The 144,179-nt window shown below is 39.5% G+C and overlaps 1 protein-coding gene across 1 annotated transcript; it reads right to left on the bottom strand.

Annotated features, from left to right (window-relative positions):
* Positions 1-79,924: 79,924 nt before the first annotated feature.
* Positions 79,925-122,562, bottom strand: Gask1b (golgi associated kinase 1B). Its single transcript, XM_051199476.1, has 5 exons — positions 122,441-122,562; positions 120,585-121,768; positions 107,012-107,226; positions 84,586-84,812; positions 79,925-80,576 (listed from the first exon to the last, which is right to left on the bottom strand). Exons 2-5 carry the CDS (start codon positions 121,474-121,476, stop codon positions 80,369-80,371), a joined length of 1,542 nt encoding a protein of 513 aa, XP_051055433.1. The 5' UTR covers positions 121,477-121,768; positions 122,441-122,562; the 3' UTR covers positions 79,925-80,368.
* Positions 122,563-144,179: the final 21,617 nt, after the last annotated feature.

The raw sequence follows: 144,179 nt of genomic DNA, 5'->3' as shown, positions 1-144,179 counted from the left end.
GCTATTGGCCATTCTGCTTTTCATTACACCAATCGCAGCAATATGCCTTCACACAGTGTATAAATATCCCACAACAATTTATATAAAGTAGCTATGAACATAGTTGGGCAAGTATCCTTCCCTCTAAAATGATTATTTATTTTATTGACATCATACTATGTTTACAGATAGAATAATCTGTCCAGTTCTGAGACTGAAAGCAAAGGTCACTGACAGACTACAAAGAAAGTATCCATAGACACACCATCTCCATCTCCTCCCTATCCCTCAGAGGATTCCAACTTCTACCTGACAATCAGCCATCATAGTATTTCCTTTGATCTTTATAACCGTCCACTTCTCCTCAAAGTTCAAACCAAATAAATATGTGTCAAAAACAAGTCACACCCAGCTTTCTTTTAGAAGCACATGGAGCAGGGACAGCTTCATGAGAAAGGGACAGAAGGAGGCACAGTGGATACATCCACTATAGCGGGTAGAAAAGGCTTCAGATTGGCCACTAGGAATGGCACTGATACATTTTGACCTCTGGAGCCATGCTTCTCAAGGTTTTAGTTCTGGCTAGTCCCCACTGTTGGAACTTTCCCTTCACCAACTGTATTTGTTTGTGCTGACTTGCATGGGCTTTTAGGCATGTCAGGCTACACACCAAATTAAATAAATACCTGTGTAATTCATAGCTTTAAAAGATTTACTTTGTCCTAAATTCTCCAAAGTTCTAAATTCTCTAGATTGATATCTTGGTGAAGAATAAATAACTTAAGTGTAGTATGACTTTCTACAGAGACATGTAAAGTCTATCTACACACATAGGGCAATGACAAAGAGAAATGATTTCACCCATGTCAACCTCCATGAGCCAATGAGCTCAGTGGGGTCATATTCAGGAATGCAGGGTCCCAGAAGACCCATCATAGCATCAGTGATGACTCACAAAGGCCTCATCACTGTAGTCTTAATCCCTGCTAACCTCCTACCTTCTATATACCTAGTGTCACCTCCAAGACCATGTACAGTGGGGAAAGGAACCTCAGCTGACTGTCTGGTTTCCCTTACCTTTTCTGTGAGAGAATGTTAAATAGAAACCTAGCTATTTCTATACTTTTTTGCTTAGTTGGCTGTCATAACTACAGGCCAAAAGTTCAGTCATCTCTGTCTGTGATCCATGGCGGTGATGTCTTGTCAGTATTAATAGCTATGTTCGGTACTCCCTATAACTTAGTTCTCCAAAGACCTTGGGGAAAGGATGTATTTGTGTTTCATGATCCATAATAATAGTCGCACTCAGTTTGTTAGGGGAAACAATATGATGCAGTTTAAAAAGTCTTTTAAAAATATTAAATAACTGTTAGCCAATATTACACTTTTAAATTACCCAGAAATATTTTTTCCAAGTTGCTTTATATCAAGTCTTTTAAAATTCTACTATACCACAAAATCTGGTTATAGAAAATATAAACCAAATGCTGGAATAAACAGAAGATTCTCTGAGATGCTAAAATGCTAAAATATGACAGTGCATTTGGCCTTAAAGAGGCTCATTCAAATAATGACTTAATTTTCTCTTTCTCTTATCATGGCTAAGCTACCCATACTTTGAACTTCTCTCTTTTTTGTAAGGATAAAGCATTCTTCAATTTCAATTTATCACAACCAATTTCTTTTTGTAATTCAAGTATCAGCTTAGAGTTCTCCTCTTCACAACAGCCTTATTTGATTATTACTCTTTCTAAAATTGGCCTTGCCCACCAAGAAATTCTCATTACACTGCTTTGTTTCATAGTCTCTGCAACTTCAGTTATGATCAGAGCATATGTTAATTATATGTGACTTACTTCACTCCATTGCATCTTGCACAGGATTCTTGCTGATTTTCTTTGTAAGTTCCTTGTCAGGATCTTAAATGATCCCCAACTGGTAGTAACAATAATAGTAATAGTAAAAATAAGCTTGAGTCACTTTGGTGATTCACCTGGACTGACCATGTTAACCTCAGGCCCATGACAGTTAACGTTATTGTAAAGAGTACTGTTTTTCATTATACAGGTGAGGAAAGGCCATAACAAGAAATGAAGTGCCCCTAGCCACACAATGGCCAGGACAATGGCCTATTATTGAGTAAGTAGTTAAAATTACCTCATATTACTAATATAGAATTGTTAAATCAATGACTACAGGGGTGAGTTTTGGGACAAGGAGTTTGTAGACATGGAAAAACTCTCAGAGAATAATAATAATTTAAAAACCCCAAACAATATTTCTCCATGATGAAAGAGTATATCAAAACTGCATATATAAAACTACATGACTTACAGGGCTGGAGAGAAGGCACTATACTGGCCTTCACATGAATATGTGGCACACTTCCATAGCATACAGATAAAACATACATACACACAAAATAAAAATAAATTGTAAAGGCTACATATGTTATTTAAATAAAATAATAATAAACTTAGAAGCTGTACCATTGATTATATACAAAAGTTTAATACAATCTATGATTTAAATACTATTGATTTAATTTTTTTGAAGGGGGATTGGTTTTGATAATACTAATAATGTGGCTACTTGAAAGTATTTCCAACTAAATTAGGTTGTATTATGCTAAATTTTATATTATATGGACATAAACAAAGATAAATGTTATTAAGTATATAATAATTTTCTAAAATAGCACACCTTACAACAGTAGCAAGGAGAAGAAATTTGGTAGAGCAAAAGGTATCTACCCTGAAAATATGGAAATCAAACCATAAGGCTTTTTAATATTAAAATTTAGAGAGAAAGAGAGAGGAAGAGAGAGAATAATAAAATGATTCCAATGGATAGGATCAAAATGAAAAATATAATGGGGTTATTTAGATTGGGTTTTGTAAGTAAGGGGAGTGAACATCCATTCAATCTCCAGACACAATTTAGTTTCAAAGGTTCTGATCTATCTTGGAAAATGCATCTAACTCTGGTGGATGAATCTATTACTCCTAGTGTATCTTCAACACCTGAGATTCTCTATTCCAGGGAGGAGAGAGGGAGTTAGGAAAAGAAAGGGAGAAGAGGAGGAAAGAGGAGTGTAAGGATTCAGGCATTATGCTGGCCTGCCCCTGTCACCTGGCAGAATGCACTCAGGCAGTACTCTGGTCAGCCCAGGGTTCCATGAGTACTAGTCTACAAGCAGGTGTAAAGGACCCCTTTAAAAGTCAGACCCCTGCCCAATTACACTCTTTTTTGTTCTCTCTTTTGCTCTCTCCTGCTTTCGGTTGGCCACCAGTTACCCCCCTATTTTCTCTTCTCCCCCTCTCTTTCCCCCTGTCTCCACTTCTGTTCCCGGTGCCTCTATGTCTCTTCCCTTCTCCCTCACTCTCCTTTCTAAATGAATTCATTTAAGCTCTATCTGCCTGGTATGTTATTCCCTCCCACCTGGGTCACCCTCACCTGCTATGGAACCTGCTATGCTTTCCCATGTGGTCCATTACCATGAAACACTCACTCGGGACCACCACCACCCCTTCTCCAGCTTTTATTCTTAGAACTGTAACTAAAGAACAACAAGGAGGGCATGAGGGAGCAGGAAGATTGAGTCAGGGGAATAGAGGAGAGCAAGAAAAGAGATACCATAATAGAGGGAGCCATTATAGGTTTAAAGAGAAATCTGGCACTAGGGAAAGGTCCAGAGATCTACAAGGATGATCCCAACTAGCAATCTAAGCAATAATGGAGACGCTACCTTAAATGCCCTTCCCCTATATTAAGACTAATGACTACCTTATATGCCATCCTAGAGCCTTCATCCAGTAGCTGATGGAAGCAGAAGCAGACACCCACAGCTAAACACTGAGCCCCGAGCTCCTGGAATCCAGTTGTAGAGAGAGAGAGGAATGATGAGCAAAGGGGTCAAAACCAGGCTGGAGAAATACACAGAAACAGCTGACCTGAACAATAGGGAGCCCATAGCTCATGGACTCCAGTCTGGGAGTCCAACATAGGACCAACCCAGACATCCTGAACATGGGTGTTAATTAGGGGGACTGGGCAGTCTTTGGATCCTCTGGTAGTGGATCAGTATTTATCCCTAGTATAGGAATGGACTTTGGGAGCCTATCCCACATAGAGGGATACTCCCTCAGCCTAGATACATGGGGAACGGCCTAGTTCCTGCTAAAATTGATATGACAGACTTTGAAAATGCCCTATGGAAGGCTTCACCTTCCTAGGGGAGCAGAAAGGGGATGGGATGGGGGTGGTTGACAGGGGAGAGGGAACTAGGATTGGCATGTAAAACAAGCTTATTTCCAATTTAAAGAAAGAAAGAAAGGAAGGAAGAGAAAGAAATGCATCTAGCTCACAGATTTCACAGGGACATTCACATAGGCAAGCCAGCACTGTCCCCCAACTGCTGTTGGATGTGTGTCATCTCTTCAGATCTCAACAATACCAGAACAACACCTTGCATGAGGCCTGTCCCAGCTTGTTACCTAACTTGGTCCTCTTCCTTGTGGAAGGGGCTGCCATTGTTCTGACCAGACCACAGTCTGTCTTCCAGAACAGGAAATGGCTGATGCATTTGCCAGAAGGCAGAGCTGGCTTCAGAGAAAGAGGAAATGTGCAGAGGTGGTACTGACATGACCTTGAGCATAAAGTGACCAAGAAACTGCATTGATCACAGCATTTATTTCTTTAAAGGATACTGTTAAATAGTCTTGCCTTATTAGCTTAACAGAAGCATTTTATCTTCTGTTCACAAACTCACTGTTTTATTTTTTCTAAGTTACAAAATAGGCCTTCCTTTTGTTGCTAAATTTTACAATAATTTGAACTTAGCTTATTTTTTGTTAATAACTGTACAAGTCTTTTAAAATCTGCAAGTAATAGCTCCTCTTTTATTCAGTATTGTTTCTAAGAAAATAACTCAAGTACTTTTTATTTTCCTGTACTGACTCCAGTGATTCCCATAGTTCAAATATTTTAATATTTATACAAGGCATGAAGATCCTTTTGTAATAATATGGAGTGAGAGAGACGTTGATGGCTGGCAGGACAAGCACATCAGGCAAAACACATCAGGCAGACAGAGGTTACTTGGAAAACTATATTATGGCAAGGGAAGGGAGTGGGAAAGGAAAAGGAGAGAAGGAATAGAGAGAGAGAGAGAGAGAGAGAGAGAGAGAGAGAGAGAGAGAGAGAGAGGCGGAGAAACAGACACAGAGAGAGAGAGACCTGCTTCCTCAGAGAAATAGCAGAAAAGAGAGAGTGGAAATAGGCACGGTTTGCCTCTTAAAGGGACCTTTGTCCCTGCATACAGAGCCAGGGTACTACTTTCCATGCACAGAGGTGACATACTTTGTCCAGTTCCCAAGGGGTGGGATCAGGCTTTTCTGGATTACAACACCACAGCAATCTAGGGAAATATTCTTTAAGTCATGTTGAAACCTTGGAACTTAATGTTTTTAATATTTTCTGTCGTGAATTTAACAGATACATATGAAATAGTACTCAACTCAGTACAGAGTCAGGTTCTAAAGATGCTGTGAAAAGGCACAAACTATCAATGGATATGTATCACTTGTTGCTACATGCTTAGTATGAGAAGAAGCAAAATGTGCAATTTGTAAATTGTGCATCATTTACTTTTACTAAGTAAAAGTTTCAAAGCTGAAATATGAAGTTAGGAAAGGACAACTGTCTTAGGTTTTTTGTGGTTGTGAAGAGACACCATGGCCACGGAGACTCCTATACAGGAACAATTTAATTGAGGTGGCAGCTTACAGTTTCAGAGGTTCAATCCATTATCATCAGTGCAGGGTACAAGATGTTAGGCAGGCAGATGTGGTGCTGGAGCTGAGAGTGCTACATCTTACAGGCAACAGGAAGTCAACTGACAGTCACACTGTGGAAAGCTTGAGGAAAACAGACTGCAAAGCCCACCCCCACAATGACACACTTCCTCCAAAAAGGCCACACCTCCTAATAGTGCCACTCCCTTTGGGGGCCAGTTTCTTTCAAACCAAACGATCCCTGTGCTGTGCGTAATTGTTTTCATAATGGTACTCTTATTGGTCATCTAATTTTTTCAGTTCTTAAGAACTACTGCAGTGGTGGGGATGAAAATAACCCACATGGGCTCATTTGTATGCTTGGTCCCAGCTGATGAAACTGTTTGGGAAGGATTAGGAGCTGTGGCCTTGTTGGAGGAGGTGTATCACTGGGGATGGGCTTTGAGTTTCGAAATCCAGAGTTATTTCTAGTTTGCTCTCTGCCACCTGTTTGTGGATGGAAACATAAGCTTTCAGCTCCTGTTCCAGCTCCATAACTATTTACCTGCTGCCATGCTCTTTGTCACGATGTTCATGGACCCTAACCCTATGAAACTGTCAGTTCTCAACTAAATGCTTTCTTTTATAAGTTGCCTTGGCAACAGTGTCCCTTCACAGCAATAGAAATGTAACTAAGAAAACCACCTTTGCAAAGCCTAAAATAAACAACTTAATATGCATTCATCTAGTTATCAAATTTAATAACATTTGCAAGATACTCATTAGAACGCATGAAATCAGACTGGTGAGATGGCTCAGTGGTAAATGTACTTGCCATCAGGCCTGACAGCCAGAGTTCAATCTGTCAAATTGTAGAAGAATGGACCCCAACACTTTGTTCTCTGATCTTATGTGCACAGCTGTAGGCACAATCCCACAAATGTTCATACACACATGCTAAAAAATACACAAAGAAAGAGAAAGCATAAAATAGTCATGCCTCTAGTAACCTCAACATTCAAACCTTCCTTTCGATTGGGTTTTTTAAATCAGATTCATCTTTCTCCACATCACTTAATAGTCACTTTCAGAATGCTACACCCTTGCATTGAGCTTGGTTTTGCAACATAAAGGCTCCTAGGAACAATTTTTCTGACTCACAAAATATGCAATGAAACTATCACTGTATGTATGCATGTACAAATTAAACTGTCTCTGTTGCTACTCAGACATAAGGTCTTCAAGAACTTTTAGAACTATTTGCATGTGACCTAAGTGTTCTGAATGATTATTGTTAACTGATGCCAAGAACTGGCTAGAATACTGGTCACAGTCTGTCTCTAAGGTAGTTTTCCCAGGAACTGACCATGTGCACTGCCTCACACACAACTGGTTTTGCTGGAAGCTTACTATTTTCCTTGCCTTGCATACATCTATGGTCACATGACTGGCTTCTTACCAATGAATGTGAGTGGAAAAGATATGAACTAGCTACACTCCTTGAGTCACAATGGTTCAACTTAAATGGTTGGGAGAAACTGAGGTTATAGCTCAGTATCAGAGCTTAGCACATCCAAGGGCCCAAGTGACAGCCCAAGAACTGAAGAGGAAAAGAAAAGAAAACATGTTAATTTTCATACTTCCTTGTGTGTAGGTGTCCATAAAGATGGCTACACTCCATCTTGGCACAAGAGCAGAGAGTTCAAAGCTGTCAGAAAGTCACAAGACTTAAATGTTAAAAGGTGCTACAGGAGGATGTTTCAGCTGTCTTAGTCTAAATAACAACAGGCCTGACTGACGTGTGGCTACTCCTGACTGTTAAGGCTAAGGAAGGAGAAGTTGAACCTGAGGTGTGGCTACTCCTGACCTCAAGGCTAGGGAACAAGAGGTTAGAGCTAAGGTGTGGTTACTGAACCCTTAGAATAAGTGTTTGTTCCATATACATGATACTGTGTTCCCCTTTTTGCTTATGGTATATAAGAGTGGTGAAATATAAACCATTTCAGTATTGACTGATCTGCCCTCCTGACCTTTACTCTTTCTGTCTTTCTTATCTATAGCAAGCCTTTCCTTCATCCACACTTCCCCACTCAGGTACAGACTTGGGGCCTCTCGGCTGGCTCCAATTGCAGCTCCACAGAGACCACTCCCTATAGTTGTGCCATCGAAACTACCCACAATGGATGGAAACTGTACTTCATTTTGACCTTTCCCCAGATTAGCCGTATGTGGTCAGATGCTCTCTGGAGCTACTGGGTGGCAGCAGAGCATGGATATATGTGATTACAGCAGTGAAGAGCTGATGCTCTACAGAACAGAGTGTTTCTAAGCGACGGTGATCAGCAGGTGTGTATTAACTCCATCTTCCACTTAGTGACATTTCCAGCTTCTGAGTCTTCTCGGGTGTACCCTCACTGTAAGCTGAGGAGCATCTGCACTTCTGAACTTGAGTTTCGAAGAAGATAGATAAGCCTATGAATTTGCTTACTAATGAGTCAGCTAGTGATACTGGTGTGGACTTCCATGACCACTCTCAAGCATCATCTCTTTGCCCAAGCTCAAATGAAAAATGTCCAAAATGGTGTCTATAATCCTGAATCCAGGAGGCAGAGGCAGTAGGACTGCCAACTCAATGCCAGTTTGAGACCCCATCTAAAAACAATTACATTATTATTATTATTATTATTATTATTATTATTATTATTATTATTACAAACAAAAAGGAATTCCCATTTAATACTGTTCTGCTTAAAGAATGTATCAATTAAATGGTGCCTAACATTTTGCTATACTCGCAGATCAGTGCCTTGCTCATCATCATCATCATCAGAGAAGCTTTCTTCTGTAGTAGATGAGAACAAATAGAGAAACCCACAACTAGACAATGTTCAGAGAATGAGATACACTTCCTCATTAATGGGATGTCTCCATGAAATCCATCCTCTCAGGGCTCAGGGAGTTTTATAGAAGAGGAGGCAGAAAGACTGTAAGAGCCAGAGGGGATGGAAGACACCAGGAAATAAGGTCTTCCACACACAGCAGGGTTGTGAACTCACCAAGACAGCAATAGCATTCACAGGGCCTGCACAAGTCTAAACCAGATGGGATCCCAGCACTGAGATGGGGAAGTGGACCCAAGCCCCCTCCATTAACCCAGAAGCTATCCCCAATTAACAACTGCTCACAAAAGAAAAATTAGTCTCACTGTGTTTACAAACTACACTTCATGCCCCCTTGGTTGATGTTGGATACAAAATAAATGCAATGGTAATTTTAGATTTTTTTGTTGAATACTGATTTGTCTGGGCATTTTGTATGTTTTTTGTTTGTTTGTTTTAATTTTTCCCTTACAGGTCTTTTATTTATATATCATGGTTTCACATTTTTGTGGGATTTCTGTGAAAGTAAATGTGTCTGTATGTGTTTCTTGTGCTGTTTCTTTGGGGTTTTTTGTTTGTTTGTTTGTTTTTTCATATCCTGGCTTGTTTGATTGGTTGGGTTTTTGTTTGTTTTTGTTTTGTTCTGTTTTTTGGTTGCCTGTTTGTTTTCAAATGAGGAAGAGAAAGAAAGGCTGTGAATTCAGATGGATGGAGAGATAGGGAGGACTTGGGAGAAGTCAGGTGAAGGGAGACCATGATCTGGGTAGATTTTATGGAAAATAAATCTATTTTTAATAAAGGTTAAAATCATAGTAGAAATAGATGGATACATTCCCTGTTCCCACTACTTTTAGTTGCAGAAGTTATAGACATTTATAGATGCAGTGTCCTGGGTCAGTATTTCAAAGGTGGTGGGAATCCTGTTCATCAGGGTTATTTCGATGTGTAAGCATGTAGGCAGCGATGAGGAAAAGAAATACGAATTCAGGTTACAATTCACCACCTGACTGCTACACTTAGGAAAGCATGGCCAAAGAGAGAGAAGCGATGCTAAGGCTGCAGGAAACACCAGCACATGCTTGAGTGTAAGAGTTCTGGGAAACAGCACAGTGCTGTGATTGACTTCTTGCTATCAGCTGTGTCTGTGGAGCCATCCCAATCACATTTAGTACAAACTTCAGAAAACCATTTAGAAGAAAACACTATCACACTACCTTAATGCAGACTCTCTCATTCAACTTTAAAAATAACAAGACACTCCACTGCAGTGTTGGGGGGGGTAGTTTGAGGCTTGGGAAAGTCTCCTTCAGAGCCATACCTATTCATTTGTCATATAATTTGTAATTGAACTCTACAGCTTCACTCATCACTTGCATATTTTTTCACCCCTGGCGCGATGTGTAACCATCTTACTCACACGTCACTCTGTCTCCTTGGTTTCAACCTGCCATTACTCCTTAGAGAAGCAGGGACTCCTGTAGTGAGGTTGCATTTCAGTGTACATCTTTTATTCCTGACCTGTCTGAATCTGCTTAGGCCTGCAAGCTTGCAGAAGATGCACACTCAGGTAGGTGCCCCTCATTAACTTGAGAACCAGGATCAATCAGTTCCTTCTGCATAGTAATTACTCAAGCTGGACCAAAGGAGTTTATGCTTGTACTTGTTGCCCTACCACAGAGCTGAGAACTCTATCAAACCATTATGTCATCTTTATTCCCACATCTGTGGTAGATATTATCATCCTTTGGCAGATGGGATAATTGATGGGGGGAGAGAAAACAGCACAGTTAACATCTTTAGCAAAGCTGAGGTCAGAATAAACCCTTGCAAACCCAATATACATGCATGCACTGAACACATGCATATATGTATAATTACATACACATGTATATAGAGAGAGGTAGAGAACTATTTAACTCTATACTGATAATCATGATGTAAAGATTTAAAACAACCCACAGCACACAAACCTGTTTTGACAGTGCATGGGAAGTTGAAAGCAAATTTGAACTGTGTTGTCACTCTACAACAGGCACTCCCAACTGGCAAGTATATGTAGTAGTTACTTCTCTCATTATCATGACTAATATCTGACAAGAAGTATCTTAATGTAAAGGGAGTTTATTTTGTATCACAGTCTACCATAGCAAGGAAGAGCAAGGGATGAGGGAAGCAGGGATGTGGGCTGCTCTGTGGTATGAGTCAACTGGTTGCTTAGTAAGCAGAGGCAGTCAGAAAGCAGAGTGGTAACAGGAAGCTGGGCTCAATTATAAACCTTAATAAAGGCCCACCTCTAGAGATCTGCTTCCTCCAGCGAGGCTTCACCTTCTAAACATAGTACAACTTCCCAAAAACAGTATCATCTATCTGGCTACTCAGACCTTCCTTGAAAATCTGGATAGTGCCTCCCTGAACTCTTGCATTCAGCATACACCCAAACTCAACATCTTATAGTCAATGCCAAGGCCTTCCTCATGCTTGAGCAGTAGCCAGGTCCTCGTGGACCTAGGTGGTATGGCTTCTGTGTACTTGAGTGGCAAATAGTTCCCTAGGTGAGCTTATGTGAATATGACATGCCAGCTCTTCCAAGCATTTCAAGTGGTTTGAAGTGTGTTAAAAATCTTTACCTCCTTCAGTCTGGGAAAGGTAAGGATCAGATCAATTTCTAAACTTTTTTCTGTTGTCTTGGTGAAAAAGACTTGCCTTTTCTTTAAGAGCACTTCCCTTCAGCTGCCTTTAAATTCTGTCCACCAGAGAGGTCAGCCCATCACCTTTTAAACCCCTTCTCCCTCCACAGGCTTAGACAAAATGTGGTCAAGTTCTTTGCCAAATGTAATAGGAAGGGCCTCTGGTCGCTTGCTTATTCCTAAAGAAGTCTTGTTTTGCACTCCTGGCAGCAATCTCGATTTCTGAGCTTCCACCAGAACCACCCACTGCCCTGGGCCTACAGCATTCCAGGCCTTTGCTAGCCTACTTACCCAAACATTTCCAAACACCTACACTTCACAATCAAAAGTTTTTCAAACACAACACCACTCATAGACTAAGCAATTACCTCAATTCCCTAATAATCAATTTTCTACTTAGTGAGAGTTTTCATCACCATGACAAAGTAGCTCTCAAAACAACCTCAAAGGAGGAGAGATGGGCTTGGCTCATTGCTGGTTGAGAAGAGGACTCAACTAGCAATCAATAACATTGTTCCTGAGCAGTGATGATGGCAAAGCAACATGGTGGCCAGGCAGCTGAGAGAGAAAGTGTTAGTGCTACCTGACTCTCTCTCTTTTCCCTGTGTTTTATCTGGACTTTCCACAATTGAGAAGCAGTGCCACATTCAAGAGGTCTTCCTTAGGAAACCTCTAGAAATTCCCTCATAGAGACTCTCACAGGTGTTTTCTTTTTGAAACCCTGAGGTGCTCCTGGGTGCAATCAAGATTGACTGACACAATCTGTCACTTGGAATTTTAATTAATGCAGCACTTTATCATACTATGCTTTGTTTACAGAAGGAAAATGAAAGAAATGATGTATTTCAAAGTTGTATAAGGAAATTCAGCCTTCTGCCCTGGGAGCTATTTATTGGATCTGATTAAAGAAGTGAGTCAGCTGATGCACCTGAATAGAATTTCTGCATAACCCTTGAGAATATTTACTTCTAAAACAACACCCCACACACACCCTGTCTTTTTGCTTCAGCTTCACTTAGCTCTCAGCTGAATGGGATTTGAGGATTTAGCACTACCCTTGGTGCTAGTAATGGGGATAACGGCAGATTTATTTAGAAACAATTGCTTCTTGTTTCAAGTGAAGGAAGTTTCTTCTCTTGATATTATTTTACTTTACTCTGTCCTAGGTCTAAGGAATAACAGCCAGTCATACACAGGAACCTTGCTTGCCAACGCAATTTGAGATTTAAGCTATCTGACTTATGCAATCATGTGTTCCACAGACGCCTTCATCAAAGACTCACTTAGGAACAAGACAATGCATTCAGAGATTCTACTGTGGTGAGAAGTGGTGAGAAGCATTTCCATCTGTCTTTAGATGAGTAATTCCCCTGTCAAAGACCTAGTCTCTCACATAATTAGAGAGAGAGAATTATTATTTATTTTTCTCCAATAATACATTGGAATCATACCAAATAAATCATGTGCTGTGGCATTAAATACAGCTCAAATAAATGAACTCAGAACGTTTGGTGGCATGCTCTGTGAATCAAACGTATCTATGATTTACTTGTTTACCCATCACTTACTCAGGAGCTGACAGGAGTTTGATAATTGGAAATTATCATTCGTATATTACAAAGGATAGATATTCACCCACTTCTACACAGATGGTTTCCTCTTTACTATAAAGGACCATTTATTTGGAGGAACTCCAGATATTCTCTCTGGTGCACTTGTTGACAAAAAATCTTAGTTTTTCCTGATGTGGAAACATTGAAACCAATGCTGCTGATTCAGGCAAGTTCCCTGCTCTAGATAACATAGTGACAAAGGATAAGATGGAGGAAAATGCACAATGCCTCTGAAAGCAAAATGAGGACCTGACTGAAAATCAGTTTTAGACCATATTTTCAAGATCACAAACATTTATGTTTGCTCATGCATGTACTAAGTAACAAGCAAATTTGATTTATAATGGTTATAACATTGCCATAATTATGTACATATATCTTATACATAGGTTTGCAGAAAATAAAGTTTCTCTTTGGATAATACCAATTATGAGTATTTTTTTGTTCTTTGCTTTCTCTGTATTTTCAAGTCTTCTACAATGAATATAATTAAATTTTATATTAAAAATAGAGTGAATGTAAACCAAAGTGCTTTAAATATAAGTATAATTTAAAAAAGTAATTTCCCCCTTCACTTTATTAACTTTATTAACTTTCAACTCTTTTCACTCCTCTTTCTAGCTTCTAGCATAGAGCTTATTGTATTAAAAGGAGGTGTATTAGCCTGGTGTGAGTGCCTCATGCCTATAATCCCAGCACTCTAGAAGCTTACACAGGAGGGTTACTACAAGTTTGAGGCCAACAGGGGCTACCAAGTAAATAGTAGACAGACTGGTATATACTATGATACTGCCTAAACAAATTGCTTTAATATACTTTATCTTATAATTTAAACACTTAAAATTATAGTACTAGCTCATAATATAGCTCCAAATAGAGCCAGCACATGTAGTGAAGTGAAGAGTCTTTCTCTGACCCATCTATCAGCTATCAGAAATGACAGGGACATTTTATATTAATTATGAAAGCTCAGCCAATAGCTTAGGCTTGTTTCTAACTAGCTCTTATAACTTAAATTAACAAACTTCTATTAATTTTCTTTCTGCCTTGAAGCTTTATTTCATCATTTCCATCATGCCTATCCCTACTTGCTGTGCATACCCTGGTGTTTCTGCCCTGCTTCTCCCTCCATTCCTCCATGCCTGGAAATACTGGCTATTCAGCTTTTTATCCACCCCCCATTTTTGATTTAGAAACAATCATTTTACATATCAATCTCCTTCCTTTCCTTCCATTCTCCCTACCACCCCTACGCCCCCCCCCGACACACACACACACACACACATACACACACACACACACACACACAAACACAACCTACCTTCCCCAAGGATAGTGAGGCCTTCCATGAAGGATCACCAAAGTCTGTCACAACATTTGGGGGAGGGTTTAGGCCCTCTTCCCTGTATCTGGGCTGAAATATTATCTGTCCATAGGTGATGGGCTCCCAAAGTCCATTTGTGCACTAGGGATAAATACTGGTCCACTATAAGAGGTCCCATAGACTGCCCAGGCCTCCTAATTGGCACCCACTTTCAGAGGGCTTGGTTGTGTTCAATGCTGGTTCCCCAGCTTAACAACTGGGGTTCCTGTACTCTCACTAGGTCAGGTCAGCTGTTTCTGTGGGTTTCTCCAGCATGGTCTTGACTTCTTACTCATCCCTTCTCCCTTTCTACAACAGGATTCCAGGAGTTGGGCTCAGTGCTTAGCTGTGGGTGCCTGCTTCTGCTTCCATCAGCTACTGGATGAAGACTCTAGGATGGCAATTAAGGTAGCCACCAATCTCATCATTGGGAAGGGTATCAAAGGGGACCTCTTCACTACTGCCTAGATTCTTAGTTGGGGTCATCTTTGTGGATCTCTGAACATTTCCCTAGTGCCAGATTTCTCTTTAAACCTATATGTGCTTCCTCTATTAAGGTATCTCTTTTCTTGCTTAGCTTTTTACTAAACCAATTAGAGCGACACATTTTCACAGTGTACAAAAAGACTACTCTACAACAAAAGAGGTAGTTCAAAGGTTCATGATCTTCAGATGGTCTAGCCTTGGCAAAATACTTAAGCTTCATGTTTTGTTTGGCTCATATGTTTACATATGGATAAATAGAACCCACCTCACAGATTATTGAAGATGAGTTATTAAGTCCAAACATTCGGAATAGCCACCCAATGTGCATGTTAAGCTCTACACCAATACATTGAAGATTAAGGTGGATTTGTCCATATTTGTGTGACAGGTAGGAATCACTTCTTCCCTGTGGTTCTCTGCTTTGATCCTAACAGAAGACTCATGCTCATTCACTACAGTCTCAACTTCCATACCTGGTGTCTGATAGGGACTCATGAGCAGAAGTAGAATCTGTGAGCTAATAAACCAAGTCAGGCTAGCAAGACAAGTACCACACAATTGTAGTTATGGAATCTGTAAGAGCTGATCTCACAGAAGCTAAGAGTGGACCTTATCCTTCCAGAGGCTTGTGGGCTAGGGAAGAAGAAAGGGAGAGAGATTGACAAATGTCACTAAGTTATAGTCAGATAATAGTAAGAATTTCTGCTAGATGCTTTTTTGTTCAACAGGGAGGCTATAAACACCAATTATACAATAAGCATTTCAAACCTCTAAAAGAAGTAATTCTGAACATTTTACCATGAGAAATAATAAATATCTGAGTACATATAGCCTGCTTTAAATACTACATAATATGTGCATATATCAGAATATCACATTGCCCAATTAATATGTATATGCTATTGTTTTATACAATGTTTTAAGCAATTTTAACTATAATATTTGAGGGGCTAGAATGATAGCTCTTGAGATTCTTTTCCTCCTGTTGGGTTGCTTTGTCCAACTTTGATATGAAAGTTTTTTTTCATCTCATATTTTATTTTGTCAGTTTGATCATAATCTGTTAGAAGCCTGCTCTTTCCTAATCAGAGAAAGAATGGGAATAGATCCAGAGGAGTAGGCTTGTAGGGAGGAACTGGGAAGAGCAGAGGGAAAGAAAACTATAATAAGTACATTTTGTTTGAGGAAAGAATCTATTTTCAGTTAAAAAAAATACCTAAAATAAAAAGTTTTGCTCAACTACTCTTATTATAATTTATCGTACTCTCATAATTATTATTTTTATTTTAGAATTAATTTTATCATAATGATGAAAAACATGAAGTAAAAATAACACATAAATAACTAAAGCTCTACATCTGATACATTAATATTATTTTTTGCACAGCTGTCTTGAATATTCATAGACTTGGATATCCATTAACAACATTAACCTGCCTCTGAGAAGCTTGAGCCCTTCAAGGGGCTAATTTACATTTTCTTCCAGAGGCTTCCACAAGCTTAGGATGTAGCATCCTGCGGGGAAGTAGCAGGGAGCATCCCAGAATACATGTGGAATTTAAATCATCCTCAAACTGAATTTTTAGGAATTCTGTTGAAAAGTGGAAAAGTACTTCTCCTTTTTCATGATACATGTTTACTTACTCACTTTGGTAATATCTTGAGGACAAGGATATTGAATTTTAGGTTTACCTCCCTTGTACACTCAGTTGGAAGCTTTTTATTATGATTTGGTGGTAAACACATTTGGCATTAGAACAAAAAGCGGTAAATTGTTACGAGTAGTGTTTTCCGCCAGCCTGGTCTCATCACCACACCAGCCCCAAATAACACACACAGACTCTGTATTTGATAGTATGCTATTGTCCAGGTACTAGTTTCTTATCAGCTAGCTCTGTCTTAATTATTAACCCATTTCTATTATCTAAGTATGGTCTCATCTTACCAGAGAGTGGGCTAGTGTTCTTTTCTTTCCAGTCTCTCCACTTTGACTCCTCCCTACTACTTCCTCAAATCCTCCTTGTCTCCTAGTCCCACCTATTTTGATTTCCTTGTCCTCTTTTCTGTCTTAGTAAAAAGAAGGGTTTTAATCTTAATATAGCAAAATATATCACACAAGAGTTATCAAATAAGAATCACAATTAACAATATTTAGTCCATTAACATTTAGTAAGATTTAAGAAAATATTCCATCATCTATTCTATCTTTGTGAGTCTAAAGTCCTATATGTAACTTATCTTTAATTCTAACTAAGGAAAACTATAACCATAACTATCTTTCCTCAACTGCTTCAAAGACCACAGAAGGATAGTATATAAACTCTAGAAATGACAGAGACAACTCACTGCCTGGTCAGTCACCCGAAGTTCTTCTGTCATCTTCCATCTTCAGCCTATAGGCCAGTGTGTCTAGCACACTCCTCAACAAAGGAGGAAATTAAACTGTCCACCTGTATTGGCAGTTTGTCAGTCACTTTTCTCTGTGTCCAGCAGACTGTCTGGCAGACTCTTCCATGATGCAGGAACACTGTAGAAATGTCCATTTTGAATCAGCAGTCACTTTTCTGTGGGTCCTGCATGTCTAATTTATACAGCATAAACGCAAACAGTCCAGACAAGAGCAGTATCTTTTCCAAATGGCTAGTCTTACAATATTGGAAGTAAACTTCATAACGCATTTCTTCGATGTCCATTTTCCTTTCTGACGCAGGTGTTGTTGCCAGAAGCATTTATGTCTCGCTGTCAAGAAAAACCCTAAACCATTTTAAATGCCATATTCTGTAGGTCTTTGAAAGGTTTGAAGAATGCCTATTTATCTCAAATACATCTCTATGTATCTTGAAAAAACACCTAACTAACTTAACTCTAAGCTTTGACTATCATAGGCAATTATTTATAATCTGTACTACATTATACATTACATTTCTAAATGAGCTATATAAACACAATACCTAAACAAAAGGAGAAATATACACATCACAAAATTGACCTTAAATTTTATCAATAAATGAAAATCCATTCCAAAACAAAGTATTCCTATCTATACCATAATCCCCTTTTTACCTTTAAAAAGAGATTGGTTGTGGTCATTAACCATTTATAACTAACCCCATATAAATGAAAACAAACATTTAGAAACAATATTTGGGAATTTCCAAATTGCTTCCTGCTGGTAGGGGGCACTGTCATGAGGATCCTAAGCAGATGCAGAAATCTTGGCTGTAGTCTGAAAGGCTGCCTTGTTCAAGCTGTTTTGAATGTTGGATCACCAGGAACTCTGTTTCAGGGGGTCTGGCTTAATCAAACCACATTAGTCTGGAAGGAATCCACATCTTTTCATTTTCTGTGGAAACAAAAATAGAAATCCTTTTCCCCAGTAACCTGTTCTTGAACTTAAATTTTGAAGTCAAAGCATTTTTAAATTTATAAATTGGATTTGTTTTAACAGTTGTTATTTCCTCAGCAGTCAAAGGATACAAAGCCAATATAATACCTTACAGTATCCATATTCTCCCCATCTTTATGTGGCTTTTTTATTACTCTGTTTCTTTTACCTTTTATTATTTCATTTTTTGAGACAGGGTTTCTCTGTGTAACTTTTTTTTTCTTTTTTTTTAATTTTTTTATATTTTTTTAAAATTTTATTTAATTTTATAAAACAAAGTCCAATTAAATGAAAACAAACATTTATACACAATATTTGGGAATTTGGGCGTCATTCTTTCCAAGCTACTTCCTGCTGGTAAGGGATGCTATCTTGGGGGGATTCGAAGAAGATTCAGATATCCTGGCTGTAGTCTGTAAGGCTGTTTTGTCCAGCTGTTTTGAATGTAGGATTAGCTTGTACTCTGTTTCAGGCGGTCTGGCGTGATCAAACCTCATTAGTCTGGAAGGAATCCACATCTTTTCATTTTCTGTGGAAATAAAAATAGAAATCCTTTTCCCCAGTAACTTGTCCTTCAACTTAAATTTTGGAGTCAAAGCATTTTTTAAATTTAATTTATTGTTTTACATGTCGATCCCAGTTCCCTCTCTCCCTCCCTCCCTCCCTCTCCCCCCAACCTTCCCTCCCTCCTTCCCTTCCTTTTACCCTCTCTGCCCTCTCACATGCACTCTAAACACCCTCGCCTCCCATCCCCCCACCCCAATTCCATGTGTAGGGGAATGCCATCCAGTTGGGGTCATGTAGATCTGACAGGTCCTGTGAAGTAGGGACTAGGGCTTCTCTCCTGTCTCTAGATTAAGGCAGTTATCCCTCCATGGGGGATATGTTCGCAAAGTCCTTTTGTGCACCAGGGATACATCCTGGCTCCACTGTCTGAGGTCCCTTAGACTGCTCAGTCCTTCTGGCTGAGACCCATATTCAGGGGGGCCTGAGTCAGTCCCATGCTGGCTTCCCAGCTATCAGTCTGGGGGCCCGTTAGCTCCTCCTTGTTCAGGTAAGCTGTCTCTATGTGCTTCTGCTGCGTGGTCTTGTCCTCTCCATCTGCTTCTGGGTTCTAGTTCGACTCAGTGTTTATGTATGGGTGTTTGCTCCTATTTTCAACAGGCATTAGTTGAGGGCTCCATGGAGAAGTTAGTTGTTGATCTCACTCTCCGGGAAGGGCATTTATGATAGCCTTTCAACGGAAGCTGAGATTGTTAGTTGGGAGCAGTCTTGTAGTTCTCTCAACCTTTCTTTGTGTTCAATTTTATCTTCAAACCAATATTGGCTCCCTCTTTTATGTTCTCTCTGTGTGTCTCTGTCTCTGTCTCTGTCTCTCTCTCTGTCTCTCTCTCTCTCTCTCTCTCTCTCTCTCTCTCTCTCTCTCTCTCTCTTTCCTATCTTCTATTCCTAACCAGGCTCAATCTTCCTGGTCGCACAGGTTTTCCTTTCCTCCCCCTCATTTTCTCCTACTTCTCTCTCCATTCGCTGTCTTCCCCCACTTCACCTGAGCTCTGGGGGACTTGTCCCTTCCCAGTTCTGTGAGGGACTTTATATGAATCTCTTAGAATACACCTTGTATCCTAGTTCGTCTGGTGATGTGAATTATAGGCTGGTGATCATTTGATCTAGGTCTAAAATCCATATATGAGTGAGTACATACTGTGTTCCTCTTTTTGTGACTGGGTTACCTCATTCAGTAACTCTTATCTGTCCTGGAATTCACTCTGCTACAGGTTTACTTTGCAATCACAGAGATCTGCTTGCCTCTGTCTCCCCAGTGCTGGGATTAAAGGCCTGTGCCACCACATGAAGCTCCTCTCTGTCTTTTTAAAACCATTTTATTCTTTTTCTCTCCCAAGACTACATATATTTTAGAACACACTGTAAATCTTTAGCACTTTTTCTTAATCTGTCTTTACTGTAAATCTTTATCTTTTTCTGGCCATGAGTCTTTTATCTGGTAAACAACAACATTGCTAAAATGAAAGTCATAGCTGTGTTAGCCGGAGTGGCGGTGGGCATCTTTACTGCCAGAACTGAGAGCTGTGCTCACTGCCTTGGTCTGCGCTGCCACCCAGCAGCATGCTGCCAGCTTGGAGATGTGGTCACTGCCATTGCCAGCTCTGATACACACCAATAAATTGTTAGCAGAGTTTCTTAAATGCCATGCAGTTTTTTGCCGCTTATGATGAGTCAGGAAACCTCCCTTAAAGGAGCCTCGCAAATCTTTGCTTGTCTCTCACAATGCAGAGTCCAACCCAAAAAAATGCTGTCAGCAAGAAGCCTTGCTTGTCTTTGTTTCTAAAACCCTTTCTTTAGCTTTTCTTAGTTTTAAGTGGAAGTTTTATTAGCCACATTGAGGCGCCATATTGTTACAAGTAGTGTTTTCTGCCAGCCTGGTCTCACTGCCACACCAGCCCCAAATAACACACACAGACTCTGTATTTTATAGTATGCTGTTGGCCAGATACTAGTTTCTTATCAGCTATCTCTGTCTTAATTATTAACCAATTTCTATTAATCTAAGTATTTCCATGTGGTCTCATCTTACCGGAGAGTGGGTTGGTGTTTTTTTCTTTCCAGTCTCTCCATATTGACTCCTCCTTACTACTTCCTCTCTCCTCCTTTCTCCTAGTCCCTCCTATCTTCCTTTCCTATTGGCCAACAGTGCTTTATTCATTAAGCAATAAGAGAAACATATTTGCAGAATGACATCTCCCATCAGTAAATGGTAGCTCATCTTGGAGTTGAACATCATCATTTGCTATTCTAACCCACAGCTGCAATGGATACATGCCAACAGTTGGTCTAAAGCATCCCTGTCATTTCCCCTCTCCTCATTCACTCCATACTGTAACCCCATATGAGAAGCTGGGCAGTAACAGCTAACACACTGAGCATGTGCTGGCATCATTTTTGTGCTGTACATTTAATCATTACAATAAGCCGTGATGTAAACTCTACTACTATTACAATGACAGGATAATGGCCCTTAATAGGTGACCCCAGGATGTGTTATATTACATGGCAAGATGTCAAGGTTTTGGAAGGGATTGGAAATGTTAGTACTCTTTCTTCCTTACTCCCTCTCCCTCTCTGTGTCAGTCTCTCTCTCTCTCTCTCTCTCTCTCTCTCTCTCTCTCTCTTTCTCTCCTCTTTCTCTCTCTGTGTATGTGAATGCATGTGTAGGACTGTGAAATACCTTCATTGTGTCACAGGTATCACTCACATTTTTTTGAATCAGGATCTCTCCCTGGCCTGTAACTCAACAAGTAGACCAGGCTGTCTGGCCATTTGTCTCTACCTCTTCAGCAGGGGATTCACGTGTATGTCACCACACTTTTATGAGTACACAAGCCCTTGTGCTTTCAACTGAACTATATCCCAGGCCCTAGTCATCTTTTAAAATAAAGATTATTATGGGATATCTGTTAGGTCAATGTAATGATAAGAATGCCTCAAATGTGGAAGATGGAAGGATGAAGATGGTCAGAGAGAATTGAAGATGTGATATTGCACATAAAGATGGATGAAGAGGTATAATCCAAGGACACAGTCAGATTCTAGGAACTAGAAAGCACAGCAGAAATGAGAGTCAGGCTCTAGTGAAGTTCTGCTTTGGGCCTGCAGTTGCTTATTGTGTGTTTTCATTGAAGGAAGAATGCTGGAGTGTTCTCTGGCTCTGTTTCTGAAAGGATACTGATCTCATTCACAAGATTTCTAGGACCATGAACTAATTATCTCCCAAAGGCCTCATCTCCTAATACTATTACATTAAGTTCCAAGGATTTAATGTGGATTTGGAAGGGTAGGAGAACAATCTACAACAGAAAATAAAAAATGTGACTCTCAAATACAGTGAATGTCAGAAGGCAATAGGGAATGACATAGGAAAGGAAAGAGGGTGCATTTGATCAGTACATTCTTAATGCATGAAAACAAATGCCACACTAAATCCTACTGATAGTTATAATCAGCATGTTTTAATAAAACATGTTTTAAGTGTTAAGTGAAAATGTTACATCAATTAACAAGTGTGTGTGTGTGTGTGTGTGTGTGTATAAAATCAAAAAGAAAATAATAAGATACAATAGAAATGTTGACCGTAACAAAGGAAATAAAAGAGGAAAGGGAACAAAGGAATAAAACATAAGAAAAAATACCAGTCATACTACAACTGTAATTGAGTAAATATCTCAATTAAAAGACAACAATTGCCAGTTACATCATGAATTGAAGCTCTGACTGTGCTTCCTACATGAAAAATATCTGGAAAAACTTATAAGTTGAAAGTAATAGGAAGCAGAGGCAGTTGTATTAGCATCTGACAAAGCAGAGATGTCTCCTACTGATAAAGTGCCCCTTGTTCCAGGAAGATTTGACAGTCATGGATTATAAACACTTAAAGAATCTCCCAATTGTAGAGGGCCCGGCAAGATGGCTCAGTGGGTAAAGTTTCAGTTGCCAAGTCTGAGGACTGGAGTTCAGTCCATAAGACTAAGATGGTGGAGGAGAGAACTGACTCTAACAAGTTGCTCTCTGATCTCCACATGCTTCAAGCCATGGAATGTACATGCTTCCCACACCCCAAATACAAAAATGTAATAGCTTCTTTTTTACAGCTCACAGAAATGTTTTTTAAAAGTGGGAAATTTTTAAATTAGAGTAAGCAAATTCTATACTCCTTCCTTAGTAAGTAGCAATTAAAACAAAAATAGTGTGGATAAAGGACACTTAGAAAAAACAAAACAAAACTAAAAAGAAAACCTTCCAAATCTAACTTAAACTGACAAGTAGAGAAATGTTACTCAGTAACAGAGTCTACAGTTTTCTGAGGACAATACACACTCTCAGAATTGACCCAACATAGAAAATTTTCAACCCATTGAAATAGATTTCAAAAGCATAGCAATTTAAGTTGGAAATAAATGACATAATGTGGCAGGTTCTTAGACTTAAATGTATAATTTTCAGCTGAAAGGAGGAATGATCAAAAATCAATAATCTTTGCCTCTACTTTAAGAAGCTAAGGAAATAAGAGCAGCAAATCCAATACAACAATGACACATATGTAGGAAAATGCAATAACAAAGCCCACTCCTTTGTTTGCTAACTTAAACATAATTTTAAAAAGATCCATAAAATAAAATAAACATAGACAACATTATTAGAAAAGAAACTTTTCTCTTTTAAGTTGATTTATGTCAGGTATTTGTTACAGTGACAACATTAACAATAAAGGATCTTCTACAGTCTGATGATGGAGCTAGGAAATTTGTTTTTCTGTAAGGAGGGTAGAGTTCCTATACTGTCATGGTTAGAGTGCAAAGGCAGCCAGTGTTATAATGGATAGACTTCTATTTGATTTCCAGGGACAGCAAAGATGTGATGGAATACTATTGCAATTGAAAAGCAAGACTAAGCATAGGATTCTGGGCCCTGGTTGTAGGATTTTGACAAAGCAACAGACCCTGCTGAGTCTAATTATCTGTGGAATAAGGCTGGCTGTCATCTATTTCCACCTAAATCTATCAAACAGTGGTATCATCTGGATGCATATGTAGCATAGGATCTATGAATGCATCTGAAATATTACTTATTATCTCTGTACATTAGTTGTTCACTTAGAGATACAGGATCATTTTGTAATTTCCTTCTTGACTGAAATATTTTCCTCCAGCTTGTTAATTTTTGAAAGTATTTAATCCTATTACAGAAATTTCCTGTTTTACAATTTCTTTGTTAAAAACTCAAAAGTAAGCAGGCAGATTGTCTATTTTGCCCACTTATAAAACATGCTTTATTTTTCATAAGTCTCTGCTAGACCTAATATATGACAACCTGGTTCATTCTTTTATGCAGTTCACACTTGAATCTTTCTGTAGTTATAATGGCAGACTTTCCCTCTCCCTCCAAATTTTCTTCCAGTGATTCATTCTAAAATAACACACTTGGGAATGGTTTTAAGTGATGACTTTGAGGAGAGTAGGTGGGAGAGGAGAGATACTGACATTTATTGGAATTTCAAATTTTCACACGTACTCTGCCTGGACCACAAATATCTTTATGTTGTCATTCTGGGGTGGGGCTTGGATGTTGGTAATTTTAAGTAGAGTATTTTAAAACCCTGAAGGACACCCATCTTTAGAACTGCTGACCTCAAGGATAAAGTATTCTGTAATTTTTGGTATTAGTGACATGGGAGGGGCACCCAAGTCTACCCAGGAGCCCTGAGTCATGTCACAGAGATAGCTGCTCACCATGGCAAGTCCCTCTCTGACATCTGATGGTTTTGCAGCAACAGGAGGAGTTTTCAGTATCTGTATCTGCTCTGTCCTTCGGACAGAGTCATAGTATATCTAATAATGTTTGTTTTCTCTCCCTCTAGCATGTTTGTCTCAGTAAAATTGCTAATATTAATACCTAGCCACTTATCAACAAGCTATAACTCAGGCAAGTCACATCCTCATCCCTATGGAGCTCTGCTTCAGTTATTACTTCTTCATCAGAGTTTACATTGACAGATGTGGGACTACATTTCTTAAGTATTGGTGCTCATACAGATTTGGGATTCATATAATTTTTTATGTTCCAATATGTTCCAAAAATAATTGGAAATTGTTGTAATTTAAACATATTTAAATTGCATTTATGAAGTTTGTGTACTAGGTAATAATTTACTTAAAAGTACTTTGGTTTCCTATAGGATTTGAAGCTAGGAAAGAGTAATCACACATAATGCTACCATATATAGGCTAGTGGCCTAGCATGTCGTATTTCATATTGTCAGAATCCTTTGGTGAGGTAAAATTCCTGCACTCTTAATGAAGCCTGGACTCTCAGCAGGCAACGCTCTTGGTCACTGGAATAGAAGCCAACTCTTGGGGGATTTCTGTTGTTATTTTTTTTCTGCCACATATATCACCCTGCAGTTTTTTCTGTCCCTCCTTCCCAGGATGCTATTGGAGCAGTGAGATTACAGATGTGTTCCTTGGTGTCTAGGTTGTGAGAATTCAACTCTAATTCTCACACTGGCATAACAAGCACTCAGTGAGCCATCTCCTCAAGCAATAGATGGACTCTAGGTAAATTTGTGATCCTCTTGCCTCCACATCTTTATCATATTCTACTGACATGGACCAGCACGGCTGACACTTTGAAATATTATGGTGACTACAACAGTTCAAAACATAAAGAAGGATTTTTACAATAACACAGCAATCAATTATTCTTTATAAAATGCTGTTATGTACTGGCCCTTTAGTACCAGCAACTGTTCTATAGATTTTCACATCCACTCTATTAACATGTTTCTGTGTGGGGGGGGGGAATGCAAGTAAGTAGACAACTACCAACAAAACCTCCCAAAATATCAACAGCCATTCCACTTTGAAAGGAATTTGACACAGCAATGTTGCTCACTGTCAAAGAAAGCACCACACTGTCCTTCTCTGAGTTCTGCAATGTCAGCATGGCTGTGTCACTGTTGCTGTGCTTGGAAGTAGGGAGGACACAACATGAAGAGAGCACAGGATATTCTGGTTTCTCATTGTAGACCTGTTCTGTGCAGCATGGTGCAGAGTCCCTCAGAAGAGGCACTGTTGGGCACTTTTGCAGTATTGTGAGGAAATGTGCTCTCCTTCCAACTCACAGATGCCTGGAATGTGAAGGCATCCTTTTTCCTTAAAGGCCATGCCCTCCCATTGCTCTTAAGTGTAGGTAGGAATCCAGAGAGAGTGTTGAGGATCTTAGCAGTGGGGGCCCAGATGGGAAGGATGGACATTCTTTTGAAGTTCTATACAAGGTCTCCACTTAGCCTTCCATTTCATATTCAGGAGGGTCTTCTAATTTTTTTCTTTTTACTTTATTTTAAAATCACAGAAAACAGCTGAGAAGGGTGGCTTATACTGTGGTACTGGAAAGGCTGAGGGACAAGGATCCACAAGTTTTGGGCCAGTTTGGTTTACATAGGGAGATCCTGCCTCAAAGTGTACATATGTGTACATAGCTCATGTGAGAAGAGAGATATAATGTTGTAAAAACTAAGATTCTTGCCCTCTTTTCACAGCCAAACCCTTTGTATCATTAAGAACTTGCCTGTCAGCCCCAGGGTTGATCCATGCTCACAGGGCAAGTGCACACTGCCAAGAGAGCACAGGAAGCATGATGTCTATTCTTACATAGCTAGGATTATTATTTTAAGAAAAGGGAAATTTAGATTACTAAGAAAGAAAGGACCTGCTGAATTGTGTCCCAGGGCCCCATGTTATCTAGTCATGTAACTCAAATAAATACATAATGAATCATCCATTTTCTTTAAAGCATTATTGTTTCTGCAAATGAAATATATCAGTGTTAAAAAATCTGAGATTTACTTTGCTATACTCATAAATAGGTGCCTAACTCAATCATCATCAGAGAGGCTTCCTCCAGTAGCTAATGGGAGCAGATGCAGAGATCCACAGCCAAACATTAGGTGGAGCTTGGGGAACCCTGGGGAAGACGGGAAGGATTGTAGGAGACAGACAGGTAGAGGACACCAGGAGAACAGGGCCCACAGAATCAACTAATCAGGGCTCATAGATGCTCACAGAGATGGAAGTGGCAACCATGGGGCCTGCATGGGTCTGTGCTAGGTCCTCTATAAACATGCTATCGTTGTGTAGCTTGAGGTTTTTGTGGGACTCCTAACTGTGGGAATGATGGTGTCTCTGACTCTTTTGCCTGCTTCTAGGATTCTTTTCCTCCTATGGGGTTGCCTTATACAGCCTGCATATAAAAGTCTGTGCCTAGTATTATTGCATCCCATTATGCCATGGTCAGTTAATATCACTGGAAGGGCTGCTCTTTTGGGGGGGGATGGAGAACAATAGATCTTGGGGAGAAGGGAGGTTGGGGGAGGCTTGAATGAGTGGCAGGAGGAGAGGTTGTAGTTGGATGTATTGTATGAGAGAAGAGTAAATAAAAAGAAAACAGAAAAAAGTGTTTAGACTAAAAACTGAAGAAAAAAAAAATACTAGATTTTTTTGTTTTATTTTGTTTTAAGATGGTTTCTCTGTAGCTTTGGAGGCTGACCTGGAACTTGCCCAGTAGACCAGGCTGGCCTCCAATTCACAAAAATTTGCCTGTCTCTGCCTCCTGAATGCTGGGATTAAAGGTGTGTGCCACCTGGCTTGAATCTGAGATTTTTTTTTTTCTTTTTTTTTTGCAAAGAATTACATTTTCCACTAAAATTCTTTTCTGGCTTCCCATTAGAGTCTACCATGGATATAATTTACTAATATAGAAACTTCACTGACTTGCTTACCTACTCCACTCACTTCACTATGTGTGTGCAAATCCAAACTCCATGCTATACACATATATTAAAATATATGCAAAGTAATAAAAATGCAAAAATGTAAATACAATTAAATAATACTTAGCCTAGTGTGGTTGTACATACCTTTAAGCTCAGCTCAGTACTCCAGAGTCCGAGGGTCTCTAAGACTTTAAGTCAGCCTGGTCTACATAGTGAGTTCCAGTACAGCCAGGATTACACAGTGAGATCCTGTCAACACATACCCCTTCAGGACAAAAACGAGAGAGAGAGAGAGAGAGAGAGAGAGAGAGAGAGAGAGAGATTTGCTTTATGGGAATGAATGTCTTGCTTCCATGTATATATGTGTTCAACATGCATGCCTGGTGCCCTCAGAAGCCAGTGAAGTGTTGGATTTCCTGGATCTGGAGTTAGGGACAGTTATGGGTAATGGAAACTGAACGGAAGTCCTCTTCAAGAGCAGCAAATGTTCCTAACTTCTGAGCTATCTTATTGGTCCCAAGTACATGTAATTTTATTAGTATCATTGAGGACATCACAAAATAATATAGAAAACTTGTCAATGGGAACTTAGAGTAATTTGGGAGGCACAAATGCAATCTTACCTAAAATAGTTGAAAAGCACTTCTATTTTCTATGAAAATTTGAGACCATTCTTTTGGAATAAGCATGCCATGCTGTGTGATATCTAAAAGTCACACCCATGATCCTATCTGTGGGATCACTCCCAAACCCTCCTCCACCCACAGTCTTCCCATACATGGGTGGAGATGTCCCACAGAGAAAGGAGTGTGTGTGAGCTCAGGAATGAAGTCAGTGATGTGACTACAGCACTGAAAACCACGTGTACAAGTCAGCAAGGTGGAAGCAGGAGACCCATATTGAAGACATGTATGTACATGTGTGCACACACACTTGGTGATGAGGGGAAACAAGGATAAAAACTAGAAACTGCTGAAGTCAACTGAGCAAAGAGTTGCTTCTTTTTGACATATACTTTACATATATTTTCCTCTTTTTTCTTTTTGTTTATAACACTGGGAATGTAATTCATTGATTTTATTGGTTTTGAAAACTTTTATGACTCACTGTTTTTTATTTGCTTTGTTTTGATTAATTCCATGGTTGTATATAATCTTATCTGTGTATTTTCACATGTGTTTGTTCTGACTTGTTCATTTCTATGTTTATTATTACAGCTACTTTCCTTCTTTTCCATGGTTTGTGCCCAAAGTCAATATATGGGTCTCCCATTATCTTTTAGATATTTTGAGTGTATAGATATTTTTAGATATTTTGATTTTTTTGTATAGTTCTTTAATCTGAAAGCTTTCATGATGGGGATTCAAGATTTCAAGTTTAAGTAAACAAAGCTATGTTTAAGTGGAATGACATTTTTGTCTCTCAGAATTAACTTCTTTTTCCATTATATTATGATCAGAAAATGTTACTTATTTTAACATTTTTAAGAGAGAGGTTTTTTGTTTTGTTTTGTTTTGTTTTTCCTGTGCTAGGAATAGAACCCAGGGCATCACGTGTACTAGGCAAATAGTCTATCTCCGACTATACCTCCAGCTCCTCGTAGCTCTTTTGTATGACTCATTGTGTAGTCTTTTAAAAATCTTCCCTGGGCCTTGTACCATGTACCAGGGAACATGTCTACATATATGCATCAGATCCAGGTAAAAAGTGTTGATAAGGCCTTTATCACTCTTATTTACTTATATGTTTATACATGTAATATATGTTTAACTGGTCAGGAATATTTCACATATACAGTATTATATAATAAATGAATACCTTATAATACCTAGTTCATTTAAACTTATTTTGAAAAGCCAACCTCATATTTTATCATTCCCTTCTATTTCTTGGTGTGGCTGCCATAGTGTGCAAAAATTTGCTAGAGAATTTCTATGTGGCATTTTAACAGCCACAGTTTGATAAAGGTCAAAAGTCAAGCCATTGCCTTGCTTTCTAGAGGTCAAATTCTGCATATGGAATTCTCCACACAATGTAACATTTGTAATAGCAACACACATTCTTTCTTCATGAACATCTCTCTCTCTACAGCAAAATCACATGAAAAAATTAGCAATTTTTTATATTTTTTATTATTTTTAACTGGACATAATAATTCAAGTGAAAGAAAATTGTCAACACAGTGTCCCATTTATGTGGACTAGACTCTTGAACACTTAGTGTCAAATTCCTTACATTCATAAGGTAGCTCTTTTTCTCTAAAAGAATGCTTGTCTACAATCAATCATTTCTTGTCATTTGTGCAATTGGATACTAGTTTATGCGTGGTGAGTGATCAAAACATTGAAGGGGAGTTCAGAAAGAAAAGTTTTGCCCTGATCTCATGCAGTAAGTTATTTAAATTTAAAAAAGAATATACCATGAGAGAAGAAAACAAGATATATACATATATATACATATATGTATATATCTTAGCCAAAAGGTCAAATAATTAGTAGTTATTGATAGTATAAATACATAATCACATAAAATTAATGATTTTGAAGAGACTGTAACTGTCTAAAATATGCAGACTACAACATATAAAGTAAAACATAGATGCCTGTTGAATAGTCACAAAGCCTACTATAGTATTCTATCTAAGGAAAACTCTTTTTTTCCCCAACATCATGATTTTATTGATTATTTGGGAATTTCGCATAATGTACCCCAATCACATATATAATATTTCACATATTTCCTAGCCCTCCCAGGTACACACACACACTTGTGACCTCCCCTAAAGAAAAAGAAATACAGAGAGAGAGAGAGAGAGAGAGAGAGAGAGAGAGAGAGAGAGAGAGAGAAAGAGAGAGAGAGAGAGAGCATGGTGTCAAACGGACCAGTAGCTAGTCCCTTAAAGGAAACTAAGTTCTTACCCAACCGCACCCCTGCCAGAAACCATCAACTGTGAAGAGCTACACTTCAGCATCCCTATCACAATTTTTAAGAGTTCTTTCCAATGGCTTCCTTTTCTGTGGAAGGGGGAAGATAGGGGATTGTCACAGAAGTTTCTATGTCTCCTGTTGTCAACTGAATCTTCAGTCATCAATGCCACTGTAAAGGAAACTTCCTTAACCTTTATAGCCTGTGGGAGCACAGGTTATGAACTTCCAAATGTTTTCCGATGACAGCATGGACCATGGACATCCATATGCCCTCCAGCCTCAGTGTGGAACCACTTGGAAAAAGTTATTTATAAGTATACTTTGATACCTAGGAAAACATTTCTTGAATTGTCTAAGCTGGTAAGAATGTATTTGATATTCAAGGGATTGCTATACCTTAGACAGATACTGAATTCAGGATAAAAGATGCTTGTGTACTGGACCCATGCACCAGACTCTTCTTCAGCTCCTCCCCCACCCTTATTTTCTCTTCTTTTCATTTTTTTTCCTTTTGTCTTCTGTGACTGAGTACAGATTAAATGATTCAAATCTTCTCACAGATACACATCACAGTCATCTAACTATTTCTGTTTCAGAACCTTGCTGTGGAATAATCTTTCTATGCTTACAAATGTGTATTGCTTTCATTGTTAATAAAAAGCTGATCAATAGTCAGGATTTGGGGGGGCAGAAAGAAAGCTGTGAAGGAGGTTGGAGTCAGAGGAGTAGGGGCATGTACAATTCATGAGCCACATGGCAGCACATAGATTAATAGAAATGGGTTAATTTAAGTTATAAGAGCTAGCTAAAAAAAACAAGCCTAAGCTATCACCTGAGCATTTATAGTTAATATTAAGCCTCTTTGAGGTTATTTTGGAGAGACTGCTAGGACACAGGAAAAACTCTACTTACAGATCCTGTCAAGGAGCGTTCACCCAAGAGCCCCTTTGGGCACCAAGACCACTGACCCTGGTTGCCCCAACCAATCATGGGACCTTCACCCACATCTGCCCCAAAGCTCACTGGACTCAGAGGTGCCTCTGCTACAGTTTTCACCAGTCAGGACCTGCCTGCTTCTCCATAGTCAGGATCTGTGCTGCCTAACCTCAGGAAAACACTTTCAAATCTGTAGGAAACTAAGAATATTATTGGAAATGAAACTTCAAAATGTGAAGAGTTGGTATTTCTAAATGATACAATTGTGTTAGTCTTTTCTCTTTATAACTCAACCATTTTCTCTATAGTTGTGCACTTGGGTGATTGTTCAGTTATAATGTCACACATGACTGGACCGAATGATTCTTCCTTCAAGAAAGCTCAGGGAGGCTAAGCCAACACACAAAGTCTTAAGTTGTTAAATCAACCAAGAACCTCCTCAGTAAGGACATTGGGAATGATGGACAAGCAGCTGAACCCCTGTGCCTCAGTGGGTTTTGATTAAAGGCTCAGGAGATGGGTGATGTGCCTAGGTTTTGCAGGTGGAGCAGTCATGCCTGATCTAATCCTTCTTTTGTGACTATTGGGAAACATAGAAGGTCATCAAAGTCACTGGATCTAGGGACTCTGTTTCATAGTACTATCAGTTTTCAATGAATCTCTTAATTCTGGGACATTAGGTTGCTATACAGTGCCTTTGATTTAATTAAACATGATAGACATAAAACACTTTTTAAAGCTCAAAGTAAAATGTTTCTATGTTAGTTAGGGTTACTATTGTGGTGATTAACACCATGAACAAAGAAACTTGGGGAGGAAAGAATGTATTTTATTTAAACTTCTGCATCACTGTTAATCATTGAAGGAAGTCAGAACAGAAACTCAAACAGGCAAGAACCTAAAGGCAGGAGCTGATGCAGAGGCCATGGAAGGGTGCTGCTTACTGGCTTACACCTCATGTTTGTTTGGTTGGTTTGGTTTGTTTGTTTGCTTGTTTGTCTTTCCTTCCTGTAGAATTCAGAACTGCCAGCCCATGGATGGCATCACTCATATTGGGCTGGGCCCTCCCATATCAATCACCAATTAAGAAAAAATGCCCCCAGGCTTTCATACAGCCTGATCATATGGAGACATTTTCTTAATTGAGGTTCCCTCCTCTCAGATTCTCAGATGACTTTAGCTACCCAACATAGTCCCTCTATGATAATAGTGAACATACAAATATACTTGATGTTCTCTGTCTTAATATTCACAGGGGTTGCTTCAGAAATGTTTGTAGTTTTCTTTTTAAAGGGGGTATATGGGATTCTGGTATTCTTTGGAACAGAGATTTCAACCAATTATATCAGAGCTCGGAGACAATAGTTTATTTCCTGTAAGTGTGTTATGCAAAACTAAATTGTAATCAGATGAAACTACTAATTTTGCATCAGAAGAACAATATTCTTTCAATCAATGATAGGCAGCATCTAAAACAGCTTTGGAAAAGGTATATAAATCTCATTGCCTGAATTACCCACTACTTCCAGCTTGAGGATTCATTTTCATGTATTCCTCACACTCTTATTACACAAAACCTTAATTTGGTCACTGTTGACTCCAGCTCTTCCTGCTTTGGACAACACTTGGGAAGCATTGTAAAATCACTAGATTCAAGTATCAAGACTGATATTCCTGAGCATGTGTAGGGCTAGGGAGTAACAGGAACTCTTATTCCTTGCTTGGGGGATGCAAAATCTTAAAGCTTCTTTGAAAAGGCTTTTGGTAGTAACATTTAAAAAAATGGGGTCTGGGATTCAGGTGTCTTAGTACTTACCCAAAGGAATTGGAAACATAGACCCACACAAAATCTTTCGTGACAGTGTTTTTATTGGAACCTTATTCATAACTGAAAAAAACTTGGAAGCAACAAAAGTGTTATAAGTAAATGGATAATCCGTTAGCAGCAGGAGATAGCTGTCAATTATAATCTTTCCTACTCTTTTTTACCCTCTGACAGAACTTGACATTACCAGACATTAAGAGAAAACCATCTGACTGTGTGGAAGAGGTGGAAAGTAATTCAAACACAGTGTTCACTCTGGAAGCCGCTCCAGTGAGAGGTACATGTTTTTTTGTTCCTAGTGTTTCTTTAAGCTACACAACATAATACATTTCATGAAGAACTGATGAACTGATCAATTAAGCTCTTTATTCCTAGCTATTACCAATAGGAAGAACACTATGGGAATGGCATCTACAAAAAGGGGTGCATTTGCAGCTGTCTGTGTCCTGGTTTCAGAGCTGGACTCAGGGCTGAGTCATTTGAAAAAGCAACTTGTAGCGAGTGGGGCACTGAAATCAGACCAAGATGAGTCATGGAGCAAGTCAGAGATATCAGAGTGAAGTTGTCCAGTGTAAACTGTTTTCATAAGCCTTTTAGAGTTGAAGGGGAGCATGGAAGGCAAACAGTTTAAGTGTGAGGGGAGCAGACTGGAGAAGGATTATTTTTTTTAGGATAAGGAATGTGAAATTGTTTTTTAAAGGAAGGGGAAGAGCCAACAGAAGACGGAGGTCTGAGGTGAGAGAAGTGGATATAATTGAGAACGAAAGTTCTCAGAACAGGCAGGAAGAGGGTGGGATCCAATGTGTAAATGAAAGGGAGTAAGTATCTCTGGACCCATGGGAGACACAGTGACAAGAGAAAACATGAGGTTAAGGTCAAGGAGATATGAAAAGGAGAGAATTTAAAGGAAGTCTCAGTTGATGGTATTTTTCTCCTTTAAATTGGAGAGTTGTCCAACTATTAAGTGTCAGAGAAGTTATGGTTAGGTCAATCAAAGTTAAAATAAAATGGGTGCCACTGCTACAGGAAATGATGTTGATAAAGGCAAACTTCATGGTGGAGAAGTGCAGAGGGAAGATACAAACTGGTAAAGCCCTGGTAGGACTGTGCTTAACATTTCTAATTTCCCACTTTTTTTTTTTTTAACAAGTCTAGTGCTGAGTTCCAACTCAAAAGTGCTGTTGGATAATAGACCTTCCTTCATGACCATGAGACTTCAGTGACGAATTTGTCTTAAGAGGATGCCAAGTGCAGCTGAAAGCAACTGGAACTGGAAATAGATCTGTGTTTTCTGTCTGTGCTATTTGCAACAGGCTCTTGAGCATGCTAAGAAAGCTATCTGAAGCTCAGCTTTGAAAACTATAAAGGGAAGACAGGATTAAACTAGACATGCTGTTCTTTTGATGATTGCACCATTGTCTTTATTGTTGCTATAGTCTAGAGGCTAGTCTACAGTCTAGTGGGAGGTTTCTAGTAGACTGTATCTTTGAAGCTGGTCTCAGTACCATCTGCTATCCCATCTGACCTTTTCACTGCATGGCATACCACTCCAGTTGGCATTCTCACATATGTTTTCAATCTTCTTCCATTGAGAAGAATTGTAGTCCATACTCTTGAAACACAAAGGGCTCCCAGCTTTGTTAAATGCTAGTCAAACAAAGCTTGGCAGAAGTGACATTGGATGACCTTTCAGGCAAGGACATAAAAGAAGACTTGGCTTCAATTTTGTCCCATTCTGAAGTCTTGACCTGTGGTGTGACTCAACATATAGCTTTGAGATTGTTGCACTCTGAGGAGTGCCTCATTTCCTCATGTTATGAAATTGAACAAAAAAGCTAAGAGACCCTGAGAAAAGAGAGAAAATGGTTAGACAGGCTCTACCTGCTACAGTTCTACCTTCTTGGAGAGGCATCTATCTGCCCAGCTACACTACTAATGTGTTCTTAACAAGTACAAATCATGAGAAACAATAACACTGTGATGGATTTAAGATGCTAACTTTGTAGAGATTTGTTTTATTGCAGCAGTAACTGACCTGATAATTTTTTTCTAGGCCTTCTTAGATTTCTTTTTTTTAAGTTCCCTTAATCAGTGGATATATTACATTTACTGTCATATTACATTTACTAAGAATGGGATATTTAATTTTGAGCAGTGACATTTCCCTCCTCTCATATTTATGACTGGAAATACACTTTCCTTGGTCTGTAGGGTTATAATTTTCACCTCTTTTTTTTTTTTAAATCTTCCTTATTTCCAGCTCTTCGGGGAAACATTAATCTGAATTTCATAAAGGAAATCTACAGCAAAGGAGTCACACATGACTTTCTGGATAAGTCAATCTCTAGAATCAGTCACATCTTTTTAGTATGAGTTTATTTGAAATTACTTTATTACAAAAAAAAAAAAAAAACCCTGTATCCTCCAAATACTTCAATGGATCTACCACTTAGAGATAATTCTAGCTTTCTGTGTATTTCCTACTTCTGTTCATATCATTAATTTGATCCTTGTGCAAAGAGCTAATTTTTCACATATTTCACAATATGATTTCTCTTTTTTGGTATGATTATTGGTTTTACCATTGATGACAATGTGGTTTTTATATATTAATTTGCAGTTTTGTCTCTCATGGTCAAACAAACATCTTGTCTCTATGTTTCTTTTTGAGCCAAGTTGATGGTGATAACAAGACTCTGGGAATCTTCTTCCTCTTTCTCTCTCTCTCTCTCTCTCTCTCTCTCTCTCTCTCTCTCTCTCTCTCTTTGAAAGGGGATTGCAGTGTGCCCGCTTTCCAATTTTTCTTAGTACCAAAATAATACAATATGTTTTACTGTCTTTTAATATTATAAAATTCATTGTCTTAATTTGTAAGTTGGCTTTGGGAAGTGTGTATTATCAAGGAAAAGAAGCAAACCCCTTTTCTTCATTTTTCTTCGGTAACCATGAGTCCTTCTGGAAAGTGCTTGGGAGATAAACTTTTGAGATGACAGAGTCATCCTGCCACTATCATACCTCTCTTTCTCCCATTTTTGACACTGGCTCCCTCTGTAGGTCTCAAGGGTCATGTGGCTTCTTTCCTAGAACTGTAGTAAAATTGGCTCTTAACCCTTAACTTGCACTAATGTATAAATGATTATCAATGGCACATGCATTGTTCGTACCTTGAAAGAGTGAACCTTAAAGTTTTAGTTATGCTGCCCAATCCACAGCCCCGATCTACAGTACCATGAAATATATTTTCAAAAGCTTTTCTACCCACAGACACTAACTGAACTCCTGGAAGCCAGTTATATACTGGGAGGAGTGATGAACAAAGGTGTCAAGACCAGGCTGGAGAAACCCACAGAATCACCTGACCTGAACAAGGGGGAGCTCATGCACCCCAGTCTGATAGCTGGGAAATAAGCATGAGACTGACCCAGAGCCCCTGAATGTGGGTGTTAGGAATGGGCAGTCTAGACACATGGGGAAGGGCCTAGGCCCTGCCTGAAATGATATGACAGACTTTGAAGACTCCCCATGGAAAGCCTCACCCTCCCTAGGAAGCAGAAAGGGGATGGGCTGGGGTTTGTTGGGGGTGATAGGGGAGGATGGGATGGTGAGGGAACTGGGATTGACATGTAAAACAACCTTGTTTCAAATTTAAATAAAAAAGGGAAAAAAATTTAAAAATGATCAATCACAATATTTGATTAAATTATTCCCAAGAACAAAAGAAAAAGATTTCCGGTGAAGTATTCATTTCTTTAGCTTTAATACCACTGTAAAGTGGCATCAGATCTTGCCCCTTCCATGGTTCTCCAAGATTACCACTGGATCAAAAAAATCACATTGTTTCAAACACAAATGTGTGTATCTTCTGACACTGCTTTTATGTAAGCTCATTTTTATTCAGATTTGGAACTAAATTGTTTTTTAATGAGAGGAGCCAAGTACTTGGGAGTCTCAAACAATTCTTACCAGTAATGGCAAAACACTTGTAATCCCAGCACTCAAGATACATGCAGAGGAGTCAGGAGGTCTTTGGAGCTCAAAGGTGCATACTGAAGACTTAGCTACATGACAATATCTTGTGTTACTCTCTCTACTGTAAACAACCAAATGAGCTGCCAACAGACCAAAACAAATAAACACACACTCCCCTGTGTGCATGTTTCTTTTTGTCAGTCTGTGAAACACTTAATACAGAAAAAAATGAATAACTGATGTGTAAAATCTGGTTGCAGAGTTCAGTGGTCATCTTATGCCTCCCCTGTGAAACCTGACAGTGAGAACAGTAGGGAGGATGTGAAGAAAAGGATTTTCATGTGGCATATAAATGGGGTCATTTTATCTATAGCCAGCTGATCCCTGAGATGGCCACAGAGAAGGTGTGTCTTTGACAGTAGTCCATTATAAGAGAGTAAAAAGGAGGTAAATGATGCTGTGGGTTTGCTCTCTGATCCTGAGTTCTTTGCCTGGTGTGGTGGCACACACCTTTATTTTCAGAATTTTGGATGCATAGGCAGGCAGATCTCTGTGAATTCAAACCCAGCCTGTGAATTTCAGATAAGCCAGTTTTATTTGAGCTGGGTGCTATTTGTAAGTAAGATATATAGCATTCAGGTTGCTAGAATGCCCAAGGCTGTGGTTCTGTCCTTTGACCTTTTGTAAATCTAGCGTAAATTGATGAAAAATAAAACTTCAATCATCTTGGTACCTATGCCTGTAGTATAAGGGTTTCCAGAACACTATTGAAATGAACACTATTTTCTCTCCACCATTGTTTCTAGAGCATACTAAGGAAGTTGCTGATAATTAGGTGGTTGGTGGTAAACAAGCATTTCTTGTTTACTGCACTAAGCATTTGGAGACTTCAGCAAGAATTCATGTGAACATTTCATATGCCATAAGAGCTTAACAAATACTGGTCAAATAAATACCACTGTATGATCAAATGTATGAATCTGAATCCTCTTCTACCAGTGTCATCTACAATATGTTGATAATAATTGCTTCTGTCCATTAGGGTGAATTAAATGCATTAACACAGGCAAAGTTCTTAAGAAAGTGCCACATGTATTAATAGCAAGCACTGCCTTTAGTCACCCACTTCTCCCCAGCATGCCCAAAGATAGTGCCCACACTCTGGGCTGCACCACTAGGCTATAATTAGAGCAATGCTTCTCAGCCTTGGCTTTATATGGGAAACCTTGGGAGGCTTTAAAAATGTTCATGCCTGGATTCCCATCCTTAATGAGTTGGGTATAATTGATGAGGGGTTTCACTAGAGCACAGGGCTTTACAAAGCCACCTGTGTATCCTAAGGTACCTGAATAAAGGTTCAGCTCTCAGTCAACCTCCCAGTCACCCTTCAGAGTTGCTAATAAGCTTGAGTCAGTTTCTTTAGACTTAAACTCCTTTTATGCTAGATGAAAGCTAGAAAGGTGATACCTTCATAATCTCAACAACTTTAGGCCTATATCAAGACCCTTGTGCTATGTGGGGTGTTGGATCTGTTCCTGCTGCTTCAGCAGTATTTTGGGGCAATATGAACATGCTGATTAATTATGAATCCCATACACACACTTAAGAAGTGGTGACTGAAGATTTTCAAAACTCCATAGCAGGAATTATTACTTTGACTCAATACCAGCGAATGGTGAATGTTGTCTGAATAGCCATTTGTTTTACTGTGAGAATTCCTTTAGCATGAAGTCGGGACTGACAAAATGAAAAATGGCTGTGTGATTCATTTTCGGTCCTGGGCTTCTAGAATCACTTAGATATTTTTGAAATGTCTCCCTCTATCCTGTAATTGTACTAAGTCAGGGCTGAAAGGATTCCAAACATTTGAGTTTGATTCCAGGGCTAAGAAAACATGCTTTATTTTCCTTTTCACAATGCACTACTGCTGTGGAAATAAGCGTTACTAAGAAGCATTAGATGTGATTAACTGTCAATTTTGAACTTCTCATACTCCATTACAAATAGCTTCCAAAAGTGTGGGGTGTAAAGGTGTACATGTGCATTCCACAGGCCACTACACATCAGCTATATCAAATCTACAAGGTATCCATGGACTCTTGGGGGACATTTCTAAGCACAGACTTTTGATGCTGTCATCTTTTGTTCTTTTAATACATTTTAAAATAACTCTCAAGAAATGACTGACTCTGACTCATAGTCAGGGGATCTGGCCAATGGAACTTCTCAGCAGGCACTACTTTCCGAGGTGTGCAGAGGCTGTTGGAACACGTCAATGTATGCCGTCTGGAAGCAGCAAGGAAAAGTCAGATGGCAAACACATGTCACCCCATTCAGAAAACACAAGCTGGTGCTCTCCAGAGGCTTCATAGCAAGAAAGAATGCAAGGCCATTAAGGAACAACAGACTCTCAATGAAAAGTATAAACAGTAGTGTCAGGTCTACAAAAATAGCCTCTCTGAAAAAGTTTCTGCTTGCTATTTGTAAAGAGGAGAGAGCCTCCAACTTTCAGATGACTGACCCAACATCAGATTTCATTTTTAGTCAGAGTTAAAAATGGAGTCACTCAACAAATATTCCTTGTTGCAAAAAGACTCTGTGTGTGCGCGTGTGTGCAGGTGTGTGTGCGTGCGTGTGTGACACACGCACACACACAAGTGCATGGACCTGCATGCACTGGCCATGTCCATAGAGACAGGAAGAGGGCATTGGCAGCACTGCAGCTAGTTACTGAGCCACCCAGGATACTTACTGGGCACTAAACTCAAGTCCTCTAGAAGAACAGCAAACACTCTCCCCACCCCACCACCACCAAAAAAAAAAAAAAAAAAAAAAAAAAAAGACTCTTATCTCACATGCTACACATGCTATATCCTAGAGTTTCCCATCCCATGCAGATCCACTTTCTGTCTCTCATTAGAAAATAACAGACTTCCAAGAGAAAACAACAAAACATGACAAAGGAAAGTAAGATGAAGCTAAACTTTCATATTGAAGTTGGACATTGAATCCCAACATGAGCAAAGGAGTCCAAAAAACAGGCACAAGAGTCAGAGACCCACTCATTTTCATAGTCAGGAGTCCTATTAAAAATACTAAGCTAGTAGGGCCAGGAGAAGACCTGTGTAGGCCCTGTGCTTTCTGCCTCAGTCTCTGTGAGCTCATGCATACCCTGCTTAGTTGATTCAGAAGGTCATGCACTCCTGGTGTCCTCCATTCCCTCTGGCTTCAAGATATTTCTTTCCCGTCTTCCATGGAATTCCCTGAGCTCTGAGGGAAGGGATTTGATGGAAACCTCCAATTTAATCTCTCTCTTTGCTTAAGCTTACTGTCCATCTGTGGATCTCTGAATCTGTTCCCATCTGTTGCCAGAGGAAGCCCCTCAGATGATGCCTGGCTAAGGCACTGAGCTGTAAGTATAGCAGGCTTATTAGAAGGATGAACTAAGGTGCTGCTTGTGGTATTTTTGTAATCTGGATAGTTAATAAACAGTCGCAGCTTGGTAAACTGAAAAAAAAAAATAACCCAAACAAACCTCAAGTCCAAGTGGATCAAAGACCTCCACATAAAACCAGATACACTGAACCTGATAGAAGAGAAACTGGGGAATAGCCTTGAACAAATTGACACAGGGGACAACTTCCTGAGCAGAACACCAATCGTACAGGCACTAAGATCAACAATTAATAAATGGGACCTCATGAACCTGAAAAGCTTCTGTTAGGCAAAGAACACCATCGTTAGGAAAGAGCAACAGCCTACAGAATGGGAAAAGATCCACCATCTACACATCTGATAAAGGACTGATATCCAAAATGTATGAAAAAAAATTGTTTCTTGTAATGAAAATATTTCATTCTTTCAAGTAGGAAAACAAAAATGGATTCCCCCCCCCATGTAAGTTATAACAATAGATTTAAAAAAAAAAACCTTTCCCTGTGGTGTATATACAAATTCATTCCCAAGTAGATGACCTACTTTAAGGCTAATTTGTTTCAGAAAAAACGAGCGTGAAAAGTACGTTTGGCATAAAGAAATAACTTTAGAGAGAAATACAAATTGTAACTGGGGCACCAAGCGTCAAATAAACACATATAATACAACAGAGCCATTGTTCATAGGACAGTCCAGGGCTACTACATAAAATAGTGAAGTTAATGACAAAGTGTTGCTTTTGAGAAGTCAGGGGATAGGAGGAAGAAAGAAAAGAAAAGCCTGTCTATGGTGTACCCATCTCAAAAGCATGGATATCTGAGGCTCAACACCCACATCCACATAAAATATTAAGTGTAGCAGTGCATGTCTGCAACTCCAGTGCTGCAGGAAGCAGAAACAGACAGATTCCTGGGATTCAATGTCAAGCAAGCCTAGAAGAAGCAAACCTAACCAGGTTAGGTGAGCAACCCCATCTTAGCAAAACTGAACAGCAGCCGAGGAAGACACATGGTTGATTTGTGGCCTCCACACATATGTGCACACATGTACATGCACATCCCATGGTACTAACAGTTTCAGGAGGGGTGAGATAGGGGACACTTTTCAGTATGTGATGAACATGAAGATGAACATCAATGCTGCACTTGGTTGTGGAAACACTCATGCATAGACATGCCCTGAGCTTGGACACAGTATTATGCTGACCATGAAAGCTGAAAGCATCTTGTGACCGTGTTTAGGAAAACCTAACACACATGTTAAACCAAAGTATAAGGCGGCAATATGGAAACATTGGCCATGAAATACAAGGCTGAGAAGCATTGTGACACTATTAATATGAATCTTAAGGACACATAAAACAATATTTCAAAAACATTATTATTGTGTATGCATGCAAATTGTGTGCAAGTGGGTACACGTGATCCATGGTAAAGATATGACGATTAGAGAACAATTTTTAGGAATGAGTTGTTTCTTTCTCTTTATTTATGAGTTGGACTCAGTTCATCATGCATATGCAAAAAGCATAACCATGGGGAAAAATACTAGACATTAGAGTTTTACACACGGTGAAAGAAGAGAGAGGAGGGCATGGTATTAGGAATAGGAATGAGGAAAACAAGACAGAGCAATGGATGAAACAGAGCCTAAGACAATATTATAACATTGTGGCACACATATAGTAACATAGCCTTTGTGTCTGAACGTCACCTCCAACACAGCACATATGTGCACACATGTGCGTACACTTACACACACACACACACACACACACACACACACACACAATTTTTTTGAATTGTCAGTAACCATATCATAAGCTGAATTACTGGCAAGAATGAGAAAAAAGAAACAGTTCTGGTATTCTGTTTAAATGGCAAATGATGTTATCAGGACTTCTGCAATACTGGAGTTGACAGAAGGTCCTGTGGCTTTAAACTCACTATGTAGATGCAGCACTTTCTTTTTTTATATTTTTATTTTTACTTTCATTTTTATTTTACATACCGATCCCAGTTCCCTCTCCCTCCCTGCTTCCCTCCCTCTTTCTCTCTCACCCTCACATGCACTCTGACCACCCTCCCCTCCCATCCCCCCACCAATCCACATGTAGAGTGATGCCCTCCAAGTGGGGTCATCTAAATCTGTCAATTCATCTGGAGTAGGGACTAGGACTTCTCTCCTGTCTCTGGGTTAAGGGAGTATTCCTCCATGGAGGATGTGTCACATGGTCCTTTTGTGCACCAGGAATACATCCTGGTTCCACTGTCTGAGGTTCCTTAGACTGCCCAGGTCTTCTAGCTGAGACCAATGTTTAGGGGGTTTGAGTCAGTCCCATGCTGGATTCCCAGGCTGGGGGCCCATTAGTTCCTCCTTGTTCAGGTAGATGCAACACTTTCAAAAGTGCTTATAACTCTGCTGTCTACAGTACTGCCTTGATTCTTTTCTGCTGTGATAAGAAACACTCTGGCAAAAATAACTTAGGGAACTGGGATCGATATATAAAATAAGATTTTCAACTTTAAATTTTAAAAATGAAAAAAAAATAACTTACGGGAGGAAGGTTTTACTTTACCTACCCTTCCAAAGTTCAGAATCAAGGACGAAGTATGATAGTGAGAGCTGGAAGCTGGTTGATCACATTGCTTCCATGCCCAGGGAGCAAACAGAGAGTAGAGAAGCAGGCTGTAAAACCTCAGAGCTCCCAGTGAGACCGTTTCTCCAGCAAGCCTCACCTCCCAAAGGTGGGGACCAAGTATTCAAGCACATGAGACTATTGGAGGCATTTCATATTTAAGCCATACAGACACTTTAATTTTGTTCAGCAATTAGAAGAGTTATGTCTTTACCAGGTCAGTTTTCAATTAAAATTCACAATAATAAGCAGGATGGTAACACTGCTTTTAAAGACACACAGCAGCATTTCCAGATTCTAAGCGGCTCAAAAGATTCCCCATGACAACACCCAAGGGACAGAGGTACAGAGGATACAGGCAGCTCAGCAGAGTGAGGACCAACTCCTATTACTCCCTCTCTCTCCTTGAAGAATTTTCATTCAGATATTCACTTTAATCTCAAAAGCTATTCACTTCAGTTGTCCCTGATCTGTCATTACTCATAGTTCTCTGTCACACTCTTCAACCTCTATCAATTTGCACTCAAAACACTCTGAATGTTTAAATTGAGGACAGTGTCATTCCTGAGTCTCTCAATATGCCTCACTTAAGGGGCTGTTTCTATCTTGTGAAAGTCTTGTGGAAACATAAGTGCTGTCGATATTTCTAGAGCTAAGGCTGTAACCAGGACAGCCATCAGAGATGACCTTTATCAGGAGCTGCATGTTATGACCACATCATCATGAGAATAAGGATGCTCCCATTGTCCTCTGAGGGAAGCATATATGAATAGAAGAGAATAAGGAAAGAAAGTCTGAGACCAGCCCATATGCAGATTTATTTTCCCAAGATGTAGCTACCAGATTAATATCATTACTAGGAAGACAAGCTGAGTTTTAGCTAGAAGAAATGAATGTTTTTTCCTCACTCCTAAAAAATGTTAATAAAGAAATTAAAGTATTTCCTTTCTTAATAATTCAAAAAGAAACTCATGAATAGTAAGCAATAGTGGTGTTTTTGTGCCATTTACAGAACTTGAGCAGATGATACCATTAGCTTAAATACCATTTTCAAAAAGTAAATCTATGCTCTCTGCATATGGCTCTGCATACATCCTGAAATCAGCTGGGGACCAGGTATTCAGACACATAAGCTAGTGGTGAACATTGCATATCCAACCCATGGCACGTTCCAGTAAAACCATATTTACTGAACTAGGAGTTGAACCACATCCTGTGTGTGATCATTTTCCTGCTCTTATCAAGTTTATCTACTTGCTATAAACCACAGTTTATCTGCTTGCTAAATATACAATGTAGACTTTATGAAAAAGGAGAAAATTCTTTTAAAGCACAGGCCTCAACAGTTTGCCTCTTGAGAGTGATTTATACTTGATTAATAGAGAGAAAAAGACCAACTGATATTACCAGTTTATAACTTGATTCCTATATATTTACCCTCCTATCTGATATGTGTTATAAATGTTATCTACAATTGATGGATTGTATATTTATTCAAGAAACTATTCTGTGACCCATTATGAAGATTTCATGAAGAAAATAGTCCTTAAAATCCCAAGCCTAAGAATAGTATAATATACTAATAATAGCTGAGGGAAATATGAAGGAATGCAAGGCTTTTGACATGGATAAAGATAATTTGTTAACAAAATCATTGAACAGATTTAATTCAATATATTTAATTAAATAAATTAAATGTCTGGTGGAATCAATGATGGGTGAATGTTTAAAGAAAGCACACTTAGATGACTAATAATTGGTGTAAAATGCAACATCTCTGGCTGGCTTTTCTTACAGTCGATTTCAGCTTTTCAGGGAAAGGAAAATCTAATATGCCATGAATAGAACAATTCTTTAAACCATTTTTCATTATTCAAGTTAAGAAAAAGAAACAACAAACAAATCAAATAAATACATGAAATTTCAACATTCTCCTCTGAAATTACATGGCCTTCCCTTGCTAGTAGAACCATGACTGAAAATTAATAGACACACACTTATTTTGGTTCTGATTTTTTCACTCTGTTTTCAGTCTCTAAAATAGCTTCATTTGCAATAATTGTGCTGTGATTTTTCTCTCTGTCCTGCATGGCTAACAAACTCATCTGGGCAGTTCAGGGATACACTGGGAGAATTTTATACAACTCATCTCATACATTAAATATATGAGAAAGTTGTGTGTGGATCATTATATGAACTGGTAAATTTTATAAAGGAGTATCTATTCCAATTCATTCCAAAATAGTTGACTAGCTGTTGTATCTATATGAACTGATATTTCCAAATGACTTTACTAATATTATTATCACATCTTATCCTTATAGACTCTTGGAAATCATTACAGTGGGCTGCCACATATCCATTTTGCAATTATAAAGCCAATTTCTCAGAAGTCAAATTATACATACAAAAATCAGAAAATTAGTTAATGATGGAATTTAAGTTAGAACGTAAACATCCTTCCTGCCTTATTCCATTTACAGTCTATTAAACTCCACTGCAATCAATTGTCTTAGATGTGCACACCATAGCATGCACATTAAATGTAGACATAAACATTGTGAATATAAGCATTCACCCTAGGTTGGAAAGGCAACTCAATTCAAAAGAACTGGATTAGGACACAGCCTTCAAGACCAAGGGTAGAAACCACAGAGTATGAATGAGTACAGGTTATTTGCTTGTTTGAGACAGAAAAAAATTGGAATTTGCAATAATCCTGCCTCTGCTACCCCAATGTTATGATTACAGACATGCACTGGTGTTCTTGACTTGAGCACAGAGTTTTAAAAGGTGGCTCATTGAACAACAATTTTGAAGACAGAATAAATAGGGCTTGGCTCTTAATTACAGGGGTGGGAAGAATGAGATTGGCCTATGGCAGGAAACTGGGGAACAAAGACTGTTCTCTTAGTACCCAGAAAGATCTAGACCATGTGTTAAATGCTTGGAAGGGCATTTGTTGAGTATGCCCTGCCACCCTTTCTGAAAGGCATGTGGTTTTAAGCTCACAGTGAGAGGAATCAGGTTGGCAGTTCCTACTGTCTTTTAGAGGAAAGAGTTGAAATACACTGTCAGACCACTCAGCCTGATTGGTTTTGTGCTGACAAAAGGCAAGGCAGTTTGCCATTGCTTTGGAATTTATGACTATTAGGAGGGAGCTGGGGTAATGCTCAAAGAAAGAATAATGTTTACTAATGACATTATCAGTCCTCTATGAGAAATCCTGCCTTCAAGTATCCCTATCTCGAAAATGTCCATGTGCTTTCAACCTAGTAGTTGTCTGGATGCTGGGACCTTCCCACTATATCTATACTGAGAAAGCTATCATAACACCTTAAAAGAACTAAGAGCAAGGATTTTGAATGTTTCTGAGAAAAAGAAATATTTGAGTTAATAGATATATCAATTGCTCAGATGAGATCATTGAACTTTGCAATGTATTGAAATATCAAATACCTATCCAGGGGTACAACTGAGTACTTGCCTAGCATCTATGGGTTCTATTCCCAACACCACAGAAACTAGTTGTGCTAGTTCATGCCTGTATCCCCAGCACTCAGGAGACAGGAGGATTAGTAGTTCAAGGACAGCCCTGGCTATATAATGAATTGGAATCTAGACTACCATATGTTAGACCTTGCCTCAAACTAAATACAAACACATAAGCAAAAATTGCTACGTATCCCATCCTACAATTACTGTTTGACCATTTTAAATATGTAGTAATAAAAATAATTGTTATCAAAAGATGTATGTTGAGATATTGCCGTAAGGAAATGTGAAGAGGAGGTAAATGCCGCCACAAAGGACTCACAGCAAAAATGCTTAAAGAATGTTTAGCAATGAAATATAGACAAATCTGATGAAAACAAAGTAATAGAGATGTGTTCACTGCCACCCATAAACACAATGACAAGATACATATGAAGGAGTATAGTCCAGGATATGTCAAAAAGAAGATGCTGTGTCCTACGACAGAGAAAACACCTGCTTCTCCTTTGATGACCCATTCAGTAGCAAGCTCCTGTTAGGGCCTTGTTATGGGGTGGAGAGGTCCTGGGCTAAGTAGTGATTGGATCTAGGATTTTTTTTAAGTTATATAACATTGTAATCATGATAGCTTGGTACCCAGGCTTGAGGATTCAAGCTAGGCAGTGAGAAGAGATGGCAAGATCCTAAAGTCAGGAGATTCATCCACATGGTATAAGCTCTTGGGGTCTCCATTATCTATTGCTGGCCAAGAGAGGCCGCAGTGGTCCCAGAGGACAGTGTGTATCCTCGTAGTAAAAAGAAAGGTGACCTTGGCTATTTTAAATTCAGCATCTCTCCCTTCTGCTACACCTGTGTGGGGATTCTCCTTATGAATTCATGGCTCAGCCAAATAGTGACGAAGCTTGAATTCTTGAATTCTATCCTTATGTCACTAAAAGTGGCTACACGGATGGGAGGGAGCAAAGTCATGACACAAGCAAAAAATTCCATAAAAGCTGTCTTCCCCAGTGAAAAACACATTCAAACATGGTATTTCAATTTCCACATGTCTGGTTACTAGAAACAAAAGAAAAATATTTCCTCTCCATGTGTAGCAGAAAGCTATATGTGGAAAAAAAATAAAATATTTTCTCCATGGAAAGAATTTTAACACAATAGCAATCTGACCCTCACAAAAGTGTGTATGTAGGAAGGCTTCTCTGAGAAACAGGTGGAAGTTGAACCAAGCTCAAGATACTTCAGCTTGTCCTCCAGGTTTAACCAGGAAGACATCCTTAAGCATCTGGCCATGTGGGTTTTCAGGGGAGAAGAATGTCCTCCATCAAAACACTAAAGACGAAAGTCATGAAGGCTGCCACCACCACACCACACAGTCTGTGCAAGAAACCATTTTTTGTCCACATTTCCACATTGTTCTCTGTTGTGCCATTATTCCCTAACCTCTCCACAGGAATGGCACAGCAATACCTCAGACCATCAAGTTCATGAAAAAAAAAATTATCTTTCTCCAAAAACCATACTTTTTACATTTCCTAGCTCAGAAAATTGCAGGTGTCTTCCAAGACTGTAAAATTCACCAGCATCAAGTCTATGGTCTTGACCTCATCCATACCTGCCCCCTCAAGCCCCACAGCTTTTGCATTCCTCTCTGACACACACAACATGATCACCTCTGTCATTTTATTTGGGGGATCATTTCCCCACACCCTTTGTTGCTGCCAAAACTACATGATGGGATTCTGTGGACAGTTACCTCCCTATCCCATCTCTCTTGTATGTGAATGAAAAATGTTTGCTTTGTTTTCTGAAGGAAAAGGTATCCTATCAACAAATGGACACCCCTTCCCTGTCACTCACTACCCAAATTCTTCCCCTCCTCTTCCTGTTTGGCCCAAGGCAGACTTTCAAGACTTCTTATTGGGAAATTGTCATAGCCAAGTCTTTGTGACTCTCCTCTAGTGCCATCCCCACAGGTTGCCACAGCCAGTCTCCTATGTCAACTCTCAGGCTCTTTCTTCCATCTGAAGCATGTTGAATCCTTCCAACTCATATTTCCTTAGAAACTTAGGTTTGGCTTGTGTTGGGAAGTTTGAAAAGGTAAGAGAAGAAGACAATTTAGTGCCATGTGCCAATTGTGTTTTGTGGACTGAATATATAAAGCAATAAGGAAATGCATTGTGTGTGTGTTGTGCGAGTGTGTGCGCATATGCGCGCACGCACACACACATGCAAGCATGCGCACATGCATTCATGTAGTGGGGGGAGGATATAGAGACAGAGAAAGAATAAAATAAAACCAAGCTTTCATGAGTTAGAAATGATCACTTGAGTGTAGAGTCCTTTTCTTTTCCCTAACATAACATCTGTTACTTCTTGATGCTCTGGATGAACCAGAAGTCTTATCTTTATTCTTAATCTCTACTTCTGGTCACTGATAGGTTAAAACCCTGAAGATTTTATGATAATTTTGTCTTGGAGAAGACTGACAATGTTTAAGTCCTCCATCTTCTGCCATGGGTTTGAGTGCTGCTGAGCAAATGGTTCTGTATATTTCCCTTCAGATTGAAGTATTGCAGCTCTCGTGTTGTTATTGCAATGATTCATTGCATGTTGCCATGTATATTCTTGCAAAATAGACATTTTAAATTTCTTCATCAGCGGAACTATTGAGTAACCACTGGATTACATCTCTAAGGTCCTTTCTCCCACAAAAATTCCTTTGCCATATTGTACTTTCTTGACCTTCATAGTGTAGAAGAAATTCAATTATCTGACCACACATCCTATCACTTGGGAGAGAAAACCTTTCTTTGTTCCTGAGGAAGATGAAGTGAAGCCTCATGTCAAACTGGTTCCTTTCTGCCTGACTTTCTTAGTGGAGCCTAGAATTGCAAGAAGCTTATTATAACAAGAATTCTAAAAATTCTAACCCCATGCCTGAGATGGCTCACATTCTTCCAAATAGAAGGGAACTGTTGAAATATTTGCTATGCTGCCAGATGAAAGCCTTCAGTTTTCCTCACTTCTTGGGCCTGCTGTCTGCTCTGGCCACTCAGGGTTGCTGGCCTGCTTAGTTAGCATGTGCTCCAGTCCGTGGGTAAGGAAAGAGTCACTACCCTCTCTCCAGAGACCACAGCACTTGTGTGCTTTTTAAGTGGCTGGATACACATTGGGAATTATTTTCTATTCCTTTTCTTCCCCAAAGGGACCTTGAAAAGGACTGAGCAGAATGCAGATGGAAGTTGCTGTTAGTTGGCGTGTGACAGTGGGATTCTCAGGATTTGAGGGATTAGATGACAAAATGTCACAAATTTCATATCCAAGAGCAGAAAAACAACAAGGAAGGAAGTGGTTTCTGGAATCAATTGCTCTCAGAGACACCAAGACCCAATGACATATTAAAGCAATTAATTTTCTTGTAGGAAAAAAGGTTTAAATTTATGTTATTCTTAATTCACTTGATATGCATGTTTTAAATCCTTATTATATAGTTGGTACCCTGATCCACAAGTCTAACCCCTGCTCTTTGGAAATTAGATTGTGAGGAAAAATTAGCTTCTAAGTATGGTTTATTAAAAATTAAAACATACTAATTAGTTCAGATAAAAACTTTATGTGATATTTTCCAATTGAAAGAAGTGTATACATAAAACTAATCTTAAAATACATTGAAATTTCTTCTTCCTAGGCCATATTCTTAGTATATTCATATATTTTACAATCTGTCTTAGCACTGTGCAAAGCTTCTATGTTCAAAATTGCATGTTTTTGCACAGAACGTATTTTTACTTAAGTCTGTGACATTCACTCAACTTCAAGTTTTAAAATTCAGACATACAGTGGGTGTTGATAACATTGTTCATCTTCCCACGCAGGCATTCCAGGGGAGTGTTCACAGTGGAATAGGAAAAAGTTGACTCAGTTAAAACTGGCTTTCCCTAAACAAGATTGTCACTGTCTAAACGCCAAGGTCTTGTCAAAACTGGAAAACTTTTCATGGTTTCAAGCCTTGTAATTTCTCCACCAATAAGCAGGCTCTACTGTCCAAAATATTCTCTATGTAAATCTTCCCAAGAAAGTCTGCCTTAGATAGTGCTATTCTTAAAGCATCACTTTAAAATATTGTTTTACTACAATTGATATTGATATTTTTCTGTTTAAGCTTTTCACAGCTATAGGTATGTCAGAGAAGCTGAGAGCATTGGATATCTTTTTACCCATCAAAATTTTAGAAGATTAGAATATTTTTTTCAGAAGAGCAAAGGGTACTAGAAATAATAAAATATGGTCTCTACTTTTTTTTTTCATTGTTTTACCTAAGAACTGCAAGTAACATTTGAACCATGCTACTGTTGTACCATAAACAAAAACTTGGTAAAAAAAAAAAAAAAAAAAAAAAAAACAGCATTTCACTCACTAAAAAACAATCTGTTTTGAAGAAAAAGTTCAAATTCTATGATTAGACAGAGAGACAGAGTATAGACCTTCACTGAGAAATATGATGGCCCAGTTTCTTTATTAAAATCTGGAAAAATGCAAGTGCAAGTATGATATGCATGCTGTATTTGCATTGAAAGAATGTGCTGTTGTGTCTTCCCTTTACTTTTCTTGACTTATTTAAAAAATTTATCTAGCCTCTTTGCAGTGAGTCTTTTCTGTTAATGCATTTATAATTCTTTAAAGGATGTAAAAAATCCAAATAAAGTGCTTTAGAAAGTAATTTGTATTAAGCTTTAAAGCTGTATTTTTTAAAAATTGTGTGTCACTTGCAGGATGAAAGATTAGCTTTATTTATTTATTTATTTACATTTGCTTGATTGTTTTGCATATGTGTTTTGCTTGTATGTGTACCAATGCACCAAGTGCATGCATGGTGCCCTTCTAAGTCAGAAGAGGAGATTGAATCCCCTGGAACTGCAGTCATGGATGGTTGTGAGCTACCTGTGGGTCCGGAAATTGAACCTGAGTCTTTTGCAAGAACAAGTGCTCTAAACTGCTAGGCTATTTCCCCATCCCAAAGACTAAAGTTTTATTGTCAAGAGCCTAGGATGATAACTTACTAATTTTTACTTACACACACACACACACACACACACACACACACACACATGAAGTTCGATCCCTTTTTAGTATTATTTGGAATATCAAAATGTCACACACACACACACACACACACACGCACGCACGCACGCACATACACACACAGACATACAACTTTCTGAATGGGACTCTGTTCTATTTAGATTTTTATCATTGTGATAAAATACCATGACCAAAAAACAATTTGAAAAGTAGAGGGTTTCTTTGGCTTAAACTTCCACAGCAGTCTATCATGAAGGGAAGTCAGAGCAAGGACTCAAGTGGGAATATGGAGGCAGGAACAGAAATAGAACAAGTCATAAGCCCTACTTCTGAGCTTGGTCATCATGCCTGCTCAGTTTGCTTCCTTATAAAACCATCTGCCTGGGGATGACACCACCCACAGTGGGCTGGGCCCTCCCATGTTAACCATCAATCAAGAAAATGCTCAACCTGCTTGTCTACTGACCTGACTAAGGGAGACATTTTCTCATTAGTTGGCTTTCCCAGATGACTTTAGCTTATGTCAAGTTGACAAAAAAAAAAAAAAAAAAAAAAAAAAAAAAAAAAAAAAGACTGGTTGCTAAGGAACTGAACTATGGCTATAGCAAAGGAAAATGTCAATCAAGTGAGGAGACCTTACAGAATTGGGGAAAAAAGTTTAATCTGACAAAAATTGGTATCTAGAATATAGAAAGAATGCAAGAAACTAAACTTCAATGAAACAATCAATCAAAACTGGGCTATGGAACTGAACAGAGAGTTCTCAAAAGAAAAAGTCCTAAGAGCTCATGTTATAATATTGTGCAAGGGGGACCTTGGAGAATTCCAGGCAGGCAAGGCAGACAGAGCTTAAGTGAGAAGTTTTATTAGAAAGGAAAGAGAGGAGGAAGGAAAGAAGAGAAACAGAGGGAGAGGGAGAGAGGGAGAAGGATGTGGGGGGGGGGAGAAGAGATAGGAGGAAAAGTCTTGTCTGACCCTTCAGAGGAACATACAGTATATGATATATGGTGTAGCCACACCCATGTGATTCTGAATGCTTAAGTATTTTATAGTGTCTTACTAAATTCGTATGGTTTGAAATCTGTAGGATACCTTACAACAGGTGGACAGGTACCATCTTGACTAAGGGCGACCATGTGGTCTAGCTGCAGGCCCACCTATCCTGCATTTCCTCCCTTCTCTGAATTGGTCAGCCTAGCCAGCCTCTGAATCCTTACAGAGTGTAAACGTGTTTAAAGTGTCCAACATCATTAGTCAATAAGCAAATGCAAATGAAAACTGCTTTGAGAGTCCATCTCATCCCAGTGGCACAAAAATGCCTGTAGGTACTTACCAACAAGATTCTGTTTTACCCCAGAATGAATGGCTATGGTAAAGAAGTGAAATGAGAGCAGACACTGCTGCAAATGTGGGGAAAGTGGTTCCCTTATTCACTGTTGGTGGGACTGTGTACTGGCATAAACACTGTGGAAATCAATGTGGAGTTTCTACAGATGAACTGCAACCTGGCCTAGCTACATCATTCCAGGGCTGGACCCAAAGGATTCTATATGATACCACAAGGATACCTGTACAACCATAGTCATGGCTGTTCTATCCATGACAGCTAGGAAATGGGACATGCCTAGTTGCTCATCAACTGATGGATGGAAAATGGAAGTGTATACAATAGAGTTTTATTCAGTTGTAGAAAATCATGAAATTAACACTTGAATAGATAGAACTGTAAAAACTAAACTGGCCAGCAAGACAAATGTTGTATCTCCTCTCTCCTATGTGACCCTTAGCTTTGATTCTTTACTCCACTGTGTTTAAACTGGAGAACTGCAAGTCGGGAACCAGCAAAAGGCCACAGTGTGGAAAATCTAAAGGAGCGGGAGCGGTAGCCCATAGGTAGGCAATATGAAAACAGAAAGGGGTGTGTATATATGGATTGAATGTTGTTTTGTTTTGTCTTTATTATTCAACAGGGAAATATTTTCAGTTCCTGTTAGTATCTTAGGAAAGTTAACCCTCCCCCAAATCTTTAATAAAAAAATACTAAAGGAGGAAAAGATAAAAAGCAGAGAGACATCAGAGAAGGGGTAAGACAGCTACTCCCCTTACCTACCTTTGAGGGTGTACAATCATGCTCCTTTTGCTGTTGTTACAAACTTGGAAGCTTAAAACAACAGGGATTTGGTATTTATAGTTAGGTAGGTCAGAAGTCTGACCTGGATTGCTGAGGGATAAATGAAAGAGACAGCACAGATGCATTCCTTTCTGGACATTTTAAAAAGAAATCTGTTTCCTGACTGTTCCAGCTTTTAAAAGCCACCCACATTCCTTGGCCCACGATCTCTTTACTCCACCTTGCAAGCCCATTATTATCACTTCCAAGGGTATTCCATTGTAGTCACTTCTCACCACAGCAGGGAAGAGTTCCCAATTTATGCTCCTGTGTGATTTTGATTCTATTCATGAAGGAATCTAACTCCACCTCTGAGCCTCAGCTCAAGCACACCTCCCAGGTCCCCTTTGTCATGGAAGGTGATTTGATTTATTCACAGGGTGTTAGATTCGAATGTGGGTGTCTTCAAGAAGGTATTATTCTGTTTACACAGCTGACATCTTGTGGATTAAATATTACTGCTCTGTTCACTTTTAAACAAGAATGACTTGCATAGAAATCCCTTTAAAATCATTCAGTCAAGTGAAAGGTTTTAAGCAAAGAAATTTGCCAGTTTTTCTTTGATACACAGTTGGAAAACATGCCCTTGAGGAGACTGCTTTCTCTGCATGGCTCATTCTAGACACTTATCCTTTCATTCCTTCTTATTTAATGTGCAAAGGTCTATGTGTTTCATGTGTTTTTCAGCGTTACTCCCAAGAGTCTTCTCTTGCTGTTATCACATTGGTAGGTAATGTTTCTCAAATTTCAGAAGTAATTACACCAGCAATATAAAAGTCACTTTCTAGCACTCCATTTCATAGTTTGACCTTTAATTTTTATGCCAGCTTGTTACGATCACAGGGGTTACAGAGTGTGTGTAAAATAGTATTCTGGGTGTTTCTGTCAGGTTTTGTGGGGTGAACTTGACCTTGAATGGGTAGACGCTTTTTTATTCCCTAATTGAGAATAGATTTTTTTTTTCATACAGTATATACTGATCACAGTTTCTGGGTAGACTTCTTACCTAATGCAGATTGTCCTTAATGTAGCAGGGCTCTTTCAATAAAGAACTAAAAAGAACAAAAGAGATTTTGAATTCCATAGCAGACAGGCATGGCCTGGTTATAAAGCAATCTGCAGTAGTTATAAAGCCACTGCCTGCAGTGGTTCTCAGCCTTCCTTTTGTTATGCCCAGATCTCGGGAACCCTCAAAAGACCACCACAGAGACCAAATCCAGTCTGTAAAAGCAAACTTGGACCCTTCATGTATCCAACACATTGGCACAATTGGAGAGTGTCGAGCTCAGTTGGGGTGGGGATTTTATCATGTCAGAGATTGGAGTGAGGGGATTTCTAAGGTTCAGGACCCTGAGTGTCTAGGGTGTCTTGGTGAAAGGGGATGGGTGTGTTCTGAGCTAAGGGATATCTGGTGGACCTATCTACAATGGTTGGAACATTAGGTATTTTCCTCTTGGATGCTGACTGGTCTGTTCCTCAGTGGTGCCTGGTTGGTCTTTCCTGGAGTCAGGTGTTGCCTTAGTGTAAACTGAAATTCGGGTCTATTTTCTGGCTCATCTCTATTGAGCTTGTCATGGCAGCAAGGTAGCCAAGTGGCAGGTATGTACCAACCTGCCCCAGGCCCTACAACTATAATGTTGTTCTTCATGTTGTGGTGGCCCTCAACTATAAAATTATTTTCATTGATACACTATGTAATTTTGCTACTGCTGTGAATCATAATGTAAAATATCTCTGTTTTTGATGGTCTTATACAACCCCTGTGAAAGGATGGTTAGGCTCCCAAAGGCATTGTAACCCACAGGCTGGAAACCCCTGGCCTGCAAACTCCATCTGCCACTCTGGCCTTTGAATGGAGCTGTGGTATGGCTGCCACAGTCTACAGCATGCTAGCTCCCTCTGTACTTTTACAATGGTCAGGTTCCAAAACTGTGGAATCCCATTCCTTCTGAAATAATAATTTTGCATGAACAAACAAAAAAAAATAAAGAAAGAATATTTGCCAGATGGTGATGGCACATGCCTTTAATCTGAGCATTTAAAGGCAGATGTAGTTTTTGAGTTTGAGACCAGCCTAGTCCATAGAGTAAGTGCCAGGACAGCCAGTGCCACACACAGAAAAAAAACTTATCTTGACAAAAAAAAAAAAAAAAAATGAAAGAATATTTTATAAATGTAACACTATTTAAATATAATTATAAAGGTGTAAAAGCAGGAAGGGGTATTATTTGGGGAAGGAAGGATGAGAAAAACAAGGAAGGGTAGTGAGGGATGAATATGAACAAAGTATGATATACATGTGTAAAAATGAAATGGCATAATGAAGCCCACTACTTTTTGTGATAGTTTAAAAAGTAATATTAAATGAATATAACAATAACCTCTACTCCTCCCTTTATCTCTGTCTTTCTGTCTTTCTCTGTCTCCCTCCCTCTCTCTTTCTCTCTCTCTCTCTGTCTTGGTCTGTGTGTGTGTGTGTGTGTTTGTGTGTGTGTGTGTGTGTGTGTGTCCATCCAATGGACTCTTTTTCTGGAGAACCTGATGGAACCCGATGGGAGATGTTATTCTGTAAATATGGTTTCTCGTATTGGCTAATGAATAAACCACTGTTGTCCAATAGGAAAGCAAGATAGGCAGGACTAGGAGACAATGAGGATTCAGGAAGAGGTAGGAGGAGAGTCAACATGTAGGACCAAGAGAGCAGAACTCCGAACGCTTTCTCTGGTAAGCCAAGACCATGTGGAAATACTTAGATTAATAGAAATGGGTTAATATTTAAGACAGAGCTAGCCAATAATAAACACTAGTAACAGGGCAACAGCTTTATATCTAATACAGTGTCTCCCTGTGTTATTTGGGGCTGACGTGCTCTGGGACCAGGCTAGGAGGAAAACTAATTGTAACAAGAACCCTTATTACTGTCAAGATAAATAGTTTCTTTGATATATGAGGTACCTATTATCATTGTCCTAGTTTTTTTAATTAGTATTTTAATTGATAAATCAATTGTATGCATTTATGGAATAAATGTGATGATTCTATATAAATGTGGAAAAAAGAATGACTAAATCATGCTAATTAACCCACCCATTATCTCACTCACCATTTATTTTATGTGCTGAGATACTTGAAAATTACTCTCTTGGTTATGCTGATACATTTTTATTGACTAGTTATCTTGCTGAGCATTAGATAACAAAATATTTCCTTCCTTCGCAATGGTCCTCATTTTACAAATGTAAAACATGAAGTAAGTGAATAGTTCAGTGTTTCAGAGAGAGAGAGAGATAATATGAGTGAAAAGAAGACAGAAAGCATAGAGAAACATGAGGCTCAGGCTTGACACTCTTTATTGTGACGTTTTCTGGGGAAGCGCACACAAATGTCTATTCACAAAGGTAGCACACTAATGATAGAACATAGAAACAATTCTATCCACGTATAGCTTAGTGAACCAATGAATTTATTGGGGTGGTTTGTGGGAGCATGGATGAGGGGTTAGTTTCAGGAGCATGGATAACTCAAAGCAGCTACATCATCAAAACTATTTGCTTCAGTGTAAGAAGCAAATGGTGAGTTGACCACCTGAATCCATGTCTATCAGGAGAAGTATCTTGGTCCATCACCCAAGGAAAGAACATGACAGAAGTTCCCACCTGCATTGGTATCCTAGGTTACCATAGCAAAATACCATAAACTGGGTGCTTTAAAATTGATATGAATTCTTTAGTGTCTCACCAGGCTAGCCTCAAATTCATTGTGCAACCAGAAGGATATCCTTGAAGTTTTTAATCCTTTAGCCTCCACCCTCTGAGTGCTAAGACTATACCCATTCACCACCATAACTTGTTTCTGTGGTACCGGAGAGCAAAGCCAGGACACTGTTCAGACTAGGCTAACACCCTACCGACTAAGCTCCACCTGCAGCCCCTGCAGTCACATGGGATTACAGTCTACCCTAAGGAACTCATATTAAGCCCATTGGACCTACTCAGACCTATTTCCAAAGATGGTCACATTTATGCCTTTAAAGTTTATACCTTAAGCTATTTTTGTGAAGAAATAAAATGATCTTTTCACTGAAGCCAGCATCATATAACTAACCTCTCATCTGTCATAGAGTTTATGTTGAGAGACATTAAAGTCAGGTTTCCTCTGCAATTTGAACTGCCTGTTGTATATCTTGGAGTTCCATGATCTGGTTTCACACTAGAAGCCACCACCTTGAGAGCTAGAGCTCTGATACATACGAGAGAAGTTTCCTGTCAAGCATTGCCCATGGAAATGTGAAATAGGGAACCTTTCCTTCTTTGGCTCGATTTTCACATTAACCAGCATGTAAAGCTTGTAATCCCTTTTTCTCTTGTTTTACTTAGTGATCCCAGGTTTCACATGTCTGAGTGATCATCTCCTTCCTTAATAAGCAGCTATTTGGCTTAATACCACACTAAGTGTGGTGAGGCCACAAAAATGTAATATAAGTGGTACTAAAAGAGGTAAACCAATCCACTCTTGCCCATCCACCAAAGGAAGGCACTAATATCAACAGAGTTTAGTTTTTTTCTTAGGTTAAATTCATTGGAGACGGGGCCAGATAACCCCAAGTATCAGTTGGACCTCACCTAGTCACATTTCTCAATCCAATTATGATATTTATATAACTCACAAAAATACACATAGGGCAGTTTGTTCTGATTTCCATTCGCTGTCCCATCCCTAATTATAATCATTACAGAGGAGAAAGTTCAGTTTTGTCTCCACCAGAGGAACACTCCTTTTCCTGTCACTCAGAGGACTCTGGTGCAGATTATGACATTAAAAAAAATTGTTCTTTACTCTATCTAGTAAATAAACTGATAAGAGAAAGTCCAGGCATCTTCCTTTCTCTGGACAGCTGCTACACCATCTCCGCTCTGCTTCTCAAGGCAGCACTCCTCCCACTCAGCATTTCAATTGCCCACAAAACCACTGAAGGCTTTGCTTGGGCAGCTGTCAATGCCTAGCCCTGAATATTGAACAGGCAGCTACGCATAGAGCAATCATAGCTTTAATCAAATAATGCTTTATGCCCTTGAAACTTGGCAATAAAATTCAGATAGACTTTTGCAGAAGTTACGCCTTCTCCCTGCAATGCACATAACCTATTTCTGACTTTAATTTTCTGTACTACCATGGCTTGATAATTGCAGGAATGCATTTTTATGAGGAATGTGATTAATTTGTCTCCATTCTCTTTTTTTAAAAAAAATCAATGGGGAAACATTTTAGGGCATGAATCTCTGCGTCACTTACTGCTGCATTAAGCTGAGTACCCAGTCATTGCAAAGGAAGGTGAGTAAACCATCCAGTGGAAGGAAAGTGTAGCTCCATTAATAAGAAAGCAATCCAATCAATCCTGTTCTAATTGAGTTATGAAGCCAAACAGTCCTTAAGGACGTGGGAAAATGTAAATTTTGATAAGAAGGATTAGAAGACTAATACAGAACAATAGAATCAATCTTCATAAAGTAACTCAGCTCTCCAAACTCATAATTTTTAACAGAAAAAAAAATTGTAGAAGCATTATTTTTCTGGAACTAGCTAAATACTAATTTAATTTTCACTTTACTTAAACTTCCCAGAGATAATATAACACAGAATTCAAACCTGAACTCAAAATTAGGCTTTCTCCATTCAAGGGCAGGCACTGTACTTGAGTAGCCATATGTCCCTGGATAAATGAAACTTAAAAGGCTTCCTCGATTTTCTTGTCTATAAAACAGACACATGGTGGAGTTCCTTCCTCCCATTGTATTTGTGCAGGTGCACAAGGATAGTGCATGCAAGCTATCTTGGATAGCAAGTGCACATCTTCCCTCACCTCCTCAGCTGCTTGATCTTTGTGAGGGGTGGGGGGAAGCCATATATAGATCCTCTTGCGTATGGGTATATATAGATCCTTTTGCAAAGGAAGTTTTAAGCATTGGCTACCCACACTGGTGATGTCTTTGTGGGGTTTTTTTGTTTGTTTGTTTGCTTGTTTTGTTTGTTGTTGTTGTTGTTGTTTTTCAGCAGCAGACAGGGGCAATCACCTTCTCTATCTTCCTGAAACAAACTGCAAATGATGGTAGTTTGGTGACAAAGCATATATACTCATGAGATTCACTAACATGAAACTGTGAGAAAACAAAACATTGTTTATGTCCTATAGTGATTTATGTCACTAAACTATTGGTGACTATTTTTGCTTTAGCCACCATTCAGAAATTTCACAAGACCTAATGCAGAGAGGGGAGAAATGAAATAGAGAATTTGTGTTCTTCCAAGAAGCAAATATGTAATTTATAAACCTCTTTCCTATCCACAAATATCACAAATGTTTTTCATGCAAAAAGTCTTCTAATTCCCATGATGTCCTTTTGTAAGAGTCAATTACTGGCAGCATGATGAGAAACCTGTACTCTGCTCTTGGCAGAAAACCTTGGCATTGGCAACTGCGGAAAGCAGATGCTGTCTGCACAGCTATCCAAAAGGAGTAAGGAACACTCCAAGGTCAGAACTAGCAGGAAAACACCCCATGAGGAAATGGACAGAAAATGAGGGATAGACCAGAAGGCTGGGAACCAGTGTCTTGGCGGTTACACTAACCTCAATGCAGCAGTGTGTGTGCCAGAGGAAAAAAGCAACAAATTTCCAGTACCTTCCATAATGAGATCTGCATTGAAGATTGTAAAATCTTATTCAATCACTTTGTAATTAAGTTAAGGTCCTCACACTGCAGTCCAGCCTGTGAAATGTTACAGGTCTTCTTCCTACTTTTCATTAAGAGTACATCATTTTTACATGACTATTCAACCCAACTCTAATCTGAAAATCAAATGGTTAACCATGACACTAAAGCAACAGTAAAAATCCACCCAATATCAAAGGGAAGGAGGTCAAAGTGACACCTATGGTGCTAGAAAAGAGATCTCTGAGAGTGACAGCGTAGCTTATTTCATAGCTTATTTCATCTCCACCGAAGACTGAACTTGTAAATGCCACATAAATGTTCTCATCATCCTTTCTTGTTCCTAGTCTTAGGTTAATCTTCTGAAAAGCAGAATGACATAAAGGTTACCCAGAACCACAACTAAAACCTATCAATTGACCAATTTTCTCTAATTACGATCAATTCTGCAGGAAAATGAGAAGCTGTAATGGTTTATGAAATTAATAAATAAATGCTTCTGACCCCCATTGTGTGTCATTAGACAGTGACTTCAGCTCTTTCCAGTCATATTTATGCTGATATCAGATCAGTTAGGAAACACTCAGATTAAGAGCTAGGAGTATATCTCAGTGGCTGAACATTTGCTGACCTTATGCCAGACCCTGGTCTCAATCCCTAGCACCAAACCAAACGAAGAAATCCCCAGGCCAATTCCCAGGTTTTAGACCTGCATTAGCTTCTATCAGTGACCAATATACCTGAGAGCTACCATTCAAGAAAAGATGATTTATTTTGACTTGCAGTTTCAGAGAGTTCAGCCCAGTGTTGGTCCTCTACACTTGGATAGATCATCATGGCAGAAGGAACTTATGATAGAGGAGAGCTGTTGACTTCATGGTCAAGCAGGAGTATTGTAATGAGCCTATGGAAAGCATTTCATATTCAAATCATAGCAAAACTTCATTTTTGTGCTTGGCTATGGAGAGAGCATCCTACAAGGAGACGAAGGGAACACATCAACTAAGCAGAAGAGACATGGTTTTTATTTCCTGCTAATAAAGTTTGGGCAGACAAGTTTCTTGAAACAGAGTGAAGAGTTCCAGGAGGCAGCTGTTATCATTGGCTTCCAGTCGACAAGAGAGTGTAGTTTTCACAGCTGGACCAAATGTTCTTAAGTTTGGAGGTGGCTTCCCAGAACATAAGCCTGGAAGAAATAGGAAGATGACGTTATTGCATCATTCATTTCTGCAAATGAAAGGAATGTCTTTGTCTCCAGAATCAGACTGCAGGTTAGGAAAATTATAAGTTCATATTGCTCATATATATACAGTGAACTAAAAGTACTCATAATAATAGAATTTATATCATAGAGATAGAAAGATATAACTTCTCACCTCACTCTCCTCCCCTCCCACTCTGTGTGTGTGTGTGTGTGTGTGTGTGTGTGTATGTATATCTGTGTGTGTGTGTATGTGTATCTGTGTGTGTGTGTGTGTGTGCGTGTGTGTATGTATTTTTCCTGGATCCCAAGGTACTAAAATCGTAGGTTTGCATCTATCTAGTCAACCACTTCTTTTCAACTTCTTGAAGTGTTTTTACTGTGGTTCACCATGGCTCATCTGGGTCACTTGAAATGGTGTCCTCATTAGCTCTACGCCTGTCCCCTTGGTTCTTAGATCACATTCTCCCCACATAAAGGCCACTAATGAAGGATTAGCCAGTTAGTTCTTGGTCACAACACCCTTTTAAAAGAGAAGCCATACACAACTCCACTTGGCTCACTTTGAGTGTGAACATCCCCTAAGCATGGTTCTGTAAAAGGTTGGTGAAATCTCCAGGAAGGAGGCCTTGTGAGAGGTCTTTGGGTCGCTGCAGGTGTGCCCTTAAAGGGGATTCTGGAATGTCTGTGTCCTTCTCCAAGGTCATGTAAAAATTGGTCTCCCTGCTCCACTTCAAAGGGCAGTGGCCTCCCTTCCCCAATGTAGACAGTATTCCCTCCATGATGCTATTTCCATTCACTGGATTACCTCAACCTAAATTCAGGTATAAGTCCCAGGGCAGCACCTGTGTTTGTGATAAGGACAGCTGTTTTTCTAAGGATCTTCAACTACCCTCCACTACAGCCAAGGAAATCACTCTAGGCCTGGAAATACCATTGCTGACTCTCAGGCATTGCTGACATTCCATCCAGGAGAAGGTGCAGCTGATGAGAATTCCTCCGTGACTCAAGGTCCAAAGCAAAATCAAGAATGAAAAAAAAAAAAAAATGTTTTTAGACAAGCTAGAGGATAATTGCATATTTCTGAGCTAACATTTTAAAGTTCAGATTTTCTTGTTTACAAAGTAAAAACAATGTGCATTTTCAAAAAGGTGCTAAAATCTACTGAGATACTAGTTTGAAATATGTAGACTATGAAGGAAATAAGTGTCAATGGAAAAAAATCTGTAGAATCTAGAGATTAAAAATTAGCTAATAAATAAAATACTTAAGTGCCTGCCAAAGCTATGTCCATGCTCAGCATCTTAACAAGCAAGAGCAGGATGCAGGACGCCAGACATTTTTTAACCTGAAGAGATCGGCTGGGAGAAAGTGAAGGCTCCTTGGAGGACTGGGGGTGGTAGGAGGTGCCTGCCAGTCCCGGGAAACTCTGTGACAGTATTTCTCAAAGGTAACATTGAGGCCCGATTAGCCAAGCCTGTGCATCGGCATTTCTAATGCATTATCCTGTTTAATCCTCACAGCATCTCTATGAACTACATAGTGCTGATTCATTCCCACCTTACACGCGAAAAGCATAGGGCTTAGAAGTCTGGCGATTTGTCCAGGGATGCAAGTGACCTGGCTGGCACTCAAACCCAGAGCCTGCAGACAGGGTCCGATGCTTGCCACTGTGCTCTCCTGTTCCTTGGCCAATAATGAAAACAATTAAAAAAGTGAACAACTAAAATGCTGCCTTTCTGACCAGTACCTAAGGGAACAGAAGAACTGCTGGCTTCCCAGTCACCCTTGGAGGACTAGAACACAGGCGCATGCTCACTGACTCTAGGAGAAAATCGGCTTTCTTTTCTGGGTGTCTTGTAAAATGTGACAATAGCATTAAGGAAGCATTATTGAGTTTGGACAGTCTTATAAAGACAGCTATTAATGTTTTCTCTCATTTGTGGTTCCTAGATTTTGTTTAGTCACAGAAAACCATGAATATGTCTATAAAATGACATTAGACATGAATAAAGGGGAAAATGAGGGGGAATAAGGGAGGAAAATGAAAGAGGGGATGGAGAAAAGGAATCAGGGAAATGATACCATACAAAGCATATCTGTAAAAAAATTTAAATGGATAAATAAAAGAAAAAAGGTGAAAATGTGACAATAAGAGCATACACAAATCTTAGGAAAATGGAGGGAATATGCAGACAGGAAATAAACCAGCAGCAAAAGCCACTGGCCCTGGCCCCCTACACTAACCTCACCATTTCCAGAAATCCGAAGGGGGCTGCCTGCAGGCTCTCTCAGCCTGGGCTCCTGCCTATTTGTTCGAGATTGTGGAAATCTTCCTCTTCCAGCAGGCTGCTAGGAGTGTTAAGACAGAAAATCCTTACACATAGAAAATATTTGGTAAATTTGTGCTTTGGTTTTTATTACAAAAACCCACCTGTCAACCACAGACACTAGCTGTTAGTGTTCTGAATAAGAAAGAGATAGTTTACTAGGAAGACAACAAAATAAAAACATGCCTCAAATAAACAGATCACACCAAAATTAATATCACACCAAGTGAAATAATCTTTCAAATATATAAAATAAAATAGCTTATATAAAACTCTCACCAACTAAACTATAAACACAAATTTGGTGATATAAGGAAACACACAGAAGTTAAATAACAAGTGTAGAGTTCAAATAAGATGAGATATAACAGTAAGCTATGTTGGTCCCAAGCAAAACAGTAAACATAAAATGAATTTATGTGTGATTAGAGAGAAAAGCAATTGTCAACTGAGTATTACCAGCCTATCATGAAAAATTAAAATCTAAGCCAAGAATTCTAAAAATGCATATATTTTTAGCATTTATGTGTATATGTTGCATGCAAATGTGTGTAGAAGTATAATGTTATCATTGGTTAATTGATTAATTGCTCTTCCATGAATTTTTTGAGTCAGGCTCTCTCCCTAAGTATGAAGCTCATTGACTTGTCTGTACTGGCTAGCCCATGAGCTTCAGGGACTGCTGTGTTCACCCCTCCCTCTGACCTCTAAGCATCAGGTTACAGATTTATGCTCCCATGGCTACATTTCTGTGTTCTGAGTATCCAAACTCTGTAATCTCTGCAGCCTTATTTGGCAAGGATGATATTAACAGATGTGCCCAAGACTGTCTCAGATTCAGGGACCATCACTTAACAGCTCCTGCAGTGTTCAGCAAAGCTAGTAGCACGCAGAGAATTCTAATACAAACAACTTTGCAGGCCAGATTTGATTTTATCACAGGTCCATGAAACCAGAAAAAGCATTTTTCACATATAATTGATTCTTGACTGCCTTAACAAAATAAAATGAAAAAAAAAAAATGGACAGCAGCATCTCTTAATGCCGAGTGACAGGTTGGGGACTGAGGATCTTTGATGTGATTTATGTTATCAAAAATGGAGTCCCAAGATCAAACCACTTTATGATGAAACAGACAGGCTTCGGACGAGGTGCACATGCTCTAAAGGGACAGAACTTTGTTTAGTGGGTTCCTTTGCACTGAGGAGCTGAACAAGCCTCCCAAGAACAAACTTAGCAGAGTCTGCTCTCTCAAACATTTCATGTGCTTGCCCACAAACTTGATAGTCTCAAACCTACGGAATGAATCTCTGTCCTTTTGTGTCTGGCTCCATTGCCCTTGTCTCGGTGCTTTCTCTGGGAGACTTACTCGTTTTACTGTGTCCTGCAGCTGGTTTACATCGTGCCTGTGCTGAACTTTTTATCTAAATTGAGGTGCAGGTGCGTGTTATGATGTTTATTTTTCTAGTTGGGAATGCATGCCTTTTGTCAGCTATGGAGATGCAGAGACAGTGCTCCTCTGGCACTGGCCACCTCGCCCTCTTTCTAGTCTGTCTTTGTAGATCTCCAAGCAGATATATGCAGGTCTTTCCCAGGCTTCCTTCTGTTAAAGCTTATCTTTGGGCATTCTTTGCGAATAGTTCATTGTTCTAATCGTCAGCTGTTCTCTAAGTCCTGTGCTCATAATTCCACTTACAAAACTGTAATTTTAAGAATTAAGTTTTGAAAACCAGAATTCCATTTTGTCTTTTTCTCCCATGGTGTAGTCCATATTAACTTTCTTCAATAAACTTCTTCCTATCCGTATCACTCCCGACATTATAAATTGGATCAAATGATTAGGGTAATTTTTCTACTTCTTTTGTCTATAAATTTTAGTTCATGGCAAATGAGAGTTCTTTACATTTGTATTTAACTTATGTTAAAGAGTCTTATTTTTCAATAGTTTTCACCCTGACAGCTACTGAAGGTGACCCTCCTAAAATTTGGGGTGTCATTTTTTCTCACCCCAGGGATACCTTGAGTGCCAGCTTTTATGTTAATGTCTTATCGACTGATTTTATGCTTGCCACATACTACAAATTTGAACTCCCACCCAAAATAGCATATCGGCATAGGGTTATATTGATTTGAGATATTTCCCCTCTGGCAACATACAGAAAAATGAGCTTCCTTGTCAAGCACTGGGCCAAAGGGCAGATAGTTAATGCCCACCTGTCATGGAAACTTCAAATTTCTATGGTCCAGGCTTTATTGAAAGTTTTTTCTTTTCATAAAGGATCTTTGCTTTGTAAAGTTCATGTGCAGATATTGAAATTCAAGCCCAGGGGCTATTTCCACATCATCCTTCAATCTCTGCCCAGGGCAGCAGCAGTGTCTATTCTATGCTTATTGACCTAGCTCTACTCCATTTTTGAAAAAGTAAAATGTTACTGTGGTATATAGACCCTTCTGTCTTTGCTATGTTCTCAGTGTTAACTTCTAATGCCAGCATTCACTTTATCAAGCAGTTCCAACACAGTGGGAGGGTTTGGCACTTGTTTGGCACATCATTTAATGAAGCTGAAACTCTGTGGGTGATTTCTTCTACTTATGTGGATTTAAAATTCCATGTGCATTTTAAAAACTCCCCAGTTATACTCTGAAAACAGCGGCTCTCAACTAGGTGGTACCTTTGCCTTCTAGAGGGCATATATATATATATATATATATATATATATATATATATATATATATATGGTCATGTCCGGGGGTATTTTTGGTTGTCATAACAGGAGAGACCACTGCTGGTTCATTGTGAGTAGAAGCCAAAGAGCTGCTAAACAACCTATAAAGACTTACAGTAGACATTTCTCAGTCATCAAATGCCAACAGAAAGAGCCTGATGGCCTTTGTGTATTTTATACCACTCTTCTATCTTCTAGACCCCAACTTGAATGCGTATTTACATGTGTTAAACAAAATACTGGTTTAGATTTTTTGTTTACCAGCTCATTTTTCATTCATCTAAACCGTCCTGCAAACACCATTAGAAACTGACTGCTCAATTCAGAAAGGTGGTGGCCACTCCTAAAATCTTGATAGCCCCACCCAGATTTACTGAATGTGAACTTATTCTGTATTCATTTCTCCTCCTCCAAACTTGCCTACCTACCTTATTCTCTCAAAGGCTTCTTGCTTGCTGTCTTCCAGCCTTGCCTGACCTGGGTTCATTTTCTGTGTCACCTGAATGACTTTCTCACTGGCAACCTAACAAATATTCAATTTCCTCAGCAGGGTATTCATGACCTTGACCCTTTGAGCTCTTTAACCCACAAGCATTTCACATATTCCTGTACCCAGGGCCACATTTGCTTAGAATGACCTAATCATTTCTGAGACTCTTTCCTTTCTATTGTGTTCATTTTGCCATTAGTGTTATTATAGCTTAAGTATTTCACTGCTATCCTTAGCTGGAAATCAGGTATGTCAAGTCTTTTCTTTTTAAAATGAGATTGAAAAATTAGTAAGTATAAATCAATCACTGTTCACAAAAGACAATTGATAAACAGGATTATAGAACTCTTGTGTTCTAACGGTTACTTTTTGTAAAATGACTTTTTGTCAACTTGTCTTTTGAGAAAGAGAAGTACTCTCTCACTTCTGTTAGGGCAGAGGTGTGGGCTTTATAAGAAAGAATCTAATCTTTTGAAAACGTACTTCGTCCAACCAAATAAAACTGTACTGAGGCCATGAATTGTATTCTACTATGCCTATCACAAAGTGAGCTCAAGCTGTCTTTGATGCTGTATCCTGCTAACATCAGGAATCTGCATGAAGAACCCCCATCTCCTTAAGATCTGTGTTTGTCTCTAGAAGAGTTATATGTATATTGACCTTCCAATTTTCTCCCACCCTCAATAAAAAAAAAAAGGCTCTAAAATTTAAGCCAACTGAGTATATTTTGAGTTGTTCAATATATATTGTGGTCTCGTTGTCATATTTAAGGTTGCTACCGCTCTGATTCAGATAACAAGAACATCACTCCAAAAATATTTCCATCAAAAAAATCAGCTGATTTCTAGCATTCCTCTCAGTAGACAGCTGATTTTCTGAATTTAAATCTGGCCTTGGTTTTTGCCTACCTCTTGCTTTAAAGCACACTTACTAACCAGTCAACCAGGGCTGCATTGTCCATTATGTCTACTTGCAAACTAGCAAATTCATCTTTTAACATAACAACACAAAGTAAAATGAAGTGGAATGCTGTGATTTTAAGGGGGCTTTGGACTCTTTTGTTCTGTGAACTTTGCCAGCTTTCACACCATAGAAACTCCACAACCCTTTGTTCAAAGTCCCGTCAAATGTAAAGAATGGCTTTACATTGTGATTTCCTTCTCAGAGGAATCCAAAGGCATCAAGAAAAATGCTCATCAAGGCTTGGAATAGACCGAAGTATTTATTTTACATGTGACCTCATTTTGTGCAAATCAGCATCACAGCAGATGGGTTGGGCTTTCGTATGAAAGTCTATGCTCTCTTTGTCTCCATGAATCAAGAAGCTCAGACACATGCCTAACACTTACCCTACTAAATATCAGGAAAGAACACTGGAGATCACCACCTTGCTTACCTGACTAGAGCCACGCATGCATGAGATACCACGAAATGCATCTGTGGTTCCTGAAGGTGTCAATTAGTCAGTTTTGCACATGGCTGTGGTTACTGTAGATTATCTCATTGCAGGCACAAATACAGATTCTTTCAAGCCATAGAGGCAAGGTGGAGAAAACTCAAAGTGGACTAAGGAAAAGTGCAGGCCTACTTTTCATGAATATAAGTGACAAAGCCAAACAGACTCAGATCTGAGTTCACATCAGCTCAGCTAGCTCCTAAAACTTGATCCTGAGTAAATCCCCCACTCGTTTTTGTTTGTGGGTAGGGTTAAAGTGAAGCACAGAGTTGGATGTGATAGACATGTTAGCTGAATGAATCTACTCATTCTATGTTATATTTTTGCAACACTAATATATGTACTCTATTAGTAAATACAGTTTTTTAAGAATAAATGTTAAAAAGAAGACAGTATCTTTAAAGACATGGTACCATGTTGCTTTCATTACAGGAAGAATCTGACACAGGTTAACTATTATTATTAGAGGGGTATCTGCCCTGTTTTTGCATGCTACAACTCTCCATAGCTCATATGAGATCATCCTCAGAGTACAAATGAAAAAAAAAAAAATTACAGCATATGAGGACTAGTAACCTAACCAAATTTCCAATGTGTAAGCTTTGCTATTAAGTTTTCCACTGTGTACCACTTTGCTCCTCACATTCATTTAATGACATCCAAAGTCTATGTAAAGGACCATTAGAGATTTGCAAGTACAAATAGGAAAAAGCCAGACATAGTGGCATACACATGTTAATCCCAACACTCAGGAGGCTAAGGTAGGAGGATCCTAGAGACTGATCAGGACCAGCACACACCACATACCGAGGTCCTTTCTCATTAACACACCACACACACACACACACACACACACACACACACGGTATCTGTGGAAATAACGAAGCCAAGACTGTCATTTTCCTTGGTGATAGAAGCAAATCTGTGTATCTGCTTGAGAGCACCAACCTAGAAGAAGCACTGCCCACAAACGAAATAAGGAAAGTAGAAGAATGAGAATGGCAGAACGTCAGAGGACATACCTCTGTGACCCTGCAGAGAAGAGAGTAGCACTAGAGAAAAAGAGAGGGAAGCACTAGAATTTGTACAAAGATGAAGCGTCCGGACAATAAAGAGAAATTACTTCAATAAGCAGGAATTACACTGAGGAGGCTTCTAGAAAAAAAAAAAAAAAAACCAAAAAGATGAAATAAAGGTAGCAATTTTACAATGTACTTAGACACAAAATATAAGGGTTTCTGGCAACAGGAAAGCTGCAAGGGCAGGGTGCAGTTCACAGAGGACAGCTCTTGAACTTGACTGTCCTCCCATTAGTCTTCTTCTCCACAAACACCATCCATTTCATTCAGAGCCGAACAATCTTGCCAAGTATGCTCTTTAAATATTGATTTTTTCCCCCCTTTTAGAACATTTCCTTGATTTGAAAGTTCACTACCAAGCCTGGCAGCGACCCAAATTCCTTCTTCCTGTAGTTGTTGTGGTGATTTATAGGGAGATCTTCCTCCCAAAGACCAAGGAGAAGAAGACCAGATGGTAGAATGGTGCAAATCTCACCACTGCTGATAAGAAAGTGCCTGCCACAAGGCACAGGGAGAACAGTCCTGAGCATGTGGTTTGACCCAAGAGATCCTCATTGTGTACACAAAAGTGTCTGGACATTTGTGTTTCACCTCCTCTTAGGGACCTTTGAAGACGGCAGAGAGAAAGCTAAGGGAATGATGCATGAAATTGGTCTTCATGATGTGCACACAGTTGAGGAAAAACGCTCCTAACTTATTATTCCACAGATGCACTACCATTAGCTTGAAGAAATTAAACTGCCAAAGAGGAAGGCCCTAGCTGCCTGCTGCCTACTTCCTCGGGGGACCAAAAGCAACCCTGGCACTCAATGAACAAACACTGTTTATACGAATGAGTAAATGAAGCACTAGAGAAATCACATTAGCAAATGAAGTACATTCTTTCACTGTCACCGCCTCAGAGGCCCCTGGCTCAGAAGCCCTGAGAAGTTTGAGGAATGAGTTGCAACTCATGGTTTCCAGTGCCTCAGTCCAAGTTCACAGCTCCAGGCAGAAGCTAGTCAATATGCTGGGTTGTGATCGACCATGAAGAGAAATCAATTTGTTATTCGAAAAATAAGAAAAATGATCTAGCTCATTTGGGTGTGTATGTGAATGTATGTGCATGCATGTGTGTATGTGCATGTGTGTCTGTATGTGTCTCTGTGTGTGTGCATGCATGTGTCTGCGTCTATGAGTGTCGGTATGTATGTCTGTGTGTGACTGTGTGTGGGCGTGTGTGTGTGTGCCCGCACGCGTATGTGGCTGAGTCTATGTGTGTCTGTGTATGTCTGTGTCTGTGTGTGTGTGTGTGTGTGTGTGTGTGTGTGTGTATTCAGAGCATGCATGCGTGTTTGTGCAGGTGTGTGTCCTTGTGAATCTTTCCCTGTGATGTGTCCTCAGAGACCTTCTCTGGTTACATAACTCTCTTTAATGACGACTGATGTGACAGCTGAGAAAAATATGTCTACAGCCTGAAGCAGCCTACTTTTATCTCTGTTTCCTAAATATTTTTTGAAATTATGTCTCATAACAGCATTTTTCTCAGAAGTTACTATGTTTGTCATGATTTTTTAAATGGCCCACAATTACATTTGAAAACTACATCCATTGTACCTCTTCCCTTGATTATGTCATGCCTAAAAATCCTCTAGCACTTGCTAAATTACTTTCCCACCATCTCCTTCAGTAATATGGCCCAGTCTACTAGAGCACAAGCCTATCATATGGTAGCTTGTCTGAAGAGCACATTGAAGCCTCTCAATAAAACATGGCAAGAAACAAATAGTGGGGACCTGGGCAGGGTGGGAAAATGGGTGAATACATGGGGACATGGAAAGGAAAAAGTGCCCTCACTGTGGAGTTGGATTGAAGCCAACTGAGAAACAAGAATTATAGTACAATTAACATTTGCTGACATAGAGTTAATACCCCTCTACTGTTTTTAGATATGTTAAAGTAATAGTGACCAGGATTAAGTAGTGAATGTACATGACCTTGGGTAAGGCCTCAGTCCCTTCCCCAGACATCACTTGAACATCCCAAATATGACTATTTGCTTACAGCGAAGAGACTCTACCTTGCTGCACCCAAGATTTTTAGGTTATCATTAGAATTCTATCAGATGTCCCAAAAACTACCCCATGATCTTATTTAGATTCCTTGGTAGCCCTATAAGATCATAACCTTAAATTCTACTAGGATCCTCTCTACGACAGTTGTAAACTTGCAGCTCTCCTTTGATTACCCCATGCCCATGATCACCAGAGTGTCTTACTTTCTTTAGAGCACCTGGGTCTCTTAGCCCTGGTAGGTAAAGTGATATCAACAAATCCACAAAACCTCAACTCTGCTTCATAAACTGCCTAGTCCTGAAATACTCTTTTCAGCACTGAAGCCACAAATCTCACTTTGGCTTGAGTCAAGGCCCCTAAAAGTTTAAGAGAACAACCAAGGCTGCTGAAGATGACAATTTGGAGCCGGCTCTTGTGTCTATACGCACACATGAGGACAGAAACCACTAAAATCAGCTGAAACCAGAAACAAAGGGAAGGCAATGCATCTGGCATCACTTTCCAAAATGGCTGCCACCAAAGGAGGATGAAAAAAATCACACGGTCACATGCTTATTCTCCAGTCAGCATGAGGTAAAAGAAAGGGTTTGAGAGACCTAAAACAAGTCCTTGACTCGCTCCTTCAAATACCAGGCTGGAAGGAAATGGAAGCAGCAGGAATTCAGCTGTGCAGCTTGAGGAAACACACACCTCTGAGGGCTTGGTGTCCATAGTCCTCATTCCTCCCTCCATCTTCCCATGCCTAATTCCCTTGCTGCCTCCACTGTCCCCCACCATCTCTGGCAGCTCAGCAGAGGAAGGCTGAGGCAAGATCTCAACAATGTTGCTAGATATTATTGGTTCAGTTTTAACTCTGGAACCTTCTTTCTTATCTCAACTCCAAAATTCTGATCAAAATGTTCTGATTGGTCCACTTAAATCAGTAGTCTAATTTTGAACCAATCACTTATGACAGAAAATAGAATGACTTCCCTGGCTTAAGTTACATGGCTCTTAACAACAACAAGCAGGAGGTTAGAGGTGAAGATGTGCCTCTCCCCTGAATGGCAAGTGGCTGCTTTGTGATTTGGTTTCCTCAAGCCCTTTAGTCTTCCCTGGATTTTCCCTGATGTTTCACCGGGTGTCAATAGATTCTTATGAGTGAAATTTCAGAGAAATATCTTCATAAGCTAACTGTGAGGAGACCACAGTAGGGTGTCCTGAGTAATATTTTGCTTCTGTTCTGTGGAGAGTATAGAGCAGGGTATGTGCTAATCTTGGTTGTCAAGGAAACTGCTTCTGACAGCCAGTCTTCGTAGTCAACCTGACACACCCGGGAAGAGACAATCCAATATAATTACCTACATTAGACTGACTTATGGGTATATCTGTGAGGGCATTTTCTTTATCGATAACTAACACAGGAGGGCCGATTTCAGTATGGTCAGCACCATCCCTGGGCTTGTGGACCTGGGCTGTGCAAGAAAGCTAGCTGAAGGTGAAGCTGGGAACAAGCAAATGAGGGCCATTCCCCTCCAGTTCCTGCCTCCAGGCTCCTGCCTAAGTTCCTTACCTGGCTCTCTTCAGTGGTGGACAGTTACCTGGAAGTGCAAGCCATGTAAACCCTTTCCTCCCCAGGAATCTTTTGTCACTATATGTATTTGCAACACTTTACCACCTGCACTGCACAAAACAGCTGCAACAGCAAGGGCCCTCAGGTTTAAAATGTCTCCAGTCTGGAAAAAGCACTGCAGTTAAGGTTTAACTAGGAAGTTTTGTCTTTAATAAGAGACTTGCTAGTCTGTGTTGTGCCACGCCACTCCTGTTAAAACACAGCACCTATTTCTCTCGGAAGACAATGCTTTCCTCATCCCTGTAACAAAGGAAGTGACACAAGAGAATAAGACAGGAATATCACAATACTAGCAAACAATCAGTGCTGTCACAGAACATTTGGGGCTGTCTCACATTTTAGCTGTCATGTTAACTGATTAAAAGAGATTAATATTGAGTCCCTCATGGAGAAAGCTATAAATTATTCCTTTCCTCTCTTTACAAATATCTGAGACTTACAAGCTTAGTCATAACATATTCTCACCAATTTAAAAACATTATCTGGATCATATTTTGTTGTTATTAAAATGATACAAAGATTAAAACAAACAGACAAGCAAACAAAAAACACAATACACTGACCCAAAGTCTAATACCCCTGAGATCAAGAACCAAGTATGTTATTCTCCTAAATGGAAGCAGAGTCAATAATATATGACAGTTTATAAACCAAATAATGTCTGTTGTCTTGGATCTAAAGAAACTGTTGACAGACCTGCAAACTCACAACTTTCAGTCTGGGTTATGGACCAATTCCTGTCTCAGAGCCCCATATTGCCTGCTGAACTACAGTGGCAGCCCACTATTCTGCACATGGGGTAATAGCTGGGACTTTAAGGCTGGCTTGGGTGTTTCAGCTTAGTGCCACAAAGTTTTAGAAAGTCCTGATGAGTACTGTTAAGAAATACAGATTACCTAATGCACACATAATTTCGTGTCCTTTTATCAAAGTTAAGTGCATTTTATAAGGAGTGGTAGCCAACCTTCCCTCAACACAAAGAAATGTTGCATTGATCACACACAGTGCCCTGACAGGGAAGGATCTCTGTGGTTCATTCACTCAGCATGTTCATGTTAGGCTCCGCAACAGACTGCCAGCAACTGTGAGTCAGGCCTTTCTTACAGCAGAGACCCATCCCAGAGGCCTTTCTTACAGCAGAGACCCATCCCAGAGGACTGTGGAGCTTAAAAAGTAGGGAAGATGCCATATTCTGACATAAGACAGCTGTGTGTAAACAGGGAAGGGGCAAAGGTGACAGAGACAGGAAGCCCGATGACTCTGAAAGTCAAAAGCACAGGTCACATGGCCTTAAAAGTTTTTGCAATGTCAAAGAAATAAACTGCATTGGCAAAAGTTCTTTGTTTTGGAAATTTTTCATTAATGTTGGAACATTACTAATGTTCAGTAAACTATTGAGTAATAATCAAGTAGCTTATCTTAATACCACATACTAACTTAGCTTCTCTCCTAACTCCAAAATAGGCCATGTTTTGTTTTGTTTTAAGTAAGAGCAAATAAATCAGGAAATGGAATTTAATAAATTAAAGGAGTAAATAAATGCAAATGACACTCTACAATTGGTGTCAGTGGATTGGGAACTGATAATGTGGAGTAAACATATTTAAGACTTCCTAACAATAAATGCTTCTTCAGTTTTCACTCGTGAATAAAACAGTCTGTAAACCATTTCTTCCAAAAACCATGCTTCTAATTTTGCATAAAAGTGATTATTTTGCTCAATTAAGTGATGATCTTTCTTATTATAAGTAATATAATTTCTTACCCTCTTTATTTTGTTTCAAAGAAAGCATTTAACCCTTGGAGACTGTAGACCATCTATAATTGGGTATCTATCCACTGAAATTGTAGGCAGAACCATTGAATGCTAGTAAAATCTCTGTTCATTTGAGTTCTATGTTACAAGATTAGCCTTAGAAAGTTTTGATTTCTGGATCAATTCAATATTTCTGTCCATAATTTCAGTGGACTCTCAGACTCATAGATAACTCAGGATCCATAAGTTGAGATTCCTTGTTATGTATTTGTACAATGACATTTACTGGTGTTCTGACTCTTTCAATATCAGAATAGTGAGGAATGTAGACCAACCATTTGCCTAAAATGGAGCAAACTAAGTCACTTTATTTCATTAAACGTTTATTCCTAGGGCAAGAGTTGGATAAATGCTAAATCTATGAAACTACTCAGTTATAAATTTTTATCAGTATGCCTTAAAAGTTTGGTTAAGTGAACTTTTCAGCACTTTCAAACAGATAAAAGTATGCAATGGTAGTTAGAAGTTTATTAAAGAAAAATTTTCCAAACGATAAAATGGATTCTTAGGAGAATATAAATATGTATAAAGGACTTTACTAAAATAGTTATAGCATTGCTACAATGATAAATGCATTTAAAAATGTTACCAAAGCTTAATCTTTATATGCCATGTTATACAATAGTTGGAATAGATATAAAAATCAGTTAGTGTCCAACATGGTAATAAAATTTAACTATTAAAGTTGTTTATCCCACCGAAAAAAATAAGTAGTATTTCTATGGAACAGGAATCTACACAGTAACCTCTTCCCTAAACCAAGCTCAATAGTAACTCAGTAGAAAATTTAGCCCAATAATTGTACGAATACACCAAAATCACATCAGGCTATTTCCAAATTTCAGATAAGTTGTTTTGACAAGTTAAAATCTCTCTCACAAAATGACAGTTCTTGTATTTTGATGCTCTGTTTTGTTCTTCATTTGTTTTGAGGTAGGGTCTCCCTGTAGTCCAGGCTAGTTCAAACTTGAAGTGACTCGAGTTCAGCTCTTAAATACTGGGATTTCAAGTACATGCCATCATTCCCTCTAAAAAGATCCGTGGAGAGTAGCAGCACACAGGTGCACACTATGTTCTCCAGTAAGACAACTCCAATGGCTTAGACTCAAACCATCATGGTGCTACAGGCAACTGAATACCTTGGACTTCCCTAGCTTGATTCTTGATTATACTCTTAATTTTTACAAAAAAAATATAAAATTAATTTTCATTTGGTCCATATATAATTTCAGTATATTTTTCAGACTAGTACATTAAATGTGACTTACCTAAGTCTATGTTGAAGTGGACATTAGCATTTCATAAGACAGTGTGCAAATAAATCTGTATATATTTTATTCATTATATGTAACATAATGCATATTTAAAGGTATAGTAGAATAAACCCATTATTCTTCAAGTTCAGAGAAATAAATATTTTAAGAATAAGCCTAGGATATTTTACATTTTGATGTTACAACAAAGTTATTAAATATAAATAATAGAAAGGAGAATTTAAACATACTGTAAGGCTCATGCCAACCATGGAAAGTTAACCAAAAATTAAATCTCTTCCTAAGATATTTGATGTATGTTAACTATTTTGCCAACCCTATAGTATAATGCTTATGAACACCAGAGAAAGAAAGCACAGTGCTCATGAATTATGACATCAAATGCATGTACACATAATCCACGCAGACATCTTGGCCCTTAAATTGTCTCTTTTATCACAGTCCTTCCAACAAACAAACATTGTTCTGTTTTCCAGTGTAAGCAGAATATTTGGCCACCCTAACAAAGGACAATATAAAGCAGAGAGAGATTGGAGTGAACTGTTCTAAAGGAGAGGGGGGAGTTGCTATAGATAGCTTTGAAAACTCATATATTTATATATAACCCCACAACTTTGATTTCTAACATTTATTACAGAATCTAAGATACATGTGCATTTTCATATCTGCTAAAAAGAAACATGTCACAGGATAATAAGCTCTTGTATGTAAGCCAAGCTAAATTCTTCTATTTTAAATCTGTTATAACAGAACAAATAAACTACATAATGGGCTAATGCAAACCAAATCACAGTACAATTTGAGCACATCTGAAATGCACAAAACATTCTCATCATTTTAATAAAGGAAGAATGTTACATATTAGAATTCAAAGGTTGACTTGCAACTATTATTCAAAACGAATGCACCATTAATTAATCACTGTATATAAAACAAAATACATTGTTAAAAGGTAACTCTAAGAGCTGTTGAGATGCTCAGCTGTTAAGGGCCCTCCCTTAGTTCAGTTCCTAGAACCCAAGTCAGGGTAGCTCACTACTGCTCCTAAGTTCCCATGTCCTCTTCTGGCTTGCATGAGTAGTGCATACAAATGCATGTGTTTATACAAGCAAAATACACATAAAAAGTAAAAATAAATCATTAAAAGGTAAATTATAAGTAATCAGTGTCCTTGAGCTTTTTGCTTAGTATTAAGTACATTGAAATAACTAGGCAAAATACACTCCCACCCACCTTTGCAAAAGCATGCTGCCCAGGGGCAAAGTAATTTTAGATGCATGAAAGAAAGTACCTGAAATTAATATCACAATGTGGATTAAAATGGTAAATTTTCTAAAAATAAAAATTATTAAAATGAATGTAGGTCATAATAAGGCATGAGACAAGTTGGCAGAAATTCTTTTAATTCTAAATTGAGAGGGGGTGTACAAGTATTTGCAAGGACAATTAAGATGATGATTAATGAGATAAAACTCATAGACAGAAGCTAACATGTGGAGTCACCAGGATTAGAGTCACACTCAGGTTACAGTTGGGAGATTCAAGAGAACGTGACAAAGGTCAACACTCCAAGGAAAAGGAAACACATAAGATGATAAATGCAGTGCTTAAACTTGAGCCTTGCAAAGCCGATAGGAGAGTGTCAGTGACTGCCTCTTCCCTTGGTCTGTCCTTTGTTATAGTTAGAATATTATATATATATATATATATATATATATATATATATATATGTATAATAACTTGGTGTATTTGTATCCTCCATTAGAATCTATATAAATGTTTCCCCTCTATGATATAGCCTAGGTTGTTGGGCTTTTTTTTTGTAAGTTCACACTGTACTAAATTATTCTTCATTAGAATACAGAAAATGCTGTGCATATAAAGAATAACAGCTAGAAAAAAAGAGAAGATAAAACAAATACAATAAATTTGTAACTTTTTTATTTGTAAGTTTCCAAAGAAAGAAAAAGTCAGTAAATCAGCTTTTATGAAGGGCGGGGTACATTTCAGACAGGATATCACTATGTAGACCAGACTGGCCTCAAACTTGCAATCCTCCTTCCACAGCTTCCTGGGTGCTTGGAATTCAGGTATATATCACAACATCTGGCTAATCAATCTGCTTTTAAACAAGGGGTAGGAAATCTAAAAGTGAGAGAAATAATTTGCTCTAGAATTGAAGCCTCCATATAAGTAGAATGTGTGACAACCTTGTATATTTCCCAAGAACAGGAAGATCCAGAGCATGAACATTGTATGCCTCAGTCCTTCCAATACATCTAAAAAGTTGGTAGTGGGATTTGGGAGAGAATTATTTGAGACTTAATTGTGCCCAATTTGTTGCCACATATTATCTAGTCATGTGCTTTTCTTGAAAAGATCCAGTCACATGGATTCGGTTTCATTGAAACTTCTCACATAGACTTGATCTACATAACATATTTCATATCTGAACTTATTATCAATACCTAGATAATAACAGTTAAATCAAAAGAAACCTAATTACACACAAGAAGTCTTCTGTAATTAAAAAAAGCTACAGAAGTTGTAGCATATTCTTTATAAAGTGACAATTTGCTAAACAGCCATTTGAAGTGGGCAGGGGTTATGGGCTTAGTCATACAAGACCTATCTAGCATAAATGAAGCCCTGAGTTTGATCTCAAGCATTGTTGGGCTTGGCAGCACATATTTGTAATCCCAACACTTGGGAGATGGAGCATCAGAAGACTAAGGCCATCCTCAGATACATAAGGAGTTCAAAGCCAGCCTGAACTATATGAGATCTTATTTTTTTTTCAAAGCCAACCAACCAACCCATAAGAACATTAAGAGACTCCACAAAATACATTTTCAAATAGGTAACATTATACCTTATAACTATTTAGTTTTCTAACCACCAGACATAATTTGAATCAAAATTAAGAGCAAAGTGAACTAATAATCCATTGTTACATATGAATATTTCTATGCTGACAGTAAATTTCCTAAAAGGAATGGATATGAGATTTTTTATCAGAGATAGATGATTGTTTATAGACTCTAGAAAACACACTGGTGGTTTGTAAATGAATCTACTACCATGTCTGCTTAGAAGGTATTTCAAGTCTCTGCTGCTTTCACAGCCCCCGTGCCTCAATTTCCGAATGTAGAGTTGCTTCTGGGCAGGGCTGGAAAAAATGTTGTAATGATCAGCATCAGGAAAATATCAATTAACTCTCTGCTAGGAGCTGGCCGATCAGTCAAATGGCATGACAATATGACTCTTTCTGAGAAGAGTCAAATCTCTGATTTATATTGCCCCATCAAATGGCATGAAAATGGTTTAAACATCAGTGGGAATAATAATTAGGGCCATTGTTTAACAATGACACTGAGATGTACATGCCAGAGTGTTAGGCAAAAAAAAAAAAAAAAATATCACGCATTTTGCAAGCAATGTGTTATTCCAATACTTCTTGAAACTGCATACCTTTAAACTCTGCAAACTTTTTAAACTCGGTTCATGATATATATTGGGTCAGTTTTGTGTATTCAATTATGCTGCCTCACTCCTAGAAACACTTAAGGTTCATATACTTTATTAAGAAAACCCAAAAGTCACACATGTGTGTCCTTGAGGCAGGAAACCCTATGTCATCCATTCATAGGTAATACTTTGACGCCATGTGCATTGATGTAGGTGACAAGGATTCTGGCTCTCTGTTCTATCACATCAATGAGCTTCTCTATGCCTTGCCTGCCTCCTTGACTTTCCCAGTAAACCTTATCAAGGAACAGAGACTGAAGGAGCTTCTGCCGTAAGTGCTGGCTCTTCAGAACAGAGACTGCAGAGTCGGGAAACCTGAAATGATAACACAATATTTCATTCTTAGCAAATACTCAGAAATATTATTCCTTCCCCCAGATGGTCTGCCTTCATTAATCTGGCATAAATCACACTCCTAAATAGGACCTTGAAAACTGAATGTTTTTTGCCATTGACAAGCAGGCACTTCTCCTAAAAACAAAATGCAAGAAAAATGTGTTTCAAATGAACCAAATTACCTAAACCATTCAGAAAATGACATCTTAATTTCTTACTTAAAGGCTGTTACAGACTGACCAAAAAAAAAAAAAAAAAGGCACAGAATTAAGATCACAATAGGTCTGAAGCAGCATTTCCCTTCATCTTAGGCTCCATGTGTCCCGCAAAAGCCTTTTATTTGCTGTCATCAGTAACAAAGTGGGGTTTGATGAAAGAAAATGTGGGAACTAAAACATGTGTGGTTTTAGTGGAGTATCTTCCCAGAGCAATGATCTCAAACTTCTAATAAAACAAAGAAAAATTATTTAAAAAAAAAATAACTCAATTAGAGGAAAAATTCAAGAATACTCTCTGATTCAGGTTATACTTTTGGAATTTGAGTGATTTCCAGTGTTTTTTCTTCTTTTTAATTACTTTTTATTTTTGAGATATAATCATTTCCCCCTTCCCTTTCTTCCCTCCAAATCCTCCCATATATCCCTCCTCGATCTCTTTCAAATTCATATCCTCTTTTTGTTTGTTATTATGTAAGTATATGTGTATGTACACACACACACACACACACACACACTCTTAAAGAAGATCTACCCAGTCTGTATACTATTACTTGTGTGTATGTTTTCAGGGCTGACTATTTGGTTCTTCCCTGGATAAGACTGTTTGTAGGGTTGAGGCCTCATGGAGTTGTGTAGCCCAGTCCTAATGGATTATCTATAAAACAACTGCCACACCTATGGTTCAGGGAACATTACAGAAGAAAGAATGGAAAGACTACAAGGTCCAGAAGATCAGAGAGTTTTTACCCAAAAGGTCTCACCAATATGATATGAGCTAAGCAAGGACAACAATAGACATGATGGAATGGATGGGGGAAAGGCCAGTGTTTTTTTAAGTAGGTATTAAATGCTACTCTAGTTTATAGTTTATATCATGAATGTCCCTGAAATGGTCAAGTATTAAAGATTTAGTCCTTAGAATACTGTGACTGGGAGGCAGTGATCCTTTTAGGAGATGAAGCATAGTAGATGGTGGGGTCATGGGGGGGGCATGCCTTGAAAGGTATCCTGGAACTCCACCCTTTCCTCTTCTCTCCTTCAACACCTGGTCATGTGCTGAAAAGGACCTATCCATCCTTGATTATAAAAGTCCTGTTCATAGCCATGTGGGTAGCGCAGGCCTTTAATCCTAGCACTCAGAAGGCAGAGGCAGGCAGATCTCTGTGAGTTCGAGGTCAGCCTGGTCTACAGAGATAGTTCCAGGGCAGGCTCCAAAGCAATACAGAGAAACCATGTCTTAAAAAACCAAAAAAAAAAAAAAAAAGTAAAAAAATGTAATAAAGAAATAAAACCTCTAAGGCTGGAAACCATGACAAATCTTCCCATTTTATATTTAGACATTACCTCAGACATTAGTTACAGTAACATAAAGATGGCCGTTGCTTTCAAATAAATCCAACAAAAGTAAACTTTCAGAGCAAGGACATTTGAAGGCATCCCACTAGACATCCTGAGGTCACTTAAGAAAGATCTGGCTGAATCACCATGAGAGATTTCACTGAACTTGCTTCTTTTCATTTAGAAAGACTAGAAAGTCTAGCATATATAGTGTCTAGCATAGACAGTATACACAGAAATCATATCAAATACCTGGTTTAAATCATAGGTTATATTTTGCAACACCCCCATTTTGGTCTCCCCTCACTCTCAGAAGTATGAAGTTAAATAAGGCTTGTCATGTATTCCAGGTTCCTTAAAGGCATGTACCATGAATCTTATGGGCTATGAATTAACCAAGCAGCATTTTGTTGTATGAAGTATTACTATCCATAACTGTAATTTCCATAGCCCTTCAACCAATTTCGCTGAGGCATAATGCATGAGATGAGAGTATTAAAACCACCAGGCTCTTCAGTGACTGGTCCCGTTCATAAAAGAAAACAAACCATTATTCTATTATTGGTTTTTACAATGTACTGGTTAATGGAAATATTAAATGTGTGACAAAGACTTCACTTTTGCTCTTAATGTGTGCATTACACATTCAAAGAAGGCTCAACCTTAAACCCATTACTCCTCATAATGAAGGTAAGGTTTAATCTTCTCCCAAAGAATAAGTGAAAGTATTCACATTTATGTGAATGTTTAAGATAGATGTATGACCCCGGCACTCTCAATTCTGTAAAGAAATTTAAGTCCCTGTAGTAGCAATTCAGTAAGTGATGTCTTGACAATGTCAGTTTTCCTGTACATAATTTCGCCTTGGCTTAGGTATTTGAAAGGGAGAATCTGCCACATAACCTGCCTTCAATTCACAGAGATGTGAAAGGCACCAACAGGGGAAGAGCATAGCAAAAACCTCATGGGACTCCCAAAACCTACAGGAAGAGTATGCTTTTCAGTATTGAGAGTATATAAAATCCACGTTAGCTAAGTACAAAGTCAAGGGAAACAACTAAAATGTGATCCAGACATAAGATCATCTGTGAATTTTACATTCTAATTTTCTTCTGGACTTGCCATTGTTTAAGCTCTGGGTATAGAACACCCTGAACCACATGCCAGCCTAGTAGGAGTAATAGCATCAGAACACAAATACAAGTTACTGCAAGAAAAATCAGTGGGTGCTTGGAAAAGCTAGGTTGTACCAGACTTATGGGTATGTTTTCCTCACATTATTTGGCTCTTGGAGAGCTACCACTATCTCATGGACTCTTGAGCTTCCAATCTAACCTCGTTAGGGAATCGTATTCCTAACTAAAATGGGTAATGAACAAAGGTAGCTCCACTTGGTATGAAATTTAGTCACAATTTATATAACTGGGCTAGAAATGATCAGACTTTGTAGCCAGCTCCTGCTACTCAGGAATCTGAACCTTCTCTATCCACAAATACATGACATCCGTGTGCTTTGAGACCAACTGTGTCTTTTATTTCCACAGTACAGAATTAGCTTCTCGAGCTTCACACTGGCCCCTCTTTATTCCTATACTCTTTAAGTCCTACCAAATGTCTCCCAAATTGTTTAGATCATCTCTGAGTTTTTGACCAATATTGAGTTTAATAGTACTTCATTGCCTAACCTCCTGCAGCTCCTCCTTTGTTCAAGTCCCAGCCCCACAGTCTATGTCTACTATACAGATTTCTAAATACTCCAGAGTCCTCCTATCCAACTTAAAGGGCCCCCTGCTATTCAGAGAGCTCGCCTCCCACTGTATTCATAGCAATCGTTGGGTTTATCATGAACTGATATTCTACTATGTTTATTAGTTCTATTGGCATGCCAAATAGTTGATTATGGACCTGCACATCTCTATTGTTTCCCCCATGTCCAATTCTGTGCCTTAATAACAGAGCCTCTGCCACCCGGTTATCCTTACTCCTGAGAGCCCTGGATCTGTCCAACCTCGCCCACAAGGGTTTTCACAATGAAGGCTGAGCAAGGCAGTTAAGGAAGAATGTGACAGGAGCTGTGTAGCCATTGTGGACTGGCTGCTTTTGAAGGGTAATTTTACTCCTTTGAGTCTCTGTCCCCACACTCACAATTTCTTTGGAAATATATCTGACATAAGGTATGAGTTTTTGTGAAATGTTACTAGCTGTTTAACATACAGGTGATCATCCAAGAAGTCACTTCATTAGAAAATTTACTCTTTGTTCTGGATGGAACAGCTCCTTCCTGTAATTCTAGCCCTCTGACAGCTGAAGTAGAAGGATGACTGCAAGTTTAAGGTAAGGTTGGAGGACAGTAGACTGAGCTATACAGAGAATTCCAGAACAGTCCAGGCTAAAGAAAGTGATGGGACTTGAACAACAAACAAAAAACTTACTCTCTGATGCCTTCTAGCAATTTGAAGTTTAAGTTGTCTTCACTTCTGTCAAAGAAGCCCTTATTGTTTATGAAGACCAAATGTCTTGGGTCATTCTTTCGCTGGATAATGTGTGCTAAAGTCACAGAATTTTGGTCATCACAGTTTGGCCTCAGTCCATTCTGTATGCAGGCATCTTCCTTGCGAGGTTTGAATCCACAGCAATTTGTATCTAAGCGATTATAAATCTGAAAATGGAAATGAAAACAAAATCCAAGATGCTGAGTAAAAGCCTGGGAAGGTCAGAACATTTCCAAAGAATGGGAGCTTTCTGAACAGCTGACTTGCCAGAATCCCAGCAGGCCAGACTGACTTAATTAAAAGCAACTGTTAGAATAAGTCCACAGTTCAAAGCCGGATGACTCAGATGTAGTCCTAAGTATTTCCAGCTTCTGCTAACAGCTCCAATGTCAGATCATACAACTCAAGCATCTCCACCCATGGTATCCACAGTTCCCATGGAATCACATTCAAGCATGTGGCCAACAGAATCTCTAACTCTTCAGGAGAGGAGAGACAGCATCATACTTCTATAGACCCAGAGGGCTAGCCATTGTTTTCTCCCTGGTAATGAGCTCTTCAGATTCTGATTACTTTGTTGGCTATAAACTCCATTGTACTAAACTTCAGTATTGTGGTAGCTAACTGGAAATAAGATAGAAGAAATCTGTAGGAGGTATGAGTTCCAATAATGAAGCATCAGCTAGATTATAAATATGTGACAAAGTTACCGAGATTTTAGAGGCTTGTTACAATGCAGAGAACTAGAAAAAAAAAGGTAGAAAGATTGATTCAAACATTGTTCAGTGTTGCTTCTTTTGATCAGAACAGGCAGGGCTGTTATACAGAGAAACCCTATCTCAAACAACAACCAACTGAAATGATCAGTAAATTTGTCCTTAAGAGTTAAATTCCAACTCTGTAGTCTAGCATAGTCAAAAACTTAAAAAAAAAATCATTTCCCCATACAAATGTTAATATAATTGAAGATGAACATATGATGGTGGTAATGAAAAATGGTCTCCAACCAGTTTAACCTTGGCTAAGAGTTTTGCAGAATGTAGTCCCTAGTCAGTTGACCTCATTGCTTTTGGACTTGTGGGAAGGCAGAAAAAGATGAGAACCAAAATAGGAAGAAGAGTGATGAGGGTTCAAATCCCTTTCTAGGGCCTGACCTGATTTCTTAAGAACTACTACTAAGCCCCACCTCCTAATTCTAGTACCTTACGGCAGTGTCTCCAGCTGGGGAGGACACCTTTAGTAAGTGGGAATGTGGGGGAGAATTATGGTCCAAACTATAACAGAACCATGAATATTCAATGTATGCATGTTTGATCATAAGCTCTCATAAATTTAGGCCCTGCTGGAATTTCTGTATCATATTTTATAGTTTCTTTTTATTTTTAAACCTCATGAAAGCATGAGCAATTAGAAGTGGGAAAGAATGACATGGGGCATCTTTTTATTGCCTTCCCCAAATTCAACTGTTTCCTACAGTGTGTTTTAAAGTGTCCTGTGTAATCTAATTTTGAGACATGAGACTGATGATCTCACCAACTCCCTGACAGCCTGCTGTGCCAGGCAATTGTGACCAACATCACAGATGGTGACCAACATCTTCTAGGAGTGTTACCACTGATACTCTTCAGATTCATTCATGTACTTGGTGAGTACATTAGTATGTGCTGAGTGTATGTATACCTACGTTTCAGGGCCCCAAATAATTTGTTTTTCCTCTGTTTCCCCTGCTCTCTGACTAGAGTAAAGTATGTCCTTCTATTTTTTCACTTGTTTAGCAATGGCTTATGTAGCTATTAAATCACGCCCTCTAACTCTTAAGATTTTTGTCCCCATTCAATATACCAAGGATCCCAGTCCCATAAAGTCAGCAACATTTGCCTGGCAGCTGGTTTAGGTATATGCCAAATATAGTTCTGCATGCTTTTAAGACAGCTCACCAATTTTTAAAGCCTAATAAAGCACATCCCACATAGCTTTAAACCCCAGATGCATTTTTAATGTGCTTGTTTAGTGCACACATTAAAACAAACATTTAAGTGTTGAATAGAAAAGCACCCACAATGCCCATCTGCGTCTCTGTCTTTAAGTGGGTATCTTACAACAAAGCCTATTGAAGGGTAAATATTTTCAGATAAACAATAATGATGTTAATCACCATTAGCATTTGAGTTCTTATTATTTTATTAATTCACTTATTTCGTGTGGACACTTGTCATGGTTTGTGTTTCCATGACAATCTCCACATGAGGAAGTCAGAGGACAACCTTCACTTATGGGCTCTATCCTTTTGCCATAAGGGTACCAGCGACATAACTCAGGTTACCAAGTTTGACAGAAGGCATGTCTCTGACCTTGACTGCATTCACATTTTCTTATTCTTTAAAACAAGGAAAATTAATTTTTGCAAAACTGATCTACTGCTAAAGAGTACTGCCAACCATAATTTTCCACAAAATTACTTTTTCCTTGTTTGGAAAAATATATTTTTTTTCAATCTTTACCTAACTAAAATTACACTCAGAAAAATCCAGGTGTTCTAGCCAATTTTTTAAAGAGATGGGATAGATACTTTTAGATATATTTCCTTCAAAAGCTCCCCGCCCCAGTTCCATTTTCCTTTGGTTGTAATAGTTTTATCTGTAGGAAAAAAAATATCTTCTAAATGACTTATAACTTATTTCATAGCACTGAACCAAGGGAGCCTCTGCTTAGCTTCTTGGCTCCCCAACAGCCATGAGACGTGCAGAAAACCTACTTCTTTCTACATAAAAACCCATCCATCTATGTGTTCAACATTAGGTCCATCAAGGACTTGGGTTAGTTTATTCATCTCTTCATTGTCTTCAAAGTAACATGATTAAATAACTAATTTCAGACAACATCTCAACAAAGCAACAGAAACTAACTGGGGAGGCTGAGCTACGAAGAAGAGGTAGGTAACTCCTCTTGGGTCACTCTTCTCACAAAGGACAGAAAGCAGGGTTCCAACCCAGAAGTCCAAGATGTCACTATGCTCTCATCCAAACTGATTGTATATTGCAGGTATTGTCTTCTAGCAAAAGCAAAAAGAAAAGAAAACAAAAAAAAAAGCATTTGTTTACATTTGCATAAAATGTTAAATGGTTCGGTATTCAATTAGTATTGATTGTTATAATAGTTTCAGAAGAAGTACTAAGAGCTTCAGCACAGAACTAGAATGAAAAAAAAAATTCATAAAAGAGAGCTCATAAACTTGACTTAAAGAGCCAGGCAGCACTAGTTGGAGGAGAAATATTTCATGACACTCAGTGAACTAAAGTGCTATAGATATTTCTATAATTGCTCACAGGCACTATTTGTGTTGGTGTCATGGACTGATATGAAGTGGCCTGGTCCAGAAGATACACTGTGCAGCCCAGTTAGCACACACTGATAAACACATTGGAAACATGAACACAGGTAGAGCCATTGGAGGTTAGAGTGCTGTGCCCACATGGAAAATCTGAAAATAGACTTATCTGAAAACTTCCCCATTTTCTCACACTGAACTGGAAGAACAGGAGAAGGGCAGTGAGCAGGGGAAACCATTAAAAGAATGAAAACTGAAACAGCATGCTGGGAAGCTGAAGGGAGAGTATAATGAGGATATTCTCATGAACACAGAAAATGAACTCCCAGCGTCCAATTTAAGGCCTGAACCTGTATATTGGCATCTAACTATTTTTCTTTCTGCATTCTAAACTGGTCCACATGAGCATGTGTGTAAAGGTGTGCATGTATGTATTTCTTGTTTAATAAGTCACTATCCAAATATTCTTTGTGGAGAAAATATACACACTTGCTAATTTGTATGTACACATATGTAGGGGCTACACATTTTCTTGCATGCAGGTGTATCTAGACTTCAGAATGGATTGCACAGCAAACATTTTACTAACTAAGCTATCTCCCCAGCTCCTATCTTAAAATTCTTAGCATCTTTATTTGGACTATTTGGTTTCAGTTTTGCCTTTTTGATACAGACTCTACATAACCCTGAATGTCCTGAAACTTGCTAAGTAGACAAGATCCACCCACCTCTGCTTCCAAATGCTAGGAATAAAGATGTGTGCCACCACAGCTTGCTCAACCTTTGTTTTTAACATTGTAACAACCAACATCTTCTTAAAGGAAACAGCAAATTTAAGAAGATAAAAAGCTTAAATATTCAAGAAAATATGTAAATAAACCACAATTTGGCAGACTAGTTTACCCAAAAGTTAGCATGTTGTGGGCACTCAGTGAAGGGCTCTTAATGAATCAGCTCTGCTGAACATTCTAACTCACTTTAAATTTGCTATGTACAGACCTCCATCAAAGCACTGCCTTGTACTGAGAAAAAGCAAACACAGCAATGGTGGTGTACCAAGACAGGAATTACAAAAGAGCTGTCCTGAGCAAGTCTCTAAGCTGTCTCCATACCTGTTGCCTGCTTGTGGGTGGTGTCTTTCAGTGGGTTTAACTGTACTAACCATGGATCATGAGTTCTTTATCTGGTAGAAAATTCCCCATAATACCTTGCATGTCATTAGCATAAAGGCAGGTAAAATGGAAATTATAGAAAAAAATCCTTTCTTTTCTTTTACAGGCAGTCTTCTGGCAGATTTCCTTTGACTTTCAATCATTTGATTGCACATCTCATTTACTTGCTCATAAAAGAAACAGGCAGGAAGTGGGTCTTACTTTCAACAATTATCTTAAGTGTTTCAAAAGGCAAAGAGTCATAGAATCAAATTGACTAGCACCACTCCCGGCATGGGAAGGTACAGAACAATGAGGACTATTTAGCTGTCAGAACAATTCATATAGGAAAATGCACTCCAGCGTTTCATTCCATATAAACCTGTGTGTACAATGCTACAAATGGAATCAGGGTTGGTTCCCTACAGTCTAATGAGTATGTAAGGAAACACCACCATGGGAGGAACAATTGTAGACAAACACCACAGTGCCCATGGTGTTTGTTAATACACACACAGACACACAGATACACACACACACACACACACACACACACACACACACGGGGGGGGGGGATGAGAATGCATTCTCCCCCACGTGTACCTATACCATTTGGGAACTATGTAAACTCATGAAGCAACAGATTTTATTTGTGTTCCATGCTGCTTTGACAGCAACTATCTGTAAGAGTAGTAACCATGTACATATGGTTAGCAGGGCAGTTGAGGAATGGTATGTACTAAAGGCAGACATTTAATAAAGTATCACTTTACCAAGGCCATTCTTGGGAAAATCTAGCATTTACTCTGTGTATTTTCCTGAGACATGCTAAGACATCAACAAATTCATGTGGGCATCCTCTCTCCCTGTTGGCCTATCCATATCACTCCAAGAGGGGAAAGAGGCCGAAAGGGCAACAGAATCTTTATGTGGTCCATGAATACAAATGGAGATAACCCTACAGAGACAGATTTCAGTGAATCAGCTCAACTTTATTCCAAAGTATAAGGAATATATATAGGATCGGGGAGCCTGGGGACACACCCTAATTTGCATTAAGTGGCACACTCCTATCACAAAGCTTAGTATGTGGCAGTAGAGTCCAATAGTAGAGCTCCTAGAGCAAGTCTTCCAGCAGGAATCTGTGTCAAAGTTCAAGCTAAAGATGAATCAGGAATCTAGTTTAGATGCAGACAGTTTTCAGATAGGTCAGTTCTTCAGGCCCAGGGACATTCTCCAGATAAGGGCAGGTAGAGGCAGGAAGTTCGGCTGTAGGGAGGGAGTCCCATATTGTCTAGCTACTGAGATAAGATGCCAGACCATGGAGAAGCTGCAACCTCTAATCAGCTAGCAATGTCTTCCAATAAATTCACTTACTAGAGTGAACAATAACACATTAAAAATAGCAAAGTGAGAAAAAAAACAAGTCTTGGTACTATGAAAATACTTTTGATCTCATGGTTCCTTGAAAAGCCTACAAAATCCATTGCCCCAGACAAAATCCCATTGCTCTGATCCCATCACTGTAATTTATTTTGAAGATCCATCTATCTTTTAGTGAATGATGTCTATAAACAATAACATTAACATGGCTAGGGAGTGCATGAGACTAACAGAAATTTTATCTCACTTTCATAATGGATCAACTAGCTCCTAGTTAACCCCTAAGCCTGTGTCTGAGTCTACATCCTCAGTAGACAATAATAAACCATAAACATTTTAAATAATTATACAGGTATACAGGTAAATATATGTATAACACTATATGCATTATAGTGGTTCCACAGGAATATCTGGGAGAATGGGCATATACATATCCATCAGTTTTAATGAGAGTGCAGAGTTTTTAATTTGCTTCAGCTGATTCATGCAGAAGTCTGACTCACAAACTCCAGTTTCCCTGAATTCATGTTAGTTAAGTAAGTGGGTTTCACAAAGGAGCAATGGTATTAGGAAAAAAGGCAAAAGTTAGCACATAGAATGTGTTAAAGAGCCTTTGAATCTCAAATGGTCATGTACAGAATAGCAGGCATTCTCAAACTCATCAACTTTCCATTATCCCCCTGCATAACTCCACAAGACTGAAACATTCTAACTGTGTATTATTGATTTCATCACTGTCTGGAAAGTTCATAGCAACTGTGAAAATAAATTTTTTAAAATGGCACATAACTAATCAATATGTTCCTCACTTCTGGCTAACAAGAAAATTAGAATTGACCAAGAAATATTTAGTTGGTTATCACAAAGAAATATGGGATTGGTTTTGGCCTGACAGTTCTCTCTTTTACTCAAATACAAAAACAAACACCTGGGTCAACCAGAAACTCCTGTCTTAGAGTTCTCTAAACAAGGTGGTTTAGAAGAAAAACAAATTAACATTCTTCAATATTTCATATTGGGAACAGACAACTTGGTAATCTGTGTGCTCAACAAGGAGCAAAAAATATTCTTAGAAGAAGTGAACTAAAGCAGACATGGTAGCAGATATGTAATCCCAGCATACAGGAGAACAGTCAAGGAGAGAAATCATGTGTTTGGGACCAGATTGTGAGACTCTATCTAAAAACTTAAAATAGTAGGTGGGGGAGACTGGCTCCATAGTAGTAGATATTGACTGCAGAAGCCAGCTGTTGGCTCATAAGCCATGTATGAGTCCATGTAGTTAATGACCCCTCCTTTTCTTCTCCCCATCTCTCATTTCCAGAACAAAACAATTAGATAATTTACATTTTGTGAAGTGAGAAAATGTGGTTTCTAAACCTCAGGTTTCTAGCAGAAGATGAGGTCAAAACCCAGATAAGAAGATCATCAAAGCTCAGTGTACACATATTTGCCTTCCCCTTTTGCTATATTCTTGAAGAGAACTTTAGCACCAGAAGTATGCTCCATGTAAAATCCCTAAAAGTAAAGAGCATTTGTTTCTGTAATTCCACAGTTTCCTTCCTGCCATCCTGATGTCTTGAACAAACTTAATTCTCAGAGGAAAGCATGTCAATCTTTGCCAAGAAGATTCTGTAGACCTTCTGATGAGTAGATCTTCCAATGGGATGCAGTGTGATGCCATGGAATCTAAAGGAGCTGTCCTGTTGAGTGGTCCAAGAGGAAGAAGATGTGAGGATCGTCCCAAAGACACGTGGGGTGGAGCCCCACTGAAAAACAGGCCACAGAAATGATGTTTTGTCAATGTCCAGAGGCCACTGTCAAAATGATAACTGAGGCCAAAAGGAAATTATAAAAATCCTTCAATAGAAAAGCATTGACTTTCATCAAAAACCCTTCAATGGTTCTCTAAATGTCTATAATTCCCAATTTTGTTTACAAAGTAAAATAAGAACTAACAGGAATGGAATAGATGGTTTTTTAAAAGTATTTAAATCAAACACCTATAAACAAAGCAAAGATTTCATATGTTGTTTAAGTGGTCCCATGCAGTGAGTGCATGCTCTTAGCACCTGTCATATCAGGATCTGACTCTAGGGCTGCAGAGATGGCCCAGTGGTTAAGAACAACAGCTATTCTTGCAGAAAAGCAATATTCTAGGATTCTATTCAGAGCCCCCACATAGTGACTCATCACTATTTGAAACTCCAGTTCTGGGGAGACATGGTGCCCTTTTCTGGCCTCCATGGGCTACGTGTAGTATACTACATGCAAACAAACACCCATACACATAAAAGATTAGAAGAAAAAAGAATCGGGTTCCAATCTAGAGAGTATTTCCTGGCCAAAGCCTTTTTCTTTTTTATTTGTTTGTTTTGTTTGGAGTTTTTTGTTTGTTTGTTTGATTGATTGATATTATGTACTTGTTTATTTGAGACAATGTTGCTCTGTGTAGTCCTGGTTGTCCTGGGACTTGCTCTGTAGACCAGGCTAACCTTGATCTCAGAGATCTGCCTGCCTCTGCCTCCCAAGTGCTAGGATTAAAGGTGTGCACCATCCCCACCCACGTAATGCCTTGTTCTTGCTCTATCCTCAGAAACACATCTCCCTAACTTCCATCACACCCTCTGTCACTCCTTAATTGTTAAAGGTACAAAAGTAGGAAGGTACAGAAACCTGAATTTGCAGTAGGCCAAATTTAAAAGATGCACAAATATCCACTTACTACATATGAACTCTTGAATATACACATGTAGAGGGATTTCCAGTTAGAAAGACAGGTGTTGGTTTCATGAGGGGATGGTCACATCTGGAAGACGTTGCAAGAGTGGAGCATGAGTCAAGTCTCCAAAGAGAAGAATGAAAGCAAATTTGCAAAATAATTGACAATGTCATTCTGAGACAGAGAATTCTGTGTCCTGTTTTTGGTAGTCCCTGTGCTTTTGGATTGATAACAAACAGGAACCCCAATGAAGAGAATCCAAGAATGAAATATTGACTTGTTTTAGATTCTGTAAATTGAGGTAAATTACCAAATCCATCCATAAATGTTCCCTGCAGTCTTCCTATCCGATTAATAGTCCATCCTCTGGGACTCACATTGCAGGCTCAAGGAAACTGGCTTTATGTGATCTTGTAAATGGAAAGATAAAATGAAAATCAATCAGTCAATCAATAAATAAAGCCAGGCATTGATTGCACATGCCTTTAAGCCTAGCAATTGGGAGCACGGGGGGCAGAGGTAAGTGGATCTCTGTGAATTCAAGGCCAGCCTGATCTACAGAGGAAGTTCCAAAACAGGCTACAAATCAATACAGAGAAACCCTGTCACAAAAAAACAAACAAACAAATAAATAAATAAATAAGAAGACGCAGGCTTGGAGTCTTGGAGTTTACATATTTAAAGATTCTAACTGATCACATGGCCAGGCTTTACTGAAATTCAATTTGTTCTCAAACAAATTGAAGTACATACATATACCATTAAAAAACCTTTGGTATATAACATAAACTATTAATAATTTGAGGTATGCTAACATGCTCATGTTTTATTTTCTAGTTATGCATGCTGAAGTACTTACAAATGATATAGTACAATGCCCATGACTTCTTTCAAATTAATGTAGGCACAGGAAATGAGTAGAGTTAAAGAGGGAACAAGAATGTTGTGAACTTGGAATTGTGAAGAGAAACACAGTGGTTTATTATAATGCTTTACCTACTTTTGCATACTTTTGATGTCTTTTTTAATTTAATCAGTTTGTTTATGTGTTTATTTATTTTGGTCCTGTGGACAGGGCCTCACATATATATGCTAAGCACGTTCTCCATCACTCAGTTATAACCCTGGCTTCTGTAATAATTTTGAAAGTACTAAGGCATTTAAATTTAATTATCCCATCAAATAGAAATCCTTACAGATATATTTTAGTTTTCTGAAAGGTAAATTCAATAATAATTTGCACAGTAAATGGCATCTGAGAAAGACCACCAAAGAGATAAGTTGGGAGCCCTGGATGATATATGACTCATAAAGGAGAGAGTCTGTTTAAGGTGATATGGACAGGAAAACGGGGACTGGCTTTGGGAGTCATTTTGAGGAAAAGTCAAAATGTGCTGGTGCTTAACTGTGAGACACTAGGCAGAGGAAGACTCAGAATGCCCAAACCTGGCAGATTTAAGTCAGTTGTGTAATGAGATAAAACAGGTAGGTCAAGAGAGGAAGTCATTAGGGAGGAGTTGATAAAAATACCCTCAGACAGTCTGAGAGCCTGAGGAACCAACTGCTGCTGAACACAAATTCTTTAGCTAGGCATGCATAAAAATAATAACTAGTCAAATGTATGATTTACTTATAAATAAACGGCCATGAATTAAACTTGCTGTAATGAGATGATTAAGTAAAATTAGTTAGCTGGGTGTAATGAAACAGACCTGTATCCCCACACTCAGGAGGCTGAGGCAGATGAACTGAAGGTTTAAGGCCAGTGTAGGTAATGGCAAGAACCTGTCTCAAACAGGAAAATAATAAAACCAACCCTTCTTAGAACCAATGTAAAATAGCTTCAAACCTTCCTTAACAGCAATAATTTCACATGGTTTATCCATTTCATCTATTGCCAAAAACCTATTTCTTGTCTTTTAATTTCCTGAGAAATCCTTCTCCTACATCACTTTCAATGTCTCTAGTCCATTAAATAGTAGAAAGTAAGAAACCTTGTGGGTGCCCAACAAACACCAAGGTTTCTGGGATGTCCACAGTTATTATAAACAATACTGGATATTTTAATGAAATTGCAGTGTCATGAGATAATATTAAAAAGAAGGGAAACCATCTTGGGAAGTCTTTTTAAATAAGATAATGTCATTATCATCCTAAGAACAGCCACTAAGTGTATTGAGAAACATCATCAATGCTCAAATAATGTCTCTTGAATTTCACTGATGAAATGAGACAGTTTTATAAAACTAAAATTCTATAATAACCAAAGTACATGCCAGTGTTTAGCACATACATCCCTATGAAGTTTAATCTTGATCAGTTTTTTAAATAGTTTCTTTTCTCTAGAGAATTTTATACATAAATATAATAAATCAAGATCATATCCACCCACATTCCCCCATTCTCATTCCCCCATATGCCTCCCAACATGTCCTCCTTACTACTTCACATCTTCTCATTTGTTTGTTTGCTTGTTGATAACCCATTAAGTCCAATGGGTGGTGCTAATATGAATGTTTGACCATCCCCTGGAGCATAGGAGACCTACCAGTTGCCACACTCTCAAAAAATGATGATTCTTCTTTACAAAAGACCCATTGCCTGCTAATAGCTCCTCAGTAAAGCATGGGATCCTGAAAAACATCACACATCCATGAACCTTGGTCATTTTTAATGTTTAGAAAAGCATAGTTCCTACATTCCTTACCTAAGCAAGTGACCTATAGCCAAGAAAATTACTCAGATTATCTCATACTCCCCATAAGAATTGGATGCTAACTGAACAAACAATAAGAAGCAGAAATGTATACTTCTGTAGCCCCTTTGTTCCTTTCTGTCTTTACTCACTAGGTCCAGGCCAACTCATCATGCTAATTAACCACTATCACTAAAGCTAATCCCAGACTTTCCAAGCTACTTGGTCCCAAGACATTATTAGAGGCCATCTTCCCTCACTATTTACTATCAAGTTTTGAGAAACTGCACCATTTGTTCAAAATTCCAATAAATACATGGGCAGAGGTCATTTAAATTGGTAATGCTCCAATTCTGAAAAACAATAAGGCAGAGCCAAACTGAAATCTCAGTGTCTGGAACACTGAACTACTCTATCTCCTGCCATGGGTTTTCTCACCTGTGACAGTTCTTCCTCACAGGTTACTGAGAGCTGCCAGAGAGAGCCTTGGCCTCTGAGAAAGAGGGAGAGGAAGGGATGTTTGTTATCGTCTATAAAGGGGCCATAAACAGAATCTTTCTTTGCCTAGCAGAGAATGCTCAGAATGAATAAAACATAGTTTTGTGAAAGATATTTTCTCCTTTACATGGAAGATGATTGGGGTGGGGACTGGAAAGAAGGATCACTGGGCAACGTGCTTGTCCATACATGAGTACCTGACTTCAGCTCCCAGTGCCCACGTGAAAAGCCAGGAGGCATACTTGTAATCACCGTGCTGCCAGGCAGAGACAGGAAAATCCCAGTGGCTCACTGGCCAGCCAGTGAGCATCTGGTGTCCACATACAAGGGCACACACCCACACACAGATGTGCACACACATACACTAGATGGTTGGCATTTTTACTTTTTTCACAGCACTAAGTGGGAAAATAAACAACCCACAAAGATCAAAGCAAAGGGAATGCTATGGAATTCAACCTAGAGCAAATTCCTTAGGCAGTAGATGAGAAGGGGGTAAAAGGTAACTGGAGGAGACAGCTGTCAGGACAAGGCAAACTGTGGCTAATTGTTGAATTTATGACCATAGGTTCATTACTCACAGCCATTTAAGAGAAAACTTCATTTGGAAAACAAGAAGTGCTTCAGGCATCATTTCCCCACTGGAGGAACTTTTTCACACTTTGAGCTCATTGCTAAGATTCTTCTCCATTAAAATTTCTTACTACAGAGTCTTGCTTTTCTGGATCAAATGTCAAACTCTGTAACTTCATTCTTGAGTCAATCATTTGAGAATAATCCATAGCTTCCTGCTTCTTTCCATAAGACTTATTATGGTGCCTGATATATTCTACTTTTATTATCTTTCTCTCATATTATATTGTGTAATCCTTGAAGCAGGAGATGGTTTCTTTCAACTTTTTGATGTACAACATTAAACCTTCTCTATGTCTAGGAAAAACAAGAGCTGGAGAAAGTCTATTACAGTACAAAGGAATATGTTATAACTTTTTAGTGATGGTGGAAGCAAATATCTCTGAACACACAACTGTTGCTCCTTTAAGGAAAATGTCAATTAATTTGTCATCCAACTGTTTTAGAAAATGTAGGCCCATCAAATAATAAAAAAATGCTAAGCATTTTCTATTCATTCAATTTTTCCATTTAAAAATTTTCCCTAATTCCCTTACTTTAACAGCATTAGTTACTTCCTGTGTTACAAGCAATTTTTCTTTCACTTATAAAAAAATTCCAATTTGACATTTTGAATTTAATATTTTAATATAACTAGATAGTTTTCCTTGACCAAAAACAGTACCCCAGGTACTGTGGCATTTCCAAACATTTGGCTGCTAACAAAACGGTTACAAGTCCATTAAGACAGGAACTTGCCCTTGAGAAAATCAGAGTTTATAAGAAAAGACAGAGTTGTCAAAAAGAATTAAACCTTAATAACAGAAGACCTAGAAGAGAAATATAGCAACCCATACTCATTCAAAGAAATTAAATCATTTGGTAAATTACTTTCAATTTAATGAATAAAATGATGAGGAGACTGGTTTATTTAACTCTTATTTACATCTATGAATCTCTGGGTGTTTAATTTGCATAATTAATGACTAGTATTTACTGACTACATATTAGGTATCATTCTAAGTACACAAAAGTATACATAAAATAATTTGTTCTTTCATTAGCCTTATGAACAGTGTCCTATTTTACAGATGGAGAAACCAAAGAGTGGGAAACAAGTAATTTCTTAAGGATAAGAAATGACTAGCAGCATGGTTGACAGTCATATTCTGCAAACCAATCCATTCTTAATTTCTAACCATTATAGTAAAGTCTCCTAAGTCAGGAAACAGTATTTCTACACTCCTGTTATTTTTATCTAATCTTTTGAGAGAAATTGGACCAAACTTTAGAAACACAAAATGTTCTGTAGAGTACTTTGTTTTGCCATCCCTGTGGTGATAAATCTTGGTGTGTGCAGTTCATACCCCCACACTTACAAGAAGAAAAGACTGCTTGTGGCTCTTTTGCACTTTACAGAGTCACTAATATGGCCCAGTCCTTCCAAATGTAGATTTGTTAATTGGGTGAAACAAATGGACACTGTATGCAGAGAATAACAACTGTTCTGTGTTCCCTGGCCCTTGCTCTGGCATCACAGAGCAAGTGACTGCAATTTGCTCCAGGCATAACAAATCTAAAATCGTTCACAAAATCCACTCATTACAATTCCAAACATAGCTTTGACAAGGCATATTTCCGATTAAAAACCAACCTCCATGTTACTGAATAGAAAAAATTATACAAAAGTATTAACTACTATGGCACTCATGAAAGTGACCAGTTTATAGAGACTGTTTCATAAACTCATTTAATTTTTAATAACAATTTATGACAGTAAATAGGAGAAGTAAAAGAATCAATTATATGTGATCTTACATAAAATGTAAAACTACACCTCTGGTAACAGAAGAAACAAAAGGAAAATGTTACAGTAGTTTGGATCCAAAATGTCTCATAAAGGCTCATTCATAGAAGGATTGGTCCCAGGACTGCGATTTGGAGGTAATGAAACTTTATGCACATCAAGTCTAAGGGCAAGTCTTCAGTGCACTGGAGATGGTATAGCATAGATTTTCCTTCCAGGCAAAACATGAACATCTGATAATCATTGTAGAGCTGAAATAACCTTGGCCCCTTAGTCATAATAATATAGTAAACAAAACAGCACAATGATAGCTCAATCTCTGGTGATAGCAATGGATCTATTTATACTCCTTAGTAGAAGAGAGAATCTTGACCTGGGGTTCCAGTCTTTTGTGAAACCATTTCCTTCTCCTTGAAATATTCCCTCCTGGAGGGAAGGCAATGGCTTCTAAGACTTAGGAAGCTAATGAGACCTATTGGACAGAGGAAGTTCATGAAAATTACAGTTCCTACAAGGCACCCACTCAAGGTCAAGGCTGTAATCATGGTTGGGGAATGAGAACACTCTGGTGGAACTGCCTGGAGTTGACATTGAGTTCCAAAGATGCTGCTTTCTCAAGCTCATCACCTATTTGGGTGTGGATTTTTTAGTGATGCACCTGCCTTTGGATTGGCCATGTTCCTGTAAGCAACTCCAATAAATTAATTGATTTAGCAAACTAGACTTGAAATCATTTCTTTAGTCTGTCACCAATGCCCTTCCTGTGATAAACAGACACTTATTTTCAGCTTTCCAGTTAAAGTCACACAACACAACTGGCGCCCAAACGAAGATCCACACAACCAAAGAAAAGTTGGAATAAGCATTTGTATATCAATTACAATGGGTAATAGACATGTAATTGAGGCTCATCCATCTGTAGGTAAAGCATTCACAAGCATAATCTAATGAGCTACATTTTTCCCATGGGGATATTTTACCACCTCTCTACAATGGCAAGTGCATGAACCCTGCTGTGGGATAAGACATGTATGCAACTGATGCAGGACGGTTAGGACAATGAAATCTTTCATATCCCAGTTGTGCATAATCCAGGGACCTAAGGTGTTAGACATTCCGCAACAGTGCTTGAAGTCTATTTTCTCACATTACTGAAGCCTAAAAATAAGAACTCTCATGGGAACATACAAAGCAGAATCAAGCTTTATTCAGAAGCATTACAGAAAATGAGAAATTGAGAAAAATTCAGAGAAACTCTTAAGAGTGGGAGGGGTTTCCATGAGAAGAAAAATATGCCAAATTTCCTTGTCTAGGGTTTTTATAGGAAAACTGGACAAATGATGAGGTAATTGCTATGAGACTGATTAGCTCTCTGTGCTATATTGGGCCAACTCAATAGAATGCCCACACACTCTGCAAGTTTTCCTGCCAAGCGGGGAAGTGATCATGAGCCTAAACATGATCTCACCATGCACTAAACACTCTGCTAGCTGTGATTAAAGTCACTCTCTGCCATCTCTGACTTGTGCTAACAGATACTAATTTTGACTATCTGCGAACTATTAACTGGCTGTTGTTGCTACTTCTGACACTGCAATGACTCAAATGCTATAAATGTATTAAGCTCTCCTTGTTCTCACATTTACCTGATCGACTTGTAGCTTTAGCATGGCAGAGTTAACTCTAGCACAGCTTTATATGTAACACCTTGTCTATGGAGTCAGCTAGAGTGGTCACTACACTGGAAAGTTATTATTAGAAGCCAGACTCACTCCCAATTTAGACTAAATGCATTTCAAAGCAAGACTACATAGAAGGGCAATAGTGTTTTCCATCTGGTCCTCAAAAACCTCAGGGAGAGACACCAGCCTGCTGTCCCTGGCTAGAGCCTCATTCTTCCTCTTATCTAGTCTACTTGCATCTCATATCCCACAGCAAGTTTCTGTTTATTAACCCTAATGTTCCTGGAACCCAGTTTTAACTCTACAGTCAATTCTTACTGTTAAATGTGCTATCCACTTGCAACTTTCACCATGGGTCCTTTTCATTTACCACATACTGGGAGCTAGCTCCTGACTCACACCAAAGATAGAGCCATAAGAGGGCAGATCATCCTTGGAGGAGACTCAAGGTGACCCTCTTTCTCTGTGTGGTACAGAACTATATGCCTCCATGAGTAAGATGTACATATTATGTGAGTACAAGCACAAACCCAAATTGAGACTAGAGAATTTATCATTTAGGATCATAAGTTACTGTGGTGTCAGTTGCATGGTATTGGAAAGGGCAATAAAACATGTAACTGAGGCTTAGCAATCTTCCAAGACAAAAGAAGGCTTATAAGAAAGGAATTGTTTATGTTATCCTTTATATTAGCCTTTGATTTGGAAAAAAATATGAAAAAGAGAAGGATGAGAAAGAAGTGTTGGCTTGCTATTTCTTACAGACACAAAAAGAAAGAGAATTTAAAAAAAAATTGGAATTTGTTAAACATCCATTCCTGAGATAAAAAACATGAAACTTCTGAGCAGAATCAGTCAGTGTGGAGGGAGAAAGTGAGAAAATGATATATGATATCCCTCAGTATTAGTGAAATCCTTAATATAAAGGAAGAGAAAATCCATGACTCAGCAGCATGCACACAGGACCTTTAGTGAAAGATTATAGAAGAAACCATAATTATGAGAAAACTCCATATCTGAAGTGCTTGGATTGTGAAAAGAAAAATTTAAACAAGAAATAAAAGAAGCTCCCATAACCTGGCTTATGAGGCAGTGTGACATGGAATATGAGAGTGAGTGGGATCAGTCTGGGTACCAAAGATGTGGACACACTGGGTAACTGCTCACACACCCTTGATACAATACAATGGAAATCTGTCCCCAGTGAACTGGCTCAAGTAGTCCATTAGAGACATGTGTTTATAGCTGTCTGGGGTACCCATGAATATCAGGGACTAGAAGACAAAAGGAATAACATTACTAAGTAAACAGCGAGTGAGGGAGATGACATTCTGTGCCTGCTCACCAACCTAGTGGGGTGGATTTGCTGAAGAACTAAGAAAGAAATACATCCCCAAAAGGTAGGGCATGATCTTGATGACATAGAAGATGTTATGGTAGATCTGAATGACTTAAATGTTTAAACTGGGAATTACACAAAGGGGTGTATCCAGAACACCCAATATCCAATGTGACAAGATATGTGTAAAGACAGATTTCTTAGTGTAAACCTGAACACTGAATGCTGTGTAGTGAACCCCAAGCAGGCTCTGATGACTAAGCACCAGCTCACCAAAGACATGGAAGAAAGGATGGAAGACAGAGTGGTACAGCTAAAAAGGATTGCTTGTCCTAGAAGTAGGCAATTATTCTGTGTACGTCTCTCCCCTACAAGAAAATTATACTGGGGGTATTGATTGTATGCCTAGCCCAGGATTACTTCATGGAGCCATATAAGACTGAAAGAGTGATAACAGCCTCAGCATTGGACCTGAGTCTGTGCTTGAACAGCTGATGAGAGTGCAGCCATAACCCACATTTAGCCAAGCAGTGTAAGGCAGCCCAGTGGAAACCATCTAGGGTAGAGAGATGCATAGAGGTCACACAACAGTGCTCAGGGATGAGGAAGCAAGGACAGCTAATGGAGAACAAGTAGATTGAAGAAGGCTAAATATGGTCATGCTTTCCATCCATTCCACTCTATTCAACAAGGCTCTTTTTATAAAACAATTGATACAGATGGTAAGATTCTTTAATGCTCTTTTCAAGGTCCACCCTACACTTTGAAAAGTCTAACTCTAGCTTCTAAATCCAAAAACCAATTGGCACTTTCTTAAAGTGGGTAATGGTAAGCCTTAAGGCATCCTGCCATCTATAAAAAGGTTTCATTACATAATGCCTTTGAATGTCTTGGGTATGCTACAAATTTGGAAACACATCTAAAGGAACAGTGAAAACAGATGCTAAAGATGCTGAGTGAGGGCACTCTGTTTGAGTGGGGGGGAAGGCACTCGAAGAATCCATGTTATTAAATAAAAACCTTGGTGCCAGGAATAGGTTACCCCCTGTTCTAATTACATCTCTGTTGCTATGATAAAACACTCTGGCAAAAAGCAACTTAGAAGAGGAAATGGTATGTTTCATCTTACCTTTCCAGGTCACAATCCATCACCTGGAAAAGTCAAGGCAAGAACTCAACACAGGAACTATGGGGGAATGCTGCTTGCCAGCTTACTCTATGGTTCACTCTCAGGCTCAGACTTAGCTAGCTTTCTTAAACCATAACCACCTTACCTCCATTAACAATCAAGACCAATCCCTCATAGACAAGCCTACAGACCTCCTGATAAAGAAAATTGCTCAATTGAAACTCTTTGCAAGTGATCTTAAGCCAGGTGAAATCCAAAGTCACATCTAAGTATGACACGGAGGCCCCCGAATTCTCACAAACCACCAAGTCTGCAATTCCTGCTATTGGTTGATGCCAGACATAAAGAATAAGTCCCTGTTGCCAAAAACATTGCACATTTGGTTTTAGAATATTGAAAATTGAAGCTGAAACTAAGATAGAAGCTCCTTTCATATTCCATGGCTTTTACACTACTGAAAAGTCCTATACCTATACTAGTTGTCTTGCCTGTCAAATTGGCTTCTAAATATTTTTCTTTACAAAACTTCTTTTTGTTGTTATAAGTGCTCGATACTATGACTCATACTTGGTCAAATTACTGAGAATATGTGACTCTATGTATAATGAGACTTAATGTGTAGTTATAATTGGAAGAAAATTTCAAGGCACTTATATTATCCCCATCAAAGTTCAAGGAATATCATAAAAGGGTGGCAGAAAGTGTGTCAAAGCTGAAGGAAGGGCACATTACTAGGCATATATCTCCTATTGTAACATTCATTTCTATAGGGAGCATCACAAGGCCTCTCCGTGAGGTCATGTGAATAGTACTAGAGAAATAAAAGAGAATCTTCTGTGTGTGTGTGGAACTAACTACATGCCACCTATATGACACACAGGGAGCTCCAGGGATGCAGCTCTCATAAGTCCTAGCATCCTGGACTGGGCTTTTCAGTGATACAGCTGCCTTTGCTGTTCCTTTAATGTTCCGTCCATGCATCTGTAAGTAACCTCAATAAATCATGGGTTTGTAAAGTCAGACTTGGGTAGAACTGTTTCTGTAGTCTGTCATTGATACCCTAGATGAGGTGAAGAGAATTTGTTCATGTCTCCCCAGGAAAAGTCAAACAATTCTGTCATTAGCTGCTTATGTGCCCAAACCTACTTGTGTATCAAAGCTGCATATGATCTTGAGAGGTACCAGAATATATAAGAAGTCTGAACTTTACAATTCAGCTGCCATGAGGTTCTACCCATGAAGAATATGCCACTTTTTGGTGATGTAGCAATATTTGTCACCATTGAAAGTAACCACCTCCTCCCCATTTGCCTATAAAGTCACTAAGCACATTGGCTCACCAAGCTGGATTGGATGGATCATTTCTTTGATATATCACAGGTGACAAATGTTTGTTTATCTGTCCTGAGGAAACATAAACAGGAAGTTGTAGGGGGCTGGCCCCTCTGTTCTCTGTCATTTGTTTACTGTCTGTGACATAAACAGGTTTTCTCCACCACACTCTATCACCCAAAGTAATCGGGTCAACCAACAACAACCTGAAATGTTAAAAACTGTGAACCTTCATGTCTTTTCTCTTCATAAGTTGATTGTCTCAGTTCTTTGTTCATGTTACAGAAAGCTGTAGACATTAATAAGGGCTCCTTTTCACAATATGCAAAGTTTAGTCAACAAGGAAAGTTCTAAGATGGCAATGATTTGAAGAAGAGATTTACTAAAACCAAACTAAATACCTGAATTATATAATATTCTCAATCTCATACATGATGTAAAACTGAAAAATTCAAATAAGAGCTCATCACCCTGGTTGACAGAAACATCATAGTACCTTCTACTTCCCACAGTAGAGAAGAAGACCTGACACATAAAATGATAAAATAATACATTATCTAAAGAAAATTAGCCTCTTGCCTTTTCATAGAAATAATGAAAAATAAAAAATAAGCCCTCCTAACAGATGCTACTTACATATCTATGTATATATGTGTGTATATATGTATATTTGCAAATACTAGTTAAATTGACAATTAATAAATGCAACTTCTGAGTTTTAAACTTGAAACTGAGTTTTAGACTTAAAAACCAGAGTAAGGAGCTCCCACTTGATATATTGGTTTGATCAAGTTCTGGAAAAGCCTTGCCTAAACTTCTTCCTCATGATCTCAAGGAGGAAAACCTTCCTACCACAGGTAAAGGGAGCAACAGCATAGACTACAGAAGCAGGTAGAGCCATGCCCTGCAGACCCACAACCTTTGTCATAAGTGATCTTGGCTCATACAGTTTGAAGGGATTAGAGGGAATCATCTAAGTAAGAAAGGCCAGAGAATTGAGCTGAGACGGGGCCAATTAATGATTCCTTCAAGAAAGCAATTCAAGAGACATCAAGACTTTGGTCACTATGGATGTGGCCCTCATAGAAGCACACAGCTGACTTCTCAAGTTTTCGCTTGGAACAGTGGCTGAAGATGGTACTATTTCCTGTACAAGGGACAAAGTTAGCAGTTGTTGGAGGCTTGATTCTTAATGCAGAACTCTCAGTCTGACTCTGGGGACTAGTGAATGTTACCCATGTGGCCCTGGCAAGATTAGAGGTAGACATATGCTTGCCTCAGATTCCTCATCTCTAAACTAGGAATAACAATTGTACTTAGTTCCTAACTTACTATCTTAGTGTTTAGAACCAGAGTGCCTAGAACCATGCTGGCACAATTTAAACATTCCATGAGTGGTAAGTTTATTATATTATTATTTCAAGGTATATAGAATATGTGTGCATGTTTAAAATTCACAGTGATGATTTCATATGTTCACATTCATACTCAAGATAGCCAACAATGTCGCTATAGGGGTCAAGACTGCCAGTACTCTCAGAAGGACTTTGTTCTGGCTAGTTAGGGTAATGAACAATAGGGTGACACAATCCACACATACTTGTGAAAAGGAGTCATTCCCTTGTGTTACTTCCTATGTCCACAGGCAGGAAGCCCCAGCACTTGCTTGGACAAAGGCTATGTTTTAAATGGCATATTTAAGATGATTAATTACTATGAAGCATTGTCATATACATGTTCCTCTCATGCTTTTCTACAGTTTTCTAATTTTACTTCTACTCAAATAATTTCTCTTCATTATTTTGTGGCACATGTTCTCCCTCTTTTGACTTCAGAACAATCAGAACTAATTTCAGCCAGAAATTCTGATATGGAACTGGCTTTCATTTCATATATTATGGTTTCCTAACTATTCTACTTCCAAAGAAAGCAAACACCAAAAAATTTGGAGTGTGGTAGTAAAGATAATGATCATGGTATATGTGTATGTGTATTCTCAGTAATTGTTAGAACTTGAATGAGATACCCATCCTCATCAAACTTTAGCTGGCCACAGAATATGGTGAAACATAACCCCATAGCACAATACATTGTAGCTATACAGGATGGATGAGTGGGTAAATTGCAGGCTAGCCAGTAGATTATTTCTTTAGAAAGTAATTTTTAAAAGAATATCCACAATCATCTGATATGGGATAATCCTCTTGCTCACTGTAAAGATTTGTCACTTGTATTGGTTTAATAAAATGCTGATTGGCCATTATCCAGGCAGGAAGTATAGGAGAATTCTGGAAATTTTAGATTCAGTTGCCAGTCAGACACAAATGAAGCAAGATGAGAATCCCACACTGAATAAAGGTACCAGGCCACATGGCTAAGCATAGATAAGAATTACGGGTTAATTTAAGTTGTGAGAGCTTGTTAGTAATAAGACTGAACAATAGGGACACTTTATAATCAATATAAGCCTCTGTGTGTTTATTTAGGACTGAATGGCTGAAGGACAGGGCAGGACAGAAACTTCTAGAAGAATATAAAATTTTATAATATGTATGTTGTACTTGGCCAAATGCAGCACAGTAGAACTTAAACTGCAAATTCATAGAAACTCCAGGTACTGAAGATTCCTTTGAGACCTGAAAACACTGTCAGTCTTAGACAACCACTTAGGGAACCAGATAGACTTACCTGTAACAAAAAATCAAAGAGAGCCATCTTGGACCATTCATGGTGATGGATTTCAGTGCAGCCCCACTCAGGTCTGGGAACCCGGCCATTCAGCCAGCATTTCTGTTTTAGTGACTGCTGATATGTTCCCCACGTGATCTTAACAGAAGAATGACTATCATTGCTTGCAGATGCTAGAGATGAGTCCCAGAGAACGATAGGACGAGGGCGGCCATCTACAGAATCAGAAAAGCAAACAGTGAACTCAGCATGCTGCTCTATTGAGTAGACAAGTGCCCTTGGGAAGTTCATCCACTCTTCCACACCCTCACTCTCACCCATTCAATGTGGGACATTGATTAAACAAATTCCATGATCCCTGTGTATTCACAAGTTTTGATATTTTAATAACAATGATATTCCTGGTCAGTTATAAGTCTTATAAAGTGGAAAGTTATTACAGACAATGAGGAGAAAATTTAACAAAATGTGCGTATGTGGCAGGAGCAGGCTACTAATCACCGCTCAAGCCTCCTCTGGTTGGTTAGTCTGTTTTGATTCCACATCTAAAAGCAACCACCACAAGAAAGGAAAGAATCCAGACATTTATAATTGTCTATTCAGGGTCTGAGCAGAGCAGCCTCTGTTTGTAATAACAGCTGTCTGATTTTTGGAGGCTACACCAGGATGCCAGGGATGGGGAGAAGTTTTAGAATTCACAAATTTCAAAGAGAAATTGTATGCTTCATATCAATTACCGGAGTCTCCAAAGAAGGAAAGCAGGAGAAAGAACTGTTTTTGTTTCTGTTTTCCTTTTCTGATAGGAAGCGTGCAAGCACAGCAGTGTTCTTGGAAAAGGATTACATATTCATACATAACCTCATAAGGTATCTTTAAGCAAATGTCATTTCTTCAACTGTGTGCTCATAGTTGATATTTATTAAAATGCCACTCAAGTTGTTTGGATCTCAGTCACTGCATAGAAATGCAATGTCTATCATTGCTAAACCAAATAAAGCATGCTAAGTTCCCAGTGGTGTCATCATCAACAGGAAAGATCACGATGGAGTCTACTGAACAACATTTCAGGCTTACAAGCAGAAATGTCATGGCAAGCATGCATTTTAACCAAAAAAAAAAAAAAAGTCACAGAGATGGTGATGAGCAGGATTGCTTATAACTCAAAAGTCAGTGCAGTGCTCTTGAAGGAAACAACTCAATTACAAACATCTAAAAAGTCCCCTTAACTCTAAGCAAGCCTGAACAATAGAGCAGTAAGGAATTCTGACCAGAATGTCCAGGCATGCCCCGGGAATTTCTGAAAGCCCTTTGAAACAGCCTTGAAAGTTTGGAATCTACAACTTTCTTCGCCCAGCTACCAACTCAACTCTTGCTTGCATCTCACAGTGTTCTTATCTGCAGGAAACAGCCAGCTGCTTGACCCATTCTGAAGCTGGTGGCACCAACCGTGTTAAATGCACTCAATCATTCTAAATTGCCCTGATCCCAGCCTGTTACAAGGAAAACTCACTCTCCATTTCGCCAACAATGTAGATCAGAGCATGAGGAAGGTCTTTGGCTTATACAGAATATGGCACAGTCACTGCCACTCAGTTAAGATTAGAAAAGAACCTCAAGCTAACCCAAAGGAACATTATTTTTAGCATTACATTCCTCCTTTCTATATCCTTTTCCTAAGCAACTGGGACTCCTGAGACCTAATTACATTCTACGATAGAAGACAAAGACAATTGTGTATACTCTAAATACTGTGCTGATGTGTGTGTGTGTGTGTGTGTGTGTGTGTGTGTGTGTGTGTGTGTGAAAGAGACAGACAGAGAGAGAGAGAGAGAGAGAGAGAGAATAAAATACATATCTTGTGGGGAACACAAATAGAGCCTATATCACCAAATATGAATAGACAATATCACACAGCTTTCAGAGACAAAAACGCAGGATACGGGGCTGCAAGAGGCTGTGAGCCAATGTCCTTGAAACCGTGACTCACAAATAGCACTTTTCATCTCAGAGTGAGGAAGTGTTCAAAGGTGACTAAAGCCTAACTGAATGTCACAGCACAGTCACAACAAGGGACAGGCAGGCAGCTATTTCCTGTACAACCCAATAGGAGCAAGAAGTGGTCTATAGAAGTCAGAGAAACCTTCTAGGCTATCTCCTAATCTTCAAGAATGTCCATGCCTTACTATAAAACTGAATAAAAATAAATCTCTCAATGTACACAATGAAAAAAAATTCTACGTGAGCATGTATAGCTTGTTACCACAAACCACCATGTTTTGTTTTATACTTTTCCTGCCCCTTTCACTCTCCCCTGAATAAAAACATAGTTTTAGAAATTTAGGAAGAGAATATGGTTAACTCATGGCTGAAGCATAGACCATGGAACCCAATAGACTTTTGCTGTCTGGTCTATGACCTCCTTGCTTTGAGACATTACACAGAAAACAAGGCCTTCCCAAGCCTGTCTCCTCCTTTATAACATAGGAGCCATCACGATTCTTTGTGAGCTGACTTTGCTATTATTAAATAAGAATATGTATTAAAGAGAAATATGTTTAATCAAACTTTTTTCACGTCTTCCAGGTGTAAACATTGAAAAATCCCTTCCTCAAGATTTTTGGAAATATTAAGGGTATGATTATTGTGTATAGCCACACACTGTGTAAGATCAGCATGACGGATCAAATCAGTTTGGCCTGATTTGAACATTATAATTCACTAACAGGTATCATTTTTATGTTGACATATATAAATTAAATGAAAAAATAAGGCAAATAAATAAAATCATCATCCTAGTGCTTAACATAAATACATAAAAAAGAAGTGTTTATATCAGCTTTCCTATGTGTGCACCTCCTACAACCTCACAGCACATCAGCCTTCGGCCAATCTTGTTATTTTCTGAGCAACTACTATATGTCACACAGTGTTTAGAGACTAGAACTAAATTATGAACACACAGGTGTCAACTTTTGTTTTTGCTCTCATGAAGCTTACTTTGTTCCCAGGACAAAGAAGCAAAAACTACACAAAGGAAAAAATAGGACCATTTCATATATACAACTCTTCATAATTGTTTTGCTAACTGTTATAGCATAACTGTTTATCTTACAGTTAAGTATTTAAGTAGCACAGCTATAACTTGTTGCAGGAGTGTAGCCCAGCGGTCTGCATACTGTGCAAAGAACAGTGAGTAAATTCTTGGAGTATTGTTAATAACGTGGTCTCTATCACAGTCATTCAGTTATATGTTAGCTCAGTGTCAACACAGCACAAAAGAGTGACAGTCAGTAAAGTAACAACTGGTTGCAACAGCTAATACAGTTTTATTGTAAAGTGTGAGTTCGATATGATTTTCAAGTGTTGTAGTAATAGTATTAATCTTTTTACCATTTTTTCAGGCTTATGAAATGCACACATCACAGTGTAGAATTTCAAAAAACTAGTTCATGAAATCAAAATAGACAGTGGGCCATCTTTGGCCACAAACTGTAATCCTTACTAGTCCATGGGTTTATCATTCCTCTCCTGTAGATCAACAAATTCTTTGACGATTTTTGATGTTTTTGTGATTGTTTGTTCATTTGTTTGTTGGAAACATGATCACTCTGTGTAGCCCTGGCTAGCCTAGAACCTACAATGTAGACCAGGCTGGCCTCAGACCTACAGAGATCATCCGGCTCTATTTCCCAAGTGCTGAGTTTACAAGTGTACATCACCACAACTCATGGCTTCTTCCCATCAACCAGCTGCAGGTTTCTAGCCATAGCCATAGCTGGATATAGACCTTCCTTTCATCTCTTAAGTGCTGAGATTATGGGCACACACCATACCTGGTTATTTGATATACTTTCCATTCTGATAATTAAGTAGTCATTCTCTAACTGCCAAAGGTAGTTCAACAGAAAAGCACAAGTGGTTTCCCTCCACAGCCATGCGTGTTTCCTCAGGAAAACACAAAGACGTTCTCCCCTGCCAGTCAGGGAAAGGGATTTCCAGAGAGCAAAGATAGCTATTGATCTGAGGCTCCCTGGTTGGTGACTGAAGCACAAGGCCTCTTTTCCATCCTTGCAGTTTCATCTTCCCACTGCACCTGAGTTTGTGACCCAGGCAGGTAAGAATATCTGTCAATGTAGCAGTAGATCCCAGAGCAGGGAGAGCCATTGAGGAGAGAATTACACTTTATATAAAATATAGCTTTTAAGGGGAGTAAAGGAACATTGATAGATCTGAAGTGATGATGGAAAAATGGTCTCTGAAAACAGGAGCCTGGTTAAAGGCATTCGCCCTGATGTGTTTTCGAGATGAGCAGTGTTCATCTCCTCCCGTTCAGATTTGTCAAAATGATGCAGCACTGTGCTCTCTGGAGAAATCTTAATGGTGAAGAGATAAAATTCTAGCCGTCAGAGTGTTGGGAAAGCAGTCTTTGACAGATGTGTTGATGTCCGTGTGAATTAAAGGTTACACAGCTGTCTTAAAAATGAGACTCGCCACTAAAACTCCTTTCTTTCAACATATGAATATCTCCTCAGAATTTATTTTGATGTTCTCTTAAGTCATTTCTTTGGTTTTGGGTTTTTTTTTTTTTTTTTTTTTTTTTTTGTAGCCAACAGCACAAAGAGCACATTCTTTGAAAAAGATGTACATGAAAATTTACCAAGAATGTGTGCTTTGCACAATCTCCTTTGTCTACATGTATGAAATTCCCTTCACTTTAAACATCGTCTGACTGGTTTTGCTACACTACAGGGCAGGCCAAGCACACTGCTGGAGTGTGAATGTCTGCCTGCATTTATCACCAGACAAAGAAAAGAAAAAGTCTTCTGAGTTGTGAATCAAAAGCCTTTTCTGTCACATGGGACAAGTTCCAAAACTCCTTGTGAATGAATCTAAAAGGAAGTAACAGTCCAGCTCGGAGCCTTTCTCTAAACACAACTCTACAGATCTGTGAAAGAAAACATGGGCTAGTAGTCAAATCCAGTGGAGATCTTCACTGTAGGAAACATTCCATGGGCTCCAACAAAAGCATCAGCAAGTCACCAACAGAAAGCTTGATGCTATAGATTGCCCATTGCATAAAAGCAGTTCATGAGTGGCTGCTCCAATGGTCATGTCGAAAATGTCTAAATATGATAATTCATGAAGTATATCAACTCCATTCTTCTCCAGTGCCTGGAAAAGCAGGATTTAGTGCTGGAAAGATGACTCGGTTGTTTAGTCCTTGCTGCTCTTTTAGAGGACTGGAACCCAGTTTCCATCACCTACATTTGGCAGCTCATAAACTCTTACAACTCCAGCTTTCAAGGATCTTATCTCTCTGCACTCCAAGGGCACCGGCACACATGTGTTGCACATACATATGGTGCACATAAATAAAAATTTTAAAAATTAATCTTTTCAAAAGGAATAGACTGGCACTGGCTGTGTTGGTGCTTGCTCACCTTATTCCAACATACAGAAATTGAGGCTCAGGCATTTTGAGTTCATGACAGCCTGGTTTCCATTACTGTTCTAAAGACTGAGCTACATGAAAGAGACATGACCTCAAAACACCAAGGAATGGGGCTTGAGCTCACTGGGAGATCTTTCACCTACCATGCCCAAGAGTATTACAAACAATCTTCCTCCTCCCCCGTATCAGGTTATATACATACTTACATACATACATACATATATACATACATACAGGCATATTTTGTTTTTGAGATTATAAAATATTAGATTTATCCCTTCCCTTTCTTCCCTCCAAACCCTCCCATATAACCCTTCTCACGCTCCTTAAAATTTATAGACTCTTATTTTTCATTGCTATTCCACAAATTTATGTATATATGTATACACATATATTACTAAATACAATCTCCTCAATTTGTATGTTATTTGTGTGTACACAGTTTCCCTGAAGTGCACAGGCAGATAAAATCTGGCATGACAAGCTAACCGTATAAGGGAGACCCAAATAGGAATATAGGGTTTGTGATAGCCTTGAGAGAGGAGTGAGTTGGAAGAATTAGAGGGAATTTTACATGTAAGGGGACAGTTAAGAACTAAAGACTGAGCTAAGACATGTGGTTGGAAGTCACTGGTCTCTAGGAGAAGAAACTGCTAAGAAGCAACTGAGGCTTGCTATGGAAAGGCAAACAAAAAAGCCACACATTGTTGATTTTATCCTGAAGCCACCAGAGGACTAGAGGCAAGACCTAGCATTCTAAGTAAGGTACTAATCTACCCAAGATTGATAGAGAGAACTTTCTCAACTCACCTTGTAAGACTATAAGTCCAGAAAAACAAGCTCCAGCACTGCTGAGTTTTAAAAGGAAACAAATCTTCATACAGTTTTATAAGGTTTGTTCCTTTTACAGGAGAAAGGATAGAGAGGCAAGATCATGTAGCTTCTGTGTGTATAGATGCTACAAAACTAACCAAGGGGTGGGTTTAAGGACTAGTCTTGGAAATAGGCTTCTCTATAAATCAAAACATAGGAAAACATCATCATACAACTATTAGAATGGTTATTGTTAAGAAGAAAAATAGGTGCTGGTAAAGGCCTGGAGAAAAGAGAAACTTCAGACATTGTTGGTGAAAATTCAAATTCATAGAACCACTGTGGAAAACTGTTTGCAGGGTCCTTGGAGGACTGAAAGGGAACATGTGATCCAATAACCCCATGTTCCCTAAGCATCATTCACTACAGCCAAGGAGTAGAGGCAACCTGCATGTGCTACCACACACACGACAGAATACTATTCAGTCGATATGAGGTGAAATGTTGTCACACAAGACAATATGAATGGAATATGGGACCTTATGCTAAGCAATATAAAGAGAAAGACGAAGACAGATATCGCGTCATCCCATATGTAGCCTCTAAATTTCTTGGACTCTTGGAAGAGGATAAATGTCTGCTGCTAGAGACAAGATAAAGACTACTTGAGGGGCCATGCTGATAAAAAAAAAAAGAATTGGAAGTTTCAGTTAGATAAGACAAAAAAGATTGAATAAACTCATGACAGGGGCGATGGCTCAGTGGATAAGATGATTGCTATACAGTTCTGGGTGTGGCCACATGTGCTTGCAGCCTCATTGCTGGGAGTGGGCTTAAGGGTGGGGTCAGAGAAAGGGAGATCCACCTAGTCTAGCTAAAACAATGAGTGTCAGACTCAGTGAGAAACACTGTCTCAAAAGAGCACAGTAGAAAGTGATAGGTAGGGGAAGACACAAGATACGTGAGTGTTCAGGTCAGAACACTCCATATACGTGCATATGAGAAAGACAAAAAGAATGTTTTTTAAAAATTGATGATCTGTTGCACAGAATGGTGACTAAAATAAGAACACATTGTGTATTTTAAAGTTGCTTTTAAAATTGGGGAAGCAAAAATAAAATGTTTTAATTATGAAGAAATATCAAGTATCTGGTGTGAAGGATTTAATTAGCCTGATTTAACCATGCCCCTTTCAAAGCAGAAAATTATAACCCATAAGTATACACAATTATCAACTAAATCTAAAATTAAAGGGGCATTAGATTTCTAGGTAATTTAAACCACTTGTGTAAGCAAAAGGTAGGTGTTTGGGTATTTAGATAACTACCACTCACTTCATAGCTCATCTTTTCTGGGTTGAGAAGAGCTTAGTTCATCCCAGTATTTCATCAATCATTAACTTCTCAGTTAAGTGTGCAGCCTGGGAACTGGGAAGAAAGCCTTATGACTTTCCCATCATGAACTGTCTAAGCAATGTGAGCCATCAACTCCACTTTTAAAACTATCCTTTGTTTTGAAGCTTGCCTATGTTGCTACCCTCAACAGTCTCTACTACACACTCCCTAACAATCTCTACTACACAAATGGAAACTCCTAGACTCTTCCTGCCTCAGCATTTATTTTAAAATGCAAGAATCAGGCTGGGTGTGATGGAACATGCCTTTATCCCAAGCACTTAGAAGGCAGATGGATCCTTATGGTTTTGAGGTTGGCTCTTCTAAGACATAGCTAATAGACTCAGAATAAAAATGGAGCTGTCTGAGACTCCAGTAGTCTTCCATTTCAGTGGCCTCCATGAAAGTTATGGGGATTAGATAGAAACTTGAGCAACAGATCTAGGGATGTACAAAGCTTTCCATGACCTCGTTCTATCCACCTGGTACTTGATTCTCGCCCCTCTGTGATGTTAGAGAATTGGGCAACAAGAAAGGTGTGGTGGAAACACACACACACACACACACACCTACTGACCTCAATCCACTGATATGAGATGTACTGTGAAGGCATCATGTCAGAACAGACAAGAAAATAAGGTTAGTGAAGGGAGGTTTCAATCTAGATGGCTAGGGAATGGGAATACAATCACTGGAAGCACTCCTGTGACATGATTGGTCACAGTGAGGCCACAAGGCAAGATGATGAAGGATGAGACTACTGAATCCTCCCAACTCACATCTGTAGTTCAGCTTCAGTATACATCATCTGGGAACTATGTTATCTTTTAAGCTTCAGTTTCTCCACAGGACATCTGCACCATGAGGATGCCATGTGTATGAGGCTCCTGCAGGACTTAATGAGCTAGTGAATATTAAGTATTCTCATTTCAAAAATTACAGACAATAATATCATCTACTGCCAGCTATAGGACTTACTTTGAATTAATTGTAGGTGCCCATTTACTGATCTAAAAAGTATACCACAAGATGCTAAGTCAGCTTAGAAACTACATGAAAGCAAAAGATCACATTTATAAGTGTGCAGTAGACACTATAATATCTATACTCAAATATTTATTATAGTGCCTACTGCACACTTATTATAAGTGTGACCTTTTGTTTTCATCTAGTGTGTGTGTGTTGAATCAAATTTAATGACAAGGCCATGTTAAATAATATAAACACCATCATTATTCTAATTTTCAGCATTATTGTAATGCTAATAAAAAAAGGTTCAGTAAATGATTGAATAAGGACTCAAACTCAGGCAGTATATACTGCCAGTATACACACTCAGCTACACAGATACTTGAATTAGAAATCCTACTCCCTTCCCCAGTTCTGGGCCAGTGCTTCATAGACAAAATTAAATGCCAATAGATTGAGCTGATTATAGCCGAACTGTGCTTAACTCATAAGCATGTCTCTTTAATTAGGTGAGGAAAGGTTGTCTGGTCCTACTGAACCTGTGTAGTCCCTCTGCCAACCCAGAACTGTAGTACATTCAGGTCATATAGAGAGAGGTGACCTTGAACTCAGGCGAATGCTGTATGAAGCCTGCAATCAGTGACAGTAAGAGTCACTCCCACAAGATTCAGTGAAATCAGGACCACAAGGACAATCACCCTGAAGTATGAAGTATTGGTATGCAGCTCCAAGGACTGGAGGGGGGATAAAGTGGGTATAAAGTGGGTGCTAAATAAACATTTGCTAAAGCAAAAAAGACAAATGCAATTCTAGAGGCGTAGATTTGCGTGGAGTTGAGGCACATGTTTACAGCATGAATACCATAACAACCATTCACTATCGCTTCTGTCCCAGTCCAGTGTAAGATAAAGGAAGAATTCCGGATGCATAGCAGAAGATTGTCAGGTCTCCAGTGTGTCTGTGAGTGTATGTAGTAGGCAAACAAGAGGACACTGCAGCCAGCCAGTGATGCTTGGGAGAAATGTTCAGTAAACTTTTGTCCCCAAATGAATGCAAGTATTAAGCTGAGCAGCTCAATTTGATTGCTAAAGAAATAGCCTTGAGGCTTTTCTGATAAAGAACACAATGTGCTTTTGAGCACAAATTTTAAGAATAAAACATGATTATTCGCTCCTGAATAAATATTATAAGAAAGTTTACGGGCATACTGAAGGTTTGCAGGATTCAGAACCACTGTTCCCAAATTGTGGAAGCATCCTCAGAACTCCAAGCAAATGAATTCCATCTCCACCTACCCCCTAAACAACAGAAAAAGCAAAGGTGCTGTCCTTCAACCCTGGCAGATAGACCATCAGCTAGGACTCCCCACGGTTGTTCCAGTAAACTTGAGAAGTCAGGGGTAAAAAGTAAAACACAATATATTTCTCCTGCTCTGTAAGAATAAGAGGCAATGAGAGTTGGGAACAGTGAGCAACTTAGGATACACAATGAATTTAAATGGAAGTCTGTGGGGTGCCTGTAGTTTGTCATTTAAGCAGCATACTGCACAAAAGTTTTGGAACTAGCCTACCTTAATTCAGTATGACAGCTCCATGGCAATAAAACAGCCTCCTAAAAATAAAGCATACATAATGCGTCTTCCATGCTGGGTATGAAAAAATAACAAAATGTTTGAATGCTACTCAAATGGTGTTCCCAAGACCCATTCACAGTAACACGCAGAGTCTTAAGAAGCTGTGGAAAGCTACTAATTCAGAGGTCACAAAGGGCACTGGGTTTCCACTCATTCGTTTGTTCATTGTGGGGAAAACACACACCTACTAGAGCTCTTGAGGAAATCATAAGACAACTTTCAGAGATTGCTTCTCTCCCTCCACTGTATGAGTTCTAGAGATCAAACTCAGTTCATCAGACCTGACAGCAAACACCTTTACGTGCTAAGCCATCTAGCCTAGCCCTGGGTTTCCCTTTTAAATGTATTGACTTTCACATGGTCACAGTCTGCTTTATCTTACTTTATATAAAATATAAAAACATCCATCTGAATATATTAACATAGCACCACAAATGGATGGAGAAAATGTGACTCATTTACACAATGGAGTACTACCCAGAGGGGGAAAAAACAATGGAATTGTGAAATTCGCAGGCAAAAGAATGGAGCTAGAAGAAACCATCCTGAGTGAAGTAACCCAGGCACAAAAAGACAAACATGGTATGTACTCACTCATATATGGATTTTATACATAGAGCAGAGGATCACCAGCCTACAATCCACACAGCCAGAAAAGCTAGGAAACAAGGAAGATCCTAAGAGAGACATACATGGCCCCCCTAAGAAGGGGAAAGGGACAAGATCTGCTGAGCAAATTGGGAGCGTGGGTGGAGAGGGGAGAGAGAGTTAGGAGAAAGAGAAGGGGAGAAGAGGAGGGGAGAAGAGGACATGAGGGAGCAGGAAGATCGAGTCGGGGGAGAATAGAAAAAAGCAAGAAAAGTGATACCATAATAGAGGGAGCTGTTATAGGTTTGAAAAAAAAAAAAAATCTGGCACTGGGGAAATGCCCAGAGACCTACAAAGATGAACCCAATTCACAATCTAAGCAATAGTGGAGAGGCTACCTTAAATGTCCTTCCCCGATAATGAGACTGACAACAACCTTATATGCCATCCTAGAGCCTTCATCCAGTAGCGGATGGAAGCAAAAGCAGACACCCACAGCTAAACACTGAGCTGAACTCTTGGAATTCAATTGCAGAGAGGGAGGAGTGATGAACAAAGGGGTCAAGACAAGGCTGGAGAAACTCACAGAAAGAGCTGACCTGAACAAGGGGGAGCTCATGGACCCCAGTCTGATATCTGGGAAACCAGCATAGGACCTACCCAGACCCCCTGAACGGGGGTTAGTTAGGAGTACTGTGCAGTCTACGGGGCCTCTGGTAGTGGATCAGTAAACCCTAGTATATGAACTGGGAGCCCACCACATAGAGGGATACTCTCTCAGCCTAGACACATGGGGAAGGGCCTGGGCCCTGCTCCAAATGATATGACAGACTTTGAAGATCCCCCATAGAAGGCCTCACCCTCCCTGGGGATCAGAAAGGGAATGGGATAGGTGTTGGGAGGGGGACAGGAGAGGAGGGGAGGGTGAAGAAACTGAGATGGACATGTAAAACAAGCTTGTTTCAAATTTAAACAAAAAATAATAATAATTTGAAAGTCTTGTGTAAGAAAAGAGAGGCAGAAGACAAATTAGCATATTTTCATTTGCCTATGTTCACACCAAACAAGCAAATATGTTAAATATTAGAATTTTAGCTTGCATTTGAAAATAAGTATATCAATGGTCAGAGTGGAGCATCAATACTTCTCTTGAGTGAAAACATTGTCAGAGTTATACTATTGAACTGAAAAAGGAAGTAAATCTGTTGACTTAGTAGCACAATCATAAGATATCATGCTAAAATATGTACAGTTTGGTCATTATCCCATAACTGTCCCAGGTTGTATTGAAAATATGGTGTTGGTTTACAGAAGAAACCTGAGAAATAATTAGCCTGTGAAGAAACAGGAACAAGTTCTATCTTCACGAGTCACTAGCCATGTGGCTTGAAGAAAAATGTATAACCTTATATTGCTTCAGAGTTTTCCTGCTTAAAACAAAAACAATAGGGGCTGGGGGTGTGGCCCTTCTGTCCTTATATGGGGTTTCCACATGCATTATGATGCCAGGTCCATGGTAGTAAATTATCTTCAATACTCCATTATATACTGCATTATGTCTAATACCAGGGGCTCCAATGCCCTGTTCTGAACCCTGAGAGCACTACAACCATAAGCCAATACTCAGATACCCATATGCATATAGTTTAATTGTTTTAATCTTGAAACACAAGCCACTGACTGGGTGAACTTCAGATTCCAACCCTGACATGGTATCACTATTCAAAGAGTATCCTCTATGTGGCATGATCATTCCCACAGACCAGCGCTGTGACCATGCACCTCAGTTAGAGGCCACAGGCCCTAGACACTACCTTTGTGCTCCAGGAAGACACAGTTTTGAAAATCATGCTCTGTAAGCATGTAAGTTTGAAGAAATCACGTGACTAGTTAAGTATACATTCTAGGCACATCAGCTTCTCCTTATTTTCTCTACTTATTAGATAAAGAGGCTGAATCCATTGGTGACAGGGGAAGTAAAGGGCTTGGTTCTTACGCAGTCAGGTCTGTCTGAACCTCTGGAATAGATTCTACTTACTGAGGAGAGGTAATTAACTCAGTTTCCTCTTTTTTTTTAATTGAATCTTTATTTTATGTGTAGAAGATTCTCTTCATGTGTGCAAGTGTATTGCACACATGCCCAGTACCTGCAGAGGTCAGAAGACAGTGTTGCATTCCCTTGAACTGGAGTTACAGGTGGTTGAGAGCCGCCATGTGTCTATTGCTAACAAAACTCCACCACTGGTCCTCTGCAAGAGCACTGAGTGCTCTTAACCACTGGGCAATCTCTCTAGCACCCTCCTACTCTTTAAACCGTCATTGGAAGGAAATTTCCATAGAAACCTGTAATAATGTAAGGGGCTGTCGGCACATTCTGTACCTCAACCCTGGCTTCTTGTCATCATGCAAACTGTCATTGGCTTTAATTAGATTTAATATGCCACAAAAAGTGCAGCAACGAAAATGGGGAGGGAGCGACGTCTGCACAGTGTGGGCTTACTCTCACATGCCCAGCAAAGCTGTGTGCTTGCTAGAACTCCAATGTCACCAGACTGGGAGAAAGAATGCCATGAGTATGGAAAGACAGCTCCTGCTGCTGCTGCTGCTGCTGCTGTCCAAATGGGAAACGTGGGTGGAGAAAAATCATTTAGAGAGGCTGAGGAAAAAGAGAAAATGATCCCAAATTCCCAACAGCTGCAAATAAGAAGCAAGTGAATCTGTTACCTTGGATGAACTCTGATTTCCTGCTCACGGATGGCAGGGTCCTATTGAGACCCAGAATCCTGTCCAGGTGGAAGGCAAACACTTCACTCATGTCCAAGGGCTGCTTGAGTAACCCACAGGGACTAGGCCCACAGCCAGGCACAGAGCCTGAGGTGCTCCCTTCCAATACCAGCAAGTGGGCACCACTCTTAGAGACAGCTGGCAGGATGCTAGCCACCTCACCATCAGCCAGCAGGCGCATTCTGCGAATGTCTTCTTTGCTCAGCCATGAGGGGGCGCTCTCACTGTAAATCCGAATGTTGCTCTCTCGCGCCCTAGGCTGTCGCAAGTTTGAACTACCAGTTCTGATTCCAGGACCACGCAGCATCCTCCAGGGTTGTTCTCCAACCTGAGCATAGCCAGGTACTTCAGCATCTGCTGCCCGTGCAACTTCCTGCAGTATAAAGGATGGCTTAACCAGCGCCTCCTGACCAGGGGCCCCAGATGCCACTGCATACTTCTTCCTGCGCTTGGGTTTCACCGTGCCACGGATATTGGCAGGCTTGCTGCGCTTGGAGCGTAAGGTAATGTACACTACGTTGGGCTGCAGTGTGCTGCCATTGTCCTGCGACTCTGGAGGGGCCAGGGTACCATCCAGGGGTATCTCCGGAAAGAGTACCTTGGAGATGCCGTGGCTGTGGGGTGGCCCCTTGTCAGTGGTCTGTCCATGCTGGAAGGAGGCCCTGCCAACCTGGCTCACCAGGAAGCCCAGGTAGATGGCACAGGCAGTGCCCAGCAGGAGGTTCCGTCTGGTCCTGGGACGCCGGCTGCTCCAGAGTTTACACACTCGAGGGACGCACAAGGAGCAGACAAACCAGTTTATGAGCTGCCCCGGCTTGTCTGGACAGGTCATTTCTCTGCCGTTTCCACATGCTGAATGGAGTTTAAAGTCTGCCGCTCGTTTCGAGTGACATGATTCATAGCTTCCTGAATCCAGCCGCCCAGTCTTCTTCGATATCTAAGTGGTCTCCAATAGGCAGAGGTGAAAGAGAGGGGTCGCTGCTGGCGCTGGGAACTCTCAGGACACTAGCTACCACAAGCCTTTTGAACTTCTATCAGCCTTCCCCGGGAGAAAAGAAGGCTGACTCTGGGGATGAGTGGAAATGAAGTTGACTGAGTCACCATCTCAACCCATTTTGGTTCCTCTGCAAGAGGAAAGAGGAGAGTAACCCTTTCCTTCCATAAACACTATCAAGTTTGAGGTCAAAGTTTAAAACATGGAAACAAGACAGTTGTGTGAGTCTGATTTCACTTTAAAGTAATGAAAACAAGCCGCAAAGAGCACTTGCTGGTTTATGGTTAAAGCCATGCTACACCTGTGAAGTAGTGCGCGTTAAAAACCGTCTTCAACCCAGGCTCCCCAGAACACCCTCTTTGTGTGATTCAGAAGCGACTCGAGACAAGTAATAAACATTTAAATTTTTATATAAGCAACCTTATTTTTTTTACAAGATATGTACTAACTACTTTGTCAAAAACATATTCTCTTTAAATGAAATGCCCCACAGGGTGTTCTAATACCTTACACTGGTATTTAACTGCCTTTACTGTCTGTGTTGCTTGGAAAGAGGAACATTTACTCTCTTTCTCTCTCTCTCTCTCTCTCTCTCTCTCTCTCTCTCTCTCTCTCTCTCTCTCTCACACACACACACACACACACACACACCACAAATCCACAAATGCAATTACTTTTTATTTCTTTTCTTTCCACTAAAGAGAGCAGAATGAAAGAAAAGAATCTCCACTTTCTTTTTTCTCTCCACTTTTTTAAACAGAGAAAGAAACTGGTTTAGATAGAAAAAGACCAGTTTACTCACCCAGCTGGCCGCACGCTCAGCTCCAGGATGAATGGAATCCCTGACCCTAATGCACAGAACTCGAAGAGGCTGCGGCATGTAAGGAGAACATATTTCATGGTCAAAAGAGTTTCACCTTTCGGGCGCCTCAGCTCAGCTCTCAAAGCTGCTGGCTCCTGACAGCAAAACCAAATTTATTTGTAAACAGGCTGCTGCACAATTTTCAGGCTCGGGAGGTTCTTTTTGAAAGATGAGTAAAAAATAAATAAAATTTAATTTTGAATTCTCAAAACACAGTTCGGAATCAGTTTTCATTCAAACAACTTTCTGCCTCTTTCAACCCCTGGGAGCCCTCTAGTGTCCCATTGCTAACCAACACAGCAATGTCAGCCTTGGGGAGCTGAAGTGATCTGAAGTGTTTGCTAAGGTTGCTGGAGACCCCACTGCCAAATAAAAGCTTGTAAAATGAGGAGTGCTGACCCCTGCCTGACCCTATGGAGGGGGGATCAGACACCAGAGGGCCAGGCCCTGCAACTTACCTTACATCTGGGCTGTTTGCAGACCAACAGTTGTCTCCCGCCAAGTCTGGAAAGAGACAGCCAGGAAGTGGAGACAAAGCTAAGAAGGGGGTTACTGGAAATGAGGAGGAAAGTGGAAGTGTGAGATAAGAGTGTGGGAGACAGGAAGGCACTTGTGGTGTGCAACTGCAACCAACAACAGCAACAACTGCAACCAACAACAGCACTTAGGAGGCAGCCTGGGCTCATTCTGATTGGAGGTCTTTACAAACAGGTTAGTGATTGGCCTGGGTTATTTGCATGTCCTGGCACAAAGGCAGGACAGCCTTGGGGGTCTCACTGGGATTTTTTTTTTTTTTTTTTTTTTTTTTTTGGCTTCTGTAGCACATGGAGTCAAACAGGGGCAATTTTCTTTGTTGGGAAAAAGATCAGAGTAGATTGGACGATGATGATGCTGCTTAATCATAAAAATACTGTTATAATGCCCCCCCCTCATTCTCAAACTTTTCTTCCTCTTTAGAAGTTCTGGTACATGGTGAAAACAGGCAAAATTCCAAGATGGAGAGTAGTCTTGAATTCCAGACAGGCTTCAGCTAAAGTTCATGAGAATTCAGGCACTGAAGGCATTTTCTTTATGCTCCCTAACTCTTAAAGTACATACTCCATGAACATGAATTTATTTTCTAGAGACTCTCTCAGAACTTTCTGAAAGGGGCTAACGTCTGAGCTGCTTTTCACGGCTATCTTATACTTTTCATATATTCAAAAGATTAATTGGCCTAAGTCTCTACAAATAAAAGCCATGGGCTGAGATAAAACACTTGCCTGATGTGTGGGCGATCTTAAGTCCTGTTTTCAACAACATGAAATATTACATGAAAGAGTTAAAAATAGGCACTTGGAAGAAACCTCTTCCAGACATCTTAAAGTCAATTTTACGGATGCCTAGGAAGCAAATAAAGATTGTATGTGCTGATGAGTGTGGCTGACTCCTCTCTTACCTCAACATAATGGTCACGCCATTCTCTTCCTCCTCAGTCACAACAAGGGTTAGCAGACGCTAAGGTGTGTGGTCAGCAACGGATGGGCTAGAAAAGAAGCAATCCCCCTCAAGGGCTGTGATGTGTACTCACACCTGTCTAATCCTCTGTCTCTCATTCTGCATCCAACAGCCAGACAACAGCATTTATCCGAGTTTCCCATTGCGATTAAGGGAGACAGCTATGATGGAAGGACCACCTGGAATAGTTGGTAATATGTTTGGCTTTATTTCCCCCTGTCCACATCTTACTGAATCTCTCAAAGAATCTTCTACTGAGGCTCATTGTGTCAAGCTGAAGCTATTATTATAGAATTTGGAACAAGCACAGGACATTATTTATGTTGCAAAAATAAAGTCAATACAACAGATGAAACTCATTAGATGTAATCAAAAATCCCTCAGAGTACCATTCCTTCCACCACCCATGAGACCTGTCCTGGGGACTCATTGCTTTCTCCAGCTCTTGAGTGAAACTGCAGGTGGGTGTTAGGACTCCTCTAGCTAGGGGGAGAGGGTTTAAAGTTTTCCAGTCATTGTTAGTCCTAGATGTATCTATGTTTTAGATACATCATGTTCCCTCTTCAGAAGCTATCTTGGCCTCTCAAAAAGCCTGGCAAGGAGATGGGCACAGCATCAGAATTACACACACACACACACACACACACACACACACACACACACACGCAAAACAAACAAAAACCTATAGCTGGAACTATAGCTCATTGACAGAGCACTGGCCAGGTATTCATGAGTCAACACTCACACACAAACACACAGAAGAAAAAAAAAATCTACAAACAAACAAAAAAGCAAGGAGATCCATCTGGGGTTTTTTGTTTTGTTTTTGTTTTCCTGTACAAAGAGTCCATTCTGGATCCATCTACCTCCTCACTGCATGCTAAGCCTGGCTCTAGCTATCCCCACAGTTCAAGGGTAGCAGATGGAGAGAAGTAGAGCAGAAAAGCTCCTCTTTGACATTGTGAATCTAGGGAGCAGTTCCTGGGCATGGGGTATATGTGAAACTGACCTTCCAATGATCATCTTGCAGTCTCTTCAAAGGGGACAATATCATAGTGTCTCTCTAGCTGGCTGTTGATATCTCCTCACTTTCTGAAATCTACCAAGCCCCTGCTATATTTATCTATAGATAGATAGATAGATAGATAGATAGATAGATAGATAGATAGATATAGATATAGATATATAGTCTCCCGATTGTTCTCTGAGGCAGCATGTCAGAAGATGACCAACAAGCTGGTTTCCTTACCCATGTCTCATAAGAAATACAACTAAATAGTCACCATCCACACACACCCTTAGTTACCTGGTATAACAACCAAACCTATTACTCAAGATCTCAACTGAAACCAAGTAAAGTGATGCTATTGGGTAGTGTGGAACTGAAGAGAAGCTGAAATCAGAACAAGTGAAAAGCTTTTCATAACATAATTTGTGCATCTGTAACACTCAAAGTTACTATTATCAGAGATAGTAATAAATCCTGTACCTAAAATATTTCTCTCCATAAAAATAATAATATACAAGGAAGCCAAAGTTAAAAAAAAAAGAGAAATAGATTCTAAGAATTCCATTTGTTAGATCCAATTATGGTGAAAGTTGCCTTGTTTTCAGCCTGGAACAACTCTAGATCCAAATTAGACAGTCCATAGGCATAAGTTTCCCACCAGGGCATTCTCATTTCCCTGTCCTGTCAGGTGTGCCCCTGTGAGCTCAAGCCCCCCTCCTCCTGAAAGCTATTTGCAAAGTGAAGGAAAATGAGTAGAAACTCTCCCTGGAAACTCCCTCACTAAGCCTTCCCTTTTCTTTGTTCACCCTTGCTTGTTACATGTTAAGGACCTAACCCCTCACCATCTTCATGCCATCTAGGATGCACCACTTTTCCAGAACTACAATTTAGCTGCAGCCTCTCTCCTGCTTCCCAAGTGGAAATTACTCACATATTTGCTGACTACTCTCATGCCAGGCCTGGACAACATCAAGTCACCCCATCAGGGAATTGAAGTGCTCTCACTTTCATAATTCTTGAAAGATTGTAGATGTCTAGTTGGTACTAAGGAGTGTGACTTTAGTGAGTTTTTTATTGTTGTTATTGTTGTTATTTGGTTGGTGGTGGTCTTGTTTATTATTTTGAGCCAGGGTCTCACTATCACCCAGGCTAGCCTGGAATTCACAGCAATCCTCCTGCCTCAGGTTCATTAGTACTACAAGTGTGAGCCACCATAACAGCTTGTAATTATCTCAATATCACTCTGCACTCTATATTTTATCTTTCTCTTCAACTGTATGCAAAATAAGTCCCATTTTTTACATTGTTTTGTAGAAATCTGTGCATATCTGCACAGCATAAGAAGGTCACACTTAGATACCATTCCTACTGAGCTACTTGTCTACATTGACTTGTAGTGGAATTAATGCTTCAGCAGAGCCTGTTTCCTCAGAGCTGCCCTTATAAATCTGTGAAGTGACACTGACTGTCACAGCTTACAGCCTCATACATAAGCAAGAGACAGGGTAGCTATATTTCCAGGGGATGAAATGCCTGACGTCTCCTTGTCTTGGATGTGCTTTCCTTGATCTGTGGCTAAACCTGATTAAGAGCAAAAGGAGGCTCTTGGCCTTTCCCCAGTAAAGAAATGTCCTGCCATAATTCATTTGGCCTCATTTCCCCAGGAATATGGTACCACCTCTTCAAAGTTGTGCTGTATTAACAGAAATGTCTGTGTGAACAGACTGTAAAAGACAAAATATATAGCATCAGTCAGGTGTTATGGCGTGTGCCTTTAATCCCAGCAATTGTGATGCAGAAGCAGGGGGATCTCTATGAGTTGAAGGCCCGACTTATCTACATAGCAAGTTCCAGGACAATCAGCCAGAGTACATAGCAAGACCCTGTCTCAACCTTCCCCAAATGTATAGCAGCCAATTTAACTTAGGCTTGAAATAAGAAGGACTTATAAGGCTGTTATTTTACCTCTTAATATTTAGATGACTTATGAATATTAAAATAATTACCATTTGCTTCCATCCAGAGTTATCATAGAGTCTTCTTATTTTATTTATTGTGTATGAGAGTTGTGTATGAGAATTTTGCCTGCATGCATGTTTGTGCACCATGTGTGTGCCTGCTGTCCATGGAGGTCAAGAGACAGTGTTGGATCCTCTGAAACTGAAGTTACAGATGGATGTGAGTGACCATGTAGGCATTGGAAACTGAACCTGAGTCCCATACAAGAGCAGCTGGCACTCTTATCCACTGAGCCAACCCTCTGGCCCCATCAGGGGAAAAAAAAAAGAATCTGGTAAATTAATTGAAGGCTACCTAAACTATTACCAAATACTTGGGGAATCCGAACAAGTATTTCTATATCAGAGGTGGCACTGAGTCCTCAGGGTGCTGCCCCCACCCCTGCCAGCAGACCACACATGGGGAAGAGGCTGTACCTGCATATGGGCCCCAGGATACCCTCAGCTTGCACAGAAGCACACAGCAGAGATCTGCATCTTCAAAAATAGGTAAAGATCAGTCAAAGCTGGCTCAACACGTGAGCCTCTAGCAAGAAATCAGACCAGAATTGCAAAGCATCTCTCCTTACCGCAAACACAATTCAGACAAGAGAAAGTAAATGGTGGGGTTGTATTTGAAGGAAGGGAGGCTCCATAGCTATGCTAGATTAAATTGTGCACACTAGAAATGCTTCAGAGTTGTAAGTAAGCAGCATACAAGTTCAAGGGGAAAAACGGTGGAAATCTAGTACTTTGAGAGTTCATATGCCAGCTTCTGTGATTCAAATATGTGCAGCGTATCTGATATATGGATGTGTAACTGCACATACATGCATTGTGAACCTATCAAAACATTAGATTAGGAAAGATCACATGGAATAATATCACAAGCCTTGCACACTCACCCATTCTCACTTCGATAGCCCTAACAGAGTCATGGGAGATACAAGTGTAGGAAGACACTGATGGAAATATTCTGAGGTGTAATGAGACACAACCAACACATTTTGGGTTTTAGCTGAGGAGACGACACACAGGATCTGAGGGCTCTCTCCAGTGCTGCTCAGGTACTTCTAGATGCTGTCTGCTTTGAGAGCATGACAGGGCAGCATCCAAGGGGTGGACCATGTCATACTGTAGGAGACAGCAGCAGCAGCAGCAGCAGCAGGGCAAGTGGTGACTTGCCCTTAAGCAGCTGCACAGACAGAAAACATGCATGAGCAAGGCTTGTGTACAGTAACCAGAAGTGACAGGGTTATAAGTGTATGAGTGACAAGATTTGACACCTGAGACACAATTAAGAGCTTTATTGAAGGGTGGTGCTGGACTTATCTCACACAAGAGAGTGACAGCCTGCAATTCAAGTCCTTCCTGCTAAAGAGTGCTTTGTGAGATTTGGGAAACAAGACTGAAAAGGAGGTTAGCTCCCTGGAATCAGTACAGAACATGCCCAGATACCAAATTCTCAATACAAAGAAGATATATTACCCTGAGGACAGGGAGTCTGGGTGAGACTGCAAGGCAGCAGCAGCCAGAGCAAGCAAGACAAGCAAGAGAGATAGAGAACCAAAAGATGGTAATTCTGCAGGAGTAGGTTTTTACGAGAAAAAGGATGGGGGGGGGCAGTTTTACTAGGATGAGTTGGTAAATCCTGATTGGACATATTAGCCAAATAATGAATTTTGATTGTTGTACCAGACCTTGGTGTTTTGTTTCAGCAATGAGTCCATGGCCAAATAAGAGAATAAACTTTGTGGGCTAGTTTTAGAAACTTAAGGATTTTTAACAAGGGAGAAGAAAAGGGGTAAAAGGGCAAAACCTGTCTGCGGTGTTTGCCATGATCTGGCCTATGTTTGCCATGCTCGGACCTGCTAGAGCCCCTCCATAGAGCAGACTAGTTTTGTTGTTGTTAACTAGATACTAACTAGAGTAAAATGCGAAGAGAAAACCTCAGTGGAGAAACTACCACCATCATATTGGCCTATGGAGCATAATTTTTTAACTTTTTGGTTAATGAATGAGGAGGAGGGCCCAGCTTATTGTAGGCAGTGCCACCTTGGACAAGTGGTCCTGTGTTGTATAAGTAAATAAGCTGAGCAAGCTAGGGGAAACGCAGTAAGCAATGTTCCTCCAAGATCTCTGCTCCAATTCCTGCCTCCAGGTTCCTGCTTGAGCTCCTGCCCCCAAGTCCCTCACTGATAGACTGTAATCTTTCCTCCCCAAGTTGGTTCTGGTACTTTCCACAGCAAGAGAGAGTAAACTGAGACAACATTGCTTGACTCAATAATATCTCAGTAAATGTTGACTACATGAATTAATGATTGAAAATATTAGGATGACCAAACAAATCCCATTGCCTACTGCTTCCCAAATCGTGGCCATGCCCCCACAGCCTCAGCTACAATTGGAAGTTTCTTAGAAGAGCAACTCCTTGACTATAGCACCAATTGGAAGCTTTGAACATGAGTACCAGTATCTGCCTTGATACAAGCTGTCAAAGAGTCTAAACACTGAGAACCACTGTCCTGGATGAGAAGCCACAAACAATGGGGAAGGACTCAAGGGAAAGAAGAAGATGCTAGGAGAGGAAGGACCAATAAAGCCAAAAGCTGCCAGGAGATTTAAAGTCAAGTTTGCAATTTGTCTATGACTGTTCTTCACCACCCCTTCCCGAGCATTCAGTTTCCTTCCTAACCCTTCAGTCACTGAATTCACAGAAGCAAAATACATTATTATCATACTGTTCCTAGCCACTTGTCCTCACCCACCCAGCCCCATGGATGCTGTCTCTTTCCCTAAGCAAGGTTATAACACATAGATAGGAAACACTGTCTCTCCTAATTCAACCTATCAGTCTATAAAGCTTGTACAGGTACATGCTTATACATGTATCAGACAGGTCATGCATGTTTGAATCACAGTGGGAAAGGAATCTGAGAGAGGTCACAATTTACCATCTATGGAATGAAAGTCAAGAACATGCATGGCTGGGTGTGGATGAACTATCTAAGGAAAACATACAGAAGAGAGCAACCCTATGACAACCAGTAGTCTTTGAATTGAATCACACTGCTTTCCAAGTTACTTCTCAGAGCCTAGGGTCAGGCCACTTTTAGTGCCACCATAATGGATAAGCCTAAAAGCTTTTTATTAGAAGCCTGGAGTGTGCTCTAAATTTAAAAGAGGAGGGGTCTAAGGAAGGTACAGAAGAATAGTAAGTGTCTTCAGAAGAATGAATGGACTTTTCCTAACTACAATGCACACCCGTTGTCCTTCCACAGGAAAGAATGCATATGGATTCCAGTCCTTTGAAGAATGGAGCCATCCTTGACCTCAGTAATTACCAGCTCAGAGGCAATTCCTTGCTTCACTTTTGCACTAATTGCTCACAACATGAAGAGGCGATATAGTTTATGGTTGCCAATTTGCATTTCATTAAGTTAGGCTGCAGAATCTGTGAACACAAATTCTTACTTCAGCTAGGTGCATTGGGGAAAATTCTACTCTCTTTCCTCAGCTGAACAACTGGGCTGGTTTTATCTAGCTCACTGGGTGGTTCTAAAACTAGATTCCACCTCACATGTAAAGTGCTTGTCGCAGTGATTAGTAAACTGTTAAAGCATATTCATTTATTCCCCTTTTCTTGTTATGGCTTAACTCTAGATAGACTATAAGAAGCCAGCCATAGCTAAGGCCCATGATGAATAAATGTTTGAACATCCACAACACATTTATCTGAAGTTTCTAATGCAGCATATTGCCTAGAATTTGCCTCACAATTTATCTTATAATCAAGAGTATATTCTCCATGCTGCGTTGAATTCAAATCAGGGGTGATTTTTGCCTTTTAAAATTAGAAGTAGTTAGTGGTGATCTGCATGAAGCTATATAGTTAGGACCTTGGAAATGCAATTGAAATCAGGAACCACTGTCACAAAAAAAGATATTAAGTGTGAAATGAGAAATTGAAGCATTATCATCTAGATAATTTGGTGCTTTTAAGCTAAATGGGGCCCATTTCTCCTAAGCCTCTAGGAATATATCCAGAACAGGGGCTAGGGAGATGGCTTGGTCAGTAAGGAGACCCAAGTTCAGACCTCCAGGGCCCAGCTAAAAAGCTATGGCACATGCCTGTAATCCCAGCACTGTAGGAACAGAGAGATGAGGATCCCTGCAACTCTCTTCCAGGTCCTTGTAGCGAATCAGTATGTTTCAAGTTCAGTGAGAGGCCACCTCTCAAAAAATAAGGTAGAAAAATGAGTGGAAGGTACCTGATGTCAGTTTCTGGCCTCCACATGTATATGAACACTCATAAATATGCACCCCACACACACACAAACATATGAACAAACACACACTCACACATATATGTGTATACACACACAGTTACCAATACAATGACTACTGATGATAATAGTAGTAAAATATTTTAGTATTAATTTTACTATTCTTAATAAAAAGCACTTATCTATCCCATAATACATGAAACACCTTACTGTAACAGCAAACAAACCAATAGTGCTAGCTTTATCACTATCAGGAAAGACACAAACACAAATCAGGAATACTCATTCACTGTGACCAAAATCAGAAACTCACAGTTGTTCATTCCCATAATACACTGGTCAGGGGTGAGCTAGCAATTGCTAGATCAGTTCAGCTGCTCACTTCCTAGCTGGCATCTCTCTTTTATGGAAAAGCTTGATGGCTGATCAACGTGTGAGCTGTTTGCTGTCCTATTCTGCTATATTATTCTTTTTTTTTTTTTTTTTTTTCCGTTCAATGGCAATGTCGGAACACCAAATGCCGAATGCCGTTTATTGAGGTGAAAGAACGGGCTTAAACACTGACTTACAGCACAGTGGAAAATTACAGGAATTTTAGGCTTAGCTCCTCCCTACAAGGTGTGTGTTGTCACGAGGTGTGTGTCATCAAAACGGGAAGAGTACCAACAAAAGCCTTGGGGCAAGGAGTTCCCTCCAACAGCTTCACGCTTGCTCAAGGCGTCTGCGGGATTCATGCAGGGGCCTACAGGAAAGCACTTAAGCCTGTTTGAGAAACTCAGGGTCAAGATGTCCAGCTAACAGCATGTTCTTGGCTTCTGTTAAACTACTTACTTTACTTCCCCCTTCAACTGCCAACCATGATGTAGTTGTTTTGTGTTCTAATCTCTCCTTAAATGTACTAGAGGCTGCTCTGTGAAAAATGTTTCTCTCCAAGCAGACACTGGCCACTTTAAAGCAGACTCCCAGTTTGTACTTTGATTGTGCTGAGTGGTTATGGTGGTTTGAAGAAAATGGCCCCCAAAGGGAGTGGCACTACTAGGAGGTGTGGCCTTGTTGGAGTAGATGTGGCCTCGTTGGAGGAAGTGTGTCACTGTGGGGGTGGGCTTTGAGGTCTCTTATTCTGAAGTTATGCTCAGTGTGGAACTCAGTTCACTTCCTGTTGTCTGAGGATCAAGATATATTATTCTTTACTTTTCTCATTTAAAGTAGTTTTTTTAACATGGGGTATGGTGGCACCTGTCATTAAACCCAGCATCAGAAAGCAGAGGTTAGCAAATCTCTATGAGTTCAAGACCAGCCTCATCTACTTAGCAGGTTCCAGGCCATCCAAGGCTACACAGTTAGACTCTGTCTTGAAAAATAAAATCAGTTAATCAGCTAATTAATTAGCTAATTAATTATATAAAGCAACTGGTTGATATCCCTATCAAGTTACTTTAGAGTTAGTGGTAAAAGACATAAACTATGGACAGTCATCAGAGTCTAAAGCAGTGATTGCAAGGATTAAGGCATTATGGTGTCCCAGCCCCTGATAACTGGCATTCAGGCAGATACTTAGACAGTTCAAAAGGCCCTGTGTTGCATGGCTACACGGTGTGTTACTTGACTGTGTAAGGACTCTGTACGCATGTGCAAACTTTCCCTTTTAAGCGAGCAACTCCCACCTCTTGGTCCCTTCTTTCCCTTTATTTCCTCCACTTTCCCCTTCTTCCCCTTTCTTCCTCTTCCTCCCCCCCCCCTTTCCCCTTCCATCTCTGTTCCTGGTTGGCCAACACCTACCCCTCCCTTTGCTCCCTTTCCCAATAAACTCCACGTGGGCTTTTTTGAGTTTTGTGGTTCATGTTTCATTGTCTGCAGCTGCAGCAAAACAATAACAATGGTGATTCTCAATCTGTGAGTTGTGAGCTCCACAAAATTACAGTCATGAAGCAGCAACAAAATGATCTTATAGTTGGGGGTCACAACAACCTGGGAAACTGTATTAAAGGGCTGCAGCATTCAGAAGGTTGAGAAGCACTGGTAAAGAATACTGTCTTGTGACCTCTGCTCTACTATCCCCAAGCACTTTATACATCTTCTGCTTTATTTACCACCCTCAGCACCTGCTCAAACCCAGCAGAAATGGCTCACTTCCCATATCAATTCTTGTTCTATTTTGTCTCAATGTAATTAAATATTTCATGCCCACATGCAGCCTCAAACAGAGCCATTCTAATCATGCCAAGTCCATAATCTCCTCAGTGACAGCATTGAGTTGGTTTGGGTAGTTGTAGAAACACTTTATTCTAGTTGGTGAATCATTTACAAATTTGTCATGAATTTTGAACTGAACCAGTACTTGGAAAAAAAGAAAAGCCTCATTTTCCTTAAATAAGGATTTTTAAAGAAAAATATTTTAAATGTATAAATACAGTTGAGTTACAGGGCTGGGGGTTGCTCAGTTGGGAAAATCCTTGTGCAAGTGTAACGTTCACTTGATTCCTCAGAACCTGCATAAGTCTGGCAAGCATGACAGCTACCTGAGTCCCAGAACTCATGAGGTAGAGTCAGGGGATCCCTGGTGTAAGCTAGCTGACTATCAGCTTGGTAATGTTCTAAGTTCATCAAGAGACCCTGCCTCAGTAAATAAAGTGGAGAACAATCAAGGAAGAAATTTGACAGTGTCAGGCCCTCACACACACACTCCACATACACACATGCAAAAAAAAAAAAATGTAGTTGCATTTTAGCTAAAAAGTGGGAAACTTTCCCTCTAAAAGATATGACTAAAATAAGTGAAAAGGTTTAATAAGATGAGCCTGGAGTTTCTACAGCTGGAGTTGTCTGAGAACCTCCATGAAAGTTTTCCATAGATAGCAGAATTTAATATTAAATTGTGTGATTTTTTTTTGTTTCAATTGATAATATAAAGCTAGAAATTCCCACAGGTTCTGTTACCAGATAGGGCTGTTACACAGGGAAACCCTTTCTCAAAAAACAAAACAAAAAACATAAAGGTTCTTGAATTTAAAATCCTCCTAAATTAGTGTCATTTACATGAATATAAGAAATCATAAATATGTGAAGGAAAAACAGATCCAACCATGAGTCTGATATAAAACGTTTACAGGAAGACATGAGTGTGTGACATGTACCACATAATCTTTTTTAACTTTTTTATTTTATTACTTAATCCATAAGAGCATTTTGCCCAGATCTCAGCATATGTACCTTTATTCTCGAAGAGCTAGAAAGAGGATGTTGGAGCCCTAGAGCTAGAGTGGTGGATGCTTGAGACCCACCATTGGGTCCGCTACAAGACCAACCTATAAGCCATTTTCCAGCCCAGTGCCACATAGTCTTTAGTTGCATAGGACACAGGAGGGAGAGGAGGGAACTGGGATTGATATGTAAATAAGATTGTTTTTAATTTAAATCCAATTTATTTAAAAAAATAATTTAAAGAGGTAGATCTACTGCTGAGTGGCCTTCAAAACACTGTTTAATATATAAAAGAAAACAGCAAATTATGGGGGGAAAATGAGGATTTGCGGAATTCACACAGAATACTAGAGCTTAGTGTAAAACGAAAAGGACATTATTAACCCAAAAATGTTTTAAATTTGAAACTCAAAATTATTGGTTTTAAAGTCCAATTTCACAAGGCAGAGCATGAGATTTAAACAACCAAATCTAGTTATGTAGGAAATATGAAAACTGTCAGAAAAACAAATTGGAAAAAATCAGAGATGCATGGGCTATAGTAAAAGATTCAATGTGTGATCAGATATACATGAGCAGGAATGACAACTGAAAAGAGGGTAGAGACTTTTCAAACTGATGAAAGATACCAATCCAAGGAATGAAGAAAAATCACTAACTCGGGACAAGACTCACTGTCAAGGGTAGATTTCACAGTCAGGGGATTAAAAACCAGAATGGACACAGATGAAAAGAAGATAGCCAAATTGACTCACAGAAAGTTGAGGTGGGAAAATAGAAAATTAACAAAAACATCAGACTGACAGACTCAGTGATGAGGCTCGTTTAAAGTACAAAACTAAGGCAAGGGGGAAAGAGAACTAAACTATTTTTGAAGAGAAAATGGTCACTGTTATCTTTTTCAGGTTCAAGAAATTTTACAAACTCCAAGAAGAATAAACAGAAACATACATTTTATTTATTTTTTTGAAACAATACAAAGTTTGGATAACTTAGGTGTAGTTGAGTTTTTGTAGGGACTGGAAGCAGTTTGAAAGGTAAACTAAATTTAACTCACTGATTTTTTTTATATAGGGGAAATAAGTAGAGAGGCTAGACAGGACACAGCCACGATCAGAGCTCGTCAGTACAAACTAAGTGATCTTTTCACTGAACAAAACTTCCTGTCATTTACTTTTGTTACTGTGTCAGCAGTATTAACAGACCATGGGTCCTGTCAAAGATAAACTATTTTTAAAATACTTCCCGCTGACCTAATATAATGGGAGTGAGGAAGAGCAATGTCGAGTCACATGTTCAAGATCACAGCGTTAGAAACACATCTGGGCTGGGGTTGGACTTCTGTCACTGAACTTTCAAGGGCAGATTGATGCATCCAAGATTATTTGTTTCCATTCTCTTCTGGCATTTGAGCACAGAACCACTGTTCTTTCTCTTTGTTAGATGGGGCAATTATTTCAGTTGCCGTCTATAGAACACCTGCTCTGGTGCTCCACACTGTAGAAGGGAAAGGAAGTGAGAGAGCTTCACTGACAGTGGGTTCTAACTTTGTCTGCCTGAGAGCACCCCTCCTTTATTCTGAAAACAGAAACCCTGGCACCTTGGAATGTGAGGATGCCCACATGCCCCAGCCTCAATAGATTTAGAAGCAGCATTTAGAAGGAAGGATACCCAGGCATGGTGGTATCTTTAATCCTACATTCAGAAGGCAAAGGTAGAAGGGATCTCTGTGAGTCTGAGGCCTCCTTCTGTGAGGTCTACAGAGCATGTGGGACACCTGGGCTATTTAAGAGAGCCAGTCTAAAAAACAAGCAAACAAAAAAAGAAGCTTGGGATGAGGGAATGATGGATGCTAAGGTACCCAGCCCTAGCCTCTGTCACCACTGCCCTTTCTATGCTAGTATAATCCAATGGTTTGCCCCTAATAACTTCAAGTGGAAGTAAAATGGCTTGAAACCCAAGGTTTTTCATTGGGGTAAATTTGGACTTGGAACTTAAATCTTTTCCTTTTTTTTATAAATTTTTATTTAAATTAGAAACAATCTTATTTTAAATATCAATCCCAGTTCCCTCTCCCTCCCATCCTCCCATGCCTCCCACAGAACCCCCCATCAACTCCCTAGAGAGGGTGAGGTCTTCCATGGGTAATCATCAAATCTGTCACATCATTTGGTACAGGTCCTAAGGCCTCCCCTGTGTATCTAGGCTGAGAGAGTGTCCCTCCATGGGGGATGGACTTCCAAAGTCCATTCATGCACTAGGGATAAATACTTGTTCCACTGTTAAAGGCCCTACAGACTGCTCAGGCCTCCCAACTGGCATCCACATTCAGAGGGCTTGGTTCAGTCCTATGCTGGTTGCCCAGCCATCATTCTGGGGTCTGTGAGTCCCACTTGCTCAGGTGGGCTGTTTCTATGGGTTTCTCCAGCATGATCTTGACACCTTGGCTCATCACTCCTCCCTTTCTACAACTGGATTCCAGGAGTTCAGCTCAGTACTTAGCTGTGGATCACTTCTTTTGCTTCCATCGGCTACTAGATGAAGGCTCTAGGATAGCATATAAGGTAGTCATAATCTCATTATAGGGGAAGGGTATTTAAAGTAACCTCTCCACTATTGCTCAAACTGTTAGTTGGGGTCATCCTTGTAGATCTCTGGACATTTCCCTAGTGCCAGATTTCTCTTTAAACCTATAATGGCTCCCCGTATTATGGTATCTCTTTTCTTGCTCTGCTCTATTCTTCCTCCAAGCCAAAACCCTGGAATGTGAAATTAGCTTGTGAAGATGAAATAGAGACAATGAAAATCCTTCCATCTTCTCTTGATGAATAATATACCTCTTATGTATTGTAGTAACTTAAATAATGCCACCTGAAAAATCATATCTAGGAAGGGCACTCTGGTTCACATCTATAATCCTAGAACTCAAAAGACAGGAGGATTGCCATTGGTTTAAGACCAACCTGGGCTACATAAGGAGTTTGACATCAGCCTGAACTATAGAGTGAGACTATCTTAATTAAGGTTATTACTGCTATGATAATACACCATGACCAAAGTAGTTGGTGAGGGAAGGGTTTATTTGACTTATGTTTCCATATCACAGTCTACCACTGAAGAAGTCAGGATGAGAATTCAAACAAGGCAGGAACCCAGAGGCAGCAGCTGATGCAGAGATCATGGAAGAGTGCCGCTTACTGGCTTGTTCCCCATGGCTTAACTCAACCTGCTTTTCATACAGAACTCAGGACCACCAACCCAGGGATGACCCCACCCATAATTGGTAGGGCCCTCCCACATCAATAATGAATTGAGAACATACAGTCTCATCTGCAGTTCAATCTTATGGAGGAATATTTTTCAGCTGGGGTTCCTTCTTCTCAGATGACTCTAGCCTGTGTCAAGTTGACATAAAATTAGCCAGTACTCAGAGCTTGTCTTTAAAAATATATAAAATTTATCCAACTAGGACTTTAGAATGTAGCTTTATTACAAAACTTTGGCATGTGTATAAGATGAAGTCATAGGGGAATAAAGTGAATTCCGATTCCAGTGCCCAGTATCCTTATTAAAAGTGGAAGGTCATGTGACAGTGTAGGACTGGCTCTGCATGGGGCATCTACAAGGAACATCAACAGCTATGAAGAGGCAAGGAAAGAATCTCCAGAAGATTCACCAACCCTGTGGTCCTGCCAACAAAGTCATCTCAGATTTTAGCCACCAGAAATGTAACAAATGTCAGTCATTTTAAATGACATAGTTTGTGGTCCTTTGTTAGAGCAGCCCCACAAAATGAAGCCATGCAATAACAGGGCAGTGGCTTGAGGCTGGCCTTTGTTACTGGATTTTTAGAAATTAAATAAAATAATAAGCAGGCACTCTAACATGTTCCTCCTTCCTACAGACTGAAGGAAAATGCTGGAAAAAAACATACTCGCAGGAAGGAGACAATGTCCCCATCACACATGCAAGAGGCAGATGAATCTGAAGAGTATTTAGTGTGGGCAACCACATTCCAGTAAAAGAACAGAATGATAATGAGAATATTTAGAGAACAAAATATATTGCAGATTTTAAGTTGATATATAATATAAAGAGTATCAATTCAAAACTTTAATAAGTTATTAATGGCCCAAAAGAGTGATATAATTTTTATCTGGCATATTTTGGCTGCATATTCTTTGATGAATTTTTATATACTAATGACTTTGATATTGTATCTAAAGAAGATATAAAAACATAATCTAGTTTTAAGACAATTTACTGCAAAAAAAATTTTAAATTAAATAAAAATTTAAAAGGTAGTTGATTACAATCAGTTTTTCATTCAAGATCTGGAAGTTTTCCTTTCCTTTTTCACCTATCATTATCCAGTCACTACTTCACCTTTGGCTAACTTCTTTTTGGGGAGATTTTACCTGCCTGAATGTAAGTCCACAAAGAATTCCAGCTTTTTCAAACAGCCGACTATGCTAACCAGATCACCACACACACACACACACACACACACACACACACATACAAACACACACACAACCACACACACAACCACACACACACATACTTACATACACACACATAAACACAACTTTCTCTTTGGGTCAAAGTAAAGATGCAGATACTAGATTGGTCCTACTAATGTCTCTTCTTGGTGGCCAGGCAAGTAAAGAATAGTGTCAGGAGCACAATGTCACCAGAGCCTCTACATCACTAGGCCCTAGACAGACTGACCTCTAGGCCAAGATGGCTACCTGTACAACAAACTTGAAAGTGCAGTTAACTGAGCAGCTTTTGTAACCAAGCCTCCTTGGGGGGTTGTGGGGCTGGACTGTCTGACTGTACATGCACTATCCATCTTTTCACAAAGCCTAAAGCATTTTGCCATGACTAGTAATTCTGGAGAATTGGGCAATCAGGAGCTGAGCCAACACAAAGCTGAACCTGAATCTCTGTTCATATGGAGGAAGTTTTCTATGGCAGGAAGCTATTTATTAGCAGGATTTTTGTTTGTTTAGTTTCAAGAAGCAGAACACAGAAAACCTATACTTAAGCCTCTACATAATGTTGCTGGCAGCAACAAAAGATTGTCCAGAAGTTTCCATGCTGCTCAGCTTGTCTCATTACATTTCTTTATTATTTCCTTCCTTCCTTCCTTCTTTCATTTTATTTTGTGTGGATTAGTATTTTGCCAGCATTGTATGCACGTGTACGTGTACCTAATGTGTGTGTCTGGTGCCAACTGATCCCAGAAGAGGTTGTCAGATGCCCCCAAAGTGGAGCTACAGACAGTTTTAAGGTACCATGTGGGTGCCAGGAGTTGAACCCCACTCCTGTGAAAAAGCAGCCAGGGCTCATAACCACTGAGCCATCAATCATTCCTGCCCATTTCTGTAATTCTCTTGGCATTTTCCTTGCCTAAGAGCTGTTTTCATTCTCAGACTTACTTTCCCCTTAATCACAAAGTAGCTGCCAGGAGTGACAGATATTAAATGTATCCTTTTTCATGTTCAGGAAAGATGGAGATTATAAACATTTGCTGTGCACCAAACAAGATCTCGGAGCTTCCATCAGAAGTCAGTCTCCATATATGAGTCCCTGGCAGACTTCCATCTTAGCTGCATGACCTTTACTAAACTAATAAAATGCTATAAATTATTCTGAATTGTCCCTGGGGCTGGGTATGGTCAACCCCACACAAACCCAGTAGAAACGTTTAGAATAGCTACTGGATAGCAAATAAGATATCTGTAATAATTATAGCAGCTTTTCATGTCAACTGACCCCATAAAACCATGAGAGCCCAGAATCAGAGCCACTGCTGACACAAGGCTCAAGTCACTTAGTGGTTATCTGAATAAGAGTTCCAATAAAAGAATGATCAATTCTCCTCCAAAATACACTTATCACTACTGTCCCTGTTCACCTTGGAGCACATGATGGTTGCAATGAGATTTGCCACGCATCTCATTGTTCAGCCCCGCATTGCAGGGTTTTAATTTTTATCTGTTATTTCCTGGGTCTTTCATTTGATTTCAACACATTACTGATTATTTTTAGGGCTGCCATTAACACAGACTTCAATTGCTGTCCTGTTTTTCCCCTAGGCAATGAAGCAGTTGCCATGGAAACAGAATCTGGTGCCTCTGTCTGGAACCTCACATCAATGCAACTTGATGAGAGGAAGGAAGACACTACATCCTACCTGTATTTTATGTCACGAAATCTACTAACCAAAAAAAGATGCAAGTCATATTTGGGGGAGGCATATCTGAATGATCCATGGGGGAGGGTGGCACCTTGTCCAAGAAGATGTATCAGTGCTCTCTTCTGGAATTAATGCTTTGGTTTGAGATTCAGAAGGTTTTTTAATGCTTGAATTAACTAAAGATGCAAAGTCACAAGGTAGAGGATACTGAAAAATTAGAGGAAGGTGAATTTTAACTGGTGTTATTTAACAACAGAGTAGTGGAGGAGGAGCATTCCCCAAAGAGCCAGCCTTTATGATGTGGGGAAGAGTCTTTCCTCTCAGCTCCACCCCACAAAACACTGAGATCTAAAAGCTCCTCCAGATAGGCTAACCAGGGAAGAGGGAGTTCTAAGAAATTGTGGATGAGGCAGCTCCCACCAGTCCAAAGAGACTCCATTAGTAGTGGCAGTGCTCTGGCTGGAGCACTAGGGAGAGGACAGTGCTGCATGACAAGCTGTGGAGATAATGGCAGCAGCTACATGTCCGAAGAAATGACCCAAATACTGATTGGTTTGTTGGCAACAATGTAGAACTGATTCATAAGAGGTCTCACCAGGGACCAGGCCTTGATTCTAAGCTAAAATCTGTTTTCGTGTACAATTCAGTTTGGCCTCTTTAGCAGAGAAGACATGTCTATATGACAGCCATGATGAGAAAAGCTCCTCAAATCACCAGAGAAGGGGTATTGAACCCAGGAAACAGGACAGGAAGCAATGAACTAAAAATTGAGACAAAGCCAGGTCCATGTAGGGGCTGGAATGGGGCCAGTAATCATACCAGCACATCAGGAAGGGACGGCAGTAAGCTGGGTAAGACAGTAGCCAGGCTCTCGTTGAGTAGTTTGTCTTGCAACATCTTTCTCTTAGTGTGATATTTTAAACCAAGTAAGTAAAGTAACTTTTATACTGCTTTTTTTATTATTATGTTTGTATGGTTTACGATCCTGGCTCTATCACAGGAGAGAAAGAGGTGGGGGGGATACACTTCCAGTCACTGTGGTTGACATCCATAATCCAGGTACTTGGAAGGCTGAGGATTGCTATGACTTTAAAGTCAGACTAGACAATATAATGAGTTCTAGAACAACTATATATACTGTGTCAAAATGCTTCCTATCACCACCCCACTCTACCTCCTCCAATATCTCTCCTGTGTCCTAGCCACATCTGTCCATTCCCAAGAAACGTTTGACTGGCATAAGCCATCATTTGCTATGAGAGAATCAGGTCACGGTTACTAAATGGAGTCATCTCCACATATCACCAAGTTTGGGAATATTGTTTCTTTTCAAACATGCCCAGGCTTCATACCACTGAATACTGCTACAAAGCCAGAAAACAGAGCACATTTCTTGGACTTACAGGTACTCAAGGCTGTCGAGCTTGCCTACAGAGTGCTTGTTAGAGCTGTTTGCCCATGTTATTCATCCTAGGCCCACGTCCAAGTGGCTGGGAGCTCATGTCTTTCTTACTTATTATAATTTGAACAAAATTTCTAAACTGTCCATCCTCTCCCTGGCTCCTAGTTGATCTGTGCTGCATATGCCACCCCTTCCCCAGGCCTTGTCTTGCTCTTTCCTCTGTTTTTGATATTATAACCCTCTGCCTTGCCCTTGAAGAACCACACTGGCATGCCTGAGGGGCAAGTCAGTGAAAATAGCATCACAGTAAGGCTCATGGAGGCATGGGATGAAGACCATGAGCTAAAAGCTACCCAGAATTACATAGCAAGTCTCTATCTAAAAGAAAAAATTAAAAATCCAATATTAAAAATAAACTAAAACAGGACAGGTGTAGTGACAGACATGTTTAAACCCAGCTCTCAGAAGGCAGAAGCAGGTAGATCTCTTTGATTTGGAGGCCAGCCTGGTCTACAAAGTGAGTTCCAATTGCATAAAAGGCAATAGTTAATGCTATAAAACAGCCTCGTGATAGGAAAATAATTGAGACTAACATGATAAGAGCTTGTCTCAGGGAGGCCATTGTAGAGTTTGTAAATATAAGATCATACTGATATACATAGCTTGAAAGTCAAGGGCCCAAGATAAGGTCAGGCCAAATGTAAAAGCGTAGTCTAAACAATTAATTCAACATGCACATGGTATTTCAGAAAACTGGTATTGTGTCAAGCATGATTCCAATAACAATTCCCTCACTCCCACACTCCAGGCCAAGTCCACGGATGAGGAAGTGAACGTATAGGTCATGTTAATGACTTGGGCAAAGTTCCTTCCTGAAGCCATTAACTGAGAGGGCCCAGGAATTGTCAGGTTCCCTTGCATAGAAGTGGAAGAGTTTAGGAGCAATGTTTGGAGCCTAGCTTTAGACTTTTTCTAATCTGGAGCCTAGTCATTACCCACCATGCCAGGTTCACCCCTGCTCTTAGCCAGTATTGGTCCAGAGACACCATGCAGGGATGATTGTATCAGGCTGGCATTTAGGATGCCATAACTTAGTCCTCCACTGGAACTAGGACTAGAAGGAAAAAATATGCCAATTGCCAAGCCTTTTCTGATTTCTGTGGTGTAATTATCTATACTATGCCCAATTTCAAAGCACCGATGTCAATTTGTTAAGTGCGGGAATTGCTACATGCTCTCCACCCATGCTGTGCCACACTGCTGATTCGGGCATTCAGAAGAACTGTGACGTGCCAGCAAATACTCAATGGAAATTCAAGGCTGCCAAGTGGGAAGGAGAATTTATGGTTGTCGATGTGGCCCAAGTAGTTATGAAAATAATTTAGACTTGGATTGGAGATTGCATTATAGATGATAAACAGATTAAATTCAAGGAGGTGAACTAATGGGAGCTGTACAGCTGCTGATTCTAAGTTCTGACAGAGGATGGAAGTGGAAACAACTGTGTCATAAAACTCAAAAATTCAAAGACAGGCCAGCTGGTCAGAAGAAGCCCCAGAAATAGGTAGAGGAAGACGTCCAACCCATGATGTAAAGAAGCATCAGAGGTATCTAGCGTGAGGCAGCAGCAGTGTCCTCATACATTGCATTTGTCAGCTGGGTTCTCTAAGCCACCAGCTGTAGACTCTCTGGGAGGCAATGAAAATAACTACCTCAAACAAACCCCAGTGCCACGTGTGGGAAATTCCCTTCCAGGTGTTGGTCAGGAGGGTTACAGGCTTACTAAAAATAGTACCAGCTCTTGCCGTTGTTCTTGATTGCTCTCCAGAACATGAAGGTGAGACAATATTACTGAAGACACCATACACATTGGTCACAGGACATGGAGGAACAAAATGGTACTGATCTAGAAGCTTCCTCCCAGTTGACTAACTTTCCCAGTAGGGAAAGATACTATGCAGGCTGCTGGGGTAGAAAAGTCAACAATCTGACACTGCTGTGAACCCTGAGAGCTACAATAACAACCAACCTGGCAACATATGCCTACCAAAGTAATAGTGTCATGGATGTTACTGGGGTAAC

This window comes from Phodopus roborovskii, unplaced genomic scaffold (genome assembly GCF_943737965.1).
Source record: "Phodopus roborovskii unplaced genomic scaffold, PHOROB, whole genome shotgun sequence".
Classification (NCBI taxonomy): Eukaryota; Metazoa; Chordata; class Mammalia; order Rodentia; family Cricetidae; genus Phodopus; species Phodopus roborovskii.
The sequence above is the reverse complement of the archived record's forward strand: the minus strand, read 5'-3'. Positions and strand labels throughout refer to the sequence as shown.

Coding starts and splice junctions, on each gene's coding strand:
- Gask1b (XM_051199476.1), bottom strand. CDS start 121,476: ATGACCTGTCCAGACAAGCCGGGGCAGCTCATAAACTGGTTTGTCTGC. Junction 107,227..120,584: donor GAAATCAGAGTTCATCCAAG/GTAACAGATTCA, acceptor CTGATTCTGTAG/ATGGCCGCCCTCGTCCTATC. Junction 84,813..107,011: donor TCTTTGATTTTTTGTTACAG/GTAAGTCTATCT, acceptor TTCCATTTTCAG/ATTTATAATCGCTTAGATAC.